The sequence below is a fragment of the Crocuta crocuta genome, unplaced genomic scaffold (genome assembly GCF_008692635.1).
Source record: "Crocuta crocuta isolate KB4526 unplaced genomic scaffold, BGI_CrCroc_1.0 scaffold556, whole genome shotgun sequence".
Classification (NCBI taxonomy): domain Eukaryota; kingdom Metazoa; phylum Chordata; class Mammalia; order Carnivora; family Hyaenidae; genus Crocuta; species Crocuta crocuta.
In genome coordinates this window covers 5054035-5181626 of record NW_027527436.1, presented here as the reverse complement: position 1 = coordinate 5181626, position 127592 = coordinate 5054035, and the positions used below count along the sequence as shown (strand labels likewise).

General features: G+C 37.1%; 1 long non-coding RNA gene and 1 pseudogene across 1 annotated transcript in view; one reads left to right on the top strand and one right to left on the bottom strand.

The window, feature by feature from the left end:
* The window catches only part of LOC144227925 (uncharacterized), a 119296-nt gene extending 104103 nt beyond the window's left edge, over window positions 1-15193 (top strand). Inside the window, exon 5 of the long non-coding RNA XR_013334072.1 lies at window positions 14982-15193. This is a non-coding gene — a long non-coding RNA (uncharacterized LOC144227925). The remainder of the gene's footprint in view (window positions 1-14981) is intronic.
* Window positions 15194-39079: 23886 nt separating this feature from the next.
* Window positions 39080-119895, bottom strand: LOC144227976 (small ribosomal subunit protein eS4-like; annotated as a pseudogene).
* Window positions 119896-127592: the final 7697 nt, after the last annotated feature.

Here is a 127592-nt window from a genome sequence, read left to right as displayed (position 1 = left end):
TAAGAAAGATAAGAACTGAAATTTCAACTGGATAAAAGCAATAGCATTTTAATTTGAATGGGGAAAAAAGTCCCCGGGCATCATGCATGCAGACTTCTTATGCCTGTAAGAATTTCTTTGGAAACCTAGTTCTCACAATAAAGCAGGAAATAAGGGAAAGCTACAAGAGCATCTGTTCTCATGAGATTTTCAGACTTGAATCACAAACTAAAGGAAGTTTGGATAGTTCGGGTAAAGTTCAGATACTTATCTGAATTTGGGGGTGGTTATTTAAACCAAACCAAATACAATATACTACAGTTCATCTCCTAAAGACTAAACTCTTATTTGAGAACATTGGCCATAATGGCATTCACACCAAACATTTAGTTACTAACCTTTCATACCTGCTCTACATAATTAAGTTGAAATGGAGAATATACATAGGTTTTCTGCTGTCATTATATTTGTTAGAGGTGACCCTAATTAAACTATGTTAATCTATGTCTGTCTGGTGTTGTAATTATTTGAAATATGTGAAATTTGACAATAATGTCAAAGACATGGAAAGAGCATTGAGAATAACTTTCAGTCTCTCCCAGGTACAGATCAATGAGTGTTTTGATTATAATACAAAACAATAGCTCATTGATTTTTATGTACTTAAGAGACATTTGTTTCTGACCTACGTCAAAAAGCAAGGCCAACGATATGTAGTATAAATTAAATGTTGGGTTATATTTCAGTTTGATACAGAAGAACAGATAATTGCCTTCCATTTATATAATGTTTTGCTGAACTTGCTCTATACTTTAAAGCAATCAACTGATAATGCACACTCTGGAAAGCAACCCTAAGGGAAGTGGGATTAAATACATGGTATAAATCAGAATTGGTTGAATTTTACTACATTTTTGGCTTGGCTAACACCTTAAACCAGTTTTCAAATATCTAGGATCAGTAAAATTTGAAATATATATTGTACAGCTTAATTCTCTCCTCCTGTTAAAACTGACGTGCATTTAATAGGATATCGAATCTGTAAATCCTTATGCTTTTATAGATTACTCCTCATATGCCTCATAAAAATCTATGCAATGTCCAGGAAGTCAGCAGTTCCAATTGTCTTAAAAAACAGCTTTTCTAAGTTTTATAACCCGGAACAGAAACCTGAAGCTCTAAATTTATGAAATATTCAAACCTAAATTGATTACTAGGGCATCAGGCTCTAAGAAATGCTCTCTTCTATGTTGAATTGAATGACATTACAAAAGGAAAGAACCTCTGGCAGAAATTCAAACTGAGATGTCCTTTAAAACAGCATTGCTCTCTTTTCTTCACCAGTCTCTAGGAAGCTTTTTATCTTGGTTCTCAAAAGCCTGGCATCCCAGAAAATTTTGTTACAGACAAATTAAGTAATTAGGATTACAGGCAATGGCATTATTCTGTCCTAACGAAAGAGAAGAGCCTTTAGTACAGTCAGTTTTTTCCTGAGAGGTCAGAGAAGGGCTAATGCCCCACTTCCTCACTGCTCTAGTTAACATTCCATTTCAAAGGATATTAGGGAAAACAGGCTAATAGGAAAGGTTAAGGGAAAGCATGGAAAAGAGGAGGATTGCAGAGAGGAGAGTGTGTAAATCAGCTAGGAAAAGAAAACAAAGCCGGGAATTCTATTTAGTGATGTGTTTCTAGGATTCTTTTTTTAAGTACTTCTTAGGAAGTGAGGGTTTAAAAAGTGTGGGAGCTTTAGAGATTCAGTAAAGGGATTTAGAACATTATAAATAATTGATTTGTAAACTTTTGCATTAAGGTCTTAAATTATCTTTGAGTGATGACAAGAAGATTGCTATTAAACCTATGTTCTGGGTAGTTATACAGCTGTATTTAATCAAGATGTGGTGCTGTGATTTTACTGAGCACATATCTGAGGATTTGGGATTGGGAGAATGTCACTAATGTAAATGACGTAGCCGAATATTTCTCCTAAATATTCTAAGCTTCATATTTCTCCTAAAGTATTCAATACTCTGATAGCTTTGTTTCGTGAATAGATAGCACCACAATAATCAATAATCATTAGTTGTTATTGATAATGTATATGAGAAATATATAAATATAATTATCATATCCTCCTGACTCTTCCTTTAAATAACTCTAATTTAATTGTTCTTTCTGGGATGTGGTTTGTCACATACAATGTGAAACATCCTCCAGAAATCTACAAAGTACAAAGGAGACTAAATAGGAACAATAAAGAGGATGTAAAGAGTATAGTGGAGAAGAGATTGGTTCAAGGTTTTGAGGAGCCAAAAGATATTAAGAAAATAAAGAATGTTGGGAAATTAGATGTTCTATAAAATTTAAGGAGATCAAAAAGACAAAAAACCAAAAACTAGCTGCTTGATATTTGGATTTTCAATATGAGGATAGACTCAGGTCATTTTTCAGCTCAATTCTGAAAAATTCTTGGACAATATCTTGCTTTATCTTTTAGTTATGGTAATTATTGACTATTGCATGTATCTTTTATTTTTTAATTTGTATCTTTGTGTTTTAAAAGGAAAGACATTTTTATCAATTATACATTCATACAGTGTAAACGATCTCCCTGCCCCTCTCCCAATTTAAGTTGAAATTATCATATTGGGAATATAAAACAACTATGATTAATATGCAAATGCCTGGAATGGAGAAAAATAGTATGTAAGAACAGATAGGTAATGGAAATTCTATGAAATTACAAAAAGAAATGCTAGGGTTCAAAAAAAGCTGACAGATGTGAAGAATGCTTTGATTGTCTTTTTACTAGACAGGGTACAGATGTGGGAAAAATTCTAAGGATATGTCAATAGAAACTTATAAAAATGAAAAGCAAAAAGTAGGAGCACCTGAAAAGCAAAAAGTCAGTTAAGTGTCCAACTTCAGCTTAGGTCATGATCTTGCAGTTCATAGGTTCGAGCCTCACGTCAGTCTCTGTGGTGATAGCTCAGAGCCTGGAGCCTGATTTGGATTCTGTGTCTCCTCTCTCTCTGCCCCTCCCCTGTTCATGCTTTGTCTCTCAAAATATGAATAAACATTAAAAAAAAGTTAAAAAAGAAAAGCAAAAAGTAAGAATACTTACAAAATGGAACAATAGATTCAAGAACTGTGGCACAATTCCAAAAGGTGTCATATGCATAATGGAAATATCACTAGGAGAAGGAAGACAAAAAAGAAGAGAAGAAATATTTGAAGCAATAATGAGAATTTCCTGATTAATGTTAGATATGAGACCATAGATATGGGAAGCTCAGAGAAACCAAAGCATAATAAATGCCCAAAACCCCATACCTAAGCATATAATATTCAAAATAGAGAAGTCAAAGGTTAAGAAAAAAATCTTGGAAGATGCCAGAGGGGAAAAAAACACATTACCACATAATTTCTTATAAAACATGCATACTAGAAGGGAGTGTAGTAAACTATTTTTAAATTAATTTATTTATTTTTAGAGAGACAGAGACAGCACAAGTGGGAGAGGGACAGGGAGGAGTGAGAGAGAGAATCCCAAGCTGCCAGTGCAGAGCTAGAACCCACAAACTTGTGAGACCATGACCCGAGCTGAAACCAAGGGTTGGATGCGTAATCAACTGAGCCCCACAGGTGCCCCAGGGTAGTGAACTCTTTAAAGTGTTAAGAAAATAAACACCAACCCAAAATTCTATACCCTTTAAAATTATCTTTCAAAAAAGGGGAAATAAAGACTTACTTAAAAAATTGAGAGAATTTTTCCAGTAGACTTGCCTTGCAAGAAAATTTAAAAGAATTTGCTCAGAGATAAGAGTTATATAGATCAGAAATTCATGTGTACATAAACAAAGGAAGAGCATTAGAGAAGGTAATAAGAACAGGTAAATAAAATCTTTGTGTTTTTAAATTCTTAATGAATCTAACAGATAAGTTCTTTATTCTTAATTTTTTCTAAAAGATAACGGTGTATTCAAATGGTAATAGCAATAATACATTTCATTATGTATGCTTCTGTATTATAAGTTTGATTATGCTTTTATGTTATATGCATTATTATAGTTCATGTATAAGTGAAATGAATGGAAGCAATGATACAAGTATTGGTAGAGAGAAATGGGAATATTGTGTTATAAGATACTTGTACTATTGATGAAGTGATGTTACTTGAAAGACTTGAGGTAGTTGTAAATGTAAATTGCAAACTCTAAGGCAATCACTGAGTATAGTAAAAGAAAAAAAAAGAAGTATAATTGGTTTGCTAAGAAGGGAAAGAAAATAGAATCATATAAAAAGCTCAGTGAAAATCAAAAAAGACAGAGGAAGAAATTAGGACAAAAATGGGGAGAAAGAACAAAGTCAATGGACAGAAAACTAACAAATATGGTAGATATTAATCCAATTATATCAATAATCACTTTAAATGTCAATGGTTTAGATATGTTAATATGATAATTAAAAAAACATTGTCAGAGTGGATCAAAATATAAGACTAACTTAAATGTTGTCTACCTGAAACCCACTTGAAATGTAAAAACAAATATAAATTAATATTAATGAGATAATGAAAGGTATGCCATACTAAGATTAATTAGAGGAAAGATGAAGTAGCTATGTTAGCTTCAGACAGAGTAGGCTTCAGATTAATGAAAAGTAACAACGATAAGGAGGAGCATTACATAATGAAAAAGGGGACAATTCTTGAAGAAAATATGTAAAACAGCCTTTCATATGTACATGTCTATCAACAGAGTCAGAATACATGAAGCAAAACTTCATAGAAATGCAAAGAGCGATATATGAATCCACTCTTATAGTTGTAGACTTCAACACCACTCGATTGGAAAGGGGCAGATCTAGCAGGCAGAAAATCAGGAAGGACATAGTTAACTCAGTAGTACCATCAATTAATTGGCTGTAATGGACATCTATACACTAATTCATTCAACAACACCAGAATTGGGGCGCCTGGGTGGCTCTGTTGGTTGGGCCTCCAGCTTTGGCTCAGGTCATGGTTTCATCGTTCGTGGGTTCGAGCCCCATGTTGGGCTCTGTACTGACAGCTAGCTCAGAGCCTGGAGCCTGCTTCGGATTCTGTGTCTCCCTGTCTCTCTGACTCTCCCCTGCTCATGCTGCTTCTCTCTCTCTCTCAGAAATAAATAAAACATTTAAAAAAATTAAAAAACAACAGCAGAATTACATATTCCTTTCAAGCTCACATGGAACATTCTCCAAGTTAGACCACATTCTAGACCATAAAACGTTCCTTAACAAATTCAAGAGAAGAAATCATACCAAGCGTGTTCTCAGACTAAAGTGGAGAAAAACAACTTGGAGATTAACCAACATACTTCTAAATAATATATGGTTCATTACAAGAATTACAAGAATAAAATACAAAATAAATTAAAAATTTTTTGAACTAAATGAAAATAAAAATACAACTTATCAACATTTGTGCAATGAAGTGAAAGAAGTGATTAAAAGGAAATTTATAGCATTGAGCACATATATTGGAAAAGAAGACCTATTGAATAATAATTTAAACTTCTATCTTAGGAAACTAGAAAAAGAAGGGCAAATTAAACCCAAAATATGAACAAGTATAGAAGTAATAAAAATTACAGCTGAAATCAATAAATTTGGAAAGAGGGAATCAATAAAGAGAGTCAACAAAGACAATGGATAGTTATTTGGAAAGATGAATAAAATCTATAAGCCTCTGATCAAGATAATTATGAAGAAAAGAGAAGATACAAATTACTAATTACTAATATCAAAAATAAAAGGAACATTATATCTCATGAATATTAAAATGATAATAATGGAAGACTATGATTAATTCTATATCCACAAATTGATAATCTAGATCAAATGAACCAATTCCTCAAAAGACACAATCTGATAAAACTCATACAAGAAAGAAGGAACTATCTGAATAGACCCATATCTATAATAGAAATTGAATAAAAAATTAATAATCTTCCAAGGTAGAAAGCACAGGCACAGATGGGCTCACTGGTGAGTTCTATGAAACATTTAAGATATTATACCAATTCTCTACAATAGTTTCCAGAATATAGAAGCAGAAAGAGTATTTCCTAACTAGTTTACGAGACCAGCACAAACCTGATAGGAGATCAAATAAACATATTACAAGAAAAGGAAACTACAGAGCAATATATCTCACAAACATGATACCTAACCCTAACTTTTCAACAAAATATTAGCAAATTGAATTAAGCAATACATAAAATGAATTACACATCATAAGCAAGTAAAATTTATTGTAGATATATAAGACTGGTTCAAAATTCCAAAATTCATTAATATAATCCTCCATATTCAATAGACTAGAGAAGGAACCAATGATATAGTATCAATATTATAATATACAAAATCATATAAGTCAACAGAAAATACTTGGCAATATTTAACTCTTATTCATGTTAAAAAGAAAAAAAATCTAGCAGAAAACCAGGAATAGAAAGGAACTTTCTCAATTTGATAAAGAATACCTACAAAATAAACAAACAAAGAAATTAAAAGAAAACCTGTGGTTAATATCATTCTTAATGGTGAGAAACTTGAAATTTTCCCACTAAGATTATGGGGAAGGCAAGGTTCCATCTAACACTGCTTGTCAACATTGTACTGGAAGTTCTAGTTAATGCAGTAAGACAAGAAATGGAAATAAAAGACGTGCGGTTTGGGAATGAAGATATGAAAATTTCTTTTTTTGCAGACAACATGAGTTTTTATATACAAAATCTGAAAGACGTAACAATAACAACAAAACACTCCTTGAACTAATAAGACATTATAACAAATATTCAGGATACAAGGTTCATGTACAAAAGTCAATCATTTTCCCATATATCAACCATGAACAAATGGAAATTGTACCTTGCACATAGACTTTTGAGTCCCCTTTACATCACAAAGTCAAACTCTCAGTCACCACTTCCAACCTACAGACCTGGAGTCCATAATTTATGTGGCTTCACTCAAACTCACCAACATTTCTAGTCCATGAAGGGGTTTATCTTTCCTTTGAGCCATGCTGTGTTTTTTTCTTACCATTTTTTTTTCTATCTTATGAACTATTGCTTTGTACTTGAGGTGAAGGAAGTGAATCAAAGCATGAATTCAAGAGAGAGAGACAGTACATGCAAGAGAGAGCAGGAGCAGGAGAGAGGGCAAGATGNGGAAACTAATTTGACAATAAACTATTTGTAAAAAAAAATAATAATAAAATAAAATATAAATTCCAAAAAAATAACAAAAAAACAAAGCATGAATTCAATACACCATCTTTTTAAAAAAATTTTTTTAATGTTTTATTTATTTCTTAGAGAGAGAGAGAGACAGAGAGAGAGAGAGAGAGAGAGAGAGAGAGAGTGTGTAAGGGAGGGTCAGAGAGAGAGAGGGAGACACAGAAGCTGAAGTAGGCTCCAGGCTCTGAGCTAGATGTCAGCACAGAGCCCGACACAGGGCTTGAACCCACATACCGTGAGATCATGACCTGAGTTGAAGTTGGACGCCCAACTGACTGAGCGACCCAGGCGCCCCTCAATACACCATCTTTATAAGACATTCTTTGACAGGCTATTTAACAGATTATTTTCATACTTTTCATATCCCTAGCTCATGATGCTCTTCCACATGTTTTAATGTTTCTTAATGCCTTGAATGTGTCCAGCTCTTTCTTACCTTAAAGTCAGAATAAACACATTTTTTACCTAAGACAGTCTTGTTCAAGCTTTTCACATGGCTGGATTCATCTTCCAGAGAAGAAATCCCTGTTTAGTCAATATAAGTGTTCAGAATGCTTTTAGGTTCTCTCAGAGCATTACTTAAGATGAATAATTAATTATTTATTGGTTTATTGCGTGGTTGCATGACCTTTCAGCCCTATCAAAAGGAAAGCTCTATACAGGACATTTCTATGGAAGTTGTGTAGTTCAGGCACTATTGGGCATTTGTTGAATGAATATACAACACTTGCCTCTTTTATGAATGAGGTATAACATTGCTAAACAGGAATCTACTTTGCATACATAAAATTTATCAATCTAGTATGTTAAAACATCCTCTTTTTTCTCCTTATAAATATAATGGATGGACTAAACTCTAAATCAGTAGAGTACATCATTACGATGTGATAAAGAGATCGACATTTTTTTTAATAGTTTATTGTCAAATTAGTTTCCACATAACACTCAGTGCTCATCCCCACAAGTGTCCTCCTCCATGCCTATCCCCCCCCCACATCCATCAGTCCTCAGTTTTTGTCAGCATTCAAGAGTCTCTCATGGTTTGCCTCTCTCCCTTTCCCCCACCATTTCCGCCCTTCTTCTCCCCCTTGTTCCTCCGTCAAGTTCCTCCTAATCCTCCTATACGTGCAAACATATGATATTTGTCCTTCTCTGCCTGACTTATTTCGCTCAGCATAACACCCTCAAGGTCCATCCATGTTGCTACACATGGCCAGATTTCATTGTTTCTCATTGCCATGTAGTATTCCATGGTATAGATAAACCACATCTTCTTGATCCATTCATCTGTTGATGGACACTTAGGCTCTTTCCATGTTTTAGCTATTGTGGAGAGTGCTGCTATGAACATTGGGGTACATGTGCTCCTATGCATCAGCATTTCTGTATCCCTTGGGTAAATTCCTAGCAGTGCTATTGCTGGGTCATAGGGGAGTTCTATTGTTAGTTTCCTGAGGAACCTCCACACTGTTTTCCAGATGGGCTGTACCAGTTTACATTCCCACCAACAGTGTAGGAGGGTCCCCGTTTCTCCACATCCTCGCCAGCATCTAGAGTTCTCTGATTTGCTCATTTTAGCCACTCTGACTGGTGTGAGGTGGTAAGAGATCGACATTTTTAGGTTACTAATCAGGCACAGTTATTGAAAAATTATTTAGAATTATCATAAGAAACAAGTCTTTGCATCCAAAGATAATCCCTTGAGTTATTTATGCTGCAGTTCTGTTTGCTTTAGGTTTTCAAAAATGCCTTTATTTTCTCAACTCAAAGACTGTAAAATTTGAGAGTTGGTGATGGAAAATTAGTGTAAGATTTACTTGAGCTCAGAAGCAAAATTTTAGATACTTGTTCAAGACTTATCTTATTCATTGAAGCATAACACCTTGACGTGATTAAAAGCCTCCAGTGACTAATTCCCACATGAATTTTCTAAGTCATTCTTTTACTTCAGAAATATTATGGAACTTCTTAAAGATGTAGAATGGGACCAAACAAAATGAATAATTACTTAGAACTGGAGTTTCAAAGAACTTCAGTAGGAATGAGTTAGATTAGGGGCGACTGGGTGGCTCAGTCAGTTAAGCATCCAGCTTCAGCTCAGGTCATGATCTTATGGTTTGTGGGTTTGAGCCCAGCATTGGGCTCTGTGCTGACTGCCAGCTCAAAGCCTGTAGCCTGTTTNCTCTCTCTCTCTCTCAGAAATAAATAAAAAACATTTTAAAAAATTAGTAATGAGTTAGATTTTCAGGGTCAGATAACTGAATACTTAGTATTATTCAATAGCATCTTTTTCTGTTGACAAATGCAATTGATGGAAAATATGCTTGTAGATCATGTGCTCTATTTTCTTACCAAAATGTGGGAATTATAACTGGAATTCTATGGTTTGGAACAAACATGAACTTGAATTAGGAAATTTTATTAAATATGGAACAGTGAGGAAAGTGTGTATGGGGGGGTGGTAAAGGGAACCAAAACTCTTACACTCTTGTAGTGTGTTCAGTGTTTACAAAAACTTGCCAAAATTTGAATCCCTGTCTACCATGGGATAAAGCACAATATGAAAATTCAGCTTCTGTCTTAGTCATCTATTCATATACACCATATTAGCTTGGGACGTTAAAGAAATATTTTAGTAACACCGCAAGAATTGCAGCCAACAATCTTTTCCGGGTTATGTGCAAAATAAACAGTGACTAGGAAGGAAACTTATTCAGTAAGAGAACTTTAAATTTTTATAACTATAACTTTTAGTATAGGAAGAAGAAATGAAATTAAGTTGCTAAGCTGTTAATGAATTCTGGCTTTATTTAGGTATAGTATCTTTTCAGCAAAAGCGTATGTTGCATAACCTTTAGGATGGTAAGATCTCAGAAAAATTAATAAGGACCATTCTAATTTGGACACAAACAGTAAAAGAACTATTTGTGGACTGGAAAAAAGAATAGTTGCAAACCAGGAGAAGGATTCCTTTGAAGACAAGGTTTCAACTCCTTTAAACTATGAAGAGGAGCCAAGGGACAGATTTTGCACCAAGAGATGTTGCAACAGAAGAACTGGGATTTTTTAATATTCATTATTATTTTGTGTATATATTTTCTGAGATAATTATGTGTCTCCATGTCCCTCATAGCTTATCTGCATCACTACTATTTCAGGCATAGAGTAAAACCTTCATTCAGTTCTCTTTGTAAACCACCTAGTGTTGTCAAATAAATCATGAATAAGTACTTTTAAAAAATACTTAAAAATGTAAGGGAATCATTGGATTCTTTATAGGTTCATATTATTTTCTAGAATTTTTCAAAATGCTTCTATCCTCTCTTCAAATTGACTTCGAGTAGTTTGGCAGACAGTGTTCATTGCCACTCACACTCTTACTTCCTCGGCTCTCAAGCTTTCGAGTTCTATTAGAGCCAAGGTAGTTATTTTCCTGGTGGTCTCCATACAATATAAAGAAACCAGATCAGATCGGCTTATTTTATTTCCTCAGCTTGTCCACTCAGTACTTAATATTTTATTTGCATTTTCATTGAGATAGGTATCATTGTGATAATATTACAGATCCGGGTGAAAAAAGCCTAATTTGTGGCAGATGTTTTGTTTTGTTTTGTTTTGTCCCTTTACAAGGCCTCTGGCATTCTCAACTTTGGGACTGTGTTTCTGTTACATTATTATCCCCATTGCTTTTACCTTCATACTCACCCCATGTCTAGGCATGTTTATTTCCAATGAGAAGGGCTGGGAGGGAGTCAAGAAAATATTTGCCTCATAACCAAGAAGGAAATTGGCTTACACCCTGAAAACATATCACATTTGAGCCCAGAGATAGAGGCAAACACACTATTGGTCTCATATTTTGTAAAAAAAAAAAAAAAAAAAAAAAAAATAGCAGTATTCATTCAACCTTGCTTTTGCAAATTAAAGATAGCATAGCAGTGTGGTTGAGAGCCCAGCTTTGGACTGTTTTGACCCCTGAGATTTTAAGTCTATCCCCACCATTTTCTATTTAGGTAACATGAGATTCATTCATTAGTTTTAAACGTATGAGAGTCTATAGTCTTTACAAAATATTATCCCTCTTGATTAATAATCTCCCTTTCTCTGCATCCCTATACACTGAGCCTTCACAACCATGCACTTTAACTCCACACCTCATTTTTCCCCCTCTACTAGGATCAAAAGGAAACACACACATACACACACAATAGAAACAACATAAAAACAATAAAAAAATAAAAATTTTAAAGTAGATTTTGAAAAAAAAAATTTGGGAATACAGGAAAAACCAATTAAGAACTAAAACATAATTTGGAACATGATTAAATTTAAACTATTATGTATGTATGTATGTACGTATGTATTGTTTAATGTTTATTTTTGAGAGAGAGAAAGAAAATGAGCAGGGGAAGGGCAGAGAGAGAGGGAGACACAGAATCCGAAGCAGGCTCCAGGCTCTTGAGCTATCAGCACAGAGCCCAACCCATGAGTCTCAAACTCATGAACCAGAGATCATGACCTGAGCCAACGTCAGATGTTCAACCAACTGAGCCACCCAGGCACCCCTAAAGTCGTACTTTAAAAACTAAACCAGGATAATGGAAATACTGAAGAATCGCATTCAAGAGAAAACTATAAGATATAGTCTACATGCTATAACTGGATTATAAAGGAGAAAATCAGGAGGAAAAAAAAAGAAAGATTAGGAATATAGTTATATGAACTTGTCTTAAGTTTACATATGGTGATTGCAGATGGATAAGGGATAAAGAATGATTCACATTAAAAAATTCAGGCATATTTTGTCAGTAAATTATCATATCACCTTGAGAAAATCTCATAGCTTTAAGCTCTTAAATTGGAAGTATTTGTTATCTCCTTGACTGAATGGTAACTTCATTATTGAATAAATATTGATAAATAAATGATCATGGAAATAATGTAGCTGCTTGGAACTGAGGTTTCTATTTTGATAATAGGTGCAACTCCTGGGAGCTAATTATGTTTTCTGAAAAGGTCAGAAAAAAATTAATAAATGAATGCTAGTTGAAGAATGTGTGTGAATTATGAGTACTTTAATTCTTTGAGGGCAACAAGAAGAGTTGAATTTACTCATACCTTGAAAGTATTTTTTTGGAGCCAAAGCATGGAAATAATTATAAGAAATTAAAAATGAAAAGAAATCAAAACAGCTGGCTTTACCCAATTAGACCAAATAAGTTATGAAATCACATGTGTGAGAATAATAAATCTTATTCAGAAACTTAAGATATTTTTACTGATATTGGCAGCTGCTCTCAGTTCAAGATAGTTATATAATAGGTGGGTTTTCATGCTGCATGCTATGGTATGACAATCCGTGCGCTTTACTCCCCTTCTTACAAGTGTGTCCTGCATAATTAAATTCTCAAAACAAAGCCAGAGCCTACCTGTTATTTAAGCAATGGGAAAATAGTCAAGAATAGAGAAAATTTGGGTTTAATTTTTTTCTCATTGATGAAAGTAAACAGTTGATTCAGCATGTGTTTTTCCCATCCAGTGATCAGAATTTTAATATTGAATTACTTAGATTTATGAGAAGAAAAATGTTCCCTGACATCCTATTTTTTTATATGTGATTTTGTTTACAATTGACTTTAACACCAAATTCTAGGTTCCAGAGAAAGATACTTTGTGTCTCACTTTTCTCCCCAAAGTAGTTAGTATCTTAGTTTGTGTTCACAATACTTTTGACAATAGATATGGCAAGGGTTGTACTATTCTAATGTCATAGATGCAATACTCAAGACACAAGCTAGCCAAACATTTCTTCTGCTTGGGGCTTTTCCTATTAACCCAAAGAGAAAAAAAAAAATCCCAATTCTTTATTATCCAAGTTGCTGGAATCTGCAGAGTCAGCGTCCCAATCTAGCCTAGGTAGACAGTAAAGGTGTCAAGGAGGAAGCCAGAAGCCAGAGACCACTCCCACTGATTCTTCTCCATGTCCCTCCGTTTTATTTCACCTGCAGATACTATCAAGAAAGAAAAGACAAAGTTTAAGGGATATATCGTCAACTGACAGTCTCCAGCTGTCAAAAAATTTGCCTCCCCCAAATTTCTTCCAAAATACTTACACAGACAGGGAAACATAAGAAAATTCCTTAACATCAAAGACTTGGAGTGACCATCAATTTATTTCTAAGATCTGAGAGAATCATCCACTTACCAGAGGACTCCTTTCATGCTCTTTTGCTAGGAATAGTTTTCATTGCCATTCATGGAAGGTTCTTCAGAGGGGACAATTTTTTCTCTCCAAACATATACCTGCTGCCATCTTATTTTCTCTTGTTGGAAATTTTTTTTTTTTTTTGGTCTCAAATTATCATGTCCTCTTTAATCCAATTGATGATAGTAAATATTTTTATTTAAATTAAGCTTTTTCTTTTTGTTAATACATGATGTGTATGTACATTCTTTCTGTGAGGTCCTGAGATGGTAGTATTTTTTCATGGCTTTTCCGCAAACAACCTATGTAAGGTCTACACTAAACAGAAAGTAGGCAGCAGTTTCTCTTTTGAGGCACTGGTTTTTCAGCCAACTACAGTACTTTCTCTTTACCTCCTCTGTCTCAGCATTAGCCTTTCAGAGATCAACTGGGAAGACACTGACTTGAGCAGTCACATTCTGAGGGCTAAGTTGTGGACAGGGATAAAAGTTCATAAGTAATTTATTTTGGAAAAAAACCAGAAATTCAGGGAGCAATAAGTATTGTTCATATATATTTTCATAGTTTTGTCTCTAAATATGAAGAAGATTATAAAACATGGATTTTCCCGGTTAACAGATAAACACATATGTGATTTGTTAAATATGCCAAATCCCCTCCACCTCAGGAGATGTATCATTTAACATTCATCCTGTGATAATGAAAGTTCATGTTCCCCCCACATCCTCACCAAGTATTTTGTCATAGTTTTATATTTTTTTCCAATTAGGTGAGAAATAGTAGAACAGGATAGTTTTAATTTGCATTTTTCTTATTTTTCTTATTTCCTGTCATTTATACATCTTTTTTTTCCTCATGTGCATTGTCTCCCTTGCTAGCTAATTTATTCTATGGGGCAGTGAGAGTTTTTTCTTTTCTATTTTCAAAAGTTCTTTATATATTAGGAATATAAACTCTTTGATATAATTTATAAATATTTTTTTATTTTATTATGTTATTTTTATGCTGAATATGGCAACACACTTTACATAAAAAAAGTAATTAAATTTATATACTTTATTTTTAATGCTTTCAGATTTTGATTTATAGTTTGAAATTCTTTTTCCTACTCTAAAGTTATAGAAAAACTCACTAATTATTGATTTTAAAATATTGGTTTTATTTTTTACATAAAAATATCTAATTTTTAAATTTATTCTTGTATATGGTATAAAAAATGAATTTGACTTTTGGTTTTAGCTCTAACATATAAATAACTTGGAAGTTGTCACTCCCATTCTTACAATAAAAAAAGTTACATGTACTGCAAATCAATGACTTTTGGGTCCATCAGAGATCTGGTTGCAGGGAAAACTGCCATTGGATATGACAGAAAGACGGGGGATTCTAGAGAGTCACACCTAAATTCTGCTTATTTGGAGAAGGAGCCACTAGAGCTATAAAGTGATAGGAACATTTAAATAGTAATTTTGATGAATTGTTAAATTAATCACTGCTTTTGCTCATACCTACAGGAACCCACACCATGTTCTCATGTTGAAGATTTGGAAAATATCCTCTCATGGCTCTGGTGGAGCAAGGGGGAGAGGAATTATTGTAAAATGTGCCCAGAGAGTTCTCCATGAGAAAGAACTAGTCTCTCAGAGGACAGTACTTTACTAAAATCTTATTTCGTCTTGTTGAAGACCATTCCTCCCTGTCAGACTTCCTCAAATCAGTCTCTCACCTAAATGGAAAAATAAAAAGCTATATCATCAGAGTAATATTTGTGCAGACTCTTGTTACAGTATACAGATATAAGTCTACGAATAGACTGAGACATGATCATAAAACTATGTCATACTTTTCCTACCCCACCTCTTATCACTAGCCCCACAGAACTGCAGTAAAATACAGTCAATTACACCTAAAATAGCTTCAAGAAAGAAACTCTCTCTGAAGAGGAGTATTTAGGGAAGCCCAAAATCAACAGAAAAGACTACAACCTGGACATTAAAAAAATAAGAGGTCCCTGGAAGCTTGAGCAAACACTAAACATAGCCCAACTCCTAGGCAGATTAACATAGGTCCTCACACTATGGGCCTATTAGCTACAGTCCCTATTACTTGATACAATATTCCCAGCTCACAAAACAATTATAATCATGCCAAAGGGAAGAAAAACAATTTGAAGAGAAAGCAGACATCATAGCCATACTTAGATATGAAACAGATGTTGGAGTTTCCAAGAATGTAATAAAATAACATGATTAATATAGGTTAAAAGATCTAATGGAAAAAGTTGATAATATGCAAGAACAGATAGGGCTATTATTAAGCAGAAAAGTGGAAACTCTAAGGAAAAGGATCAAAAGGCAATGCAAAAAATCAAAAACATTTTAAGAGAAACAAAGAATGCCTTTGATGAGCTCATAAATAGACTGCAAACAAAGAATCAGTGACCTTGAAGACAGGCCAATAGACACTTCCCAAATTGAAAAGGCAAGAAAGAAAAAAAAAAAAAAGGAAAGAAAGGAAAATTAGAACATCCAAGAATTGTGTGACAATTTAAAAAGGCATAATTTGTCTAATATTTGACATAATAATGACTGAAAACTTTTCAAAATTAATGACAGACTCAAAACCTGAGTGAAATGTAGGGGCTTTTTTAGTGCAGTGGATGCAGATTTTCAAAGAATCATTTGATAGGTTAGAGGAGTCTGACAATGGAATGTGGAATGTGACAAAACAATCTAATTGTATTATAAATGTATAAAACTAACTCATGGAAGGAATGGGGGAAAAGGTACTGACCTAAGTAACTTTGAAAATGAGAAAAGTCCATAAGAACAGGGCAAAAGAGATTGTATACAGCACTGTACCCTAGTTAATGAAGTTGTATTTCATGGAGGTAAAAATGAATAGTTCTAATAATGTTATACATGTATACTTGTAATTGAATAATTTATTAACTGGATGATATATGGTAGGAGCCAAATTTCTCAGAATTGCTATAAAAGTAAACAAAGGAATGTGTTAGAATCTTCCGTGAGGCAGTGGATTAAAGTTGGACATACTGATATGAATTAATATTAGCTTAATATAAATACAAACACTTACACAAAGAAGTTTTATAGGTGTATGTATATATATACAGGTTGATATACATATACATATATTTTCTTACAATGTCACCAGTGACAGCATAGAAGCAAGGACACCTCTGTAGCAACCAACACATTACCTCACACCCATATCTTGTTCTCTAATAGCATTCTCAGTAAAAGGGATCAGAGTTCCGTGGTGAAATGACTGATTCTAGAACTGGGACAGCAAATATATATAATAAACCTGGAGCATCTTTAGTGCCAGAAAATAAAGCAGTAGTAAAAAAAAAATCCAACAATGTTGGGGTATGTCAAAGGACCATAGTTGACAATGGGTAGAGCTCCCCAATGGCCAAACCTGGAACAATTTAAGCAACATAATGCATAGGGTAGTACTGAACTATAATCCAAAGTATAAGCCAAATATCTTATTGATGTATTTTTAAATGTTTTATTTATTTCTGAGAGAGAGAGATAGAGAAAGAGAGCGAGCATGAGCAGGGGAGGGTCAGAGAGAGAGGGAGACACAGAATCTGAAACAGTTTCCAGGCTCTGAGCTAGCCATCAGCACAGAGCCAGATGCGGGGCTCGAACCCATGAACTGTGAGATCAGGACCTGAGCTGAAGTTGGACACTTAACCGACTGAGCCACACAGGCGCCCCTATATCTTATTGATATTACACAAAATTGGAGAGACTAAATGAATTTCACGTATAGAATAATTCCAAATAATTTATATACATAATTTGACCTCAAGGTAGAATTTAACTCCCCACTCCCTAAGTGTGGGTCACACCTAGTGACTTCTTCCCAAAAGGACAGAGTGGGTACTCGCCTCAGCAGCACATATACAAAATGACAGAATGGAAAGGAAGAAAAAAAGACTAACTACCATGAAGCAATCTGACAAACTTTACCTCAGCCAGGTGGTCAAAGTTAGTATCAACAGTAGTATGTATCCTTGATATGCTGTAATGAAAAAGCCACTTCATCTCTGTGGTCTTCCTCCCAAACTACATAGCCTCAGTCTATGCATGAGAAAACCATCAGACAAATCCTGATTAAGGGACATTTTCAAATACCTGGCCAGTTCTTCTCAAAACTGTCAAGATCATTAAAAAGCAAGGAAAGTCACAGAAACCCCTGAAGCCTAATGAGACATGTCAAGTAACTATAATGTAGTATCCTGGGATGCTGGAATAGATATGAACAACATCAGACAAAACAAAGGAACACTGAAAAAAGTATAGACTTCAGTTAATAATAATGTATTAATATTGGTTCATTAATTGTAATAAATACACAACAACATAAAATGTTAATAATAAATGGGACAGGATATAGAGTACATAGGAACCCTGTGTACTATCTTTGGAATTCTTCTGAAAATGTAAATCTGTTATAAAATAAAAAATCTTTAAAAATCAAACTAAAGCTAAAATTATAAGGAGATCTAAGTAAACCAATTTTTCCCAAAAAAAAAAAAAGAAAACTACATTTCTCATATGCTAATCCATCAGGAGCCATATACACAGACCCTTTGGGTATTTCAGAGGATCTAGAATCCAACAGTAATACTGCCATTTATGGATCATAATACTAGAATTTTGCAAGCATTAGCTTACTTAAATATCAAAAACTCCTCCAATATAAATACGGTTATCCTGAAGAAACCAAAGTCAAATCCTTTTGGCTCTAACTTCAAGATGTAATGGCAGTCTGTCTATTTCTGAGTCCCTTTATCCTGTACCACTTTCAGTGGGATTAGTGTAGTACTCTCCTTTTTATTTTCTTTCATACTTTCTTTTCCCCACGTAATAGCTAGAATCATCTTAGAGGATCTATTGTGCATCTGAGAAATATTTAAAGCCTTTATTGTTTCTAAGGTCAACAGTAATATCACTTAACTGAATTAGAATTATTGTTCACAAATAAAGTGTATATCCTTCTTTAAAAAAATCTAACTTTATCTTTCCCATATGATTATCCAATATCTCAACACAGTTTATGTAAAATAATATATCTTACAATCAGTGATTTGCAGTGCTAACTTTATCATATAATAACCTTGTATGTAAAATTGGACCAATGTATTGTTCTTTCTGTTACACTGGTCTGTGTGTTTATGTACCAGTGCCACACTATTTTCACTTTAGAGGTTTTATGGTAGGTTTTCATATTTGATTAGGCTAGTCTTCATTTCTTGCTTTTCTTTTGTAGGGATTTCCTAGCTATTCTTGCTTGTTTATTCTTTCTAATAAAATTTATAATTTTCTTTTGTAGCCCCAGGGGGAAAAAACTACCTAACAGTATGTTTATTATGATTGTGTCAAATTTATAAATTTATGAAGAACTTTTATCTTTATTGATGCTATTATTATTCAAGAATATGTTTAATTCTTTCATTTCTTCAAGCCTACTTCATGTTACCCATAGTATTTTATAGTGTATTACCTATATAAAATTTAAATGTTTCTTGTTAAGTTTATGCCTAAGTACCTTATTTACTTATTTTTATTTTTTACTATTGCAAATGGGGCTTTTCTTCCATTTATGTCTTCTTCCACGGTTATGTTTTAATCTATGAAGTCTATTGATTTTACTAACTTTATGATTCTCTGATTTATTAGATTATTTTGTTTGCATTTATTTTCACATCATTCAGGTTTTCCAAATGTGTAGTCATCTCACCTAGAAGTGGAGATAATATTATTTCTTCTTTTCTAGTCTTTATGCTCCCAACTGCCTTCTTTTGGCTATATGCATTGGCCATTACATTTACACAATATTCAGTAGAAATCAATGTGGTAGACATTGTTATCTTTTCCTAACTTTCTTGGCTCTGTTTTTTTTTTTTTAATTTTAATGTTTTATTTATTTCTGAGAGAGAGAGGGAGAGAGAGAGCAAGAGAGAGAGAGGAGGGACGGTCAGAGAGAGAGGGAGACACAGAATCTGAAGCAGGCTCCAGGCTCTGAGCTAGCTGTCAGCACAGAGCCCACGCGGGGCTCCAACTCACAAACCGTTGAGATCATGACCTGAGCTGAAGTCGGACGCCTAACCGACTGAGCCACCCAGGCGCCCCTCTACTGTTTATTATTAAAAAAGATGCTGATCTTTGGGCTGAGACACACACACACACACACACACACACACACACACACACACACACACATATACACACACACACACAAGTTAACTCATTCATGTTAAATTCACATATCTTCCATTTATATGTATATATTACATGTATATATGTATATATATGTATATATTACATATATCTTCTATTTATATATTTTTAAAATGTTTTTTAAATATGAATGAGTACTGAATTTTTGTCAAGTGCCTTTTCTTTGTTGAAGGATATGATCTCTATCTCTTTTGGTATAACAGATTACATTAAGGGATTCTTTTATGTCAAATCATGCTTGCTTTCCTGGAGTGAGCCCACTTAGAATATGATGTGTTATTTTTGATTACTTCTTATTGTTGTTTGCTAATATTTTTGTTAGGTTTTTGCACTGACATTGACACATGATATTAGTTTCTAGTTTTCTTTTTTAATGCAGACTTTGTCATATTTTTGAAATCAACGTTATTTTTATTTTATAAAATGAATTCAGAAATTTCTCCTCATTTTCTATCCTCTGGAACAGTCAAATAGAATTGAGATTTTTCTCTTCTTGAAAAGTTAGATTGAATTTCCCTGTGAATTCTTGTGGGCCTGTTCTTTACTCCTTCTTGTTCATCTCTCATAATTGTTTAATATTATTTAAACTTTCTGTTTCAACTGGAGACTATTTGGGCAAATTATGATTTTCAAAATAAAAACTTCATTTCATCTAGCAATCTCCACCACTCAGTTGGAAACTCCAACAGCAATTTCCTGACACCAATTTGGTGTCCAACAAATCAGTTCGATTCTAAAAATAATACCATATTGTATACAGCTACCTGGAGTTAGCACAGACCTTGCGGCTAAGGGGCTCTGTCCTACAAAACTGTCCCCATTGGAGATGCCAGCTATAAGTTCTGGGTCCACAGGCTATTTGTAATTCTGACCAATTGTCCTGACTACATATTTAGAGAACCCCCTCTTCTGGTTTGATAATTTTCTGGAACCATCACAGAATTCACTGGAAGTTCTGTACTTATGATTATAGTTTTATTAGAAAAGCTATATCCAAATGGAAGATAGAGATGGGTACAGAGCTTCTCTGCCTTCTCCAGACATCCTACCCTTCTGGCACATTGATGCGCCCACTACCATGGAGGCTCCTGGAGCCTTATTATTTCAGTTTTTATCAAACCTCTCATCAGGTGCTTGGTATTATTTCTGCAGTGGCCAGCCCCTCCCTGGAAACTATCTAAGAGCCCACTATGAGTCACTTTTCAGTGCATAAACTCAGGTATGATAAAAAGGAGCTCATTGTGAATAACAAAGCATACTCCTATCTTTCAAGAAATTCCAAGGGTTTGGGGAGTTCTGTGCCAAGAACTGGGGACAAAGAACAAATATATTTTTTATTATACCACAGGGAACATAGTCTGAAATTCTTTAGTGCCTAGCTAGTATTGTACTTAGCACCTGTAGTAAGTGCACAATAATTATATACTAAAGTAGTGAACGCAAGAGTGAATGAGCTGCGTTAGTGCCAATTAGTAAGGCTGTGGTTTATTTCAGGAAGGAACTTGAAGTAGCCTTTGTACATGATATTCGATAATGCTAATTCACTGAATTCCCTCATGGACCTCCAAAAAGTGCAGGACACTCCAAAGCCCTCCAACCCATGGCCCTGAAATCCTGATTTAAGAATCACCAATGTGATCTTCTGATCAAATCTTTCTTTGTAACATATCAAGCCTACAACTACATGAAAGCATGAATGCTGCCTTGACTCAAGTGAGAAAATGCCTGGGATAAGAGCCAAACATTATTTTCTTTATTGCTTTTTTAATGGCACAGGTACATTTTGAGAGTTTTTAATTGCATTCTCCCTAAAGATTTTTAAATCTGGATACAAATATGTGTGTATGTGTGTGTGTGTGAGAGAGAGAGAGAGAGAGAGAGAGAGAGAGAGAGAAAGAGAGAGAGAGAGAGAGAACTTGAGAACTCTCATATATTCCAATGGGAAATGTTCTTGTGTTCAGATACAGACGCTTGAAATAGGATCCAACTCAATTTGACAGTCCTACCTGATACTCAGTTAATCCTCACAGTTTTAATCATCTGGATTTTGTAATTCTGTTGTGTTCCCTAGGAAAAGCATCTGTGTTATGTGAGAGATGAAACTTTGCAGTTTTCTCATGTTTTATTTTTTCAAGTCTGTCTTAGAATTTTTCCAGCTGGATGACTAATGCAGAGGGATTTTTCTCTTCTGTTGCTATCAGCCTTATGTGAATTATTAATATATGTTTTTATTTATAACTCATTACCTTTAAAAAAGAGTCATGGATGAGCAAGACCCAGCTGTACTTGGGCTCATCAAATGTCCCCAACTATTTTTCAAAGTTTGAGCATATTCCCAAACATGTGTCCATGAACATTTTCCCTTTATTTACAATCCCTTGTGTGTTTAAGGGAAATGTAAGCCTTATGTTTCTTTTTCATTTATACTTAACTCATCAAAATGTTTTGTAAAGCAATTTAGATGTCCAAGAAGATTTTTATTACTGATTTTCTTAGAAACAGAAAGTCCTATTTTGCCAATAGTAGGAAAGAAGAAAACCATATAAACCCAATGACTAAAGTTTGGTTCAGAACTTGAAACCAACAAAATTTGAGTGATTCTAAACTTGGCAAATCTTGCTCTAAATTACTTGTAGGAAACCTTCATTTGCTAACTACAGATAAGCAGTTACATCTTAGAACTGGTAATTGCCAGCCTTACTGCCCAATTTCCTTCTGCTCATATCTAGCTGTACGCCAAACTATAATATTTCAGAAAATATAAAAGACAGGGACAAACTTTGTGGGCATGTTACAGAATGGATTTATCAACTAAGTTGGGATGGAGAAGATTTAAATTCTAGTTTGTGAAGAAACTTTAAGAAAATGATTTTTTCTGTGTCTTTATAGAGTTTTCCATGGTAATTAATTAAAAGAATAAGATTGAGGTGAGTTTTAGAGATATTTTATTTATTTAAAGTTCAAAATACTTTAAAAAATTTTAGCAGCTTTTATGTAGGCAATCATAGTAGAAATTCTTCTTAATCTAGACAAGTTGTTAAAGTAAGCAGATTAAAACTTCAATTTGGCTACAATAGTAACAGGTTAAATGAGTATATTGGGGAATAAAATAGAGACACATCCTAAGCTTCTAAGGGGAAAAATGATACTTTTTATGAAATACTATTGATTTATCCTTTAGTTTATTCAAGTTAGTGAAATTGACTTTGATGTTTGGGTTTGTGGTAAGACTAAGACTTATGATATCATAGAAAGATGTACATTTATGTGTGTTTATAAAGATGTATATTTATGTGTATATATACATTAATATACATCTTTATAAACACACATAAATGTATATATATAATATACATATATAATGTATATATGTATATATACATTTATATGTATATAAATCTGACTTCAAATCCTGGCTGATATGTTTAACCACTTTCTCCAACTTTTCCATTTGTAAATAGGAAAAAAATCACCTTTGCAGGATTGCTATGTAACGGGTGTAGCATAGTACCTGAAAATTGGCAGGTGCTCAGAAATGCAAGTTCTCTGACAGCATGAGAGCTGCCATGAATGGTGGGGTTCAAGCCTCAGTGAGACCCTCCCCTGGTGGAAGGGCTGTAAAAATGGCCTCCGCATCACCTGTGTTGGCTGGACTTGGTGATTCCAAGGCTCCTTTCAACAACAGTCTATTTTTTCCTGACTGCCCTTCATCCAGGGATATGTCCGTAACTAGTTTTTAAGTAAGTGTGCCCTAGACCTACATAGCATCATCTTGACATATGATCCATAATCTAACAACTGCTTAACCAGCCCCTAAAGTCATTGAGAAACTGAATTTGCCAGTTTGACATAGGTTAACACTCCAAGTAACAGAGTTTCTGTTTTAATGAAATCTGAAAAGAATTCATAAGGAGGCTAAGTGAAGTGTGTTCCTCTCTAAAAGGAACATTTTGCGTATTCCGGTGCTGGTCGGAGATGCTTGTGGCTCCCTGAGAAACTTTTATGTGTTTGTTTGGTTGGCTTTGGCTAGGATTTTTAAAAGCATGAGTTCATTAAAAATAAAACAGAACAACTTTCTTTACAAAGCCATAGAAATAGAACAGACCTTCAGAGGAACCAGTATCAGGGCATCCATTCTGTACATCCATTGCTCCTTCACTGGCCCCCAGGAGACAATTTTTAAGTCAATCAGTCACAGTCCTTTTTGCCTTTGAGCTCTTGCTAAGCCTCAAAGTACATATACTGAGCACCTTGTTCCATGAAATTCCTACAAATCTCTGGGTGCTCACAAATAGACTCTGTTTGTTGTTCTGTTTTTAATCTGGGTGATTCTTTCCCTCAAGATCTATTTCAAGTCACATATCTGTCAACTTCATCCCCAGCATGATTAGAAAAATGGATTTATAGCACGAGCTCTCTTTCTTATAAAAATTCTCAATGGGGCGCCTGGGTGGCTCAGTCATTTGGGCGTCCAACTTCGGTTCAGGTCATGATCTCACGGTTTGTTCGAGCCCCTCGTTGGGCTCAGAGCCTGGAGCCTGACCCTCTCTTGCTCATGCTCTCTCTCTCTCCCTCTCTCTCTCTCTCTCTCTCTCTCAGAATTAAATAAAAACATTTAAAAAATAAATAAATAAAAATTAAAATTCTCAAAAACAGAAATTCTACAAAGAAATTCATCTCTGGCAATTGGCTTAATGTACTCAAATTGGCTGCCATGATGCATCTATAGCATGAAGATACTAACGTGATCAGAGAAATTCTGCATCAATATTGGCAAGTATCCACCTACTAACAAAAATATACTTGCTTGTTTATATTAAAATGAGAATTTCTTCACTGTTATACTTGTTACATGAGATACAAATCAACATGGTACTGACTTACTGTGTTGATTGTTTTTGACAAGTGGTTAGAAAAGTTTGATGAAAAAAACCACCTAAACATTAAAAATGAAAAATAACAAGAAACCATGAAGGAGAAGTGGAAAGTTTCAGCTGACTGAAAACTTAAAACTCAGTTCCTCAAAAAAGACTAAAATCAAAGTTTAAAGACAAAAAGGATAGAAAGAAATATTTATAATATCTGGTTGCTTTATTTTATTTTATTTATTTATTTTTCTTACAAATAGTTTATTGTCAAGTTGGTGAAATACTTATAATATCTAATTTAAAAATAGATATTCTTTTAAAATAGATCCTACCAATCAGTAAGTAAAACTTAATACCTCTGGCCAAATGGGCAAAACCCATGAATGAACAATTCACAAAATAATTGATAGAAGTGGACATTAAAGTCATTTAAAATGTCCAGCTTCTTTCATAAAACAATTTTTAACTGAATGAACAGATTCATTTTCTCACATATCCAATTAAACGATTTGAAAATATGATAGTAACCAGTGTTGGTAAATGTGTCATTAACCAGAGACCACCACACTGTGCTGGAGGGAGGGAAACCTCTAGAACTTCTAGTTAAGAGACTATGTGCCAAGGAGCTTTAAGTCAGTCAATTTAGGAGCTTTAAGAGCTCAGTCCTTTCAACTCAGTATTTAAAAGTCTAAATAAGTCTCCTTAGAAATAATCTGAGATAATAACAAATGGAGTTCACAACAGTACTATTTACAATGGTGAAAAACTGGACGCTATCTCAATGCCTAACAGTAAGGAAATTCTTCAAAGTGGTCTATCCACATAATAGAACACATACAGCTATGTAAAGTGATGCTTTCAGCACTTTTTAGTTGCCGAAACAATGAGAGTAAGTTTAAAATGGAAAAAAATAGGTTAAAGAGACTTGCTTTCAATACTTGTTGCAAACCATATACTTACTTATCTCATTTAATCTCCAAAATTACCTCAAGAAGTTTGTGCTGTTTTTATCACTGCTTTGGGGATGAGGAAAGGGAGGCTCAGCTTGGTTAAGTAAGTTGCCCCAAGGTACACATGTAGAATGAAGCACAGGCAGGAATCTGTCCCAGGCAGTTTGGCTGTGGTAGAGGTTGCATGGTTATATCAAGTCTCAGCCCTGTTTCTAGTTGATTTTCTAGCCATCAGCAAAACTTTTAGTGCATGTTTACTAAAAATAAATGTAAATATAGAAAGGAGAGTGAAAGGAAACATACCGACTTGCTAATACTGGTTATCTCCTGTGGCGAGATTTTTAACTTCTTTTTATGTCTTTTGTATTTTTCAGAAATTCTAATATAATATGTACAACTTTTATATTTAAGAAAATATTAGTATCAAATAAGAAAAGTGTAATTGTAGTATAACATGTGTGTAATTCTGAATAACACATGCTCATTCTTATGCTTTAATTTTAGAGAGGAGAAGAAACAGTTTTTTCCATTTCCCTGAACAGAGTTGAGTCAGGTTTGACAGCCGGATTGCAGAGGGTGGGCAGACGGGGGCGGCGAGACAGGCACGGTTTTAAATCACTGCTATCTGTTTGTCATTAGAAATTGTTTTTCTTTTCCCCTAAGACCTAAATGTCTTTTAATTATAGGTCAACTGATTCTGTAACTGAAAAAGTTGAGTAGCAGATTAAATACAGCCTGCTGTTACTGTAATGAGGACTGATTAGGATCTAAAACCGTTTTCTCCCTTGCATGGAAAAAAAAGCACCAATTAGTATTAATGAATCACTGCTGGTAGGAGGCAGCCAGGTTTCTATTTTTCCCAAAATATGAGAATGACTTAATTTTGGCCAAGTATTTTGTTTCCTTCTTCTTGTTTTATTTGTTTTATTTTTTAATGAAGTATTTGTATATAAGGAGTATCAGACGTTTTTAGGGATACTCTTTAGAAATGATGATTAAGAATAGATTTAAGTTTCTAACACTGAATACAGATGTACCAAGGCTGAAAACTAAGAGGTTTTTGTTTGTTTGGTTGGGTTTTTTTTGGTTACACATCTGGAATAACCCATGTACTTTTATTTTGCTAGCTTGGTCAAAGGTACATTTCATTTTAATTGAAAGAGAGGAAGATACTGTTTGTCAGGAAGTGTTGAAATGATCCTGCTTGTTTATTTGTAGTATGTGATACAAATTCTGTAAGCCTTCTTGGAAGGTAATTTGGTATTTTTGTAAAAAAAACAAACCTTTAAAATGTTCATACTATTTATGCAATAAAAGCATTTCTAGAGATAGATCCTAACTAAATAATGATAAACACACGAACATTTATAGTTACAATGTAGAAAGTTGGAAACAACCAAAAATGTTCAAATATAGATTCCTGTTACAGAGGTGGGAATTGTTTCCAGGCTGTTCAGTGTAATGTTGCAAGTGCAAAGAACAATGCTTGTTACGTAATAGATGGTCAATAAATACCTGTTGGATGAATGCATAAATAACATGCAATTAATAAAATTTATTTTTTCTTAAAATATTTAAGGTAAATAGAAAAAGACTAAGTAAAAAGGCAAGAAAAGTTATAGGATAGTATGATAGTAATCTTATTTAATGTTTTGTTTTGTTTTGTTTTGAGAGGGAGAGAGAATGTGAGTAGGGGCAGGGGTGTGTGTGAGAAGGGGTGGCAGAGAGAGAGACGGGGAGAACAGAATCTGAAGCAGGCTCCAGGCTCTGAGCTGTCAGCACAGAGCCCAACATGGGGCTGGAACCCATGAACCATGAGATCATGACCTGAGCTGAAGTCAGCCACTCAACTGACTGAGCCCTGATAGTAAGCTTATTTAGAAGTGAAGATACTTGCACAACTTGCATGCTTCTGTATGCCAGGGAACAAACATTGTGCAAGGGCATAGAACAAACTATGAACAATGGTTGCTCTGGGGGAGGGGAAAAAGGTTTATGTTCCATGTATAACTTTTTTTGTATAGTTGGCACTTGGTCTGTGCATATTCCTTTCAATTTTAAAAAGCTGGCTAAAAGCATATATGTATTTTTCCCTATGTATGATATTTGCAGATTAAAAGTCAAAGTTGAAAGCCCCACACCAAAATTTAAACAAATATATATTAATTTGTAGTTTTCTGCTTTGTGGAATTACTGTCGAGTGGCTTCCTCATTATACTTTCTAAAAATATGTTCCAATTTTCTCAGTGAGCATTACTACACTGTAGTAAGATTTAAAAGATATAGAGTAAATAAAGAGACAATTTAGATGGGGACAACTATCTCTCCTACAGAGCAATTTACTCAAACTGTGGATTGTAATTCATGGTGTGGAGGGTGCGTGGGGGAAGGAGGAGGAGATTTTTATACGTGAGACTCTTATGTCTTGGCAACTAAACTTAATAGGGAAAGTTCTTGAAAACAAGAAGTTGTGAGAAGTCTCGAGGGACGATGGTGGAGGATGGAGACGTAATGGGCAGAAGAGATTGGGAAGAAAAAAAGTTGTGTAGCTTGATTTGGATTGTTCCTCTGTGTCTCTGGTGGATCGGCAGCTCTTTAGGAAGTCTGAGTCCTTTGCTGAGTGTCGGAACAAACCTAGTAGAGTCAGGAAATCCGACAAAGAGATGGGAGTGAAAAGTGGAAATAACGGACACAGAATGCGAGCAACAGAGAGGTCTTTAGAGGCAGTGACCCTAGGGAACCCACTACAGGAATAGTCCATTTTTACGTAGAGCGGTTTGCAAAACAGTCTCTATTGGTGTTTCTTTAAAACTTTAGCTACTGCATTGGAAACACACCATTGTGCTTCTCTGCTCTACTTATAGTTCTAAGTTTCACATGATATTCAGGCGGGAGTGTGTATGCATTGACGGACCAGGGGAAATGGCACCATTATTCCCTCGTGGGCAGCACTGCAATTCATCAACCAAAAATGACAGTGGTCTTTATGCAAACGTATTGCTGGAAGTAAAAACACTCAGTGTCTGTAAAAATACTCAGTGCCTGGAGAGGTGATGATACATCAGGAAAGATATGTCAGGCCTTGTCAAGGCTAAGGAAGAGCTTCATTGTCTTCTCCTCACCTCCCCTTCCGGGCTCTGTTTGATGTACTTGGTTTCTGCATACGTCAGGAGCTGTTGATGCTGTCACACCTATGTGTCATGATGGGAGAGACAACAACTTTTATTCTGTGTCTTGTTCATTCTGAGGCACTCGTGCCATTGACCACTTCCTCCTTCGTGAACTCCTTTTTGACTTCCTTGAATTAAAGAGAGGTACTCATGAGAGGTCCCACTGAAATGCTTCCTCTAGGTAATCTCAAACACTGAGATATAACTGCCTTGTCTCCTCGAAAATCTGCATCCCTGTCTTCATTGCTGTCTCGGTTCACTGCTCGTAGTTCTAGATGCATACCGACACTGTGACCCAAATGCCTCCAGACATTCAAGTTTAACCCTTTAAGATGGAGCCAATTATCTTCCATCAAATATGCTACTGTATCTTTACTTTTCTTCATTAATGTAGAAAATATCCAACCAGTCTTCTAAGCTAACACTCTGGAGTCTTCTTTCTCTGACAGCTTTCACCCACTGCCTTCCTTCAACCCCGCCACTTCTGTATCTTAGATCTGGATTGCAGTCTGACCTCATGACAAACATTACAGCTTCCTGCCCCACAGCGTTTTTACAGAGCTTGTGCTTCAACCCCCCAGACCTCCCTCTGGCACCTGAAAACATCACATTATGCAATGACACATGATGCCCTTAAGTAAGTTCTTTCTTCTGCCTACCACTGACCTTTGCTGCTTCGTTCAACTGATGAAAATTTACTGATCCTTCTGCATCTCTGCCACCTGTGCCTTCTTTCTGAAGGCTTCCCAGATTTGCAGCTTAGGAGGAATTAAAAATGGCTACCATTCTGGTTCTGCTCAGTGTGAGACAGAGCTTTATAACAGTGCACATTACATTGTACTTTCTGTGCCCCTGTTGTGTCTTTATTTTCATGATTCCATGAAAACAGGGATCAAATCAGCAAGAGAGGCTTTCCAAAAATAGAAAGGAAAAGGAAAAACAGGTAAAAGTGATGAAAGAATATGAAGAGATGGAGAGAGAATGGGAATCTGATGTAAGGATTCTGGGTATCCCAGGACAAGAAATCAAAATAATTGGGACAGAAGAAATCACATAAACAAAGAAAATTTTGTTGAGCTAAACATGTTTGCTTATGAAATTCAAAAGCCTCACACTTTCTTGGCATAATTAATTAAAAAAAAAGAATTTGCATGATATATGGGTAAAAATGTAAGACAGCATGAAGAAGCAAAAAAAAATAACTTTTCTGCTGTTTACACTTTTTGAGGGGGAAGGTTTGTGATATTAACCTTTCATCCACAGCCAATGGATCTTTCATATGGAAAAGCAATGGAAAATATCAGATATACAAGGGTTTGAAAAGAAACTGCTTATGAACATTTTCAGGATTTTCCTTAAGATGTGTCTTTGCTGTAAGTGAAAACAAGGACTCANTAAAACGGATGGTGGGTCACCCTACAGGAGTCAAACCAGCCATAACTGATTGTCATTTCAAGGGCTGTAAAAATAGTTTATGCTGCGACATCACAAATGACTAAATTGACCCAAAAGAGAGCAGACAGAATGCTAATGCCTTTTATTGCTGTACAAGAACAAAGATGAAACTAAAGCAGTTTCACTGAATGTTCTTTTTCTTATTATGGCAAAGGGCTGGTGATTTGACACATTTATCGCCGGTGTGACAAGAACCTCTCTCAGACAGAATTTATCTTCAGATTTATAGTTCTATTAAATAATATTACAATTATTAAAAAATTATTTTAACATTTATTTATCTTTGAGAGACAGAGCACAAGTGGGGGAGGGGCAGAGAGAGGGAGACACAGAATCCGAAACAGGCTCCAGCTGTCAGCACAGACTAAGAGATCTGTGACCTGAAGCAGAGTTGGTTGCTTAACCTACTGAGCCACCCAGGTGCCCCTACAATTGTTTTTAATGCTGTGACAGAGACTGCATTGCTCCCCAAATCTACATTATTGTCTTTTAAGTAGCACAGCCAGACCATGGGCTCCAGACCCCTGGCCTCGGGAATGGCTACGTGACTGGGTTCCAGCAGCTGAACATGGGTACAGGTGACACATAACAATCCCAAGTGTTGTCCGTACAAAGCTTTCTCTGCTCACTCGCTGGTGGAATGAGGGGAAATCCAAGAGTAGAGAGGAGGAGAGACTCTCAGATATAAGGAAACTTTGTCCCTGAATGACTAATTGCAACAAAGTCTCTCATTAAGGTGTTGCCGAGTTAAGCCTAGACCTGCAAAACAAATAGGAGTAAGATAGCATTCGTTATGGGTGTGTGTTTTTCTTTCCACCTGTTATTTATATATTTATATTATCTTTCTAATATATAGTATATATATATTCATATATATATTCAGTGATCACAGAGCTAAACAGATGAGAGTTTAGTAATTAACATTAATGTATCTTATAACTGTTCATATGGAAGATTTCTATTTTTCTGGATCTAGGTATTGAAACAGCAGATCCTCATCTTCCATAAGATACCAAGCCTTCCTTCACACACAGTAACAAATGTTGAACACTCTCTGTGAGAAAACACAGTTGTGGTTAGAGGTATCATAGGAAACAAAACAAAATTTATTCTGTCAGGACACTTAATGTGCAACCAATAGGGAGACACCCAAGGAGCAAATAAGGAAAGGCACACAATGCGTAATTTCAGGGAGTAATCGAGTCTATGGTACAAAAAAAAAAAAAAAAGCAGAGTTAAGGGGAGAAGGACTCATTTTGTGAGGGAAGGGGATTGCTTTAGGCAAAAGTTGAGCAGAGACTGGAGAAATATAAAGGAGTAGGTTCTGTGAATTCTGGCGGAAGAATGGCCTGGGGGCAAGGGAGCAGCCCATGTAAAGTTCTTGAGGCAGAAAAGAGCTTGGAATGTTCAAAGAGTTGAATGAGTTCCAGCATAAATTATGAAAACAATGGGAGGAGATGGTTATCAGAGAGACAGTGACTCATGGGCCCTAGCAGTGAGTTTGGACTTTATACTACATGACAGTTCCTTTACACAGAAAACTTCATTTCACTGTCACAGCAAACCTGCAAGGTGTTAGTATATTTGTCGTTTCAAATGGGGAGAAGGAGGCCGGGAGAATGTAAGGAACAATACCCCAGAGTACAAAATACAAGAGTCAGATCCAGATTATATCCTCAACCTCGTTGTCTCCAAATCACGTGGTTCGGGTAACCACTGGGAAACTCTCTTTCCAGGATTTTGTCAAGCCCTTTAATGGGCCTAAATTGTATGTTATGTCTAATGTGTTCAGGATTGCAAGCACTTCTGTCTTCCTTAAACACTCCCTGGTATTCTAGAGCATTCCCTCCTCTCTGAAGAAAATCAAAAGTTCCTCTTTTACACACAAAGTGGAGGAAATCTGTTGTGAATCAGTGACACCCAGTTTCTTTGCTTTTATCACTGAGAGTATCCTTGGGACTTGGGGAATTCTCTATGAAAACTTATAAATTTTACTTTTTTTTTTTTAACCATATTCTGGATTGCTTGATCTTGTGAGTTCAAGGCCTCCGTGAGCATTTACGTCTAGGATTATTATGGCATCCAAGCCATGATGGGCTGCTTTATTGCCGAGCTCACAGAGGTGTGGGCAATGAATGACAACCAGCATTCACATGAGGGTACTAGCAAATGAAGGCTAAGGGTTATAAAGCTGACCTGCAGGAAGGGACATTTTTCAGTACTTGAAGCTGAAAGAGAGGGGTGGGGAGAGAACAAAGCCTTCCCAGGAGACTCACAGCGTTCCATGTATTTAAAAGAAGGTAACCTATACCATGGAATTTAATTTCAGCAAAGCAACACTATTTGGCATATTAAATAAGCTGTTCATTTGAATTGTACGGGTCCTGAAGTTTTACTGATATAAGTTAGTTCTGATTTTATAGCTGTGAACTACTGTAGCCCTAGTAATTTATATCTACTTAATGTTTGTATTAAGGAAGCACTTGATAAAAATAACTTAAATCCAAACTAAGTTCCGCAGAAATGTTTTCCTTTGAAGGAGGTTCATGTGTTTCTCAAATTTAAGAAACATTGATTTAAAATATCCATCACATGGAGAGGAAAGAAATATTAATTTTCTTTGGTAACTTAGCATCAGGACTGTATCACCAATATTTATAAAATTAATGTAGTCTGATCGAGGTGACTTATTCTGATTGAACTGTGAGGATCCATTGTGGTACTTTTAAGAGTGGTAACTATTAGAAACAATTTAAACATTTATCATACGGAACTAATTAAATGGATAAGAAGCACTATAATATTGAATATATTTTACACTTTGGATTATACCATAGTGCATTTTTTATTGACTTGGAAAAAGGCTCACCATATCTTAAAAAGACTAAACAACAAAAATGTACATATGATTTCATCCTGTCTTTGTAAAAATATGTTTGTGTGTATGCTGTGTACGTGAAATTCTATGCATATGAAATGATCTGAGAAAATATATGCCATGGGATTTAGATTGACCTCTGGGCTATAGGCTTATTAAATTTGGTCTTTTCCTTTTTTGATATTACCTATGTTTATAATTTTCCCATCTTGAATAGGCACTGCTTTTGCAATTAAAAATAATATAATTTAAAAATGTAGTTTAAGTGTTCTAAAAATTTATTCAAATTAACCATATTATTTTGGAAAGAGGCACCCAACAGAATTTCCATCAGATTACATATGAAACATTAAAGACTGGGTGAGGCAAAAGATGGTTCCCAGATTTTGATAATTCTTTGAGAAATATGAAATAATACCAGAAGTATTCATTGGAAATAACAGGATGGGACATCACAGAACCACACCTGGGAATAACTTACTTAAACACTAAAATGTGCATCATTTCTTACAGTTTTGGGATATAATTCTACTCTTTTATCTTCCCTAAATGAAAATAACAGAAACTACTAGAGTCAGGTTGCAATTTTCTACCTAGAATCTAAAGACTTTTTATTGAAAGAGTGAAATCTTAACAATTATTCCCTGATAACCTAAGGTTATAAAAAAATTCTAATCATTTATCTATTTCATCATTCTGAGAAATAAAATGGCATGTATAAATCCAAGAAGTCATGCTTAAAATGACTATCCACTTTCCCTAATTATTCCTGTAAAAAATTTATAAAGTATAGAAAATTTCAAAATATTGGCCAAAAACATTTATATATTTACCACCCAGGGAAAATTACTATTAGTATTTTAATGTATATGTCTTTGCCCATTTTCATCCTTACATGCATTTTTAAAATATTTGGATATAGTAAACATACCACTTTGTAAACTAATTTTTCATTTAAAATAAGCTCAGAGAAGTTTTCTGTATCAGAAAACTCTTAGAAAACAAAAATGTAATTTTCTAGTAATCTTTTAATAAATAATCTTCAGGCTGTTGTACGGTATTTTAGTTTAGAATTTTACTATTACTATACTTAGAAGGTTATTTTTGTACAGGAAACCTGACCATCTCATTAATTAACTTTATTAGCTTAAATTCCAGAATTAGAGTTACAGGGTCAATACATAGACAGTTTAAAGATATTTACACATATTAACGACTTTTGTTTTCCTCCTGGAAGACTGTATATGCTAATGCACCCATCCTTGTTGAATACACCGAAATTTTCCCTTCTCATGCCAAGTACATTGAAGGAAAAAAACCCCTGGAGATTCTGCTTCAGTTTCTACATGCCTCTGTACTTCATATTCAGACCTGAAGAGGAAATAGAACTATAATAAATATAAGTTCTCACACAGTTTTTTCACTGCTCAGAAAGAGTGATTGAAAGACTACAAAAGAAAAATCTTCCCACCTCAGTTTTGCAGATGGCAGAAATCAAGTTTGACAGTTACCAGAGCTGACAACTCCTTCATGATACAATTTCTGAAGAAATTGGAACGCAAGGCAGGGACCTCCTATCCGTTTGCATTTGACAGAGGCATTTTCCGGAGTACAATAACCATCCCAGGGTATGCTCTTGAACTAAGTTAGAAATAAAGACCCCCAAGGCCTGGAAACCATTTAATTGCTATTCAAGCATTTCTGGATGTGCTTGGAGAGACCCTCACAGGGAGGAAAATTCCCTTATGCCCAAGAGGAGGGAATTGCTAGCTAACAAAGGGTGGGAGGGAGATGACTTTTAAAATTAAGAGTTGCCTTGGGATGCCGGAATTAAAACATTCAATGTGTCAGGTCAACCTTATAGTAAATTATATGAATTTATAATTTCCTTTTCAGAAGCAAATATAGTTTTCTACTTGTTTGTTTCTTTGTTTCTTTGTAACGTGGAGTAAGAGAAAAAGTGCTCCATTCCCTGACCCTGGTCCCCTCTCCACCTCTGGGGGTGTTCTATTGGGTAAATGTTACATCTTCACACTGAACTGCAACTTATATGTCACAGTCACCCCAAAAAGATTGGATGTCAGCCTTGCCAGCCCATGTCCCCACCACAGGGTTAGGTGTGGAGTAGATCACGTCTGTGCACCCTACCTGCAACTGTACTTAAACCCTTCAAGTGTTTTGACTATTTGATGCCTTTCTCTGTTTTTAGTGTGTTCCCCACGGACCAGAGCACCAATGGGAGCTGGGTCTGCTTGTCTTAGTCACGGCTGTATCGCTACGAAGAAATACTGTTGAACCGGCAGGGTAGAAGATGGCCCGGGCCCCCTAATCTTACCATCACAGCAAATCCATTTTGGTTTTCAACCTTTGCCAATTTGATAACCAAAAATGGAACTCATTGTGTGATGCTGGTAAAGTTGAACATAAAGTCATGTGTTTACTTTTCTTTTTTAATTTGCCTCTTTGTGTCCTTTGCCTAGTTTTTTCAGTTAAGTACTTGTCTTTTTCCTGTTGATGTAAAAGAACTTTTCTTTAAATGGATTAAGGTTGGTAACCCTTTGTCTACCATATATTTTGCAAATATTGCATCCTCGGGATATTTTTTATAGTGTTTTAAGTACAGAGAGAATTGTAACTTTTTTTTTCTAAAATGTATTGTTTTCCTTTATGGTTTTTGCTTTATGCTTAGGAAGTGTTCTCTATCCCATGCTAGTTCCTTTGTTTCTGTTTTCTTTTTTCTTTTGTGGCTTAATTTTTAAAATGAATCCCATCATTACATTCAACAAAACACTACATTAAAAACTTTAATTTTTTGCCCTCAAATAATTTAATTTGTGCAGTTGAATTTTTCTATTTTCAAGCTTGCTAACCTTCCAATGTCATGATGACAAGTAGTCCATACTGGAATGTCTTTTGATTAGCCCCCAATTCTAGGAGGAATAACCTGAATAAATATTTCTGAGTCCCCAAATGACTTCCTTGCATTGAGTCACTGCAGAGTAGCCTTGAGAAATAATGTGGATTGCGTTCTATAGTTTTTCTTAAAGGGTATAAGACAGAGTTTTACTCTGAACAACATGAGGGAAGCTTCTTAGAAATACTCTCTGGCTATTTTTCCCTTTCCCCAAATTCCATACTCATAGTGACAGTTGTTCTTCTTCAAATAATCCCCTCTGCTTACTATTTCTTAGCTGTCCTGTCCCTGCTTCTCTGAGTCTAGGAAATAAATTTTCCATTCTGCTTCCCACTGACTATCTGGAGAAGCGACCTGCCCTTCAGATTTTAAGTGACAATAAGTAGAAAAGATGTCACAGCAATCCAGAATCCTTCCGCTTTAGAAAGTAGATGGAGAATTCCAGGTTTTTGTTCTGCACATAAGAAGCTTGGAAGCCATCCTTCCATCTTAACAAGCAAAGTGCTAATCAGACTGAAAATCCGCGGCTTTTCTTGGATCCGGAAGAGAGGGGAGGACACAGAGCAAGCCACTTGTCCCCAGGGTTGGAGACACACATGGGCCAATACAAGATGTCTTGGCTTCTCAGAGCAGAAACCACTTCAGGAACTAGAAACCTGAATGGTCATTGACAAATTGCCAGAGGCTTGGTGTGGACAACTCTGAGAGTTCAAAACTACAGGGGCTTTCAGTCACAGGAGGGCCCACAATATTGTTAAGATTTACCTCCAGGAGCTCCACCAGATTCCTACAATAATAACAAAAGGAGAATCTCCTAGGATATCTAGCAGATGGAAGGGAAAAGAACCATTCTGAAATATACCGGCACACTCTGTTTTGCCCTTAAGGGAAACTAGTTAGCCGGAGCCTAACCTGCCAGGGTATTATCAGAGCCTAACTGACACCAGGAAGAGGAATACTCAACTCTAGCCTACTCTGGCCATCCTGTGGCATCCTGAGAAACACTTGCAAAGCTGACAGCGCAGAGGCTGAGGCTCACTAGAAGCCCGAGACCTCACTGGAGGACTACAACACTTGACTCCTCTGTCAACATCACGTTACTAAGGCCTAGTTACAGCAGTTCCCTTGCCCAGCACTTTATTTCTTGCTAGCAAGAAAAAAATTACAAGCATACCAAAAGGGAAAAAAAAAATGCCATTTGAAGAGGCAGAGCAAGCATCAGAACCAGGTTTGGCAGGAACGTTGGAATTATCAGATGGGGAATTTTAAATAGCGATGATCAGTCTGCTAAGGGCTCTCACAGGTAGAGCAGGCAAGAACAGATGGGCGATGTAAGCTGAGATACAGAAGTGAAGGGAGGAAGTTGAGAAAGGGGACACCCAAAGATACTGACTCTAATGATTTTTGGTGCTATCACAACATAAAAGCTACCGTACTTACATGGCCGATAATGGTAATTTAATGCCGCCTCTGGTGAAAATGGTAATGCTCAGCAACTCTGCATACTAAATCAAAGACAGAGTCTCTTTACCTCTAATTCTCTTACAATGCTCCTTACTACCCTTCTTCTAAATGAAGATTTTGGCAATACATTTCTTGACCTGATTTTGTTGTATTCAAAGGTGAATTTGCTGATGGCCAAGGACCCGCAACTGACTCAGTGAGCTCCTTTGATCTAAAATATGTGTCTTTCTTCTACATGGGTGCAAGGTGAATTTATGGAGGACAGGCCAGATTTCAGCCTCCTGTCCAGGCCCTTTTATGCAGGGCACAACTTACACAAGGGTCTGGAGTGGCAGAGGTCTCCATGCCTTCTACTTCTATGTAGAACTTGATGTTGAAAAGTGGTAACATAGAGGGCAACCCTCATCTTCATTTGTGAACCCTCTGTCTCAGTTTATTGAGTTGGATGACCATGGCACTGATGAACAGTTTTGGGTGTTCTTACATAGAAAGCTGATGCTTTGAATGAATTAAATCATCGTTAATATGCATAGAAAGCTCAATTCTCATTTCTCTTATCTGTGGCCAGTGCAATGTTACAGATAGAAGAAATGGGACTCTGCTCTTCATTTCAGAACAGAAAATTGAAACTAATTAAAATCCCAGACATTCTGGAAAAAATACAAAAACAAGCCGTGCCATTAGGTCCTCCTTTTCTTTAAGCCCATAATTTTAAAAAAAAGTTTCTGGTTAGCATAGTACAACTTTCGTTTCCACATGCCTGTATCAAAACATTTTTTGATATGCTTTTATATTGGGAGACTGAAAAAATCTATATTTATTTTAAATTGATGTTATATGAATTAGAGCTCTTTTCATATTAAAAAGTACAAAAAGAAATGCAAAAAATGTTCCTATTCTTGCTCTCTAAGGGAGATGCATGGAACACTGTGATTACACACGTATCTATGGAAAGAATGCCCCTGAGACTGGCTGACAATACCTGGCTAACCTGGAGCTGGGGTCTGGCTACCGAGTTCCCTTAAAGTGAATTTCCTTGGGGCACCCGGGGGGCTCAGTCAGTTAAGCCTCTGACTTCAGCTTAGGTCGTGATCTCATGGTTCGTGGGTTTGAGCCCCACATAGGGCTCTGTGCTGACAGCTCAGAGCCTGGAGCCTGCTTTGGATTCTGTGTCTCCCCCTTTCTGCCCCTTCCCTACTTGCATCCTCCCTCTCTCTCTCTTTCTCTTTCTCTCTCAAATAAATAAACATAAAAATAAGACATTTAAGGGGCACCTGGGTGGCTCATTTGGTTAAGCATCCAACTTCGGCTCAGGTCATGATCTCACATTTTGTGAGTTCAGGCCCCATGTTGGGCTCTGTGCTCAAAGCCCACAGTCTGGAACCCACTTCAGATTTTGTGTCTCCTTCTCTCTGCTCCCCCCCGCCAATTGTGCTCAGTCTCCGTCTCTCAAAAATAATAAACTTTAAAAAAATTAAAAATAAATGAAAATTTAAAAAGACCTGAAAAAGTAGAGTGAGCTTCCTTGACTACTGACTCCTATCAAATCTCTTTTACTTATGATTTGGCTAGACTTTATGTTTCAGGATCATGTAGTCCAAAACATTTGGTAAGTCCTCATGGAACTAAGATGTTCTAAATCCCCCCAATTTCCTCTTGCATATCTTTGGACAGAGAGGACATGAAGTCTGGTGGGCCAGACACAAAGGAGACCTCTGGGGTGCACAGGCCACCTGGGCAGTGGGAGGGGATGGCAGCAGAATGCACTGGGTGTTTGATGGGCTCAGTGATGAGGAGCAAGCTAAAGGGCTTCTGATCGTGGAAGGACAGACACAGTGGATGTGTGTGCACCAAGATGAGAGCCATTTCTGTGCTTCTATCCAAATAACGTTTCCCGCGGGCCACACTTTCGGTCTTCACCTTATTCTGCTCACTGATGCCTTCATGGCTGTTTGTGGGTCCTGTTAGACAACCCAATTCTTTGAACACTGGCTGATGGTTATGGCAGAACTACTGGTTAGAAGTGCCTGATTAGCTCTCTTCCTACCCATCAGTAAAGATGAAATCACCCTCGTTTAAGGATGAGAGGACCATTTCAAACTTTAAGTTATATGACATTTTATTCCATAAAAGAAATTTTATCTTCTCAAAGTGTTTATTAATATAATCAGTAAGATTCTCCATCATTTTCTGTCCTTTCTCACTCTGATTCTCAAGTTGGTTCACTCTTTGAGAGGATTTGCATTGGATTCATTTAAGGACAGGTATTGTGTTTGAATGTCTATGCTAGTGTAGTTACAGAGAAGCAAATATCAGAGAATAATTCATTAGGAAGAATACTGAATTACGCATCAGAGGACATTGGCTCTCATTCTGGCAGAGACTTTCATGGATTTTGAGAAAGACTTTGGACTTCATTTCAGATGCTTCATATATAAAAAGAGAAAAGGAATGCTTGCCTTACCCACTTCAGAGGCTCATCCTGAGACTCTTAAATGTGAAAGTACATTTGCAAACTATAAAGTTTCCTTAAATGCATGGTTTTCTTATTAAGAGGCCCTCCTGCCTCCCTACCTGGGGGAACCTTTAACAGAACTTCCCCTCCCCCACCCATCACGGGCACTTCGGCTGCTCTGTTTAGAGAAACACGTTTTATGGCGGCACAGATACAGACATGGATCACAGGGTCACTGCAGTGTTTCCATTACAAACACACAGGCTTCAGGCTTCAGCCCTTTCCACATGCTGAACTTCATCGGAGTCCCATGTGTTGAGAGCCTTCTGGAAGAGACCCAACAATTACAGAGGAGTGCACCATACAGACTTGGCCTGAATGTAATTTCAGCCTGAACTTTCTGGGGATTGTTATGGGGTCCCATCCTGCAGTCTTTCAACATGAGAAACTCTCCTGGGCTGGGAAGGTTTGGAAAATCTTCAAGATTGAGGAGTACCGCCTCTAGGATTGAACATCAGGGAGGACCCTGTAACCAGAATGGACCTTAAATCTCATTTCATGAGCCTGCTGTTTTTCTGTGTCTGTGTGGCCTTCTACTTGAAATAAATAAGCAAAGGATATAGTTTTAAGTACAGTGGTTTTCACACTCCTAGGGTTGATTTTTCCTTTGCCTCCCCAGGTTGATGGTAGTAAAAGAAATGGATCCAAATGGATTTTGCAGAGATAGTAAAAAAGCCATGCCAACTTGGCTTCTTTTGTATAGTAAGTACAGTATAAAGTAGCTGCCAGATAAAGAAAGAGGACCCCAAGTCAATTATTGATTGCTTGAGGTCTTCCTCAGGGTCAGCCAACCACAGCTACACATATTCCAGTACCCAGAATATGACCATAGAGTATTAGGGGGCACAGTATACAATATTCTACCAAAGCAGAGGTGTCAGCCCTCGTGCAGAATGAATAGGAGAACCAGGACTCTATGGACAAGTCAGGTTTCCATGAATCTGTGTCTTTTGTTTCATTGTTGTCCAGTGTCTTTATGTGGTGACATTATAGAGTAAACTCACAGACCCAGAGAAAGGCCGGGAATGAAGATGAAGTCAGTGATATTTATTTATTACCTTGCGGTGACCCCAGTGTTGTCATTATTTTGATGGTCAGCTTGGAGAGGCTGACCCAGGGCCCCTGGTCCATCCTCTGCCTTACAACACTGTTCATTCATCTTTTCAAGGTGCCTACTGTGCCTTGTAAAATGTCTCTGCATGTTTTAGGCACTCTTTTTTTTTTTTTTTCCTAAATAATATCAGATTCTCCTTTAAAAAATCATCAAGCCAGTAATTTCCATGGGAAAATGAAACAATTACATTAAAACATAATCCTCAAAGAAGTACATGGCACCTGAATTAGGGAGTTTGTCAGGAGACCCTCTATTCAGTCAGGAGTGAGTAGGTAACTCAATCCCATAGGCCAATGTTTGGTAAAATTTCTGTGCAGAACCTGGGCAAGATAGTATTTCTGGCTATGAGGACCATAAGTGGTCTCTGTAGCAAATGCTTAACTCCCCATAGTTGCACAAAAGCAGCATAAACAATGCCTACACAAATGGATGTGGCTTTGTCCCAATAAAACTTTATTTACAAAAGTATACTGAGGGCCAGATTTGGTCCACAAGCCATAGTTTACTGACTCCTGTTATAAATTACTGTGTACAGTTATACATATGCAGACAATAAAATAAATCAGCAGACAGTAATTGGTGCCTATTGTGTGCTGCAGTAGATATAAAAATGAATTAAGACCCAGTTTCATGCACACACGCTATCTTTTTCTGGCATCTGGCTAGGTGGGAGCTGGTAATCTCTATGTCAGTGTGTCTCCCAGTGTGCTCGCCTTTCATCGCTGCCATTGCCAGTGCCCTTCCCCTGGACTACACTTACCCTCTGTGCTTTGAGGGCAGAAAACGGTGGTTTCATCTCTGAAAGAGATAACAGATTTATATTTAGCTTCAGCTCACACTGTGTGAGGCGTTCTCACAGGTCTTATCTTTTATTTTTAATATTTAAAAACATTTTTAACGTTTGTTTATTTTGAGAGAGAGAGAGCATGAGAGGCAGAGGGGCAGAGAGAGTAGGAGACACAGAATCCAAAGCAGACTCCAAGCTCTGAGCTGTCAGCACAGAGCCTGAAATGGGGCTTGAACTCATGGAGGGCAAGATCATGACCTGAGCAAAAGTCAGATGCTTAACTGACTGAGCCACCCAGGGGCCCCTCACAGGCCTTATCTTTAATCTTCAGAACAATCCAGTGAAGTAAACTCCATCATTCCTAATTTACGAAAGAGATGATATAGACTCAGAGAAGTTAAGCCATATCCCCCATGAATTCTATGCGGGTTGGTACTGGAGCTGGGGTCCAACCCAGACTGCAGGAACATTACCACAGATGTCCTACATGACAGATTTTTCTTGAGCATAAATAGTTTATTTTGAACCAGAGGAAAAAATATAGAAAACATCTTGAATCCAAAACTGGGAGCGAGAGGAGGACAACTGGGTGTCCAAGACCACTTTTAGGGGCGGGTTTTTGTTTTGTTTTGTTTTGCTTTGCTTTGTTTTAACATTAACATTGCGGCTATGTGCTGGAATAGGGCATGCATTCTTCATTCTTTTTTCATTACATGAGAATTGTTGCAATCATTATGCAAAACCAATAAAGGGAAAACTTTTCAAAAAAATGTCATTTGGCAGGCAGTGCCCTGTTGAGGAACAGCCCAGGTCTCACGGGAGAACAATATGCATTTTGTAAAATTTCTTAAGAGACAATTTATGGTTTTGAGAAAACACAACAGGAAATTGAATTAAAAGGAGAAACATATTTAAATAATGCTCAAGTGATGACATAACTAACCAAAGTCCAACAATCACAACCTAGAGTCAGGCATTGTTAGTGGCAAGACTTTCCTGGCATTGGTTGGTAGGGTCCTTAAGTGAAGAGAGATGTTCTATTATTTAATTGGTACTGCATCACAGCTTTTGCATAGATGAAAACTCATTTCTTAAATTGGAAATTTGGCCCTCACCACCAGGCTGCTGCCGTATCTTTACTGAAAACAATGAAATATGACCTTCCTCCTCACACCATAAATTTTGACGCCTGTCTCTGGATTGGCAGAGCTTTACCCTGAAATGAATTTGGAATATGTCAAGTAGATGGTCTTTTTTCCTATTAACCCATACTCAATACATCTTGGGATTAAAAACAAGCAAAGAAACAAACAACATAAATTATAAAGAAGCAGAGTTTCTATCACAAAAAAAAATCGGGAGTCATTTGCTATCATCAGTATTAAATACACACACACACACACACACACACACACACATACACTTTTTTTCTACTAAAAAAAGTGTTTCAGAAAGAAAAGAAGGTGAGTTCCTAATTCAAACCAGTATGCCACATCCACAACCTTCTATTAATTTTTATCTGGCTTTCCAAGATCCTTAATGAGCAGAGGGTAAAGGGGAGACATTATGGACACTTAAGTAAATTTAAATTATGAGTCTTTACTCATCCATTTCTGAAAGTCGTTTTCCTTTATTAATTATAAAATAATACTATTATATATGAAGATACAGATTTTTATACTTTGTGTCATATTTTCTCTAGTCTACAACTTAATTGTATGAGGTAGCTTATAGTATAGTCTCTATTTTACGATGAGGATGTTATATTATCATTATTGTTATTATTATTTTTGCATAGCTAAATTCTTAACCACTACCCTAATCTGCCTCAAATGGAGATCAAAAACTTGTACAGCTATTCAAGTGTGATAACAATGTAATTGACTCAGTCTCAGCAAAAAGTATTTCATGACTTGCTTGATTCCATTATTTTGCTGTAATGAGGTTGGGTTTATAAACAACACATGTAAACTTTCTTGTTTAGTCCATTTTGTGCTGAATGGCACACGTCTCTGGAATGCCTGGCCAGGTTCAGCAGTTCAGCAAATAAAACTAACCACAGTCGAGTAGTCAGTAAGATACTCACTGTCCCAGAAGTCTACTAACTTTCTTTCTTTCTTCTCTGGCAGAAATAAAATCCCTTAGAATGATACACACACACACACACACACACACACACACACTTTTGTATCACCAGTAGCTGGTGTATAGTAAACAGTCTTTAAAAAGTCAGCTAAAGGGGTGCCTGGATGGCTCAGTCAGTTGAACGTCCCAATTCGGCTCAGGTCATGATCTCTTGCTCCATGAGTTCGAACCTCTCATCAGGCTCTGTGCTGACAGTCAGAAGTTGGAGCCTCCTTAGGATTCTGTATCTCCCTCTCTCTCTCTCTCTTCCTCCTCCGCTGCTCATGCTCTCTCTCTCTCTCTCAAAAAAAAAAAAAAGTTAAAAAAATGTAAAAGTCAGCTAAACAAATCAGGACAATGAATGGAAATCAAACATAGTTTAATTTATCCTTATAAAGGTTTATGTGGTATGGGAGATTATTTGCAACATGGCTACTATAATTCCTCTCTGTGTATGCATGACCCTGGTCTTGGCCACATGACTTTCCTTGACCAAGAGAATGAAGCAGAAGTGATGGCATGTGAACCTGTCTTAACAAGTCTTTCAGCTCCTGTTCTTGCATTTTCGGAAACTAGTCACCCACTAACACTAACCAGCTGGAGTCATGGCTGAACCAAGGGTAACCACCAGTCTCCAGAGCTGGCAGTGAGGTGGACTTAGCCCATAAAGCCCCAGCTTAGTCACTGGATGACTGCAGCTTTATAAGTGACCCTCGCTAACATAAACAGAAGAATTTCCCAGCTGAGCCCAACCCACACAGCTGACCCGTAGAATAATGAGCAAATAAAATGGTCACTCCTTTCAGTCACTACGTTTTGCGGTACTATTTTATATCACAACAGGTAACTGATATCTATGACCTTTTGAAAGCTGAATATTTTCATCTATCTCACTTTTAAAGTGAATAAAAGCAGGCAATTTAATAAGAAACCATCTAAAAACATCCATTTGAAAAACCTCTAACAGAGGAACATATCATCATCACATGAGGGAGGTTCTTCAAAGGTAGTCGTTAGGGACACTCAGTTCCTATTTTGTTTCTTTGTCCTAGAGGAGTCAGTGATATGAAACCAAATTTTCAGGTCAATCTATGGGCACTTCTTTACAGATTGAGGTCACGTGTTTGGTTAGACTTACATTCTATATTGTTTGATAATATATTAAGTGAAAGAAATCTACTGATATTGTTTTTCTTGGGAATTTGATTTACAACAAAAATAGTTCCACAGTGCATAAACTTGGATTTGAGGAGTGATCATTAGGGTAGAGTGAAAATAAAATAAAAACTTAGGGAGAAAGTCCTGCCCATGAAGGTATGGAGCACTGAGACCACTGAGAGACATGTGGGTGTAAGAGGAGAGAAGGTTGAACTGACTTAAAAAAATAGTAATATATACAGACTGGGTGTAAGAAGAGGTCATGAGCAGAAGCACATGCTGAAAGGCTGAGGGACTTGTCCTGGGGGAAGGACGAAGGGGTTTTCACATTTTACAAGGCTTATAGTCTTTCTTAGCCAGATTGCTTAAAAGCAGCAGAAAATCACTCTCTTATTATCAAAACTTTGCCAATTTAGTATTAAATATAGTGCAATTACTGTATCATTGGCAGTGAGTGAAGCAGTTTATATGCATTGTCTCCATTTCACAACAATTTTATGATGGGAGAAATACTGCCACTATTTTATAGATAAGGAGACTGAGGATCAGTTTCTGTTGAGTAACTTGCTAAGGTCACAGTTGGTGACGGATTGAGGACGCAGGTCTGACTATCTCACCCCAGGGCCCCTTCACTTACTCACAATGCTAGAGCACCATAATCCCAGCAACTAGAATGTGATGAGACATTTCCAGGGAAGGAAACCATCCCAAGAATAGTGACATCAATCCATCATGGAATTATAAGCCATTTTAACTATTATTTTGACTATATCTTTGCCATTATGTCACCTAACTCATCTCATACAAAAATGTAACTTGTTTTGAGGAAGATACTGGTTCTCTCTAGTACCCCTCTGTCCCCCCTGCAGAATATCAAGTAGAAGGCTTCACTCAAAAACCCTTTTTTTTTCAAACTAAAACAATATTATTTTCAATTAGGATTTACCATTGTGTAGAAATATGTTTTGTTCATTGTGTACACTGTAATCAAGATTGAAACAAATTCAAAAATCTGTCCCAGGGATATTGTTGGAAAGCACTGTTGTAAATTCTCGAATAATGCAGTACTACTGTTAGCTAGTGAAATTAAGAGGACTTTATATCTGAAAAAACAAATTCAGAAAATAGGCCCCTGAACCAAACTATCTTTACTGAGAAGACTCTCCACGATAGACCATACATGCATGATTCTTTTTGGAATTCCCCTGCAAGGTAGAGAATCCTCTTATGAGCCTCTGGAATATAGAGTCACGTAAATATGGAGGAAATATGGAGTTATTACAGACAGCAGAGAACATCAGCTAAGTGGAAATGCTTTCTGAACTTGTGTTTAGACAACACCGAACAAGTTTTGATATCAAATCAGTTTAAGGGTTTATAAAGGATAGTAAAATTTGGGTAGCACCTGGGAGAGTTTCACCTATAAAGTTTTTTTCCCCATATTTCTCTTTCATTGCCCACAGAGATAGAAAAGGTTTCTAATCCCCAAGCAAATGATTACTGATGGAGGTGTTCATGCTCCATCCTGAAGCAAGATCTATGCTATTAATTAATCAGTTCAGAATGCCCTGCTAACATGCCTTTGACGTCTTCTTCTTCTTCTTCTTCTTTTTTAATTTTAATTGTCCACTTAGTACAAATACAGACAGCCTAGGGGCAGGAACAAAGGACAGAGTACAAGTGAGGGCAATATTAAAAGCTTGCATTATGTAGTCAAGTAACATCTATACAATTGAAATGAACCAGAAGGCTACTTGCGCTGTGACTTCAGGTTATCTTAACACAGTGAGATGGTCACAAAGGGGGCTTTGAGTAGCAGGTGTATTAGACAGGCCTGCCTGTGGGGGGACTGGCTGACTCACCTCAACTTCCTCGTTACTATCCCAGCTGGCTTTTAAATAATTTGTTTCCCAAATTTTGCTCCAGTTCGAGTAATCTTCGACCATTTTGGATGTAATGGTTAGTATTCTTATCAGATAGGAAAACACATTCTGGAAAAATCTTTCCCGCATCTCTTTGTCTTTGGTGACTTTGGTAAGATAAGGAGGACAGTGGGTAGTCTGAAAATGGACTCCCTGTGCTCCAGGTGGGCAGAGTGTGAGGCTTGGGAGCAAGAAGGGGAAAGGTTTAGACGGCGGGTTTGGATGCTAAAATGTACAGAACACATTGTTTACAGCGTCTCTGGGCTAGGAAACAGCCCAGATTGCAGCTGGCTGGGGCAGAGCTGAACGGGCAGAAGCACCAAAACCCAACTCATTTTTTTGAAAACACAAGTCCTTTTCACTGCTTGTGGACGAAGTTACCGGCTGACATGCTAAACCTATTAAATATGTATTTTGCAAATTTTGAAATGAGGAAGAATGCTATGTAAAAATTTTTACAGATGCTGAATGATTGTAAATGCGGTTAAAGATGTGGGACTTGCCCCAACTTTGTTCTTTCATGGATTGCTATTAGCTTACATTTGAAATCTCTGTTGGCCACGTATTTCACATTGTTCTTCCAAATGTAATCATTTCTCTCTTTTATCTGATCTCCTACAGTCTCTCTGTTTTCATCAATATCTGACAGCAATTCCCAAAGATCCAATATAGTCCACTCTAATATCCTTATGTGTACTCTCTTCTCTCTTTGAAATCTAATACCTTAGCAGTGAAATAATTTATTGTGCTTTATTTAGACTTTTATTTTTTGCATGTGTTTTGATATTATCCTTTTGAAAGAGTTATTTGGAAATTTAAACCAACTGTTCACCAACAGTTATGAAAGCATGATTAAGAAATTTTCTCTCTTTCTAAATCCCTTTTTAAGCCTTCATTTTTTAATGTGCTACGGCAAATGCCACAAACTCCATGGGTCTGGCAACAATGGGGAAACGAAGATGAATAGTTCTTGGAGCCCAGCTAATGGGTAAGCCCTACAGAAGATCACATGGGCTAGAAAAATCAGTGACGGTCCTATTTTACCTCAAAAACCTTTCGATCATGTTGTCAGAACCTGGGGATGTTTAATTTATGGAGTTTGACCTTCTGGTGAAACAATAGTAGCACCAACATACTCGCCTAAAAGATAAGTGGAAGCTACTTGGTTCCAAATTGCAAATACTGTATTTCTATTCATCACGAGTCTTAAAGAAATGCATTTGGTAAGCACTATCTGAGAAGGAGGTTTTATGGGCACATTACAGCCTAATATGTGCATTGTTAAATTAAAGGGAAAACTCGTTCCAGTGAAGTAGTTGGCAGAAAACTATAAATCTTAATGGATAGGAAAATATGCCTTTCCATAAAAAGGAAGGAAAGAAACAGACACACAAAGCAAGTGAGCAAGAAAGCCTGCTTTCGGACTTGCCGAGAACTCGGGCCTCTGAGCAGCGGCGAACAGCACTCCTTTCCAATGTTTATGATTATCCCACTCACACTTTGCCATTCTCCCCTTTGCTCGTCCCTTTTACTTGAGCAAATTGTCCCCTGGTGGTGCCAAAAATTTGAGGCAGGAATGAAAAATGTTTTGCTTTATTCTAACCTGTGAAAATGCATTTATTTGCCAGTGTTGTGGTGGTTGGGACTTTTTTTCTCCCCCCCTCTTTCTCACATGGCCCTAATCCAGGCTGGATAGATCTTGATGTGCAAATAAAATTCCATCCTAAATAAGTAAACTATGTTTCTTGGTTGGAGTCTGAAATACTCGACTTCTTATTCTTCTGCTCACGCAAGATGTACTTTCCACCAGGATCAGGATATCTTTTATAGCATTTGATCTTTGGCTGTGGAAAGCTCTTCCTGGTCACGTGTGGGTTAGAGCCCCTCCTAAGAGCTGTCACGGCACCACATGTATGTACAGCTCTCATGCTCATCATGCAGAATTGCAATCTCCTGCTTTGATGTCAGCCTCTCCTCCGAGTCGTGCACCGTGAGCGAGCCAGGGTTATGAAATAGCTAATGCTGGCAGTGCACGTAGTAGGTATTCAACATTGACTCACAGCACAGGTTATGGTCAAACATTTAATGATCGTTCGATTGACCTTTCTAGCAGTTTCCTTAACCCTGGTGAAGGACTCCAAGATTATTATGACAGGAAATGGGTATTAGACTTTGAAAAGTTTTTTTAAGGCATAAAACTAAAAAAAAAAAAAAAAGTTTTATTGTGACCAAGTATAAGTTTTTTTTTTCTTTTTGAACCAGAAAGTGCTTGATCTTAATAGTTTATACTTTTATTGACTCTGATTCATCAGCATGCTGGTCGATTTGCCATGTGAAGGGTCTTATGAAGTTATCTTAAAATTGGGACATCAAAGAATAAATTTCAGATGTTTGCCACATTTGAGGCAAAGGGAATGTACCAAACATTGGCAGGGAGAGAATGCCATCTCTGGTCACCTGGTAAACTGCTAATCTCCCAAGAAATGTCCAAGGATAGAAACGAAAACATTTTTCAACAGGGTTCTATTTAACAGTTGCATTCTTGAATATTTCATTCTGTCACTACTTTGTCCCCAATCAAATGTAGAAAGTGGCCTCAAAGGGTTTCTTTGTTTTTCTTCCTGTGAAATGGAGGTGGCAGAACTATTTTTGTGCAAGTTGGAACAGCTCAACTTATTTTTTCCTTAAACTTTTTTATAAGAAAAAAAAAAAAAAATGTCTTTACCTTCCTTCCAATAAAAGCAGTGGATAAAGGAAGAATAAGTAACTATTTGTGTGTCTATGTATTTATGCAAAAAAACCCTTATTGTGCTCCTACTATGTGTGAGAGAACAAGAGTAACTGTCATACAAAAAAGCAAATGTTGGGGCTCCTGGGGTGCCAACCTAGTTGGTTAAGTTTCTGACTTCAGCTCAGGTCATGATTTCACTGTTCATGGGTTTGAGCCCCAAGTAGGGCTCTGTGCTGATAGCTCAGAGCCTGGAGCCTGCTTTGGATGCTGTGTCTCACCCGCTCTCCGCCCCTCCCCCATTCATGCTCTGTCTCTGTGTCTCAAAAATAAACAAACATTAAAATTTTTTTAAAAGACTAAACAAACAAACAAAAAAAGCAAATGCAACATGAGTACAATGGGATTTTCCTTAAAGCTCCACAATCTATTGGAGTTGATAGTCATACAGACAAGTAACCACAGTTGATTTTATCCGTAAATATGTACTCAGCATCTACTACGTTCTAGACATAAGGCTAGCCACCAGGAATTTAATAGTGATTAAGACTCAGTTTCCTGCCCTGATGGAGCTTACATTCAAGTTGGGGAAACAGACAATAAGTGAATGAATATAAAAAATGACCAAATTCATACAATAATAAAGAAGGTGATTAGGTCTAGGAAGAAAAGAAGAACCTGTGATAGAGACGGTAGAGTTAATCTTCAATGTGGTCACAAAGATTCCTGGGACTGGGTAATACTCAGACTAATCCCCGAAGAACAGTTGTCAGTCACGCAAAGGAAGAGTTGGGAGAAAGGATGCTCGAGGCACAGAGAATTGCTAATTCTAAGAGACAGAGGTGTGACTCAGTTCATATGTCACATTCCTGTATTAAAACTTTCCTGAAAGCCTCCAGGCAAAGCAGCAGAGTCAGCGCTCCTATCCGGATATTTGATTATGTTGTAAATCGTTTCTCGGATCTACTCCACATTATGTTAAAATAATTTGTGTGTGTGCCTGACTTCCCACGAGGCTGTTTTCATCCAGGTTGATCTGCTGTACCTACTGCAATATCTGGTGTATGTGTCACAGTGTTTTTGTTTTATTTTTTCCCCTTCTTTCTTCCATCAGGTTTGAACATGTAGTAGGTGAGAATATGAGAAGGGTGCAGACTCTGTTGTATAATGCCAAGAGAATAATTAATCTAGGCAGTGTGAAAAAATTTTCTCACTGATTCCACACCCTGAAGGCAGAATAGATTTCTCTTGTTCTCTACTCTTCTCCTATAAAAAGAAGAACCTATAGTAACCTGTGCCAATTTAGTAGGGAGCCCTGGGGAGCAGAACTGGAATCAGTGAGGGAAGGTGGGACCACAGGACTGAGAAACAGAAAGGAGGCAGAGTAAATAAAAGAATGGAAGAAGAGATAAAAGATAAATGGGAGCAAAGTTCTGTTTATCTCAAAAGGCAGGAAGAGGGGCGCCCGGGTGGCTTAGTCTGTTAAGCGTCCGACCTTCGCTCAGGTCATGATCTCGCGGTTCGTGGGTTCGAGCCCCGCATCGGGCTCTGTGCTGACTGCCAGCTCAGAGCCTGGAGCCTGTTTCAGTCTGTGACTCCCTCTTTCTCTGACCCTCCCCTGCTCACGCTGTCTCTCTCTCTCTCTCCTAGAAATAAATAAAAAACATTAAAAAAAATTAAGAAAAAAAACACAAAAAGCAGGAAGATATTTAAGAGTGGAGAATTGAGGTTGTGAATCTATAAGAATTTGGGCAATTACCCAAATCCCTGTTTGTCTAGAGGATTTTTTTAAAAGTTAAAGTAAATGATCCCAATGTGTAAAGTTGGCCAAATTTATATAATGTTCTAGACACTGTTTGTGTTATCTACTAACAGTTTGAATATGTGAACCACAGGTAGGCCTACCCTGCCTATTACAGACAGGGGGAGAATAATGGATTTGTAAATAGTAGGGGCTCATTAATTTATCACTGAATGTTAAATAATTAAAAGTTCAAAGCAAAGCTGTTTCATTACTATTATAATTCTATTGGATTATTTGAAATAAAATCAGCTTTATCAGTCTAGGCTCCTCCAATTGGAGGGAGTATACAGGGATTATAGAAAGGGAAAAGCAGCCAGGCACCATTCTATAATGAGACAAAATACCTTTAAAGACAATTAACTGATTTGGCCAAAAGTTTTAAGTATCACATAAAATGGGGAAATACAAAATGTCTAGAAAAATTTAAATTGTGAGGAAAAAAAATTTAGAATGTCTCAAGGGGATCTTAATGGGCAGGCAGGTCTGCTACCAATACTAGGGAAATCAGTGATGAATATAGTAACCTTTCACACTCTGCAGGGGTTACCTTTCCGAAAAGCACCCTGACTGACATATTTTATTTTGCAAGATGAACGTCCCACAGAAAATTTATGAAAGCCAATAAAAATGGCATTATATTTTTAAACACCTTAACTATAAAAGCTCAAGAAGCCCTGCTTCCAACATAAACCGAGTATTTTAAAATCAAAACAAAAATACTGCAGTTGGTACCTTGTATTAATTAAGATAGCCTAAATCATGGTGCACGACAAATCACTTCCTGGTAGTGATGAGAGAGCATGAGGCAAGCTGAAGGTCGCACACACCTCCAGGGGGGATATGTGTAATACTCCTCAGGCTGCCCAAGGGCATAGGAAAGGGGAAAAACAAATAGTTAACAGATAGAGATCATAGTCCTGCTGGACTTAAGTCTCCATCTACTTACAAATATTTTAGTAAATCACAGGAAAAAGGCAATCTTATCAATAGCCTAATCTCCAGAAACCTACAGACTCTGTTTCCTGGAGCCGCAACATCACCCCTCCCTAGTGATTGGGAAACAAAGCCTGAAGGAAATGGCAGATAGAACTAAATTCCCTAATAACCTGCAGTCCATTGACAAATACTTGAGACAGGCAGAGTAAACCATTTCTCCAGGAACTCCCTACCGTCTTCATGTTAATGCTTTGCTAGAGGGAAAACCACCTTAGCTTGACAATAGACTCCAATATCCTGGGAGTCTTCTTTAGCATATGAAACTCTCACTGGAAACTTCCCCTGAATTTAACCTTTTCCCAACTCCATAGTATAAAACCAGTCTCTCCTCATGGTACCCAGGGCAGCTCTTCCTGCCCCCACGTCCTGTCCCCCTGCTTCAATAAAATCACCTTTTTGCACCAAAGACATCTTCAAGAATTCTTTCTTGGCTTTTGGCTCTGGACCCCTTAACCTCCATTATCACCCCAAAAACCTCAACAGTACCAGTGGGTGACCATACAAGGCTTATCTCTCACTGATGGTAGGTTTTACTTCTCATAATCCCCAAACAGCTCCTATTAGATAAACCCAATACCAGGTAATACTTGTGAACTCTGGATGAAATAGAAATAACAATTGCCTGAAGGCCCTTGAAAGTGACCAAACGAGGAAAATACTAGAGAGAAGTTAACAATTAGAAGAAGGAACACTGGGTGGTTTTCAAATGTTTGAGGAATCTTAGCCTCATGGCAAGCCCCAGTCTAGGTTCTACAGGGCTGAAAGTCACATAGAAAATCCCCAGACTGGGTGGTTTCCATGCAAAGGCTAAATGAAGGGTATTGAGATTCTGCTGTTCAGATTCTGCAAGTTCAGGGGACAGAGAATTTGTGGTTTGAGTTCTAGCCAGTTTAACTGTCTGCCATAAAATGATTAATACTTTTTGAAGGAAATAACAGAATCCAGAGTTAAACACTCACAATATCCTGGGGGGAAAACATCCCAAATTTGAAGTTAGCAGGCAATAATTTTAAAGCAGCTATTACAAATATGATAAAAAATAAGTAAAACTATGTTCATAATTAGTGAAAAGGTGTGAAATCCTCACAGAGAAATATGCAGTGTTTTAAAAAATCAGCATAAATTCTGGAACTGAAGAATAAAATAATGGGAATGGAAAAATTACTAGGTAGGCCTAGTAATTGGAAATGACAGAACAAAAAGACAGTGAGCATGGAAATAGACTAATTAAAATTATCCAATCTAAAAAGCAAAGGAAAAAAGTTTGTAAAAGAATGAACAAAGTCTTAGGGATTAGTGGAAAAATTTCAAAAGATGTATCATATATGTAATTGTAGTCCTATAAGAAGAGAAAGATTTTTAAAAATTTAGGAAACAATTGATGAAATTACTTAAATTAATAAAAATGAAAAAATCGGGGTGCCTGGGTGGCTCAGTCAGTTAAGCATCCAGCTTCGGCTCAGGTCATGATCTCATTACCTGATCTCAAACCCCTCATCTGTCTCTCTGTTGTCAGCACAGAGCCTGCTTCGGATCCTCTGTCTCCTCTCTCTCTGTCCCTCCCCTCTCTCTTACTCTCTCTCTCAAAAATAAATAAACCATTTAAAAGTGAAAAAAATAGTTTTAGATTCAAAAAATTCTATGAATGAGAAATACATAAATGTAAAGAAAATCAGCTCTGCACATTATAGAAAACTCCTCCGAAGATTAAGAGAAAATTATTAAAAGCAGGCAGAAGAAAAAAGACATTATATACAGAGGAAGAGCAATTTGATTAAAACTATGTGTGAGTTTTCATTAGTCACAATGAAGTCCAAAAAAATACTGGAACAATATTTTTAAGGCCTAAATAGAAAAACTCTCAACACAGAATTTTATATCAAGTGAAAACATTCTTTAAGTTAATTTAAATTAATATGCTTTAAGTTATTCTTTAAATTAAAAATGAATTATACTTGAATAAAGCTGGGGGAAAAATAGTAAAATCAAAACAAAGACATTTTTACGCAAGAAGCAAGTTGGCAAGTTTGTCACCAGCAAGCCTGTCCTATAAAAAGTGCTGAAAGGCATTCTTTAGGTTGAGACTAATGATGTCAGAAAGGACTTAAGAGCCCTGGCTGGAATCATAACTATAGGGCAAATTTAAAAGATGATATTTTCCTCTTAATTAAAAAATTACATATCATTTTTAAGTAATAATTTATTATGGAGTTTTATAATAAATATAGATGTGATACATGTGACATATTCAGTAAAAAAGACAAAGAAGGGGTATATAGCCATATATAGTTGTAAGCTTCTTCTGTTTTATGGAAAGTAATGCAATATTAACACTAAATAGACTCTAAAAAGTCAAGGATATATACTACAATTTCTTAACCACTAAAAATGAATGTCGAGAGGTATTACTAAAAATCCAAGAGATGAAACTGAGCTCTATGAAAAATATTCAGTTAACATAAAAGAAGGCAGGGAAGAAGGAACTGAGGAACAAAACCTGAGAAAACCAGAAATCAATAGTAAAATGATAGGCCTAAATCTAGGTGTCTAAAACTGATATTAAGTGTAGATGCTCTAAAGACTCCAATTAAAAGGCACTGATAGGGTTGTCTGGGTAGCTCAGCCAGTTAAGAATCTGAATGTTGCGGGGCGCCTGGGTGGCTTAGTCGGTTAAGCGTCCAACTTTCACTTAGGTCATGATCTCGCAGTTCGTGGGTTCGAGCCCCGCGTCGGGCTCTGTGCTGACTGCCAGCTCAGAGCCTGGAGCCTGTTTCAGTCTGTGACTCCCTCTCTCTCTGACCCTCCCCTGCTCACGCTGTCTCGCTCTCTCTCCTAGAAATAAATAAAACATTAAAAAAAAAAAAAAAAAAGAATCTGAATGTTGGGGGCGCCTGGGTGGCTCAGTCAATTAAGCCTCTGGCTTCAACTCAGGTCATGATCTTGTGGTTTGTGGGTTCAAGCCTGGCGTCGGGCTCTGCGCTGACAGCTAGCTCAGAGCCTGGAGCCTGTCTTCGGATTCTGTGTCTCCCTCTCTTTCTGTCCCTCTCCTGCTCAAGCTGTCTCTCTCGCTCTCAAAAATAAATAAAACATAAAAAATTAAAAAAAAAATCTGACTCTTGGTTTCTGCTCATAATCTCGTGGGGATTAATTATATCTGTGTGTCTGGAACATAGGAAATGCTAAATAAACCTAATGATTGTTATTGGTGAGAACTCAAAAGTAATCTGTGGTTTGGTAGGTGAATTCACAAAGCTTTTGCCTAAAAAATATTTTGGAGTTGCTGGGACCGAATAATGTTAGCAATTTGCTTTATTTCACAGAACACAAATGGGCATAGTCAGAAGCAAACAAAGTAAATTATATTATCCTTTTTTTGTAGTTTCCCCTATTCCTGACTAATTTACTATTTAAGGTACACACACACACACACACACACACACACACACACACATCCATCCACACACATCCTTATCTTTTTTCCCTTCTCCGTGGTGGTTAGTGCATGACTGAACTGAGACTCGTTGAGACAAGTGAGGTGGAAAGTGAAGTCCTGCAATAAACAGCGTGAACATCAGTAATACTTTAATTTCCATGTTTCATGGTTATGCAAGCCCACTGCTTTGGAATTTCAACATAACCTTGAACCATCACCAACTTTAATTTTCCTCACACTTCAACCAGTAGTAATTGGGTCCTCCCTCCTGCTGCTGCTGCTGCTGGTATGTTTGTTATTGCTTTTCCTTTGCTTTCATTCACTTTGTTTAATTCTTTCTGGCAGCTGCAAGTGCGGATGCCAGACTCCTGTGTTTGTCACACCAGAGCCACGACTCTTCCCTCTTGCAGCTCAGCCAGCTTCAGGAGGCCGTCTGATTGTTAAAGAAAGCTGCCCTGATGGCACCGCTGGGCGCACCAAGTGTTTCCTCCCAAGCCAACACTGAGAGCTGGGGCTTTAGGGTTATGTACAACCAGATTCAATTCCTGGCTCTTTTTCTCATTACTGGAGCAATACTGGGCAAGTTTCTTGATCTGTGGAAACCTCAGCTTTCTCTTTTTCAGAATAAGGATAACAATGAGTATCTTTCTCAAAGGGCTGTTTAGGATTAAATGGACCTAGTGTAGGTTATGTGTGCCCTCAATGCATGTTAGTCACTACTATTTCCATTTCTCACGGTGAACCAGTTGGCCCCTTCAGGTCACCTCTAATTGGTAGTGCTTTGACATCCATAACTAGCTATTGATGGTGGATCTAGAGAAGCCTGGGGACATTGTGCACATGGTGCTGTGGTTCATTCCCGCACCCATAGTCTTTTAGTTTGCATAATGAAGTACCACAACTGAGTGACTTAAAACAACAGAAATTCATTCGCATAGTTCTGGAATCTAGAAGTCTGAATGGAGGTGTTGCTAAGGCCCTGTTCCTGCTGAAACCTGTAGAATCCTTCCTTGCCTCTACCTATCTTCTGGTATTTATCAGAAATCCTTAGTGTTCTTCAGTTTGTAGATGCATCACTCCAGTATCGGTGTCTATTGTCATATGGCTGTCCTTTCCCTGTGTGTGTCTGGATCTGCACATAACACTTCTCTCTGTGTGTCTCCCTTCTCCTTTTATTATAAGGATACCAGTTATGTTGGATTAAAGACACTCCTTCCCCCACCCCCTGTACACACACACACACACACACACACACACACACACACTCCAGTGTGACCTTATCCTAATTAACTACATATGCAATGATCCTATTTCCAAATAAGTTCACATTCTGAGGTTCTCAGGATTAGGACATATCTGCTGGGGAGGGGACAGAGTTCAACCCATAACATGTGGACTCCTCTGGTTTTTAACCAATTACAGTTATTTTTTGTAACTGCTTGTACCTCATGGTAGGTAGGTGCAGTCAGTAAAGTAGATGTTGTGGACTTTTGAATGGCTTCACCAGAAAGGACACTGTGAATGACTGGGTTAAGATCAGACAGTAGTTCTCAGACTAGGATAGACATTGGAATTGGCTGGGGAGTTTCAGAAATGATGATGCCTAGGTCCTGCTCCCAATAATTCTGATTAAATTGGCCTAGTGTCGAGCCCAGACGTTAGGATTTTAAAAATCTCCCCAGGTGATTGTAATGTGCAGGCAGGTCTATGAACCACTGAACTAGAAGAACTCAAAACTAATGGTGGCAGCTTTTCTACTTGATTGGATTACCCCTAATTGAAAGAATAGGCCTTTATTTTCTTTTCCAAAATCCTTAGACCAGATATATTTGGGAAGTCTAATTTAGGTTTTTTTTTTTTTCAAAATTTAAAAAAGCAATAGGTTGCATAAACAGTTTATAACATAAAACTCCGTGTTAAGGAGTGCCTGCACAGCACTCCTTAACCAAACTTCATCTTTTTTCAGTGAAGTATATGAATATTCACACTATAACAAGGCCGGTAATTGTTCAGGTCAGATTTTTCTATCAGAAGAGAATTGGTATCACACTTAGAAAAAAAAAATGTTGGTTTTTACTTCTTTATTGATTCTGGAATAATCAATCTATAAGGGGTAAGGGATAAAACCCTGTATTGTAGAGCCCAAGAATTATATATCAGCTTGTATACCTGGTGGACAAGATCTTAGCTAGAAGTGTACTATGCAAAGAGAGACTTCTGATGTACAGTTAGAAAAAAATCAACCCTCATCATCTAGTTTTTTTCCACCAGAGCCTAATATCAAAGCCTCTACTGAGTTAACTTAGTCCTTTGCACAGTTGCCTTTAAAGCAACAAAGGAATGGCAGGTGTGAATTTCTGGCTCCTACCCCATAGGGAAGCTGTACAGGGTTGAATAGTGGGCCCCCCAAATTTGTGTCCTTGCCAGAACCTCAGAATATAAAATAAAGTAATTGCAGATGTAACGTGTTAGGTTAAAATAAGGTCGTGCTGCAATAAGTTGGGCCCTTAATCCAGTCCTTGTAAGAAACAGGAAGACACACAGTGACAAACATTGTGGAGACACAGGGAGAGATTGGAGTTATGCAGCTGCAAGCCAAAGAAGGCCAAGGATAGCTAGCAATACCAGAAGCCAAGCGAGGGGCATGGAACAGACACTTCCATAGAGCCCTGAGAGAGCAGGACTCTGCCGACATCTTGATTTTCGACTTTTTGTCTCCAGTAGTGAAAAGGAATACATTTCTATTGTTTAAGCTGTACAATTTGGGGTACTTTGTAATTGTTGTCCTAGAAAACTAAACAGAACTGTAAAGTTAGCACTCATGAGAGAAAGAAGCCTGTCTGGTGTTGTGTTTGGTAAGATTCTTCTTCACTGTTATTCTTTGATGAACTGCACAATGAGCAGCCTCACTGATCATTACACAACTAATATTGTCTGTTTAGAGATAGAGATATTTAAGCATAAAATTAGAGAGAAAGAGAGACAGAGAGAGAGAGAGAATGAGATCGTGGTGATATTTCTTATTCCAAGCAATTTTTAAAAAGTAGTATTTCCTTTAGCCTCCAGTTGAACTGTAGCCAGGAAGAAGACCAGAAATATGTTCAGGTGTCCCAAGAAATAAGTAATTTTATAGATATTTATTGAACTGATCACTATGGGCAAGTCATAGAGACAGATGATAACCACAGCAGAATGTGTAAAAAGAGGTGTAGGTAAATAAATCTTAGGAAAAAAAAATACCAGCTTCTCCCATGGTTATCATTATATAGCTCAGGAAAGTTACCAGGTAAGTTGATTAACAGAAAGACGGATAGAATTATGTTATTTAAAGGAAGTCTGGTAATAGTTTTATTTTAAGAGACATAAGCCAAATCTATATAATTTAGGTCTGTTAGAGCTGCCCTCTTCCTTCAATCCACACCTCCCCCTGGCACAGACATACCTCACCTCACATCTTGAATCCCTCAACAGCACCCAGAACTCAGGGGCTTTGTGCAGTTCCCCTCTCCCTTCTCTCTCCAAGAGACAGAGGATATACTAATCAGGTAAGATAAATATGGGAACATGGGTGGAGTGAGGTGGGGAGGGGTTTTTCCATCACACACAAGATGAATTCTGGGAGCACCTAGCTCCAAGAAATCATAGGCCTAATTTCCACCCTTGAGAAGCTTAACATCCATTTTCAACCAAAGAAGGTCTGCACTAGAAGGTGACCTCAGAATGCTTACAAAATAACATAACGCCATGCATTTAAACAGTACTATGCAGTTGTGCCACCATGTTCCGTGCACTATTGAATTTGATGCTGATAAGGAAAGTAAAACTAATATTATTAAAATCCATTTTACAGGTGAGGAAAGGTAGATGACGTGCCTGTTGCTGGCAAGTGACAGAGGCCAGAGGCTTGGGACTAAGTCTGGTGACTCTAGGTCCAGGGCTGTCACCACTGTCCACCAATAACTCTGCGTAATGCAGCACTTTGCAGCATGAGTAGGCAGTGAGCTCTATGTGCTAGGATTAAAGAAGTTAGATTTTGGAATCAGATGGACAAACGTGGATTTGCAAAATATCTGTCTCTTAACTACCTGGGCAACTTGGAGCAAGTTCTTTAAATTGATTTCAGCCTCTGTTTTCTCAGCTGCAAAATGAAGTGTCTCCTAACTACCCCAGGATGCTGGTGATGATTAATGGGGTAATATCCACAAAGGCCCTGACTTCAGAGTAAGAAGATAGTATTAATAATTAAAAAATAACACAAAAGCTTTTCAGAGGCTCTGAGAGTATCCGAAATAACAAAATGATCTCACAACCAGATGAGATATTCTAGGACAGAAGCCCTATGTTCTTCCTTATGGCATCTGCTACCTACTAGATATTTGCTTTCATATGTTCTTATATGTTCATTATGTTCCAGTTTGGTTTGGAATAAAAGATGTAAGTATAGGCATCTCTGTATAGGCATTGCACCATTGTTATTCTCATCGTGAACATTTGTATCATATGCAGAGGACTAGTTGGTAACCGTTCTGCCAATGGAGATTCAGGGTGATCCTCACCCTGATCTCCATAATTTATCAAGCTAGTTTTGTAACCAATAACTATCTGAAACTGAAGATCGTCACCTTTGTTTTGATGAAGGTTACTTTCTAATTCCCAATTGTATAAGTTACCATGGGATATGCCACTCACTCATAGGAAATAGTAAATCACCATAGCCATGAAGAATGATTTCCTGAATCATGAATTGCAAAGCAGAGAGTGTCCAGTGAATGGAAGTGACCTCCTTAAAGAAGGAAAGTACTCCTAGCCTAATAGATACAATAATTAACCTGGACTTTCAGGAAGTGTGGTGCCTATCTCCAGGAGGTAGAGTAAAGCATTCCATGGATACCTTCAAGGCACAGACCTCCATTTTTGTGCAAACAAAATTAATTATCAGGGGATTTCCATGGGCAGTTAGCTGATCCTGGCTGGAAAAAAAAAGAGAAAAGGTGAAAATAACTATGGAGAAGTAAGATGAAAAAGTACAGATATTACATAGTTGATAAATGTGCAAAAAAAGTGGTTTTGGATAAGCTACCAATTTTTTTTAAGCAGAGACAATTAGCAGAACTGTGTGTGTGTACGTGTATGTGCATGTGTGTGGAAAAGGTAGGTAGTAAGTAGGTGGGTAGTAAGCAGTCTTCACACCCTAGGTCATGTGTATGGTGCTTTGGGATCCTTGTCGTTTGGTCATGAAAAGACAGCTGAACTGCTCTACAGACAAATTAAAAAGAGAATATTTAAGTGCTCAGGAGTCTGTTTACCATAATGCTGTTATTCTTTGTATTTTATAAGTGGGAAAAGTAAAGTTTTAAAAGGTTGATCAACAAATGCCATATGTTTATCTACAAACATAGATCAGGTGCCTGTTGTGTGCCAGGCTATAGGGATTCCACCTTTACGGATCTTTTACTTTATGAAGGAGTAGGGGGGGACAGTGAAAAAGTAAATAAATATAAGTTAACAGTAGCATGAAAACTATAAATAAAGAAATTAAGGGCTAAGGAAATAGAACATGAGTAAGGAATGTCCACTCTAATTTAGGGCAATTCAACTGCTAAGGATTTTCATAGTTTGAATTCAAATTAATCAAAAATAATTGTGTTATGTGGAAGAGTTCTAAACTAAATTATAGACAATAAAAAATTAGTGAGAGGCCATGCCATGCAGAAACTATCGTCACATACAAATGCCCTGAAATAGAAAGAGATTGTTGTGTTAAGGGACACATAAGGTAAGTCTAAGACAAGCCATGATGGCTGGAGCTTTAAGAAACAAGGGAGAAAATGATACGAGAGGAAGACAGAGAAGTAGGTTATCAGGAAGACCACAAAGGACTTGTCAATTATGCTAAAGTGTTTGGTGGATGTGCCACCAGACAGGTTAAAATCTGTAACTGGCATAATTTGTCTTATGTTTTACACGATTATGATGATTTTGTGAAGAGATTAGAAAGTAGCATGGCAAGCATGAGAACAGGGAAACAACAGACAATGAGAGGCCATTCTGTTGTCCAGATGAGAGATTATCACGGTATCAGTGGGGAGAGAAATGGCTGGCTTTGATATATATTTTGAAAATAGAGTGGACAGATTGCTGGGTGTGTGGGAAAGAGAAAAATAAAAAATCACTCCTGGATTTTTAGCTCAAGGCACTACATGAATGGTAGTACCATTTTCTGAGATGGGGAAAATTACAGAAACAGGTGTGGGGTGGGGGAAAGTCCAGTTTTGTGTACTTTAAGTGTGAGATGCTTATCAGATATCCAAGTGGAGTGTTGAAAAGGCATTTAGGAAATTTATTCCAGAGCTCAAGGGAGAGATCAAATCTGGGAGTCATTGGCATATGTGCAACATAAAGAAGAAAGCAGCCCTTAAGACGAAGAATTTAACCAAAGCAGGAAATTGGACACAAGATGACTAGGAGAGGTGACTAGTGGAAATATAACCTCCCATTACATCCCACCTGTTCCCTTTCTTCAAAAACCCTTGGTGATATCAGGAGGGATATTATATGGCATTAGACTCTCAGCCTCCCTCCGTTTAATTATTGAAGAATTTCAGATCTCTAAAGGTTTGGGGGGCATTCAGGTTGCACATACTTGCATTACGATTATAAAAGCCACTTTAAAGCATCTGTAGTTACATGCTTATGCTCTGTATAAAAGGCATATTACCTGCATGTGTCACCTACGGTGTTTGAACAAGGTTCATCTAGGTAGGCGAGGGCATGTAGATTAAAATATTGGCTAACTGGAAATAAGAGTCTGAGGAGCCAGCGTCAGAATATGAATTTAGAAACTATGTAGAAGTGAAAGCCGAGATTCAGGGAGATATCTAGGCAAGGGCAGATAAAGAACAATAAAAAAATTTAAAAAAAACCCCAATGTCCTATGGGGGATATGTATGCCTAGGGTCTGGAAAGAGCAAGAACATAGAGAAAACATCAAAGAAGATAAACAGTGAGAATGAAGAATGTTGTTTCAGGAAAGGCAAGAGAGAAGAGATGTAACATTCTATAACAATGGCTTTAATATGATAAATATTTTCTGCAGCGAAGCACTGAATGATCTTGAACTACCTAACGTTTTATTATGCTCATTTTTCTGTGTTTGCTGGCAAAGTCCAGTGTAAGGCTATACCTTTAGATAATGTTTTCAGTGGGGTCTAAAGCACTTTTTCTGGTTAAGCTTTAGCGTAGGACTTGCTGAGGTGTGAAGAGAACCAAGATGCCAAATCTCATTTCTGGTGACCTTCATAATAGTGTAGAAATGGCATCCGCCCTAATGATTCCATTCAAGTGATCTAAAATAGAAACTCAGAAAGTCAGCAGCTCACAGCCAACCTCCACCCTTTTCTCATTTTCCTTTGTTTTCATTTGCTCATTACTGGGAGCCCCTGGTCTAAGGAGGGTTCCCATCCTTCCTGGCCAACCCTGAACTCTGGCATCCTGCCCAGTGCTGAATTAGTAGTACAGAATCCCTTCACCAGAGAGGGAAACAAAATGGGGAGAGGACAAAACAGACTATTCTTTGGTATCCATGGCTCATTTCTGGTAAATAAGGCTGGCATTGGATACAAATGGAATCGTCTGGCTAAAATCAGTACTGATGTACTGAGACCCTCCAGAGTTTTCCGCTTAAATAAATCTTCAGGGTTTCTGCTTTTTGATGAAGATTTCTATGTGTCTAAATAATATATGTATATGAGTAAAGGGAAATCATAGTTTTGATTTGGAAAAAAGCGTCTTCCAAATCATAAGTAACTTCCAACATAATTTTTAGCTGTTTTGGTCTTATGTAAGTTAGTACATTCTTTACTGTTAAAGTGAATTGAATTGTTCATAATATTACTTGATCATTTTCTCACTGAAAATTTCTATTTTTTCACCACCCCACACCCCATCTGTGCCAAAAGAAGCACGACAAATAATATAATGTGACGATGCTGGTGGAGGAGAGTAGTAAAATATGGAACATGGCTGACTTCAGAATACATGTAACTTGATATTTTCTTATTTCTTTTTGGGGCTCATTTGGAAACCCCCACTTCCAACACAGTTGAAGGACCACTAGCAGGTACCCTTTGGTGACTCAAAGTCCCTTATAGATATCCTCTCTAGGCAACTCATAACTGATCAGATGAAATTAATGGTTCTTCTCTTTGCCTTCAGTTTCTGGCTCACTTATATAGCTGTATTAATTTAATTAGATTTATTTCTACCTCCACTTCAAAGCATACCACCGGTGGTTCACAGACACATATCAATCATTAAAACAACACATATTGTTTCCCCTTCTTTTTCTCAACCACTTTTAAAATATTTTTTTATCTTAGCATCTTGCCATGGGCTTTAAAAAGTAAAGTGCACGTGGGGGTGCCGGGGTGGCTCAGTTGGTTAAGTGTCCAACTTTGGCTCTGATCATGATCCCCCAGTTTGTGGGTTTGACCCCCGCATCAGGCTCTAGGCTGACAGCTCAAAGCCTGGAGCTTGCTTTAGATTCTGTGTCTCCCTATTTCTCTACACCTACCCCACTCACACTATGTCTTTCTCAAAAAGTGAATAAACATGAAAAAATTTAAAGTCCACACTAATGATTTTACGGTAAGGGAAGGATGTTATGAATAGATATTTGTGAGGGCAATGATTCATGCTGTTCTTGTGGGGAAACAATAGTAGAACTTCATTCTTTGACTATTTTTTGATTATTTCCTCCTTATTGATCTAGAAAGATTTGACAACAACAAGAAAAATGTTAGTATTTTAATTGTGGTCTTATAATATTAAAAAAATTAACTCAAGGATGAGGCACCTGGGTGACACACTCAGTTTAGCATCTGACTCTTGATCTTGGCTCAGGTCATGATCTCATGGTCATGAGATCAAGCCCTGTATGAGGCTCTTCATTGGACATGGAGCCTGCTTAAGATTCTCTCTTCCTCTCCCTCTGCCCCTCCCCTGCTCTCTCTGTCTCTGAATAAAAGCCAAAATTAACTCAAGGAGAATTGTGTCTTTATTTATATATTTATTTATTTAGAGAGGGAGAGAGAGAGAGAGAGCAAGATCAGGGGAGGGGCAGAGAGAGAGAGGGAGAGAGAGAGGATCCCAAGCAGGTCTGAGCTGTCAGTGCAGAGCCCCATGCAGAGCTCAACCCCATGAACCATAAGGCCATGACCGGAGCCAAAATCAAGAGTCAGACGCTTAATGGACTGAGCCACCCAGGTGCCAGAATTGCATCTTTTTGGTATTAAATATACTTAAGCAAGACCCTGGTATGGCTTTTAGTTAATTCAAGTCTATATTTGCGTCTTTCTATATGATTTTATAAAGTTTTTAATTATATAGTTTTTAACATTTCTTCTTATACTTATTCCTAAGTATTTTTAATTGTTACTATTGTAAATGGGAATTTCTACTCAGTTATATTTTGTTATTGATTATTGTTTTTATATAGCAGGCACACTAATTACTCTAGTTAAATTTATATCCTGCTTTTCTTACTACTTTTAGAAAATTTTCCATTGGTATTTAGAGCCAAAATATGGGTACTGGATGCTCGTTGATAATGGTGATCATCGCTCATAAGCACTATCAGCACAGAAATAGTAAAGTAATGTAATTAGACAGATACACATAGGTACACATTTATATACAAACACATAGATACATATGCATCTATACACACACACACACATTCATCTCTCTCTCTGTTTCCCTAATATTTGTTGTGATACAGGAAATTTAATCAGTATTTTGCAGTTTGACTTCCATTTCTGACCATGATAGTTAACAGAAACCCTGCATGCCTTCCCATCATAAACAACTATAAAATTGGGCAAATTATCTGAGGAAACTGTTTTTAGGCACTGAACATCAGGAAGCCTGGGGACTGTGGTCCTTGGAGAAAGTAAACGCACACAGCAAACCCCACTATTACTCTTGCTAACTGCCTGAGAGCACACAGGTGAAGCCCAAAGATTTGCAGTCATGCTGAGCAGAGGAAGCAGAGATAAAAATTCCTGATGACTTTAAGGCAAATGAACAATGAGGAAAAGTGTGTAAGGGGTGAGGGGAAGGTGGGGAGCCAAAAAACCTATAAGAGACTCACCTCAGATTCTTGGCCAAGACCTACACTGCATACATCACAGCAAAGTGCTGAATACCAAAGAAAAAAACCCTTAAAAGAAGCCACAGGAAAAGACGCATTAAAGTCAGTGGGTAAACTATAGAAGTAAGAGGTGACCTATCATCAGAAACAATGGATCATGGACTACAATGAACAGTATCTTTAAAGTGATGAACAAAACAAAACAAAATAAAACAAGAGTTCTATGGCTGGTAAGAATAATCTGAAAAATAAGGATAAAAGTGGAGATAATTCATTGACATGAGAACAGAAGTACAAGAAATGATGAAGGAAGTACAGAAAAAACAGAAGAGGATGGGACAGGACATGTGTTTTGTTTTTAATTTTTACTTCTTAATTTCTTTTAAAGACAGCCTACTGTTTGATGATAATAGTGATAATAATAATAATAATGTAACTTTTCAATGTCTGAGAGCTTAAACTATATGAAATATTAGCAAAAAGTAATAGGAGGTATACAGAATTTCGCTATTGTAAGCTTTCCATATTTTTGAAAGGTTTAAAGTATGAAGTGTGAAATAGTGCAATATTTATTTTAAGTAGACTGTGGTCATTTAAGAATACATATTTTAACCTCTAGAGCAACCACAAAAAATTAATAAAAGAGATAAAGCTAGAAAATATCAACAGAAGAAAAAAAGCAAATATTAAAAATATTCAACTAACTCAAAGTATAAGTATAGGCACAGATAATTTGAAAGTAAAAGGATGGAAAAAGCATGCCAACAGTAAGATAACAAAGCTAGAATATCATATATTTATGTTGGAAACAGTGGATTTCAAAACAAGAAATATAAGTAAAAATGAAAAGGAGCATTTCAGAGTGATAAAAGGGTTAGTCATTCATAATGAATACTGTAACAATCCTGTGTCTGTACTTAATAACAGACATTCAAAAATACATGAAGCAAAACTGACAAAATAAAAGGGAAAAATACATGAATTCATAATCTCATTGGGAGCTTTTAACACCCCTCTCCCAAGCAATTGATAGAAAAACTAAACAAAAACATTTAAATAGCCTCAGTTCTAGTAAATTAATTGTCTTTGTAATAAGGAAAAAAATTCATCAGGAAAATTCCATGTTAATGTATGTTCACCTGTGAATTATATCAAATTAAATAGGAAATAATGCTAACTTACTTAAATATTTAAAACAAAAACCAAAAAAAACCCCTGCACATTCTCAATCAAATTGACCTAATCAACATTTATAGGGTATTACACTCAACGTAACAAAATACACATTCTTTATAAGTGTACATGGTACATTCACCAAGATCTCTCATTGAAATTCCATTAAAATCTTACTGAGTATATTTTCTGACCATGATGTAATTACATTATAAATCACTACTAATGAGCTCTTTAGAATTCTCCCAGATATCTGGAAATTAAAAAACACATTTCTAAATAACAAATTAAAGGAGAATTCAAAAGAGGTATCAGAAATAAAATCAAACCAAATGATAATGAAAATGCAACACAGAAAATTTTGTAGTGTGCAATCAAGTTAGTATTTTAGAAGAAATATGTAGTAAAAATGGCTTATTAGAAAGGAAAGAGACTTAATATCAATCACCTAGTTTTCCAGCTTAAAAAACTACAAAGATCTAGAAAAAAAAATGATTTATGTAATTTGTGTAAAATTATAATTATATGTGAATTATACCCAAACTAAGTGGCAGGATGAAAATAAATTAAAAAATTAAAATATCAATGAAATAAGAAATAAAAAGGCAATAGAGAAAATCAAGGAAGGGGTGCCTGGGTGGCACAGTCGGTTAAGCGTCAGACGTCGCTCAGGTCACAATCTCACGGTTAGTGGGTTCAAGCCCCGCATCGAGCTCTGTGCTGACAGCTCGGAGCCTGGAGCCTGTTGCAGATTCTGTGTCTCCCTCTCTCTCTGACCCTCCTCTGCTCATACTGTCTCTATCACTCAAAAATGAATAAAACATTAAAAAAAAGAAAGAAAATCAAGGAAGCAAATATTATTCTTTTCAAAATGAATGAATTTAATAAATCCTTATACAGACTGATCAAGAAAAAAAGAAGACACAAATTACCATGATCAAAAATGAAAAATTATTACAGATCCTACAGATATTAAAAATATGATAAGGGAATATAATGAACAACTTTTTGACAACTTACAAACCTAGTTGAAGATGCTATAAAAAATCTGCATAGCCTCAAATCTATGAAATACATTGCATTTGTAATCAAGGGAATTTCCCACCAAAAAAATTCCGGGCCCAAACGATGTCAGTGGTGACTTTTATGAAAGATTTGAAGAGAAAATAACAGCATCTTACCTAAACTCTTTAAAAATATAGAAGGTGAGGTATTGTTATCCAACTTATTTTTAAGACCAGCGTAATTCTGGGTGCAAAATGTGACAAAGAAATGAAAGAAAATAATATTATGGAATAGTATCCCTTATGAACATAGATGCAAAACATTAGCAAAATATTAGGTCTGTAAAAGTAACACATTTTGTTCATTTTTTATTTAAAAAATTTTTCTTTTAATGTTTATTTATTTTTGAGAGAGAGAGAGAGAGCAAGCGAGCGCGAGTGGGGGAGGGACAGAGAGAGAAGGAGATCCAGAATTCGAAGCAAGCTCCAGGCTCTGAGCTGTCAGCACAGAGCCCAATGTGGGGCTCAAACTCATAAACTGTGAGATCATGACCTGAGTCAAAGTCGGATGCTTAGCCTACTGAGCCTCCCAGGCGCCCTGACAGCAACACATTTTAAAGGATAACATTGCAGGACTAAATATGACTTATTCCAGCAATCCAAGATTGTTCCAATGTTTAAATGTAATATGTCACAAGGAATAAAGGAGAAATGCCATGTAATTTTCTCATAAATATGCAAAAGGATCTGACAAAATTCAATACTTGGTCTTGATAAAACTCTAAAGAAAATAGGAATAGAAAGAAATCTCTGCCCTATGACCCAGCAATAGCACTGCTAGGAATTTGCCCAAGGGATACAGGAGTGCTGATGCATAGGGGCACATGTACCCAAATGTTCATAGCAGCACTTTCAACAATAGCCAAAACATGGAAAGAAAGAGCCTAAGTGTCCATCAATTGACAAAAGGATCAGGAAGATGTGATTTATCTATACAATGGAATACTAATACATGGCAATGAGAAAGAATGAAATCTGGCCATGTGTAGCAACATGGATGAAACTTGAGGGTGTTATGCTGAGTGAAATTAAGTCAGGCAGAGAAGGACAGATACCATATGTTTCACATATAGGTGGATTAGGAGGAACTTAATGGAGGACCATGGGGGAGGAGAAGGGGAAAATTGTGGGGGAGAGGGAGGGAGGCAAACCATGAGAGATTCTTGAATGCTGAGAACAAACTGAGGTCTGATGGGGGTGGGGGAGAGGGAAAGGGGGGTGATGGGCATGGAGGAGAGCACTTGTTGGGATGAGCACTGGGTCTTAATATGGAAACTAAGTTGACAATAAACTAAGAAAAAAAAAGAAATCTCTTCCTAAGTGAATTTAAGAAAGCTGCTGTATATAAGATCAGTTTGCAAAAATCAATTATATCACTGTTATTAGCATTTTTATACACAAGTAACAAATATTGTAAATAATATTTAAAATATTATTTATAAAGTTATCACAAAAACATAAAATACTTAGGAACATATGTAATAAAAGATAGACAAGACCTCCATACTTTTTTGCATATATATTGACAAGCTAATTAAAAAATTTATGTGGAGATACAAAAAAAATCCTAGAATAGCTAAAACAAGTTTGAAAATAAGAAACAAGCTTGATTTCCATACTTACTATAAAACTGTGACAATCAAAACAATGTCATACTAAAACACAGACAAAATGATCAATAGAACAGAATTAATAGCCTAAACATGGACTCAGGGCTTATAGTCAATTTATTATTGCCTTGGACCTCAACATGGTTCAACAAATGTTACTGGACATCGAGTTGGGAAAAAATAAATACGTATTCCTACTTAACACTATTAAGAAAAATATAATTTGAAATAGTGTGATGATAAATTTTATGTGTCATTTTGATCGGGCCATGGAGTGCCCAGATATTTGGTTAAACATTATTCTGGATGTGCCTGTGAGGGTGTATCTGGATGAGATTAACATTTGAATAGGTGATCTGACTGTTCCTTCCACTGTCAGTGGTGGGCCTCTAATCTACAAACAAAGGAGAATAGAACAAAAGTAGGAGTCATGGTGAATTCACTCTCTCAGCATGATGATTGTATTTAAGTTGGAACATGGGTCTTCTGCCTTTAGACTCAGATCTGAGCTGGAACCATACCATCAGGTGTCCTGATTCTCAGGCTTTCAGGCTTACAATAAAACTACCCGATTGGTGTTTCTGGTCTCCAACTTGTCAACTGCAGATCTTGGGACTTCTCAGCTTCCATAATCCTGTGAGCTAATTATTTATAATGAGTCTCTACATAGAGCTAAAGATAGAGATATTATCAGAGAAATTATTAGAGATATTATTATATATATATTAAAGTTATATTATAGAGATGTATAGTTATCTATGTCCATATGAAATTTACTGGATCTGTTTCTCTAGAGCACCTCAACTAATACAAGTGTGTCACAGACCTAAATATAAAAACTAAACCTCTAAATGTTTTAGTAAAAACTATTGTATAAAATCTTCATGCCACTGGAGTACACAAAGTTTTCTTAAACAGGATAACAAGAAAAAGGGGGGAAACACAAACTATACAAATAAAAATGGAAAAATTTAACTTTATCATAATTTAAAATTACTCAAAAGACAATGTTAGGAAGATGGGAAGGCAAACTACGGACTGTGAGAAAATATTTGCAATGTATCTGACAAAGCCTTCTATTCAGGATATAATAAAGACTCAGTCATAGGAATGCAACTATCTCTATTTAAAATATGGGCAAAATATTTGAATAGACATTTCACACAGTTATGGGATTGGCCAATAAGTGCATGAAAAGATGCTCAACATTCAACAGTAAATGGTTGAGTCCATAGTCATTAGGGAAACACAAATTAAAAACACAATAAGATACTATTTCACACTTATTACAATGACCTAGAAAAAGACTGGTTAAGTGATGATGCTCTGGAGCAACTGGAACTCTTAAACACTGCTGAAGGGAGTTACAAATAGTAAAGTCTTTGGAAACCAATTTCTTACTTATAGTGTTAAACCCGTAAGTATCATATGGCTAGTAATATTTCATTTTCAAGAGGAAATGAATGCATATATAGCCATATGACCCAGTAATTTATTCTGAGAGATGAATTCATACATGTACAAAAAGTCTTGTACCTGAAGGTTCATAGTGGTTTTATTCATAAAAGTTTCAAATTAAAAATAATCCAAATGCCCATCAACAGGCTAATGTGGTATAGTTCTACAACAGAATACTGCCCCACAATAAAAATACATGAACTGCTGATACCTCCAATAATAATATTAATCTCATCAATATTATGATGAGCAAAATAAACCAAATCTAAACCAGAAAACCTTAATCTATGGTGATACATATCAGATTAGCACATTCTTCTGATGTGTGGATTAATTGCAGAGGGGCACAGGGGAAATTTATAGAATGTGAGGAGTGTTTTGTATCTTAGTTTGGCTGTTGATTATTTATATGCATTTGTCAAAATTCAAAATTCATGGAACTGTATACTTAATATGGTCTGTTTTATTCTAGGAAAATTATACTTCAATAAAGTTGATTACAAAAAATTGCACCACTTTCTTAACAACGTAGCCTACATTAATTTCAACATTTTTGGGGGAAAAATTAATACAGATAGGAGCAACTTTCTACTGTCCTTGTCTATTTTATATTACCAAAAGGACAGAAAGGGTAGCTTCTTTGACAAATACAATCAATACCTAGAGGTTTTGGGGATACAATTTATTGGTAATATCTTAATGATCTTTCATTGTGAATATAAATGCATTGTTTTTTGATGAGGTTATTGTAATCTAATCGAAATAAATTGGAAAAAAAGATACTTATATCTTTGCACCAATTAATTTGTTCCACTGAATATATCAGGAATACCTTAAGGACAGGAAATAAACATGCTGCCTATGTAGTGCTTGGTAGAACAACAGATCTAATAAAAAAGGAGGAGAGTAAGAATTTACAAAGCACCAATTGTGTGTCTGGTCCTTACATGACCTCATAACAGTTCTAGAAGGTAGGAGTCATTATGTCATCCACCTCATTGATGAGGAAACCAAGGTGCAGTCCAATATGAACAGTAAGAGGCAGACCTATATCATGACTCAGACTGTATTCTTGATCTACTCAGAGTCAGCATTTGGTAAAAAAAAAAAAAAAAAAGTATGCGTCAGAATAATCTCAAGTGTTTTGATTAATATGTAGATATATTGGCCTTATCTCAGACCTACCGATAAGAATTTCTAGGGATGGGGGCTTCTGAACTTTTGACAGATTTTCCTGGTAATTTCTAATTAGCTCCAAAATTTAGGAATTGTAATTGCACACAATACCCAACACATAGTCAACACTCAGCAAATGCCCAGTACTTAGCAAATGAGTGCACATGTTTACATGTTTTTCATCTGAACTTTGCATGGGAGTTAATTAGTCCTGCTACAATCTAACTTTATATATCTAGGATTTCTCAGTGAACTCAAAAGGTCTTTGCTTTGGGTTGTTTTCTTTACTGTTTATGTGTATGTATTATTTGCAGCAATTAAGTAGCAAAGATTTTTGGTAGTCGTGAAAGGAGCTCTCTGCTTGTTAAGTACAAATGACTTCCATAATCTAACACTTCTCAAGAGACAAATCATAAATTCTCTGGAGTTTCTATTGTTTACTGGCTTTCATTGTTGTGAATTTTATTTTATGTTCATAGTTTGGTTCCAGATTTTGCCCCGGTTCATAACCAGAAAGGTCATTTCTGGGTTTGTATTTTTTCGTATAGGATTTCCCCAGTCTGTTTCCACATGAAAGAGAGCAAAAGAGCAACTGAACATTGGATTCCAAGCATTTTTGCTCAACCTTACCTAATAAAATATTTTTATGTTTCTTAAACATAATCTGATCCTATTTTTCTTAGCCTTGCAGATAGTAAATTCATTGCCCACTACATTTTTGTCATGCTCATCCAAAAGTTCTTTAGTCTGTCAATCTGCCTCCTTTGCTCCATAGCATCATATCCACCAAGAGCTACAGAATTAAGTAGCAAACATTTCGACATGTGTACTTCTTCCAACCTTTGATCTCATTCTCACCATACATATCCTCTCTTCTGTTGCAGAATGTTCTTAATGTATGCAGTGTAAATTGTTTGCTTGTCTATTTTGCCACTGACTCTAAAGTGATTTATATACAGGCCATACAATAGATATACAAGTTGACTTTTTACTTCCAGCAACTAATTTCTGTGTATGTGTGTGTGTGTGTGTGTTTAAACATAAAAACAGCCATAATGCCTTAAATAATATTTGTAAATGCTGTGGACCTAAGTACTTACTAGGGTTGGAAGTTTACACCTAGAGAAGGTAACAAGAAGTCCAGTTTTAAATGTCCTTTATCTAAGAGGCCAGAGCATTGGAAGCTTCTGTTGTAGCAAGTCTTAAAGTTCCCTTTGCCAAATGGAATGGGCATTAGGTAATTTTACTGTAATTCCAAAATCTCTCCAGGTGATTTTAAATTTTTACCCAAGGCCTGTAACATTTGTTTTGGGTTCATCAGTTTCTACTAAACTGTGTTTAGGAAACTGTGTTCATAATCTATTACGTGGCTTTTGAAATGGGTTCAGAGACTCCCATTTGCCTCTCTAGATTCTTACATTTATGCTTTATGTATCAACTATCAGATTTCATTATATGTGAAGTGAACATAATAATAGTTTCTACAGTCTCCCTGGGAAATTTGTAAAGATTAATTTGTTAATTAGATGAAGTACTTCAAGATCTTAGAGGAAGGAAGTTTCATAGATAAAGATATCATTATAATTCGTGTGGGGTTCTGCTTTATGGGTGGGATGACCCCCCTCTTGAAAAGGTCACAGAAATGGCCCAAAGGCATGTGGAATGACAACAATCTAATCTTCCCTATTGCAAATCTCCCTGTCCCAATACCATTGTCCCGTGTTTCCTGGCTCTCCACTGGCGAAGCCTTGAACATTGAGCAACCGTTTGACTTGGAGAAAAACTAAGTGCATACTTGCCTATATTCCAAAACCAAGATGACGTATACTTCCAATTGAACAGATGTGGTCAGCCGTTGATTGGACCCAGAAGAGAAGAAATTAAATGCATCCAAAACAACAGCAAGTAGGAAATAGGGGTGAACAAAGGTGAGAGGATGCACTATGTCTTTCCTTTTCTGTCATTGTGTTTTCTTATCTCTTACTCCCCTTTTTCTCTGTAAGAAGATTTTCTAAGTCTTTTTCTCTCCTTGGCTTTCTTTGCTTGGTCACAAGGATGGGTGTTTTCTGCGTAGCAAATCTTTCTCATTATCTTCCAAGCACTCACAATTGAACAGGAATTTTGAATGGTGCTTAATAAATATTGCCAATTTCCATAATTCAAGGATTTATATATCCATTAAGAAGCTATCCATGCCCCATGGCATTCCTCATTCTGCTTCCAGGTGTCCCCTGTCTATTAGCTATTTCATTGAAAATCACCAACTGAATTCACAGAATCATAGAATAATTGAGTTGGAAGGCACTGTGATGTTCTCAGTCCAAACTTCCTCTTCCCTTCACTCCATATAAAAATCCCCTTCCTGATATCTCTGCAGGATTTCATTCAGCCTCAGCTCAGAGAACTCCAAGCACTGGGAGCTCACACCCTCGGAAGACATATTTGTCCAACTCTGGCAGTTCGAAAAGTTCTTATTCACCCTGAGCCAGAATCTCCCTTCCTAAGACTTCTACTCTTCATTCTTAGTTTTTTCTTTAGAGCAACATGAAATAAATTTAATCCTCCTTTCAACAATTTCTCCTAATTCATCCCTCATCTGGTTAAGCAGCCTCAGTTCTTCCACTGTCCTCTGTGAGAATGTGTTGTCCACACGACTATATATTGAACTTATGGTCAACCATAAGACCTTCATCGTTTCCATATACATTGTTGTAATCTACCTCTCTGGCATGGTACACTTTATTCGGGTGATTTTTTTTTTGTTTTGTTTTTGAGGCTAAGTGGGAGGGCTTTATATTTATCTCCTTCAAATTTCATTCTGTTACTTTGAGGTAATCATTCAAGCTTTTCCCCAGTCTCAATTCAACTCACTTGCCATTCCTCCCACCTTTTTTGAGTCATCTACAGATTCAGTGTCTGCTTTCTATATAGTTTTCAAATGTCTGGTGAGGCTGCGGTAATAAACAGGGCCTAGGCATTGGGAAGGAAGACCTCCTTTGAGAGGGTGGGGCAGCTTCTGTCAGAACTCAGACCACATCCCCTCAAACCCCTGCACACTGGCCGGCAATTGTCTTTTGGCTGGTGGGCTGCCTCAGGCTTCCAGAGCCCATGTTACTTATGCTTATGGAGAGAGAGAGCCTTTCTGGGAAGAAAGTTTTCCTAGAGGTAGCCCTCAACCAACAACCACTGGATACGCTGGAGTATAAATACCCCAGCTCTCTTGTACCTAATGCAACCACCTCAGGGGTGTGACATCTGTTATCAGAGTCTCTCTATAGGATTAAGTTAAAGCAGCCTGCATGGGGCTTTATCAGATAACATGTCCTTACTGGCTTACAGTGTGTGTGTGCATGTCCTTGCATGTGTGTGTGTGTGTGTGTGTGTGTGTATAAATTGTATATAAAATCAATATCCCTAATTTAATGACCTATTCTTTCAACATTTGTGTGCAATGCTTTTTTTTAATCACATGTATTTTGTCTTTTAGAATAATCTATTTCTTCTGTTGATTGATCTGTTTATTATGTCAGTTAACACTGACAAAAGAATATGTGGAAGAGAAAGTTCTTTCTCATCTAATTCTTTTAACCACAGTGACATGAATGCCTTTTTAATTTGAAGACTATTCTCCTGAACAGAGAATATAGAGCAAAGTGAAAATAAGAAATGCTGCCTTGTTATTGTTTATCTCTTACTGTTGTACGTGTATGCCCCTGGTATTAAGACTCCTTAATTTTTTTTCTTTAGTTTTGAATGTAATTTTAAAAGGCATTTACACTATTGGTGCCTTACATTTGTTACAATGGAAGTCATTCTGGAATGTATCAGTCCTGATTTGTTGTTGTTGTTGTTTTTTACTGTGTGATAGGCAAAAAGTCCATTGAGGCAAAAATCAAACAGGTTTCAGGTGTTGGTTAAGATGAGGTAGCAGGAATATACATAGCTATTTGAAATTCTCCATTTTAACTCTACATGTGCTCTGTATTAAGGAAGGATGTTCTGTATCTCTCTTCTGACTGGCCAGCTTATAGACCACACTGATGAAAATAACCTCTATATTACAATAGCAAATACTTTGTATTGTCATATCAAATGTGTTTTATTTTTTTCAGTGTTTTTATCCTTGTTCTTAAGGATTTCCAAGCAGTAAAAGACAGTGATGGTCCTTCATCCTTCTAGTAGATACTTCTGGATTGTCCTAGGTAGACTGTTCCATTGTCATGTGTCAGCTCTGGGCCAGTTACTTGTGTTAGTATCTTTGCTATTAATAGATTAAATCTGAAGGCTTGCATTTGGTCCCAAGATGTTGATTTCTGTTATTTTATTCAGTGAATCTGAGTAAGTCTTCCCTTGCAATTCTTACTTCTAATCACATCATTTCAATTTTTTGAAATTTTATTTTAATCTTAATGTCTCAAAGTAAGTACCTCAATTTTTTTACAATGTGAAGGTATAAAAATACATATAAATGAATATACACATACATGGATAAATAGATGTCATATCCTGTGATCCCTATTGTATCCAGATTCATTATTTTCATCTTTTTTAAAATCAAATGTTAATGTTATAGGCTAATAGAAATTTATTTTTTATTATTTAAAAAAACTTTAATGTTTATTTGTGCTTGAGAGAGACAGAGCATGAACAGGGGAGGGGCAGAGAGAGAGGGAGACACAGAATCTGAAGCAAGCTCCAGGCTCTGAGCTGTTGGCACAGAGCCCAACATGGGGCTTGAACTCACAAACAAACCATCAGATCATGATCTGAGCTGAAGTCCAACTCTTAACAGACTGAGCCCCCCAGGCACCCCTATGGGGTAATAGAATTTTAAGCATCAAAAATCCATCACATAAAATCTAACCCAACCCTATAATACTTTTATTGATGCAGAAATTGAGAATAAGAATTTATGTAGCTTATTTGATTAAGTTATACTGACTGGTCTAAACTTAGAATTCTAGCTTTCTGTTAAAAAGATATTCTTCTTAATTTGCCATATTGCTCATCCCACGTATCACCACAGGAAGTAAGTAACCATGAGCAGGGAAAATAAAAGAAAATAAAATTGGTTATTTTATCTTTCTGGTTAAGTAGAATAAAAGTACTGAGATGTGGCACTATCTAAAGAGAAACATTTTAACTGAATTTGGGAATTGCCTTTCAGGGATTTTCAATATTAATGCAAACTTTGTTCTTCATTAGGTAAAACTATAAATTGCAAAAGGGCTGTATATCTTAGAAAACAAAACACTTGCATCTCACAGATGCAAGCAGAACCATAGGGTAGCAATGTTGTGGTCGCAGAAGCACCAGGTGAGAGCATGCCTGTGTTTGCTGTGTTCTGTGTTTCTCTTTGCTTCTTTTCTTGTCTAGGGAAATTAACTAACAAGCAGAGAAGCAACAGATCTGAATGCATGGGGGAAACCCAGTTGTTCAAGCCTGTCAAAATGCATATTGAAAAATTTTCATCAACTCTCTTTGAAACGTACTCTCTAACCTAAACTCAGTGTCAGTGGGCTGCAACAGGTGTTCAAGAATGTCTGTGGGAGACATGGAAGTAATTCAAACAGAAGAGGGACCTTTTTTGGGGGGGGTGGTCAATAGAGGGGATGGTGGATACATTTCACTCAGAGGCAACATTTGTGTTGAGTTCGAACTGTAGATAGGATGGACATTTAGTGTTCACGTCCAGGTTTGGATTGGGCCCCAGGGACTGACTGGACCAGAGTCAATTGACTGAATTCAGATGCCACAATTAGGCTGAGAAAAATCCAAGAGGAATATTCCCCCTTTTTTTTCAGGTGACCTGAGACACTGTCTATGCTTGAATTTCCCTGTTAATCTCAGTATGTGTGTCTTTTTGTTTACAGCTGATAAGTGGAATAATCTGACAACACCAAAATTAAGAAGTTTCTCACATATCCACTGTATATTTTTCTAAAAACCCTGCCAATATTTCTTTTCATCAAATATATTTACCGCATATAATGGAGTGTTTTTCCATCTAAAAAACATAGTGACTCATTTTGCTAATTGGTATTAATTCATACATGTATGCTTTAGATGAATGTGAATTTTTCAATGTACATTTGGTTTGAAGTAGAATAAGGATTTTTTTTAGCCATTCAGATATTTACTTGCTAGGAGAGCAAGTAAAAACAGGAACATAGATAGTTGTAAGTAAATGGTGGAGAACAAGTATGATACCTGCCCTTAGAGAGATAAACATCTAATAATGTGTGAACAGATTTCAACTGATACCAGAAAGACTGTGAACAACGGTGGTTCTGTTTCATCATTTGAGGGAAAGAAGAAGAGGAGAATAATGTCCCTTTTCTCTCCTGTTTGGTTGCAAGACTGTCATCAACATGGGCTTTAATCCTGGATAATCAACTTTTCTAGCGACTGCATGCAAGGAAGGAGGGTTTGTTAGTGGTTTGAACAATTTCCAAATGAAAATCAACTTAGTTTTTTCTATTTCCTGACATATTGGCAAATCATTTTTATGAGCCCTTATGTGATTCATTGAGCCGTTTGGGGAGGGTCAGAGGGCAAGAGTGCCATTTACCAGAGCAGGTTTAAGCTGGGGAAGGGGAGGTCAGAGGGGAAGAGAGACCCTCATTACTCAGGGAGGGTTCTGGGGGCCAGCTCTGAGCCTGCCCAACTGTGTTAGGCTCACACCGGGTGTTTGTTAGCACAAAGCACCGAACTGCAGGTGTTCTGCGCTCTAACGGAGTCTTCAAAGATCAGCCTCAAATGTTTCTGTTACTATAAAGAGGATTAAAAGGATTTAAAACCATAGCAGGCCTGTCCAACTGCTAGCATATTTGCCAACATTTGCCAAGAGGGTGAAAAATAGGATAGCCTATATCAGCTACAAGTCCTGGTAGTTGGGGGAAACATACTTTTCAGGTTTCTTCCCCCCCCTCCTTTTTTTAATAGCCTGAACGTGGAACTGTAGCACTTTCAACTGGAACTCGTTAAGAATTCATGGGGCAGAAAATGTAAGGGGTTCTGGAAACAGCGACTTTGAAAGGCCAGAAGTGAGCTATAAATAAACTGCTGTTGATATTCATTTTTTTTCCTAGTGGTTAAATACACTTATTACACCGAATGCCCACATGGAGTAAAGCAGGTGATTTTTGACCTGAAAACCCAGTTTCCATTAGGGACACGTTGACGTTGATGGACTTACTCACCACCTAGAGGTATCATAACAGCCATTACACATTCTCGGAAAGCACTTTGGGTATCCCGTATGGCTTGTCCATATTGACAGCCATCACCTGCAAGTGAAAGTAGGAGGGTCAGGCATCTGGAATCCTTGTTAAGGCACCAACGTTACTGCTTATCGTTAATGGATTTTGCCATCAAATTCCAATTTCTTTGCTGTCAGCTTTGCCCTACCTTTAGCGGTTCTGGTTCCTCTACACAGCACACTGATTTTGCAGCAAACTTGAGTGAAGAGGCTGAGAACTGAGTTAGCTGTGTGACCTTGGGTAAGTCAGATAACCTTTCTGAGCTTAGCTTCCTCATTGATCAAGTTGGAATGATAATAAACTTCTCTATCCTCCTTATAAGACATGGCATTTTTTAAATAGGGGTGAGGCTGATACCAATGACTTCCTTGCATGTGTTTGTAGATAATATGTGAAGGTATGTGCGCGTACACACACACACACGCACACACACAGCCAGGTATCCCATACATATTATATAAGACTCCAATTTCCAGGGTGATGTGGTAACAGTTTGCTTGTATAACAGGTGGTTTGGGAGCACACTGTAGAAACCTGTTATTTGAATATGTCGTGTCATGTAATGCTTGTTATAGGAATTCCTAACCTGGATCTGTGGACACTGCTGACTCAAAGATAGGACTTGGAGGTCTGTACCCCAGAGAGTGAACGCAAACATTTAGTCTGCTATGCATGCATTTTCTGGAAAGAAGTTTCATTGCTTTTATCTGGTTCCCTAGGGAGTCTACAAATCTTGAAAGCATTTAAGAATTCTACAAGCTCTGGACTGTAAGGCAATGGGTGGCAGGATACAGGCTGTCTCTTCAAAGACTTAGATGGCTCTTCCTTTTTTCTTTCCTCCATTTCATCATCAGTTAAGGAGGTATAAAAATGCATATTTGAAATTTAAATCAGGTAATGTACTTTTATTTTTTTTATTTTTTATTTTTTTATATATATTTTTTAAATTTATTTCTAGGAGAGAGAGAGAGAGACAGCGTGAGCAGGGGAGGGTCAGAGAGAGAGGGAGACACAGACTCTGAAATAGGCTCCAGGCTCTGAGCTGGCAGTCAGCACAGAGCCGGACACGGGGCTCAAACCCACGAACTGCGAGATCATGACCTAAGTGAAAATCGGACGCTTAACCGACTAAGCCACTCAGGCGCCCCAGGTAATGTACTTTTAACACACGTTTTGGTAATGCTCAATAAGTATTAGCTCTTGTTTTAGCATTTTAATATCATATAGTATCTTGATAAGCAAGAGAGGCATGCAGGAGATATTGCTCTTGATTAACTTGGCTTTGAGTAGCCTGAAGGGATCAGATAACATTAATATGTATCAAGTAACAGTAAGATTATGTGGGAAAGATTTCAGAGAAGTGATAGAGGGAATTTTGCATGTGTTCAGATTGAAGAATGATCTATGTTAGCTGAGATAGGAGGACCAGATGAAGAGCAGTTGGAGACTCTATTGAGAGATCGAAGGGGGAATGAGTCAGGCTGCCAAGTGAGAAGCATCCGGAGGTAAGTTTAGCCAGACATGTAGAAGCAAGATTGTGGAGAGTCCAGAGTGGCACGTTCTGGAGTTCAGATTTGACCTGGAGGTAAAGGGAGCTTTAGATGACTTTGAGCAGGAAAATTACATGTTGAAAACAATATATTCAAAGCATGAATTTGGCATACATGGGCAGGATGGAGCCATGTGAGGAGGGACTGGAGTCAGGGAGGTAACTGGGAGCTATGGCAATAATCAAGGTGTGAGGTGATGAGGGCCTGCTCCAGGATGGGAATGTTTGTGGAAGGTGCTAGGGGTGGGGGCAGTGGGGCGTGTATCCACCTTAATTGCTTATTTGCTATGATTTCTGCTTCCAAAGGCAGTTTGCCTTGGCTATTAAGCCTTCCTGACCCTGAAATAGTCACTCCAGTCTTCCAGCAGGCGAAGGAAAGAGGAAAGGAAGGGGAGGAAGGAGAGAGAGAGGATGGGGATTGTTAGAGCAGGCAGTTAGGGACCTCTAGCGTGGAGTCTGGATTCTAATCAACGGAAGTAGTCTCAGGGAGAGAAGGAGGAAGAGGGTGAGGATGGTCATTTGGACTTACTCAATTTGGGAATAACTTCTTAGAAAAGAGCCAACATCACTGAGTAATGAGTGACGTTATTCTCCCATTTACACCAGAAAGAACCATAAGATGCAGAGAAAGAGAGGCGTTTGCTCTTCTGATTGAGCTTAAGGTTCACCTAAAGTGATGGCTTTCAAATCTTTTGACCAACACTCCATAATAAAAATTAAATTTACATGGCAGTCAAACACACACACACACACACGCACACACACACAAGCATTATTGAAGTAAAAGTTTTATAGAATATTCTTCTCTTACTACCTGTGATTCATTCTGATATTTTTTCTAATCTATGTATGTATTTACATATGTATATAGTTTTACAATGGATGATTGTGACTCACTAAATTGATTTTTTCATCAACTAATGGGTTACAACCTGCTCCTTATAAACCATAGTCTTCTAAGGAGCAGGGATTCAGCACCAGGATCAGGAGATTCATGTACTCACAGGCACAACTGGAATGCTTTGGTCTGCTTCTGTTTCCTACCCACTGGCCTCACCCAAGCCTTGATTCTCTGTGGAGTTTCAAAACCTGAGAAGAGACGGAGGCCCTGCTCCCTTTATTTTAGAACTCTGTTTTAGATCCTGATCTCAGATTCAGTGCCTATGCCCAAGCCCTCTGGCAGGGCCGTCCAATTCACTAGCTTCATAGTCCTCACTTGGGACATGAAGCCCACACACAAAGATCCGTCAACAGGGTTTGTTCCCTAATGAGACCTGAACCCAGACACAATGGCCACTATTGGTACAGACATTTTAATGTCTTGGGCTGGTTCCTTATATTATCCTTGGCTCTAGTGGCCCAATGCACACACAGTAATATTCTTTACCTGAAGTTAGCTGTAATTTCAAACTAGGTGGAATTCTTTCCTACCTTTGAAACCACAAAATAAAATCAAAGAAATAGGATCTTTTGCAGACTGTGGTTTTGCATTGACGAGAAGGGGTGAAAGGCAAGCACATGGCCTCAGGTTGGAAATAACTTTTAAAATTTTGATTTTGATCATAGGGCCAAATTATCTGGGCACACGGCGGTCATTAAATCCTCCTGTCTGTAAGCCCCTCATGTGTGTATATGTATACCTGAAGTTCAGCATTCTGGCTCAATAGTAAGTAGAACATCAAAGCAGAGAAGGAAAAGTGAACTCAGGCAATGAAAATCAATCTGATTAAGGGAATTGAGTCTGCCTATGAACTTAGCTAGTTATCAATATCCTGGAAAGAAAAATGTAGAGTATCAATTCTAGGAGCCATAAATCAAAATGGGGGTGCAATTATTTCCATTTACATGCTCCTGTTTTTAAGAAGACTAAAGTTGTGAGGAAAAACTCGAGTGGGAATGAACTCCAGCATTTTGCAGCGCATTCTTTTAGGAACAGTGGCCTACTTGTAACCTAACTTTGACCATTTCCCTGGAAATTTGAGTGTATATTGGCAACACTGTTGAGTGTTTTGGTGAGCCCCTGGCTTCCTTTATAGTCTAAGGCTTGGGTGGATGTGTCGTCTGCTCAATTTCCAAGTAAAGCCCCAAGTCAAGTGGTTCTAGAACTATGATACATTAATTCCCAGAAGGAAGTCAGTAGATGAGTTTTGAAATTACATGGAAAATGTTGTGTATAGGTATGGGAATGAATTTTTCTAGGAAGAAGGCCATAGCTTTCATCAGTCTGCCAAAAAGATCTGCAAAAAACTTAAGAATCACTACACCAGAATATCACTAGCATCTAGATGTGTCAAAGTAATATAATCATCAGGCTCTATCATTAGGGACCATTCAAATCATGGGTTGGAAAGTGAAAACACTATATAGCAAATGATTTCATTTAGGGTAGAAGGCTCGGGTATGGAGTTTGGATTCCTGTATAAGCCAGCTTCCTCTGGCTCATGACTATACACTGTATGACAACCAACTCATAATGTTAAGGACCAATTGTAAAAAGGGGGTTCTAAGGGGAAAGACAGTATAAACCCTTCTCTGCCGCTGGAAGATCAGTTCAAAGCTCAGGTTCAGCTGACAGCAGCCCATACCAATGAGATAATAGCAGAGTTTTAGTATTGGAAGAGATCTGTGGATACCTACATGATTATATTCAATATAGTAATCCTTCAAAACTGGAGCTCACTTCTCTACTTCTCTCCCCATCATTCTATTTAGACTGCTCTAGTTCCTGCAAAGTCTCTTATGATTTTATGTGAAAAACAATGTTCCTAGTTTCTACTCATTGCTTTCTAGGGGCGCCTGGGTGGCTCAGTTGTTAAGCGCCTCAGTTGGCTAAGCCTTATGATTTTGGCTCAGATCATGATCTCATGGTTCACAAGTTTGTGCACTTCACAGCACAAAGCCTGCTTGGGATTCTCTCTCCCTCTCCTTCTCGGCCCCTCCCCCACTTGTTCTCTCTCTCTCTCTCTCTCAAAATAAATAAATAAACATTAAAAAGTTTTAAAATATTCTTTCTAGAGATTCATAAAAGAAGTCTATGTCTACCATGTAAAACTAAAACTAAACACAAAGTCTTATTAATAGTATAATACCTTTAGAAAATAACCAAATTTATTTGGTAGCAATTTTCTATTTATCATGTTACCCAAACATTATGGTTTATAAAATATTTTTAGGCACATTATCTAATTTAATATTTAAACCCTGCAGGAATTATCACTCTCTTCTCCTCCTCCTCCTCTTCCTCCTCCTCCTCTTCTTCTTCTTCTTCTTCTTCTTCATCTTTTTAGGTGAAAAGTTGAACTCATTAAGATTAAGTTATTTATACACAAAACTTTATAACAGATAAATGGAAAATCCAGGACCAGACCTTGCATCTTTAATTCCAGGCCAAATGCTCCTTCCACTTCCGTACACTGTCATGATTATAGTTTCAGTCATTCAGACATTTAGTATATGAGTACTAGTCTCTCACTGAGTTGTTTTCTCCAGATCCAACACCCAGGCTCCTTGATTCAGCTCTTAAAATTGACATGTGCAAGGGTGCCTGGGTGACAGTCAGTTAAGCGTCCGACTTCAGCTCAGGTCATGATCTCACGGTTCGTGGGTTCAAGCCCCACGTCAGGCTCTGTGCTGACAGCTCAGAGCCTGGAACCTGTTTCAGATTCTGTGTCTCCCTCTCTCTCTGACCCTCCCTTGCTCACACTGTTTCTCTCTCTCTCTCTCTCTCTCTCAGAAATAAATAAAAAACATTAAAAAATTGACATGTGCAGCCCCTCTAATGTTGTGGCTCCTACTCCTAGAAACACTCTCCTCTTTGTCAATGTCCCATTAAAGTGCTGGATTCCTAGGGATGCCTGGGTGGCTCTGTTAGTTAAGCATCTGACTCTTGATTTCTGCTCAGGTCATGATCTCACTATCATCTGGGCTACCAGCCCAGAGCCTGCTTGGGATTCTGCTTCTCTCTCTTTCTCTGCACTTCCTCCACCCAAGTATTCTTTCTCTTTCTCAAAAAATAAAAAATAAAATAAAAAATAATTTAAAAATTAAAAATAATAAAATAAAATAAAATAATAAAATAAAATAAAAAAGTTCTGGGCTCCTAGACAATATTTCAGATATGAAGGGCAAGAAGGGCTAGCTATTTACCACTGTCTTTTTCCTTCCAAAGATGATGGAGACTAAGAAAGCTCTGTTGCTTACAGTATCAAATAGCACATGTTGTTCTTCTGAATCCCTGAAGTCTACAGTGATAGATTTCCCCCAAGATGGCCCCTGAGGATTCTTGCTCCTCCTTTCATTCCCTTGTGTAGTCCCCTGCTACGTTAAAAAGTTCTGATTTGTGTAACTAACAGAATATCATGGAGATGATGGAGTGTGCTTCCAAGGCTTAGTTGTAAAAGTCATTCCATTATTTATTTTTGGATGTCCTATCTTTTGAATAACTTATTCTGGAGGAAGCGAGGTGCCATGTCGTAAGGAAATTCAAACAACCCTATATCAGGGTCCATGTAGCATAGAACTGAGGCTTCCTGCCAACAGCGAGTGCAGTACGGCCAGTCATGTGAAAGAGCCAACATGGAAGTGAATTCTTCAGCCCTTGCCAAGCCTTCAGATGCCGACCCTAGCCAACTTCTTGACTGAATTCTTTTCAGAGACTCTGCACCACATCCATCCAGCTAAGTCAGTCTTGAATTCCTCAATTTTAAAGATATTTTGTTGCACAACAGATAACTAACACATCTATTCAGTAAATAAGTGAAGCCTAACTCTATCATGTGCTTTAGATTCACATACAAACAAAGATACTGAGCATCTAATATGATGTCATATATTTTGTGAAATGTTTCAAAATATTTTGTTTACTTTTTATGATAACTCTATTATGGATGCATAATAAGCCTTTTATTACATGGTAGATAACTAAGGCTCAGAGAGGTAAAGCAACTTCACCATGGTCTCATATCCAGAAAGCGAAGAAGTTAGTACTTGTATCACTGACTAGAATCCCATGTTCCACCTGCTAGGCTACAATTTCAAAGGACATATGAGACCACAAGGGCCATAGTGGAAGGCTATAGTGCTCAAGTAAGATAATGTATCTTTACATTCCCATACTGGTACAATCAACTATTTTACGCCTTCATTAAAAACATGACTTTGCCACATCATCTATTTTTTCGTGTTTCCTTTTCTTTTTCCAGAATTCTCTTTAAGACAAAATATCATTTAAAAAATATTGACTGGGAGTAAGATTTGTGGAATCAGTATGAAAGCTATTATTATGTGTGGTTTTTTTTTTTCTGGATATTTAGACTGAGATACATTCTTCATCTCTTCACCTGATCATAAAGTCTCATTTAACAGATCTTGCAGACATCGATATACTTGACTATAATATTACCTATAAACAAAATTCACATTAGAACATAAGCTATGTTTTATGTTCACCACTGTAGTCCAATGTGTACCTGCATAGATGTGGTGGATACTTAACGAGTAGATGTTGACTAGGACAACATGTGATGGATAGGCAGCTTTATAAAATGGACTTTTACCTTCAAACCAAGATAAAGACTGTCACTATAATTTATATATATATATATTTTCTATTATATAGAAAGAAATGCAAGAATCTGAAACAAATAATTCAGACATGAACACATTTCTTCATGGGGATTATTCACATTTTATACAATGCTACTAGTGAATGGTGTCCAAAGCCTGAACCCTATTATTTTTTGTCACATTAAAGAAAAAGGTAGAATTTTGAAAGGTAGAATGGTGAGACATCATTCCTTTTTTTTATTCCATGGCTACATGGCATTTTTATTTTTATACCTCATCCTGGATAAATTTACTTTTCTCATTTACTCTCTGTTAATATCTAGCTGTCCTGGGTAGCATTATCATCTTGATTAAGATAAATATTTTACATAGAAGTTCACACAGGCAATATTTAAACATGTTAAAGTCCACATGAAAGTTATACTTCTTTGCTGTGTGAACACTTGATAATTACAGAGTTATAAACATGAGCTTTGATTTTTTTCTATCAGGTTAAGGTAGAGAAATTAGAAGATTTTAGATTGCATGTTTAAGTGTTGTAATTATTCTCATTGCTTTTCCATTCTTTCCCGCTCTAATCTGTCATGTCAGATTCTATTTGGAATACAGATATTTTTCTGTTGAAAAGAAAGTAAAACAGATATTTTTAGCTTAATATTTTATTTCCAATGATTAATAATGGTATCACCATGTGTGATAATGATGATATTATTCTACTCTCTTTTGAGCAATTTCAGCTCATACAATTTCCTATAGAACTAGGATCTACAAAGAGGATCCCTTTCATCAAGAAATAAGTAAACAGGAATATTTGGCAAGACAACTCATGTTTTATGCTTAAGCAAATTAATAGAAAGACAACAAACCAGTTCTGTGCTGATGATTGCTTGATTTCTGGTCTTTCAGGAAAAAAAATACCTCCCAAATAGTTTTTCTATGTAGCTTAGACAGAAGGTCTGAAGAGGTCATGTTGCCCAGTTAGGTCACTTAGTTTCCTTTGATTTTGAGGAGGAAAACTTGACGTCAAACTCCCTGAGTTAAGACTTCAGCCTTTCCACTCACTACCTGCGTTATTTGGAGCAAGTTGCCTAACTTCTCTGTGCCTGTGTTCTTATCACTAAAATGAGGTTAATGAGGATGGGGTGCCTGGCTGATTCAGTTAGTAGAGCACATGACTCTTGATCTCAGGGTTGTAAATTCGAGACTCACATTGGGTGTAGAGATGACTTAAAAATAAATAAAATATTTAGGGGCATCTGGGTGCCTCCATTGGTTAAGTGTCCGACTCTTTATTTGGTCATGATCTCATGGTTTCTGAGATGGAGCTGATAGTGTGGAGCCTGTTTGGGATTCTCTCTGCCCCTTCTCCCAAGTCTGTCTGTCTCTCTCAAAATAAGTAAATAAACATTTAAAAATAAAAAAATAAAATAAATAAAATCTTTAAAATGAGGTTAATTATAGTAGTTACTCCATATGACCATGGTGAGGATTCAATAAGTGAACAGATGCAAAATGTTTAGACTAGCAACTGACATCAAAAAGCACTCTGTAAAATTTAGCTGCTGTTCATTTATTCAACCAATGTTATTGTCACTGTTTAATAATTCTGCATCTCAGGGATTTAAGAACAGGATCCCTTTCGGGGCACCTGGGTGGCTTAGTCGGTTAAGCGGCCGACTTTCACTTAGGTCATGATCTCGCGGATCGTGGGTTCGAGCTCCATGTCGGGCTCTGTGCTGACTGCCAGCTCAGAGCCTGGAGCCTGTTTCAGAGTCTGTCACTCCCTCTCTCTCTGACCCTCCCCTGCTCACGCTGCTCACGCTGTCTCTCTCTCTCTCTCCTAGAAATAAGTAAAACATTAAAAAAAAAAAAAAAGAACAGGATCCCTTTCATAGAAGGTATTCTCTTGCACTGAATATGGTCACATGAGGACTTCAAATTGCCATAAAATTTACCATAGCAAAAGACATCCTAATGGACTCCCATAGAATTTCTCAACAGGTAATGGAAAAACTCTTGAAAAAAAGTTAGTGTGTTCTCCTATGATGGAGAGTGCTGAGAAGCACACAGATGGACAGAGGCTTGGAGTTGGAAAAAAGAGCCTGCCACATGTTGGGGACTCAAAGGCTGGGGCAGATGGTTTGGATCATGTACTGTTGAGGTGGATGACAATATGTCAGACAAGATCAGTTTTATTTTAGACATCACTAGTCCAGGGAACCAACCAGAATAGCCACTTTTTAAAGAAAGTACAAGGATCTAAAATTTACAGCTTTCACCCTTTCCACAACTAGGGAACAAGGTACCATGAAGCCTCCTCACTTATATAGCAAATATCTTCTTGGAGGAGCAGCATAAGGGAGAGGACCTCTGAAATACTGAAATCGAATTATTGCATAGAGCACATTTATGTGAATGGATACAATTTCTTCTTCTCTGTTGACAAGGAGATGGAAGCTCCCAAGGAAGATTAGAATTAGAGAAAACTATAGAAATTAATTTTCTTTGCACACCTAAAAGTAATGCGAGTGAATTTTTTTAACCTCACTACAATTGTATGCCTCATAGAATATNTTTTAAAGAAAGTACAAGGATCTAAAATTTACAGCTTTCACCCTTTCCACAACTAGGGAACAAGGTACCATGAAGCCTCCTCACTTATATAGCAAATATCTTCTTGGAGGAGCAGCATAAGGGAGAGGACCTCTGAAATACTGAAATCGAATTATTGCATAGAGCACATTTATGTGAATGGATACAATTTCTTCTTCTCTGTTGACAAGGAGATGGAAGCTCCCAAGGAAGATTAGAATTAGAGAAAACTATAGAAAGTAATTTTCTTTGCACACCTAAAAGTAATGCGAGTGAATTTTTTTAACCTCACTACAATTGTATGCAAATGTGCCTCATAGAATATAAAGGTTCCTCATTGTCATTAACTGATTTGTAGCATTTATAAAATCTCAAGGTAAAGATTGATCAGATAGTATTTTATCTTTCAGTTGGGTTTTCTTTAAATATTTTTATCAAGATTCTGATACCTAGAAGGAGAAAAATCAGATGAGTGGTACTTACTAGTAGAATGCTGTCTTATTTAGGTTTACTTCAAATTGCTAAGATCATAAACAAAATTTTAGTAACCCTTTGTATATCCTACCCATTAGATATTTCTTTGTCTGGTTATGTCTTTCTTTCATAAATTCCCAAGTCCCGAAGGAGCTATTTAGTGGTTGCCATGATTGTGGCTATCAGGATTAAATTACTAATATTAATATAGCGTAATATTTTCATTCTTTAAATAACATTTAAACTACTACAGCTCTTTTCAGACAGTTAATATAGTATGTGCTGATGTTTACAACATGCTGTAAGTCAAACCACAACTAAAAGTTCACTGTATCCTTACCAAAAATCAATCAAAGGAAAGGTAATTGAGTTAGCCTCCTCGTGACTTAACATGGCATGTCCATATTAACAAATTTGCCCTAATAGTGTAGTCATGCATTATCCCCAGGACATGGGGTAATGATTTAATAAAATGAAACAGACAGAATAAGATCAATGACTAACATATGAATGGTTGTTTATGCCAATTGTTCAGTGTTAAGAAAAAGAGCCTGAACTTAGAGTTAGATAATCTGGATCTGAGTCCTTGCATTTCTGGTTATTTATTTGTGTGACTTGGGTAAGTCACTTGTTCTCTCTGAACTTCAGTTTATTCATTTGGACAAGGGAAGTCATACCTTACAAGACAGATGGGATCATGTGAACGAGGATTGGAGATCAGGGGCTCTGCAGCACTTCAGAACCCTTCATGAAACATCCACATGATCATGCTCATCACACCCTTCTATGTGTGATGAGGAAGTGGTTCTATTGTCCAACGTGAGGACAAAAGGTCTCTTCATTTCTAGAGAACATCAATCAGCACTTCTTAATTGGACTTTAAAAATTATATTATTCCATACCAATTTTCCCTATAAAGCCACATTTTGTTAGCAGGACTCACATGCACTATTTGAAAAATTGCGTGATCATATAGTGACATTGTCAAATACCCAACCCTTTTCTTCATCAATCATTGAGAAAGGGTCTGTTTATCAGAATATAGGAGAATGAGAAGAAATTTTAAAATGATGAAAAACTCAGAGGAAACTGTTGTTTATCTCTTTGGGTTGGAAAATATGAGGCCATCTGGATTTCACAAGACTTATTTTATTTTTACCAGACCTGGTTTCTCAGACATCTTACAGGCAATATCCTCTTCTCTGGTGTCTGATACACATTCTCAAGCCCATCTTCCACAATATTTTAATCACCTAATTTTCTTTCTTAAATTCCCAAAAAGGTTTCCAGTTCCCTCTGAATGAATCAAGTTAAAAATCTTCTGATTATTCACAATAAATATTGCCCTCTTACCTCCCAAGTTATTCTGATTTCCTTTTAAAGATGGATTTATCACCATTGGGAGAGTCACTTAAACATTCTTTGATACCTATCATACCTCGTTCCACCTCTCAGACAATCTAAATGCTATTTTCACTCCCTGGAATGACTGCTCTCTTCTATCAGCTAAATTCTGTTCAAGGCTTATTATCTCCAAAACTCTTGTCAGATTACCCTCTTCATTCACTCAGTCTCTTCACCCCTATATATATGGATGCATCTGGTTTATATATGTTTATTCCTGTATTACTTGTAGTATTCTGTGGATTTTCCCATTTAAATTACATACAAGACACTGGGAAACATGGAACAAAGTAGAAGAGGCTCCTGCTTTCTGAAGTTCACAAAAGTTTCCATGAGGGAAAATGTCTTGCCCAGCCCACCCACATTCTCCACACTTTTGCTGGAGGGGGCAAACATGGATGAAGGGGAGCAAGGGGAGAGAGGAAGGGCTCCTTCCACACAGGGAGCTCATCCACAGAAGTCTTTCTGGACAAGGGGAAAATGTTTAGATTTAAGTCAAATTTGAAGTTTTGATTATCACAAGGAACCATCTCTGGATACGTAATAACTGAATTGAGCAATAAAACAGTAACTAATTACTAATTACTGAATTGAGTTGTGTTTTTACCTTTTCTATATTTCCTTAGGGTGACTAGGAAATCATAAGGCTGCTCATGTTTTTATACTGAGCCTGGAGAAAGCATATCCCCTTCTGAGACAGTTTAAAGATACTGTGAGAGAAAGAAAGGGTCTTTTGTGGTCAAGTCCTCGTAAGTCCTGCTTGTATAATGTGACATGATTTTTCCACTTTGGTAAGGTTTACCTTTATAGTGTAAAGTAAAAAAAAAGTGCACTGCAACTTTCCGTTCTCTTCTACCTTATTCTTCTTTTGTCTGGAAGTATCTATGTAAGAGATATCTGACTTAAGGTTTGAAGCTGCAAATTGAACCATTTTCAGCCATACACTCAATTCATACTCAAAGTTGGAATGAACTTCTGATTAAATGAACCCTGAGCTGATCTGAGCATCATTTACAAAGAAGTAATGCCAACATTTTTTGTTTATTTGTTTTAAAACCCAGTGAGAACCTCTGAACAGAAACCAACCCTATATTTTGAAAACCACTGAACCAGAGTAAAACTAGAGCATCAAAATAGTTTCTGAAATAAACTTGAACCAAATTGATATTTTATTAGGTCCAAGTCCCTGGTTAAGATAAAGTGTGTGGTCATGTAACAGAACAAAGTTAAGGAGCCCACCCAGAGATTAACAATGTGGACTTTCACTCATTAGTACCATATTTGAAAACTGAAACAACTGAAATGGTTTTCCGGAAACCACAACAATATACATGAACAGAGTAGAGGATCATTTCTCTAGGAAGGAAGGTTTGAATCTAAAAAGGCTCCATGATTTACCCAGCACCATTTAGAATGTCAAAGAGGTGGGATGTTTCAAACACTGTTTTCCTTTGGGTTTTGCTTAAGAAGGAACAGGCAGGCTCAAAGCTATAATCTAATTCATATAAAACTCATTAACTTTGGGAATACTTCAAGTTATTGACATTGATGGTTGCCAGTGGTAGAGGCTGTCAAAAAGAGAATTTTCATTCTCTTTACCAAATAAGTAAAACTGTTAAGAAGAGCTCTAGTGATCTTAAACTTTGCTAAATCAATTATGTTTCTTTTCCCTCTTCAGAAAACTCAAAAGATGAGTAGAAATTTTTCTCCCAGATTAGTTGATTGGTATTACCTCGACTGGAAATTTAAATGTTTCCACAATGGACTGACCCACACATGTCAGAATGTGTAACTTTATTCTTGCTACCTGTGCCTCAGTTAACTGGAATATGACCAAGTTTAACCAGAGGGAGATCTAGGTGTGGAATTGGCTTAGCCATGTGATCCCAGCCCTGACACATCTCTGGAATGCCTCTGTTTTATAAACTATGAGATCATGACCTGAGCTGAAATCAAGAGTTGGGCACTTAATTAACTGAGCCACTTAGGTGCCCTGCAAGTGACTATTTTTCTGTACTTCTTAGAAGTTATCATTTTGGGTCCTTTACATACTAAAGACGTATTCAATTCTTTCCTTCTCATATTACATCAAAGGGAAGATTGTCTTAAAAAGTCACCCATTCATGAAAAATAGTGGCCTAGTTTGCTCTAAGTAATAAAGTGTGTGTGTTGTTCCCTCCAGAACCAAATTGTAACTGTTTAAATGTAACGGTTAATTGTTTTAAGTGGACAAGAAGTAAGCATCTATGTGTCATTTTATCTTGAAAAACTGGTAATTGTTGAACTATTTTGCACAAGTTAACTCAACAGCCTTTAGTGTGGCTATGAATTCCTGTAGAAAAGCTGCTACTCTTTGATGATAGAAAATGAACATTATCTAATCCTGAGTGTTTGTTTTCGTGTGATTATTAACAAATTCACTGAACATTTTTATTATTTTATTATACCAACAGATCACAAGGCTAGGTAATAGTACTACAAAATTTATTATTTTTTTTCTTCCAGTCCTCAAATGGGATACATTCCTAATCCTATAATATGTTTCAGTAGTAATGCATTCCACGTTAATCTCCTGGGCCGTCATCCTGGGACCTGTAATCAACTCACATGCAGGGCAACTTTACATGTGGCTCAAGTATGCACCCATCTGAGTGCCATGACTTCCAGAGGTTCCCAAATAGAGTCAACAGCACAAAAATGCCTCTCCTTCTTTTCCATTTCCCACACTGCCTGTCTACAACTAATAATTATCCTCCTGATGGGTAGTGTATTTTCTGTTGCTTGTGAAGGGAGGTCCACTTTCCATCCATTTGGAGTGTTGAGCGCATTGTGTGCTCATCCAGTCTCTTCTACTTGCCTTTGCAACTCCACCACGGACTCAGGGATCAATTTGTCACTAAGTAGAAAGAAGACAAAAGAGACCTGGATCAAGAAAATGCAACAGCCACTTTTTCTGCCTTAAAGCCTCTTTTTCCACCGGAGTCATCCTTTGGACATAGTTCCTATCCTAACAAGAAGCATACAAAGGCTAAAGCAAATTACAGGCTATGGAGAACATTGGCTCAAAGAAAGGGATTTCTTGAAGCTGTGTTTTACTCATATGGCATAGACTCCCTGCCTGGGTTCCAATTCTCTGTTGCCTAATTTCTAATATCATAATGCCCAAACTCACAGAATGGCATAGTTACTGCTTACTCTTAATCTTCAAAGTTGACCTTGTCCTTCACCATGTGCTAACATACATAAAATTTCAATCTAGTATCTACCACCCCTTGTAACTCCTGTGGTTATTACCTACACCAGTTTCGCTTATTTCTGACACCTAACAACTGCTCCCATGTTATTTAAGGAGATACATTCACATTGGAGGGTTTACATAGATCCAGACATCTATATCCATCTTGCCTATTAGTTTCTGACAGCTGTTATTGATTCTGTACCCCCTTACATCCACCCCCCTTAGTCTTACCCTTTATCTCTAGACTCCAAGCTCCTTATCCTAGGCCAATAATAAGTTTTTGGAGTAGACAGTTCAAGGAAGAAAACACTCAGTTATAAAGACACATGTCTCTCTCTCTTTCTCAAAAATTAATAAAATATTTAAAAAATTAAAACTTTGCAAAGGGTTAGTTTGAGTTGCAGTAATAAATTATTTAGAAGTGGTTAACCAAGTCTGAATCTACATGAGTCAGTGGTTGAGGGCAAAGGACTTCTGGGGAGTCATAAGCATTGTAGGAAAAACTACTTTCTAACCCCTACTACAGTCATGGCAATAAGAAATAATTTGCAACTATTTTTTTAAAATCTGTAAATCAGTTAATTCAGTGTAATGGTATTCATTTCAGCTGCATCTGGATTAATTCCAGAAATTAATTTCTGAGGTGTTAATTGGTATTTTTAATTTGGTTGTCAACTTGAGGTATTTAATAGTTAAAGCACCAGGGTTTTTTCCCCCTAATTGTTTAGTTTTTAATAGTGTATCATATTTTAATTAGTCTTCTCAATGCCAACCCACCATTTATAAACCTTGCTTCCTTGGATAGTCCCAATCTGAAGGCTAATCGACTTTTGTTTCTTCTTGTCACCATTTAGGTTTTACTGATTCATAAGCACTGAGTCATGTTAGGAACTCTACTTTTGTCAAAAGTATACCATGCTTCAGCAGTACTGCATTCTCTCTCTCTCTCTCTCTCTCTCTCTCTCTCTCTTACTCACTAGTTTTACATACAGACACACAGAAATTGTGAAATCAATGACTAACTTCCAATAACCCTATGGCCAACAAAGCCTGTTATGACCTCATGTAGTCCCCCCCAACTCACACAAGACAAATTGTTAATTTTGTGCTGTACAATATGGGTTAACATCTTGAGAAGATCATTATAATAAAAACTATAAATTACATTGGTATAATTATTTTCAGTGTATAGAACATTTCACATCATCTTATCCATTTTTACTGTAACACAGCAATATACACAGTGCAAATATTATTCTTCACACACGTGCATGTGTGCTTATGCATGTGTGTGTGCACACATACACACACACACAGAATGTTTTGCCCAAGTTTATGCAATTATATAATGGCAGTGCAGGGACTCAAATCAAGTTCTCCTAACTTCCATTCCAGTCATATATCTCTCCAGTTTTCAGCAGCATTATTATTGCAGGTATAATCCAATAGATATACAATAAACTATGCTCCATAAAAAATATGTATAAAATTTTATAAAACTAATTTATTCTGAGACATATTTGCTGAATTTAATATCCTGCTTTCTTTTTAAATGTGAATAATTTCTCCCTAATGTATTTTTTTGCAACAAAAAAATCAATTTTTTACACAAGAATTTTTTTATACAAGAATTTTAGGAGTAGGGGTAATTCACTTATTTTCTGCTTGAATTTCACATCCATTTGATACCAAAAATGAGTTGCAGGCTAATATAATCACAGGAATATTTTAGGAGACAGAAAAAAAGTGTATTCTTGATTTTCTACTTGACCTTACCTACCATACTTAACCTTTCTATTGGACTTCCTCCATCTGTAAAAAATTCTGCATAATTATACCATCTTATTATCTCATCAGTATGCAGGAATTCTAAGTTCTTCTGGAAATAAGAGAATACCACAAACACTAGGACTTACTATACCCTAAATCAGGGTGGTAAGATTCTGTCATGATTGTCTAACAGTGGCAAAAGCTGACATTACTTGAGATAATTCAAGATGGCAGCACATGAGGATGCTTAACTCACCACTTTCCATGGATATAACACATCTACACCTACTTATGAAATAATTCCCTCTACAAAGACCTGAAAACTAGCCAAACAGCTCTTCGCCAACAAAGGATAAAAGAGCCACACCAAGAATGGGAGAGGAGGCAGAGATGTGGTCTTTCCATAAACCCTACCCTCAGCATGGTGACCCACATTGGGAGGAATCTTATAAATACTGTTTCTCCTTGAGAGAAGAGGTGCCACAGCTGGCACCTCAACCCCTCGGATCTGCACTACAGAGATGGATCTCCAAAACATCTGGCTTTGAAAACAATGAGGCTTATATCCAGGAGAACCATAGGGCTGTAGGGAATGGACATTCCATTCTTAAAGGGTTTACATACAGATTCATCCCAGGACCCAGCTCACAAACAGCAGTCTGAAATGTGCCTGGAACATATGTGAAATTCATTGCTAATCTTACAGCACCTGTTGGAGGGACAGGAGCCTGTTAGCACTCTCTGAGGACTGGGGTGCCAGTGAGCATCATTTTTTTTCATTCTTACTTTACCTTGCTCGGAGTGGAAGTGGTGGCATAATTTATACACCCTACCTCTGACTTGCTAGTGTCAGTGGATGCACCCTGCCTCTGGGCTGCTCCTGTACCCACGGAAGCCAGCAGGTGCATATGATGCAGCTCACCTCTGTTGGAATATTGCTTATAAAAAAGATAAGAAATAACAAGTGTTGTCAAGGATTTAGAGAAAAGGGAACCCTTATGTCCTAGTGGCATAAACTGGGGCAGTAACTGAAAAATAGTATGAAGATTCCTCAAAAAATTAAAAATGGAACTACCATATCATCCAGTAATTCTACTTCTGCATATTTATTCTGTGAAAATGAAAGCACTACTTCAAAAAGACACATGCATCCCTATGTTCATTGCAGAATTATTTTCAACAGCTAAGATATAGAAGCAACCTCAGTATCTACTGGTGAATGAATAAAGAAGATGTGTTATATATACAATGAGATATTATTCAACCATAAGAAAGAAGGAAATCTTGCCCTTTGCCATTACATGAAGGGACCTTTGAGGGCATTATGCTAATTGGGTAAGTCCTAGACACAGAAAGACAAATACCCTATGATTTTACTTACATGTGAATGATAAAAAACAAAGCCAACCAACAAACAAAACAGGACTTAAAGATACAGATATTCATATTGGTGACTGCCAGAAGGGAGGATGATTGAGGGGTGCAAAATGGGTGATGGGGATCAAGAGGTATAAACTCCCAGTTATAAAGTAAGTAAGGCCTGGAGAAATAATGGCCAGCATGGTGACTATAGTCAGTAATATTGTAGTACAAATTTGAAAGATGCTAAGAAAATAAATCTTAAAAAGTCCCATCACAAGAAAAATAATTATAACTTTGTATGGCAACAGATAGTAACTAGACTTAATTTTAATCGTTTTGTCATTGTCTACAATGGTGAGTTGTACACTTGAAACCATTAGAATATTGTAGGTCAATTATATGTAAAAAAGCAGACATTATTGCAGTTACCATCACCACCAAGACAAAGTTCACTCATAGATGGTGTCACTCTTTCAAAAAGTCGAGAGTTAGCCTCAGAATCTTCTTTTTGAACATAGCTCTCCAAGAAGCTGCTACAAAATTGGTGCTCTGGATCTTTACTGTCTAAAGAGCAGAAGTATTTTCCAAGTGCTTATTAGACATGTAGAATTTTAGACCCTGTCCCAGATCTACTGATTCAAAATTTTTATTAAGCAAGATTCCTAGTAGTTCAAAAGTGCTTTAAGTTTTGAGAAGCATTCCATACATGAAATATATATTCCATTCTTAAACACTTCCATTGCAGGGCCCCCTGAGAAATGTGTCAACAGGGATGAGTGAATGTTATCTTCTGATTAGGGACTATTTATGGGACACAAGCTGGAGATAATCCACGAGACCTCCATGACCTCTCCATTAAATTTTGACAGAAAAGAAAATAGCAAAAGAGGCCCTCGCTCCTAGTCCCTCCTGGAAGTCCACAACCTCTCTAGTCTCTGTTGCCTGTATGGGGTAACTGACAGCTCTCACTCTCTTTGCTGCATAAGAAAGTATTTAAACTTGACACAGTTTTGGCTGCTTCTGTTATGTACAGAAACACTAATGGTTAAATCACAAACATCTTTTAAAAAAATTTAATTCTGTTGCAAGATGAGTTATGGTCTAAACTTAGCTCCAAATGGAATTAAAATGGGGGTGTTTCTTTTCAAACCGTCAGTTTGTTTATGCAGTGGCTTCAGCTCTGAGTAGTATCACCTTCAAAGAGAAAGCAGTTCTAGCTCAAAGCTGCCAGTTCCCATGAAGCAAGCGCAGGGGCCAGGACGCTCCAGGTCCGGATTTGTTTGTGTGATGTAAACTTATATTTATACAGTAACACGTACATAATACATACCCGACATCTCCTATTAACTTAAAAAGTCAATTGGGTTACCACCCTTCACAAGAGCCATTCCCTCTTCTAACCAAATTCTTTCTAAAATTGCTTATTGGGCCTCATGGTACCTTTTTAGTTATTCTGGAAGTTTTCTGATTAGAGTATGAGGGTTTTTCAGATCCTAGATATTTCCAGGTTCTTGTCACCATCAATCTGGAATGACTACACTTATAACAATAGATCTCTATCTAGGGGCACCTGAGAGGGTCTGTTGGTTAAGCGTCGGATTCTTAATTTCAGCTCAGGTCATGATCTCACAGTTTGTGAGATCCTTGTGTCGGGCTCCATGCTGACAGTGTGGAGCCTGCTTGGGATTCTCTCTCTCCCTTTCTCTGCCCCTCCCCTCCACTCACANACACTCTAAATAAATAAATAAATAAATAAATAAATAAATAAATAAATAAATAAATAAAAATACAATGGATCTCTGTCTAAATAATTAGGCAGCAAACAAAATTTGTTGAGTCTAATTTCATTTGAAGTAGCAGAAGTACAAGTGTTAGGGGAAGAAATATTTATTTTCTGCTCTGAAAGAAATAACCCCCTTTGCATTTGAAATCATTCTTTTTGGCATCACCTTCTCTCCTGCCATATATCTGTTGCATTATATCTTCATAAATCATAGTATAGGCTTTCCAGGATTATCTAATAGTCATGGTGGCAACACAAGGAATTTTAAAAGAAGCTTCTTTGGGGAGATGGAATTTGAGGAGAATTTATTACAAGAAATATTTACATCAGAGAATTCAGTAGCTGGAGGGCATCAGGGGAGGAGTAAGTTATGGGAATTTGGAAAAAGGTAGAGCTGGCCAATGGGTTTTTTTCTTGCCAAGGTTCTCAACATGGGACCTTACTCCCAGTATACATACTATGCAAACATGTATGTATATACATATATAAACACATACATGTTTGCATATATATATACGTATACATTATTCCTTTTAAAAGATTAAAAATGAGAGCATACTGTACACACTATTCTTGTAAGCACCTTGTTTGCTTTTTAACTTCACAATAAAATGAAAAAGACAGTTTCCATTAGAATTAAAAGAAGCTTCTTATTCAGAATTGCAATGTGGGGACCGAGTGTTAATATCACCTTCCATCACAACCTGATTGGACCTGGTGTGCTTTGAGCTCAGAGAGAACAGTAGAAGCCCAGTGTGAGACCAAGGAATCTTTAGGATTCTTCCCCACATATATGCTTTAGGATCATCAACTGTTTCTGATGCAGCAGAATCGTTACAGGTGTTCCCCAGATTCTTTCTCTTCACACCTGTAGCTCGGGCAAAGGTACAAAGTCAAAATAGCCCCTTAGCTGCCCATAATGTAAATTTAAGAACATTTGAGTAGTAATACTAATGGCCAAATCCCTTCCTTGAACAATTCCTTCCCATCCCCCTACCCCCCACTCCAGAATGTCATGATGTGGATAAGAAGCATGTGTTAACTGACCCAAAAACTTTTTTTTTCAGCTCCGTTTGATTTGGAGAATGAGAGCTTTGTAACCCCTGTTTCATTAAAAAGTGTTACATTTGAAAAGCAAATTGATTAAGGTTTAACTTGCTCAACTAACAATCAAGAGAGGAAAATATGGTTAGTTGCTTAATTTTGTTGTGCTGACAAGGAGTTTGCAGATTTTTTTTCAAAGCCTTTTCGAATTACCAAACAATGACAGTCAATAATGTGTTCTCTCTTTTAGCATTGAAGAGTAAAGAACAAAAGCCCATTATGCTGATAATTTATCTCAGGTATTTTTGCCCAGGAACAAAATTCCTGAAAAAGTTACAAAGCCAATCTTCATTTTGGGGTTTGGATTATTTATTTCGATCCTTGATATTTTTAGCCATGTATATAGGGGTCGGAGAAGGGCAGATGGGAATAATTTTTAAATATAGCTCCATTTAGAGTAACATGCTAGTCTATAAGCTTTGCAATAGTGGAAGTCTCATCTTTGGTGTTCGTTCCCTAACCTTCAGTATCTGTCATAATACTGTATTCTCAACAAAGATCTAGTGAATGAATCAATGAACAATGACTCAATTAATAAATGACTGGGTCCAAGCTGATGGTTTACAACAGGAATCAGCAAACATTTTCTGTAAGGGGCCAAATAATACATATTTTTGGCTTTAGGGACCAGATGATCTCTGTCACAACTACTTAACTCTGCCATTGTAGCAAAAACATCCATGGACAATATATAAATGAATACACATGGAGTGTTCCAATAAAACTTTGCTTATAAAGGAGCCATTGGACTGTATTTGGACCATGGACCATTATTTCCCAACCCCTGGTTTCTAGCCTACAATGTCCTCAGCCTTTGGTGTCAGTTGTCCTATCCTTTACTTTGTTTTCTTTCCCTTGACCTTCACACATTATATGTATTCATTCGTAAATATCTTAATATTTATTGAGTAAAGCAGAGTCCTAGGGTTGTGGACAATATCTAAACATATAAAATATGTTTTTTAACCTCAAGGAACTTTCAGTAGAAAAGCCGCTCTCCCAAACTCATTAATCAGATAAGTCAGTCTTACTCCAGAGTCAGTGTAAGAAAAAGTCAGGGTTACACCTCCTGGTAAATCTCAATTGATAAGAAACTACTATATATGAGGATATATTTATCTCCTAAAATATCTTAACATGGTTTCTTTTTTTAAGTGGACTTTCTTTTGAAGTATAAAATCCATATAGAGTAGGTTGCAGTCATAAGTATAGTGTGAAATAATTTTCACTCTGGAGGCTGCACCTAAATCAGGAAATATCATCTATTAGAATCCCCAAAGCCCTTCATACTCTTCTCCTGACATTGCACTAAAACCACCCGCCCTCTGCCAAATTAACCATTATTGTGACCTTAACTTCATTGTCTACTTATGACATTCATCTTTTAAGATGTTACCAGAGAATCCCAGTGTTATAAAATATATTTGGGGGAATATAACCCCATCCCTCTTGTAGTGTATGCACTTTAGTTGAGAATGACTCCATGCTCATGGAACCCAGATAGATTCTGCAATATATGCCAAAGCAATCTATATATGCTCATTTCAGAACAATCAAGGAAGGGGCTTCTCTCAGCTTGGACTGAGAATAATGAGGATGTGATTCTGAAGCTCCCAGGGGTCACCACACAGTCCCTGGATATAGCCAATTCCAAGGGGCTCTGAATTTAGCTGTTTAGTTAGTTTGTTTTAAACTAACTTTGTTTCTGTGGCACCTGGGTAGCTGATTTGATTGTCTACTCCTGATCTCAGTTCAGGTCATGATCTCATTGATTATGAGTTCAAGCCCTGCATGGAGCTCTGCGCTGACAGTGCAGAGCCTGTATGGGATTCTTTCTCTCCCGCTTCCCCTCCCTCTCTCATGTGAGTGTGCATGCGCACTCACTCTTTCCATCTCTCTCTCAAAGTAAATAAACAGGCATTAAAAATAAATAAAGAAATAAACTAACTCTGTTTCAGTTCAGTTTATTGAGTCAATAAATACTCCCCTCCTGCTTTTTTTATGGCTTAAAATAGCTTAGGTTGAGAGCAAAGTTTCTAAGATAGAGGACCAGGCTGGAATTTATTCTTATTATGGTATAACTTGAAAAAATTGAACATAGATTTGATTTTCAAGAATAAGAATAGGGATGCATAGGTGGCTCAGTCGGTTAAGCTTTCTGACTTCATCTCAGGTCATGATCTCATGGTTTGTGAGCTTGAGTCTCACATCGGGCTCTGTGCTGATAGCTCAGAGCCTGGAGCCTGCTTTGGATTCTGTGTCTCCCGCTCTCTCTGTCTCTCCCCCGCTCACACTCTTCTTTGTCTCTCTCGAAAAAAAAAATAAATGTTTAAAACAATTTTTTTTAATAGGAACAAATAGAAGAAAACGTGTGGTTGAAGACCTAAGAAAGAACAAAACCCTTATAGTCAGAAAGGTAGGAAGCCAGAAAAGTATAGTGATGTGGATGCTGAGGGGCCAAATTCAAGTCTTCCTCAAGGGTGGCAAATGTTGCAAAGAGGTAAAATATATCATGAAATTCATTTATTTGTTCATTTCCTCATTAATATCTATGGGGCCCTACTGTGTGCCAGACACTCTAATAAGTGCAGGAGATACAAAGAAATGAAAGAAACAGAGATCTTGCCTTTGTGAGAATTATATTTTAGATCAGAAAAATCCTTAGATCTGATCTTATGGAATAACTCTATAGAGAGTTATTTCATTAAGCACAACACACATTTCCAAGAACATTGGGAGCAAATGACTGTTGGCAAGGAAGTGGAGACCGTACACCGCTTGTTGCCAGAGCTCACTGCACTGCTCACTGATTAGCCTGTCACCATTTTTTATGTTAGTTATCTTTATTCGTATTCGTTTCCTTTTAAATGACACCATGGACGTGCAAATATTTATTATTTTGGCTGTTTCTCTTTAAAAGCATTTAATTCCAATGATCTATCAACATGTTGACTTTTAGTAGCATTGTGTGGGAAGGTCTCATGTCTCTCCCACTGCCCTTTATCCAGGGCCCACAGCAGCTAGAACGAACGCCAGATGGTTCTCCCACTCTGCTTCATGTGAATTGCACTACTGACATAAATAATGGTCTCAAGTTGTGGCTTTTGAAATAGGCTCTAGTGTGATGAACACACAGGAGATGACTCTCATCATTCTAAATCTCTTCTCAGATTTCCACAAGGCTGGAAAGGTTCTTGTTTTCTTTGAGGGCCGAGGTAAGTGAGAGGAAAGAGCATAGATATGTTTCTATTATTCATCCCAGGAGGTAAAAAGATCAGGAGAACTATCATTGACAATTTCAGACAGGTTAATCTTAAATTGTAGCATAAACATTTTGGCAGGCAGCATTTAGTTGTCTACTTGTCCAAGGGGCCTCTGGTTGCCGTTACTGACTGCCTGAATGTAATAGGTGGACCCTAAGCAGTGAGCAAGAGCCAGGTGAAATAGATTTCATCATTCACAACATATTAACACTCCAGTTCAAAAACACATTTGAGACAGGATAAGGAGACCACAAAAAAGGCTGTGCTCTATTTTATGGGTGGTGACTATGTTATTCAAATAGATTAGTTGATACTCAGTTACTATATAAAAGATATATGAATAATTGGGGTGCCTGGGTGGCTCAGTTGGTTAAGTATCTGACCAGCTCAGGTCATGATCTCACAGTTTGTGGGTTCAAGCCCTGCATTGGGCTCTGTGTTGACAGCGTGGAGCCTGGAGCCTGCTTCAGATTCTCTGTCTCCGCCTCTCTCTCTGCCCCTTCCTCACTCTCACTCACTCTCTCTCTCTCTCTCAAAAATAAACATTAAAACTTTTTAAAAAGATACATGAATTATCAATTTCTAAGGAAGCAAAGTGCAATATTGATACATTAAAACTCAGTTAAACCTGATTAACTAATTGATGATTCAGAAGTGACTCAAAGATCTGAAGTCACTGAATTAGGAGTTCCCAAATGATAAAACATCTTTATTTTGAAATTGATTTAGTTTATACTCCATAGATGAGTAGAAGTGGGTTATTCTTTATATGTTGGATTGTCAGATAATGCAACACTTGCCATAAATCTTGAAATCTATGTATCGAGCTACATAATGAAGACAATATTCTACAATACCAATGAACTTTTTGGAAGTATTCAACCGTTGATGACTCATAGAAGCCAATTTTAAAGAAGGAAATGCAACGCCAACAATGAAGCAACAGAAAGAGAAATCAAGAAACTGATCCCATTCACAATTGCACAAAAAACCATAAAAGACCTCGGAATAAACCTAACCAAGGATACAAGAGATCTGTATGATGAAAACTATAGAAAACTTATGAAGGAAATTGAAGAATACANAAGCAAACCATGAGAGACTCTTGAATGCTGACAAAAACTGAGGACTGATGGATGTGGGGGGGGGATAGGCATGGAGGAGGGCACTTGTGGGATTGAGCACCAGGTGTTATGTGGAAACTAATTTGACAATAAACTATTTTTTAAAAAAATTGAAGAAAAAATAAATTAATACTAAAAAAATGCCTTTTAGTGTTTGTTTATGCTACATAAGAGGGTTAGAGATTAAGCCAGGTCAGTATTTCATTGGAATCCATCCATGGATGGACCTTGAGGGTGTTATGCTGAGCGAAATAAGTCAGGCAGAGAAGGACAAATATCATATGTTTGCACATATAGGAGGATTAGGAGGAACTTAACTGAGGAACAAGGGGGAGAAGAAGGGGGAAATGGTGGGGGAAAGGGAGAGAAGCAAACCATGAGAGACTCTTGAATGCTGACAAAAACTGAGGACTGATGGATGTGGGGGGGAGGAGGGATGGGCATGGAGGAGGGCACTTGTGGGGATGAGCACTGAGTGTTATGTGGAAACTAATTTGACAATAAACTATTTGTAAAAAAAAAATAAATAAAAGAGCTATAAAAAAGGAAAAAAATAAATAAAGAAGGAAATGCAGAAAAACTTAGTTAACTAGAAAATACAAACTCTTGTAGTTCACAATTAATAATCGGTATGCTATCTGGCTAGAATTGAAACATTATATTACCAGTAAATATGAATTAACACAGACTGTGTATCCTAATTAAGACAGACTGAGCACAGTGACCGTCATTTGCTTTTACTCAACAAAGCCCCAGGAAGTCCTAGGCAAAAAAATGAAGGTTGAACTAAAAGAAGAGATCTGCTTTCACTCAAATCTCCATGAGTTATAGGGAATGCAAGGTAATCCTCTTTTTGAAGCATCAAAAAGGAAAGATGGATTCATCCTATTTGGGGATCAAGAATAGTTGTGCTATTTTCTGAGCACCCAGAGGTAAGGGTGATGATGCCCAATACCCACCATATCAGACCCCATCAGCAATGGCGTGGAGAAGGTTGCACTGAGGCACCATCACAAGACAGTCTCTGACACCAAAGAGAGTGAATTGTGTTGGATGCAAAAGACCATGCATCCATGTGGGATGCAGATTTGACTCAGCAGGTAGCAGAGTTTAGATTGGGAGGAAGGGTTAGTGACGTCTGCCACATGTGGCTCTTGAAAATAATGGGCTTGGGGCACTTGACAGCAGCCTTTTAGTCTCAAAACATAGGACAAGGGTGAGCCAACGGAATTTTATTTTGTTGGTAATGGAATTTAATTTTATCTATCTCAGAGCCTCCACAGCTCCATCCAAATTAGACTCCTAACATGCCTCTATAAAGCCAAAAGATCAGAGAGAAGAGCAGCATGATTTAAGTGCTCCATTTTCTAAGAAAATACAAGGCTATCTCTCCTTAATGATTTGTAATTAAAATCATTCAGGTAATTATATTTAATGAATAATATCTCCCTTCATCTCCAGGCATCCTGAATGAGTCAGAAGGGAAATATTCTTGTGGAAGAGAAATATACACGTGTCTATGTGTCTGCACACCCTTCTCTACCCACCTTTCCCTTTGTCTCTGGCCCTTCCACCCCTTCACGGAACAAGAGATTCCATTATTGGAAGCAGATGAGTCAAAGCCCCTGGGTGGATAGACAGAGGTGCAGTTAGGGGGCCTCTGTCTGGTAAGTTAGACAGCTGCCAGTTCTGTGTTTATGAGATTGCTTTCCCTAACGTGATTGTTACACAAGCCTATTCACCTGTTAACCCCTATACTCTGTGTCTTGAAAATCACTGTCAAAACTCACCAGGCAGCACTTGATATGTGAAACCAGATTCTCCGGGGCTCCACTGTAAGAGTCCTCAGCCCCTGCCTTTTCCAGATTGGCCCCCTTTCCTCATCACTGCTTCAGGACATCACTATTCAGCAACCTACCAACTACTCACTGTCCCTAAGAAACCACATAGAAAGAGAAGTGAAAAGAAAGGAAAAGCATATTCTGGCCCCCTGAGTCCCACCAAATGATTTCATGAGGTCTCTTCTAGATTTGTGTAGGCCCATGTTGATCTTTCTGGGATCTGAAGCTCTAACCTAATGCCTCTGGCCAATGGGTACTGCAGAATCCTTTTTAACTATGTGCACACTCCTGATCCCACTGTAGAAAAAGCCTTTCTAAAGGGACCTGAACTATTACTTTCCAAACCTTTGAGACCCAGATATTTTCATGGGCCAAGAGCTGTTCTCTGAATTCAAAAGAGAGCTGGTGCTTTTACAGAGCTGAGTGGTGGCAGATGTCCAGCACAACTCATGTGGTGAGTTCACTGTATTGTGATTTATAAAATGTCCCCAATAAAACTAAAAAAAAGAAAGAAAAAAAAGAAAAATCTGTTCCTTATTTACCCTACAGTGGAGAAAAAAAGCACCATAATGCATTTCTAAGAATGCTTAATTTTATGTGTGCGATCATAATCATTTAAACACTTGCTAGCATTTTTCCAGAAGCCTTTTCTCTCTTAGAAGAGCCAAAACATTTTCCCCACCCTGTTTGTCACAAGCAAAAAGTAATAAATAATTTCTTCTATTAGAAGCCTGAAGGACATTTAACTACGTGGCATATATTTTAAGAGAAATTTGAAAGATGAATTTTTTATTCAGACTTTCCAAGAACAGATGAAAATGGATCACATTTAAATTAATATTGGAAACCAGCAGAGTTGGGGAGGAAGGACAAAAGAAATTCCAATTTGCCTCTCTCCCAATTTTTATATATAAATTACTGTCAATGTTTTTAAAAGAATACACATCCATTTATAAAACACTGCACACATAATTTAATAACTTAACTTTTTTTAATGTTAATTTATTTTTGAGAGAGACAGACAGAGTGTGAGCAGGGGAGGGGCAAAGAGAGAGGGAGACACAGAATCCGAAGCAGGCTGCAGGCTCTGAGCTGTCAGCACAGAGCCCCACACAGGGCTCGAACTCCTAAACTGAGAGATCATGACCTGAGCCAAAGTCTGTCACTCAACCAACTGAACCACCCAGGTGCCCCTAATTTTATATCACTAAGAGCTTTCCCTGGGCCATCCAAAAACAATAACATGAACCTCATAGAGACAGGGACTTTGAATCAGGGCAGAGGCAGAACAGGGAAGGACAGGAAGAAAGAACAAATACCCCATCAGCTCTTGTCTGAAAGCAACCCAGAGCCCAGAGAATCTGTAGCTATAAAAGAGAATAACCAACATCTCTTGGTCATTTTCAGAAATGAAAGGTTAACTTACCATGAAGCTGAGGTAAATTGAAGGCTTGGAAATTTTCAGGAAAAAAGATTGTAACAGCAAGGCGCTCTTGTAGACTTTATTTAACCAATATTAGGTCTTGGTATTTTAATTTCAGGTGTGATATCTTTAGTTTTGTTGGATACTTGGAGAGATTGACCCCTTTTGGGGATGCAGAACAAGTTGGAAATGAAAGCAGATCTAATTAATGATGATATGTGAGATAGATAAGAGGAGGCTGCTTCTGGTTATTGTGAAAATTCTTGTAAGATCCATCTAGGACAGGGAAACCTGAGAGGCTCAGTCAGTTAAATGTCCAACTCCTGGCTTTGGCTCAGGTCATGATCTCACAGTTCATGAGTTCAAGCCCTGTATTGGGCTCTGTGCTGACAGCATGGAACCTGCTTGGGATTTTCTGTCTCCCTCTCTCTGCCCCTCCCCTACTTATGCTCTCTCTTTCTCTAAAAACTAAATAAACTTTTAAAAATACTCAAGATACATCAAGGACCATGCTTCTCATCAGGGGAGTTCTTGCCACATGGAGGATATTTGGTCATATCTGGAGATACTTTTGATCATCACAATTTGAGGCTACCACTGCCATCTAGTAGGTAGAGGCTAAGGAATATGCTACATCACTCAATACACAAGACAGCCCCTCTCAACAAAGAACTATCTAGTCAAAAATATCAATAATACTACTGTTGAGAAACCTTGGTGTAGGAGGACAAAAATGTTCATTAGCATGATAGTGTCAAGGTACAAGGTCAAAGTCACATTAAACAATCCTTTTCTTAAATGGGCCAGAGTACTGACCATCAAGACAAAATTAGTGATCTCACCTTGGCAAATGTTCATGGTACTTCTTAGGTAGAAGACAAGAAATCAGCTATAGTTCTTTAGGATGGAGAGATTAAACTGTGAACAGAGCATTCACTATCATCAACTGACCATGGGACAAGAACCCACCCCTTGCCATTAGGAATCAGCAGTGTTCGGGACGAAGAGTATTTTGAGTAGTATTTAGGCAAAGATAGAAGTGCCCAGTTGGCATAATTCAAAAGAAGAACAAGAGGAGAAAAATCCTTAGGAACCCCCGAAGGATGGGGGGTGATATAAGACTAAAAGCTTTCATAGGTCTTTGGGAAAATGAGGGGAGGATGATATATAGAGAGACATCTGGACATAGTGGCACATCACTTGGGACCTTCCCTTTGGAGCCACCCATTGTAAAGGCCTAGGCTTCTAAGGCTTCCTTCCTTCTAGGGTGGTAAAGAACATTTTATGTGATACAGCAAACTCTGTGCATCCTACTTTGGTCTGGTTTTGAGATATAACTACTTGTTCAGTACTTCTTCACATCCAGGACTGGGGAAAATCAACAAGGTAGGGAAGTCCTTGGGGGTGAATTGTGACCATTTGCCTATGTCACTGCAAGGGCCCCCACCCATTAAGCGATGGCTGAAGGTTCTCGGCAGAGATGGTAGGACCCACAGACCAACAACAACAGATAATGGCCCTTCTGGAAAGGTGGTATGAGCCACTTCCCTCAGTGCTGATAGCTCTTCCCCAAAATACTTTAGCAAGAGAAAAACAAGGAGCTGTGCCACCTCGCCACCCCTGCCCAAGCAGCAAAGGACTGGTTCATATAATCTAATCATTCAAGGAATTCTGAACATGGTCACAAAAATCACAAACTCTCAACACAGGCTGCAGATGAATTATTATGGCAGCGTAACACTTGGTATTAACATGGTTCTGACCTTTGTCTCATTATTGATTGCCTAGTTCTTTTTCATTAAAAAAACTGTTTCAGTCAACTTGGTCTTTTATATAAAAAACCCCAACCCTTAATATAACACAAATTTCTTTCTTTTCCCAGTAGTCCATTGGAATGATAGTATTAAAGCCAGACGGGGATTTGAAGACTGTATGGTTACAGGAAAATGAGATACTGAAAGACCTGAAAGCCAAGTATGTTACCCAAAGAACTTCTATGTCCTGTTGCCTTTTTAGGTCCTGACTTTCTCATTGGTGTGTTCATCTTCCCACCTAGAATACATCTCTCATGACAGAAGTGATATCATCAACTTAGGCTTCAATTCAGGGAAACTATTATTGTACTTGTGTATTTTTCCTCATTGTAACATTTAATTATACTTGGTGGAGTAAACACAAACTCTATTTCATCATTTGTGGATATATATTTTTTTTTACATTTATTTATTTATTTTTGCAGAGCCTGATGTGGGGCCTGAACTCAGGAAACCATGAGATCATGACCTGAGCCAAAACCAAAAGTCAGACACTTAACCGACTGAGCCCACCCAGGCACCCCAAGTCATTTGTGGATCTTCAGTTTCTTACACTGATCCATCAAAAATTAATTAACTGACCTCAGCACATTGAGTTTAGCAAGCACATTAGAAAAGCTTCTTACTATTCATTCTCTAAGTGTTCTCACCTAAGATATTTTTCTCTTGAACAGGTTTACACATTTTGAATTCAAACCACATGTAATTACATTTAGTAGAATTCAGAGGTAGTTTAAAAACAACTCAAAGTGTTTCAAAGCAGACCTACACTAGCCTACATTAAATATGATCAGCTGTCCAACAATCTGGGGAAAAATGCTACTAAGAAATCTGCAAATTGGAAGGAGAAAACTGCCAACAGAGGTCATTGTTTTGGAAACTGATAGAACCAGAATAAAGTTGGACAATTCATTTAGCCCATCCTCATGACTTTAGGCAAGAGTGCCCTAAATAGTCTGTACAAAATGTTCAACATTTTCCTAGGCAAACTATTTCAACGAATAGCATTTGGCTTCAGTTCCAGAGAAGTAACCGTTTTTAACACTATGGCTCACATACTTGACCCAGTTAGCATTCTGAACAGTTTTATAAATGATACTTGTAAGCCGTATATAACAAAAACAGCAAGACAAGATTACCAATAAAATATTGGAATGCAGCCATTGGTCAACTTTGAAATCATGTATACCACCCAGTTTATGTCTTGTGCACCCACAGTGTGCACAGAACAGTGGCTCATTGGAAATAGCCACAGTTGCAAACAAACTAATGGGTACATAAATTATTTAGGACCATTAAAAACCTGCAGTATATTTAGGTCAAATAATTGCTCAAAAGTCTTCAAAGCAAAGTTCTCAGAAACTAAATATCTCAGTTCCTCATCTATTATAGTTATTATTTAATTTATTGTCCAGATAACTTAATGTCTTTATTTCCAACAGACTGGTTGTCAAATATGTTGATATTTTAGTCAGCGCTGAATGCTTTTAGTAACCTAGATATCTCTTTAAATCATAAGCAATTATATAATTTGCAAATAGATGCACTGTTTTTGAATAAGAATCATTATTCAGATATGTTTTCTGGTCAATAGGGAATTAGGTAGGTTACTTTTTAAAAATTATTTTTATTGATTTAAAGAAAGAAGTGTAAATGTAATTATTGATCCCATCCTATTTCCTTGTATTTTTCATAAATTCATTTGCTTTTATATTCATTTAAAAATGAATTTCATACATTCTCTAAAATAGCTTCATTGATTTTAAAGTTCTAAAGCAAATCCTTTTTGTATCTGATTTGAGATACTAAAGTACATTTGTAAAGTGTTGATTCTTGCACCTGATCCTTAGTGATAATTATAATCACATAAAAGTCAGAGGAGGAAAATATGAGAATAATACTATAGGCGTTTTGAACTGATTGATGCTAACATCAAATCTACCCTAATGCTCTATAGAGATAATGGGAATACTTATAAGTCTGAATGAAGTTTCAATTCTAAAATTTGAAACCAGAATTTGAATCATACTAACCAAAAGAACTATTTAAGGACCCATCTGACTTTAAGAAAAAGACCACATTTGCTTAGGTTTCTGGCTCAACTTGTTTTTATCTCATGTATATTTGACTATTAATAAGTCCATATTTTGCCTGTCAACTTACTAATCGGATATTGCCACATCAAGCAAGAAAGATAAAATAGTTAGTGCAATAGGGAAGCCTGGGTGGTTCATTCAGTTAAGCATCTCACTTTGGCTCAGGTCATGATCTCACGGTTCATGAATTTGAGCCCTGCATCAGGCTCTCTGCTATCCGTGCAGTCTTCTTCATATCCTCTGTCCTCTCTCTCTGCTCCTCCCCCACTCATGCACTCTCACTCTCTTTCCCAAAAATAAATATTGTAAAAAATAGTTAATGCAGTAAAAATATTTGTTACATTGAAGATGTATCATAAATACAATTACTGCTTTAACATGCACTTCCCTCAATTCCATGTTGATGTATCTTAATGGCAAGGACAGATGAAAAAATTGTGTCTGTCTACCAGTTAAGACTAAGTTTTTATTGCTCCTTTCCAAAGCCTTTAATAGAGCCAAACATACTAATACATGGTGCTTGGCTCAACTATTACATGTGATCTCATAGTATATTGATACTAAGCCCAAAGATAGATTTCAGTATCAAACAACAACTAATAAAGATAATTATTTTACCTTGTAGTAATCTTAGGTATAATCCCAATTATTTTTCATTTTCCTGTTTTTTGAGAAGCTGACACTATCAGGCAGAGTATAAATCTGTCTTCTAGATTCCTAAGCTAAGCTTTCCAGGGAACTTTCTCAGTGTCTCCCTCCAAACCCTCACTGTTTATCTTTCATTATCCTCTCATGAACCCCTAGTCGGCTTAGACGCAGGACAGCTAAAGAGAGAAAGCTAAAAACATCACGCCCAATATAAATTAAAGGTTAAAACTATTATCTCAAGTGGAATTTTCCAGGAGCTGCAAGAAAGATCCACTGTCTTTTCAATTTTGAATAGGTATATCTTCAAGACTGTTAGAAATAGCAAAATAAATTATATTTTATTAAATTATTCATATGAAGCAAATCAAAGTAAGATGTGGTTAAAACCTAATTTTCATCTTTTATAAGTTTAATTAAAAATATTATGAAGGGGTAGAATGTGTGTGTGTGTGTGCGTGCGTGTATGTGTGTGCATTCGTGCACACGCATACATGATTTGTATAACCTCTTATCTTCATTTCCATGGCGCCTCCCCACCCTGAGCACCTGTTCCTATACTTTCCACTGGACTTGACCTTGTTTTTCCCTTTTCTCCTCCTCCTTCCTGCCCCTCCCCTTTCCTCCCACTAAGTTCTTTCCATCTTATTTTCAAGTCCTAAAACATTGGCTTTGTAGGACTGGCTGAAATTGATTTTGTTAATGATGCATTCATTCATTTGAGTTAATATAGATAGTTACTACCTATATGAGACATGCAAGTTCCTTAAATTAATTTGGGACTGTTCGTATCAGGTAAATGAGCTAATCTTCAGCATTTTCATTGATCTAAATTTTCCTACAGCAGTTCTGCTCAAATGGGATTTCAGTCATGCTATAGTCTCTACTTTCTCATATTTTCTCATATTTCCCTTCCTTTTACCTTGCTGATAAAGGGTTTTCCATGTGAAAACAACTCTTTCTACCTAAAGGCAAGAAGATTACTTCTTAACATTTACAACTATGAAGGTTTAGTGATACTTTGGCTTTTAAAAGGAGGAAAGAACATGAATATTTATTATGGGCTTAGGGTTGTCTAGACATAGGTGGTCTGCACATACTATGTCATTTCACCTTGTAACAACTCTTTGAGGCTGGTAGTATTATTACTTGTTGCAGCTAAGTAAACTGAAGATGAGGGAGAGGACCAATTGGCAGAGCAAATTTACGCATGTCTTTCAAGCCCAGTGTTCATTGTCAATATTCAGGCCTCTAGATTCTATATTGGGGCTCCTTTCCTTTCGATTCAGTCAGTAATTCCACTGCTTTTTGGAATGATTTCACTTTACAGTGATTTTTTGTATTTTGGGCTAAATTGACAAAAACAAATTTTTACCTATGCAGTATTTATTCAAAACGTGTTTACTGTATCACTGTATCCATGCCCAGCACTGTATTTGACGTTGAGGAACCAAAGTAAATAACCTCATTTCCACCTGCAATTCGCCTGGATTCCGTTAAAAGAAGTAGGGTGTGTACCACACACTTCAGTGAGGCACCTGCACAGAAACTCGCAGGGGCGGAAAGGGCAATCTTGGCCAGGTTTAGGAGCATCAGAGTTTCAAGTACACATCCGTATTAGATTACTGACTTCCTGAGAAATTCTGAGTGAGCCTGGAAAACCCTGGACCTCAGATTTCTACTCTTTCACTCATAGTTCATTATGTGCTCTACAAACTTACCTTCCTTTCCCAAGGAATGACGTTAAAAGCCAACTTTGTGGCTAGAAATCAGTCTTTCTTCTCCTAGCTTTTATTTCCCATGCAAACTTCAGGCTGCCCACTTAACCTTTCTTTGCTTTGGTTAATTATTTGCACAATACAGGTAATAGCTACTTTAGGAACTGCTGTAGGGCTTAATTAATTAATGTTTATAGCATCTTTGAAAATGTAGCCTTAAAGCTCCCAAGTTAAGTGCAAATTATTACCATTATTTGACACCACCACCACCACCATCATCATCATCATCATCAATTCAATCTGTTTCACATATAGCCAAAGGCAGACTCTGAGGGGTGAATCATGAGAGTTTTCTTCAGACCTGGCTCCATCTTCTGAGCTTGATTGCTTGATCTGAGAGTCTGAGCCTAATTACAGACAAAGCAATTGAAGGAAGTTCTTTCTGTCTAAGAAAAGACTAATCATCCACTACTCCCACGTCCTTGACTCTGTTTCTGCTGCTAGTTGCCAGCCTTTCTGCTGATTCTCACAAGATCCTATCTGTGTATATATGAAATATGTAGAAATTCTCCTTAGCCAACTGACCATTGACTGGACCCCTTGGGGAACCATGACATCTCATCTTTATAATCGTGTAAAACGGGAACAGTGGATTATAGATTTGAACTCCAAGTGTGAATGAGCCCATTTGGTTTAGCAGCTAAGGCTGTACCTGTAAAAATAAGCCTGTCTGGAAAGAGAAAAATTACATTAAGTCACATAAACATCACTTTGAATATAAGTATTAAGTAGCTGGGGTTACTACATAGTTAACAGACATTGAAAACTGTGTTTTCAAAGCTAATTATAACCAAAAAATGCAGTTATTTTAAATAGTGGAAAAAATTCATTTTTACTAATGCATTTCCCTGTGCAAAAAAAAATTGTTTTTTTAATCTTATTTTTCCCTGGATAACTTGTATATTTTTCTATTTTTTTTATTTTTAAAAATTTTTTAAAANAGATCATGACCTGAGCCGAAGTCAGACGCTTAACCGACTGAGCCACCCAGGCACCCCACTTGTATATTTTTCATAATCACTTAAAGTTCTTCCTATTTTAAGAAACTTCAAGCCTCGTTCAAGCCTGTGAATTTGCTCCCCTCACCCCAATATATGATACTTTGTGTACATCACTTATTTGGTGAATATTTGCTGCTCTGTGACATCTCCCATTATTTTCTTTTACAATATTTTCAACTGTTTGTATCTTCTTTTTTCAGTTACATCACACAGTCCTTATGGGTAGTGTTCATCATTGTATCCTCTGAAATGCCTACGTTAGATAATTGGAAATGGGACTCTATGGGCATTTGTTTTGTTGTTGTTGTTGTTGTTTAAATTTATTTGAGAGAACAACTTCAGATTTTAGATACCAAAGACTATCGACACTCCTACTGAATTTTATAGCAAGATTGCTATACCCTTTCCTTTTCCTCCCAAGCACATACCTAGACTACACAGTCTCTCTTGCAATTAATCTAGACCATGTGATTGAGGATGGCCAATGTGATATGGTAGACATGATATCATTGCCTGAACAGGCCTATATGTATGTTTTTCTCGCCCAAATCTTCTTGCTTGCTCCTGTTCTGTTTATTCATTAGCATACTGAATGGAGAACACCCTAAGTAGTCAGAGAAAGATAGAGCCAGAAGATAGAAAGATGGGTCCCCAAGCTACCAGGTAGAAAAGAGCTTCTTAAGAAAGTTACATGGCAAGATGACACATGGTAGTCCGTTGCATGAATGAGAAATAAACTTTTGATAAATCAGGAAATTTAAGGATTGTTTTCTATAGAAGCCTAAATTTACTGATATACATATGTCTTAATCATCTCAATCTTAATCTATTACAAATGGAACACTTATTTCCTTTATTCTCCAAATCCAGTTCTTCAGCAAGTCTTATCCAAATATATACTATATATAATATTCTATATTTTTGTTTCTAAATATATCTTTTAAAATATATCTCAAGGCACATCAGATGTGTCCATTTCTTTCCATTTTTCTGCAGCACCTCCATGGTCTTACATAAAGCTCTCGTTATTTCCTGGATTCTATAACAGTCTCTAAAGAGCTATTGTTGCTTCTATTCTTGCCTTTCTCTTTGCTTCAATCCACAACAACCAAATTCATATGTTTAAAACACAGCTGAAACTACACCACTCCCTTATTTTAAATCTTTCAACAGCTTACCATTGCACCAAGGGTAAAATCCAACTCCTAACCTTGACCTACAAGACCCTGCATGTTCTGGCCCTTGCTAGCTCACGAAGTTCTTTAGGACACTTTCCAATTACCTACAAAGTCTAGTCACCTGGAATTCTTTCAGTTTCTCTAACAGCCCAAACTTTTATCTCCTCTACCATCTTCACCCCTGAAGTTTGCCTTGCTTTGAAAGTTTTTCTCCTTGCTCTTCACTGTTCATATCACTGTTGAAATATCCTTTCCTCAGAGAGATTTTCTCTAATCACTATATCTGAAAAAATTATTGACGCTCGGTTATCCTTATTGCACTACCTTGCTCTTTCCATTCCAGTAATTACCTGAATTTTTAATTATATCTTCATATAAAAAGTAAGCACCTCAGGTCACAAGTTATGAAGTATAAGAATTATAGCTCTATTTTACATAAGTGTATGTAATTTCTTTTTCTATTATATTTCCAGATCCATTCCATTTGTATACCAATAGGGTAAAGATACCCTACAAAGAGCCAAGTAGAACAATCGTTAAAATACCTTTGAATGTAGTTAATACTGAATATTAGAATTTATTTCTCTCTCTTTTAACTGTCTGAGGGCAAGCAGTCAAGGTTGATAAGGCAGTTTTGACATTTCAGTTGTATTGTCACTGTGTGTTCTTCAACATGAGGCTTCCACACCTGGGTACAAAATGCAGGATTAATTGTAATTTGGTGTGGTAAGTAAGAGTAGTTCACGGCTGAGACAAGAGTTAGGTGGAAAACAGCTCTGGGATCCCAATTCCTCTGGCCTGTGAATGCTCTTATATGAACAAGGCCTTCAAAAGTTTGTAAAGGAAGTGAGATTTTAAGAAGAGATAGACATAATTGATAAAAGGCATGGACAAGGAATAATAAAAGGAAAGGTTGACTAAGTGTATGGTAGTGTTTGAAAATCTATGCTCTGGTTTTTTCCCTCTTATTTTGGATGTCTAGTAAAAATACTAAAAATGCCAGGGAAAACTACATGATTACAACAGAAATGAAATTAGATGTGATTAAAAACACAGAAAGCAATGAGAAAATTCAGAATATATGTGGAATATGGAAAGAATCATTTGGCAAGAAGAGGGGTGCCTGGGTGGCTGAGTCAGTTAAGCATTTGACTTCAGCTCAGGTCATGATCTCATGCGTGGTGGATTTGAGCCCCGCATCAGGCTCTGCTGACCGCTCAGATCCTAGAGCCTGCTTAGGACTCTGTGTCTTCCTTCTATCTGTTTCTCTCCTGCTCATGCTCTCTCTCTGTCTCTCAAAAATAAATAAACATTAAAAAAATTAAAATAGAAAGAATCATTTGACAAGAAGAATGATGCTGAGCAACAAAGAGTAACTTATACAACCTGGAAAAAGAGTAGCGCCTTTAAAATCAGCACTTTTGCAGAATGCAAGACAGAGCTTGTGGCTGAAAGTCAAGTTTTATGTGTCTGGCTAGAAGACTAGTGCCAAAGTCAGAGATTTAATATTAACTGAAGAAAAGGCTTGGAGTGTGTTTGAGAATTTTGGATCCTTGGTGAAAGTGCTTTGGTGGAAACTTGCCTCACAAAAGGTAACAAATTTAAGAAAGGTCACTTTGAATCTGCACAACTGGCAAGACACTTCATCTCTTGAGTTTTTGTTTTTGTTTTCTGTGCTGTGTTATCTTTAGTTAACCCCCCAAGGGCTCTCCAGTCATCACCAAAAGATCATTTTACCCATCGCTTGGGCCACCAGTCTCTTTCTTTCTTCAATAATGGTGAAGTGGACACCTTTCCCTTAGTTAAGAAAAATCAATGGTTTATTGTGTTTTCCACTAACAAAACTTTTGGAAAGCCAGGTAAGCAAAGCTGTTATCATTGGCATCTTTTACACCAACCACATCCAAAGAGCCATGATGTCTATGCTGATGATTATATCAATTTGTCCCAGGTTAGCACCTTCAATCACTATATTCAGGTTACCAGTGTCAAGTTTGATGAAATTGGTCATCTCGCCAGTCTCTAAATTAATCTGAACGTTTTAATTCATCTAGATGAGGGGATAAGGGTAGAAGATAATGGGAGCATCATGGGTCATCAGATAAGGGATTTTTTTGTGCTCAAAAAGACCTTTCTTATTCTGCACAACTGTTCTTTGTTCCTCAGACATACTACAATAAACAGCAGAGTCTGTTGGTGTCATAGGTCAGATGGTTATTCTCTCTGGTATTGTCAATGCTGATGATACCCATATTACCAGAGGACTTGGTTATATTAGTTTAGACCTTGCCATCAAATTTTTTTCTAGCAGAGGATTATATTTAGATAAGTAGATGTATATTTATACCTATTTATATATATGCACCAATGGAGATACATAGATATAGGTATATCACAAACTCAAAGCTCTCATAGACTAAGATAATAGGTGTGATATGGCAACTTAGATCCAGCAATATAATTTTAATTTTCACATTCAGTTAATGTGGTAAATTTGAATTTTATTGCTGTTTAGTGTTTAAGATAGAGTTTGTAAGTTTGATTTGACTTTATTAGTATAAAATGTATAAGCTGGAGAAGTCTATACTTAGGTTTATGTACAGTATGATTCACATGTGAGTATTCCTTTCTTCTGACCTCACTCCCCAAAGGAAAAACTATTTGCTCACTTAGCTCACTTCTGTTTCCTATTCTCCCTGGCACTCCAGACAACTGGAAAAAACAACACCATTGTGGTATAGCCCTGCTGACTTGGCCCACCAATCTTAATGAACTACTACATGCAAATCTTTACGTTATCTCCTATCAGGATATACTTAAGTCTGTTCTTTAAAAAAATTTTGATAGAGAGACATTCTCTCAGCTGTGGAGACTGGTGGATAGACAAGAGGCAAGCATACTGGTGAGTTTGTCTAGCATCCAAGGCCATGGGACGACTACATGCCTCAGATGTTCTTTGGGACCACAAGCCATAGATCCACTGGGCACAGAATGTACTTGAGGAGTGTTATACAACCTTTGGAGAAATCATTAAAGAAGAAATAATCTATCTCAGTGATTTCCAAAGTAGATAAAAGGTCTATTTTAGAAAAAGTTACAGAGTGAGGTGCCTGGGTGGCTTAGTCGGTTAAGCGTCCTACTTTTGCTTAGGTCATGATCTCGCGGTTCTTGGGTTCAGGCCCCGCGTCGGGCTCTGTGCTGACTGCCAGCTCAGAGCCTGGAGCCTGTTTCAGTCTGTGACTCCCTCTCTCTCTGACCCTCCCCTGCTCATGCTGTCTCTCTCTCTCTCTCTCTCCTAGAAATAAATAAAACATTAAAAAAAAAGAAAAAAAAAGAAAGAGTTACAGAGCAGACAATATGTTAGCAAGGGGGAAAGAAGTATAGTGGGTTTAAAAAGCTTTAAAGTGCTTGTGTCCCAAATGGAAGAGTTTAAAGTAATCTTAGTGTCTTTGGACTTGAGGGCAAGAGGGGCCTCTCTTATTGGATGGAAGGGCATATTTAGTTTGGTCTGAGTGGAGCATCAGGCATTTGTTGGGAGAGAAGAGGAAGAGGCTAAGAGTTAGTGAGGAAGCCAGGTCAGGAGGGACCAATATTCAAGTCTGGGCAGCCATAAAACGTTTGCTAAATCTCAGTGTGACAGTTTGTGTAAATGGAATATCCACCAAGTATCTATCACTAAATATTTATTTATAATCTCTTGAGTTTCTTTTTTAAGTTTCTTCCATTATTCCCAAGTGTCATGTGTTTTTTTTTAAAGAAACGAATTCTTCTCAGAGGAAATACTCCATTTTCTTGCAATAAAAAGAAAATTTCTTTTTAAATCTTCTCAGTACAATTTCATTAAAGGTGAAATATAGAATAAACAGTATGCTAACTGGCCATTTACTTTTTTTATGTTCAGAGAAAAAATGCTAATCAATCATGCCTATGCATGGCAAAAGTTAAATACCAGGGTTATTGGTTTGTTAATGGAATAAATCTTCTAGTAATTATCAGATCTCAGAATCGCTTATTACTGTCTACTACAAAATACTAAATTTAGCATTTCCTTCCTTCTATAGGAAAAAGTGATAAATGTTTTAGACCACACAGAAAGAAGAGTTTGCTGTGGTTTTTAGGTATATTCCCACATTTAATGATGAAAACAGAAAGCAATTTAAGAACATTTTCCATGTGTGTCCAAAATGCAAGGCACAACATCCTCTTTATAAAAGAGCCAGCAGTTACTGATGTCTGAAGTGGGCAGTTCATTCATAATTGTGTATAGAGGAGTTTGCGTGGGTCCATGCACACATACACTCCATGAGCATACCAGAAATTCAACATTGTTTTTATTTGTGCATTTTTGGAAATGCAACGTAGTCCCATAGGTAGAAGCACTTTCCCCATGGCTTCTGCATACACAAGGCATCCATTACATCAAGGCAGCCATTTGATTCCTCCCAAAGGATGCGAAGAAAATGACCAAACAACACAGGTGCATAAAATCATGTGAATTCCCCAGCAGTGTGTGGAACATAGGGAAAAACTCAGAAGTTATTATAACAGCATTTTCCTAATACTGCAAATGCAATTCGCAAAGCAGGAAATATCTGGGCAAGATTATCTATGTCTTGAGAGAGTCAGAGGCAGTTATTTCTTATGGGTGGTTATCAGTTATCTCTTTCTTTTCTATGAAAAACACATATTATTTTTAAGACTTACTAGATTTACAGATTTTGGCTATCACTTTAGTTGCTATTTTCAAAACAATCATTCTTTTTTTGGTGGGAGGTGGTGACAAGAATTTCAATTTCTTCAGCCCCTCTTTGACTCTACTTTTGCTCTATATCATCACCACTAGGGAATGAAGCTAGACAGTAAGAGATGTTTTGAGAGTGTTCCATCTTTTGACAAGGTAAAATGAAATATTAAAGGATTCTGTATCACTAGTGGGATTTTGATTGTGGTTACACAACTTAAATATGAAATGTCTTGTTTTGTTTTTATTCTAAGTTTTCTTATTTCTTATTTATATTGACTTTCAAGACACAAATAAGAGAGTGAAAAGAATAAACACATTCCCTGGAGGGTTTTTCTGAGCATTTCAACCAAAGACCCAAAAGGTAATAGCAGAAACCAGGTTGAAAAGAAACAAATAAGGGAGAAATGGTAAAATGCTCTGCAAAAACAATTAAGGACTATGATCATCTAAAGACTACACCAAAGAGTGGGTATAAAACTGAGAAGTAGCCTGCATTGTGCAAGGGAATAAATAAATGTTTTGCAAAAAGGTGTCATTCATTGGCAGTTTCAGGAAGCTCCAGGGCTGATGGGAGATGGTTTAGGCATTAGGCCACTTTTCCATGAAATGATTCTAGCAGCTTTCAAGATGGAGAGATGATCTATTATTTTTGTATAGAAGAAAACTCTGATTTATTAGGGAGAGTATAGGTTGGGAAAGTGACCACCCATGTTTTCTTTTTTATCTCTTTTTCCAGATGTATTTTGTGTTTGTATTCTGTTGCTCTAGTGAATTGGACTATAATTTTGCAAATATTTTCACCCATAATAACATACAATGTTTATACAAGACTTTTTCTCTAGAAACCCTAAAGCACCTTTCAGACCTTAAATGACAAATTTGCATCAAAATCTAGTTAGGAAGGAAGAGTCATTGTCAGTAGATAATAGCTCATAGAATTCTTTGTTGCTGAGTGTTTTATTTTTGCTGTGACTTCTCTGCTTATTTGTGTAGAAAATTTTAATTCTCTTTTCTAAATGCAGAAATTTAAACAGTCACAGACATGTCAGATCAGTTCAAGTAAGGCCAATGTGGATCTGAAGTTTCGTCAGTTTAATTTCTGGCTATTCTTCAATTTAGTTTAAACCACAGTTATCACTGATCCGTTCAGTGCATAACTCATTCAACTGAAGAATGTTCATTTCTCCATGCCACACAAGAAGAACTGGCTGAACTTTCTCAGAAATGGAGGTGCCGTGGACAGTAACATGGGCAGGGGCAAAGGGTAGGATAACATGTTTCTACCAAGAAATGTGCCACAAGAGCAAAAAATAGAAACCTTCTGAACCGTTTCTCAGAATTGTTCATGAGATGTAATTACTATACTAGTATATCAACTATGTATATGAGATAAATACTGCAGATACATATTATCCTATATAGAAAAAAAGAATTGATTTTTTTTATTTTGGTAAAAATTGACAATGTTCCTAATATTCTAGAAAGAGCTTTTTGGAATTCTGGAATTCCATTTTAGGAATGAAGGAAACTATCTAAACTCTAAATTTCACATGTACTTAGAACAGTTAAGGTAGAAGAAAAGGGGTCAGTCTCATTTTAAACTGTTCTTCAACTATGTTGCCATTAGAGTATCATTGGATTTGCCTATTCTCAGCATATATTGGGAAGTTACTGGACTAAATGAGGTGGGAAAGAGTTCAGGATAAAATATCCCTCACTTTGAACAAAATACAAATGTGTATATTCTTAGAAGCTTTGTTAACACAGAATAATGCTCTGGTACATTTGTAACTCACTTAAAGATTCTGGTGAATAAGATGTCACAAAGATAAATACTATTATCATGGCACAAAAATGTAGATATTAATGTGTTGTTTTATGTTTTCAATGTTATTTTCCATAATAATTGCAGTGTGTGCATAACTCTGTTTTTTTTTTTTTAAAAAAAAGGTAAATTAGCATGGAACAGAGAAGTCTTTTTCCTATCCCTGTTGTCTCAATAAGCTAACCACACCTTGCTACACAGGTTGGTCTGCAGGTTTCATTCCGTCCGAGACTCTACCCTTGACTTCGTTGCGCTTACCGTATTAGATTTTAAGCCCCCAAAGGCACCTGAAACATGTTGGGTTTCACTGCTGTATCCCTAGTGCCTGCCCAAGTGCTTATCACAAAGTCAATTCCCAGTATAGTTATGGATAGGAGGGAAGAAAGGAGGAAATGAGGAAACGAAGAGGCGGAAGAGGGAGAGTTCTTGCACACTGAGAGTACCTGCATTCTGTGACCAAAACTGGACACAGTAGCTCCAATAGTCACAGATCTCTTCCTGTGTTGCATGTTGTTTGACTGATCCTATTCTTAAAGTGACCATAACTAGGAAGCCAGCCATCATTTTAAACATTGGATCCCAGCAAATATCTACCTGTCTGATTTAGTAGTGATGTTTTATAAAATTCAATGTTCAGAGGCTTTGAATTCTTCTGCCCCAGGCCATTTTTAATTTTTTAATAAATTTCCTTAAAAAGGAGTACACCATTTCACTACAAACACTAAGTAACACGGCATACTTTCTGTGTTCAGAGTGGTTTCATGCCGAAATCCTGGATTCAGTGAGAACAACGCTTATGTCCTGTTGCTGACGCATATGCACATAAAGGCAGTCCCACTGGCCGAAAGGAAATAGAAAAATAATCTAGTTGTGAAAGAATTGAGGACTGGGGAGGAGAAGAACTCTCAGGCGTGATACCCTTGCTCTCTACTCTCTTGGTGCACCTGCTGCAGAACAGTCTTCTTATACGGGTTCTTCTGTATTTCTGGCAGCACTCAAGGTTAGGTAAGAACTCCTGGTTTCCTGAGTTATCATGTATTACTTGAGCATGCGCAGTAAGTGCCGCTGGGCTCTCTGCTCACTGTGAAAGTTTGAATTGGCTCAGACTGCAGTCATAATGTTGCCAGGGAAGATCAGCTGGCTCACTGCTGCGAATTCTCTAGGGTGCATTTCCAGTAGTGAATTCTCCTTTGTCAAGCAATTGGCCCTTGAACTATCAATTTCAAAAAAAGTCATCTTGCTGGTGTTCCACAATTTATTAGACTTAAGGGATATAACACATGCTAACAAAACTTACACAAGGACATTAAATATTACCAATTTTTAAAGCTTATTTATTTTGAGAGAGAGAGAGAGAGAGCATGTGTGTGTGTGTGTTTGTGTGAGTTGGGGAGGGGCAGAGAGAGCGGGAGAGGAAGAGAATCCCAGGCAGGCTCTGCACCACCAGGGCAGAGCCTGACGTGGAGCTGGAACTCACAAACTGTGAGATCACGACTTTAGCTGAAACTAAGAGTCGGATGCTCAAGTGACAGCCACTGTCTTACACCACACACAAAATATCAACTAAAAATGGATTAAAGACGTGAATAGAAGATATGAAGCTACAAACTCCTAGAAGAAAACATAGGTGGTAAGCTCCTTAACATCTGTCTTGATGATGATGATTTTAAAGCAAAGGCAATAAAAGCAAAAACAAGTGGGACAACACCAAACAAACAAACAAACGAAAAAACACTTCTGCACAACAATGGCACCCATCAACAAAATGAAAAGGAAACCTATTAAATGGAAAAAATATTTACAGATCCTACATCTGGTAAGGGGTTAATATCCAAAATATAGAAGGAGTGCATACAAGTCAGTAACAAAAGAACAAACAATCCAAGCAGATGGGAGGAGGAACGAAACAGACATTTTTCTGAAGTTGATATGCTGATGGGCAACAGATATGCCCATTTTTCTGAAGTTGATATGGTGCAAAGCTGTTCCACATCACAAATAGGGAAATGCAAGTCAAAACCACAATGAGATATTACACCTGTTAGAATGGCTATTAGCAAAAAGACAAGACATAACAACTATTGGTGAAGATGTGTAGAAAAGGAAGCTGTTGTGCACTTTTGCTGGGAATATAAATTGATGAAGCCACTATGGAAAGAAGTAAAGAGGTTCCTCAAAAAATTAACAATAGAACTATTATATGTTCCAGCAATTTCACTTTGGGGTATTTATCTGAAGGAAATGAAAAGACTAACTAAAAAATATCCATACTCCCATGTTCACCACAACATTATTTACAACAGCCAAGATATGGAAACCACCTGCATTTGCACTGATGGATGAGTGGACAAACAATACGTGATATATATCACATGTCTGTTGAAATACTATTCAGCCATTAAAACGAAGGAAATCCTGCCATTTGCAACAACATGGATGAACCTAGAGGGTATTATACTAAGTGAAAAAAGTCAGACAGAGAAAGACAAATACCGTATGATTTCACTTATATGTGACATCTTAAAAACAAAAACAAAACTCATGAATACAGGGAGCAGATTAGTCATTACCAGAGGTAGGGGGTGGGCAAAGTAGGTGTTGCAGATAAAAGGTCTAAATTTCCAATTATAAAAATGTCATGGGGAAGTAATGTATAGCATGATGACTATAGTTAGTATGGTGACCATGTAGTTACTACATAATATAATGTAATTATATATTATATGATTATATATTATATATACATATAATAATATAAAATAATATAATAATAAAACTGTATATTTGAAAGTAGCCAAGAGAGTAGATCTTAAAAGTTCTTGTCACAAGAAAAAGCAATTGGAACTATGTGCGGTGGTGTATGTTAACTACACTCATCATTTGGTGGTGAACATTTCACAATATATATAAATATTGAATCATTTTGTTGTACACCTGGAAATAATATGTTATATGTCAATCATACAATAAGAATTTTTTTAATGTTTACTTATTTTTGAGGGAGCGCGAGAGAGAGACAGAGTGCTAGCAAGAGATGGGCAGAGAGAGAGAGAGACACAGAATCTGAAGCAGGCTCTAGGCTCTGAGCTGTCAGCACAGAGCCTGATGTGGGGCTCAAACTCATGATCTGTGAGATCATGACCTGAGCTGAAGTAGGGTGCTTAAGTGACTGAGCCACCCAGGTTCCCCCCACAGGAAATTTTTTAAAAATAAATCAAAATGACAGATAGCCCTCAAGAACAATAACAACTGCAGAAAAATGGAGGGTGAGTTCACATTTTGAACATTCATCAAGCTGTACATTATTGATTTATGAAAATTTCTGTATGTGTGTTTTCCCTCAGTAAAAACTTATTTTAAAATATTTCTATTAAATATGCTGCTTTGCAGTGAGAGGGAAGTTACCCTCATTAGAGATATTTTAAGCATACGATGGACAAGCAGTCGGTAGAATATTTAAACATTTTATAGTAGATTGAACTCTTGGGCTTCCTTTTACTTTAGATTTTACAATTTTCTGATGCTAGGCTAAAATTTTTCACTGTCTTTAGTCATTCTTCACATGACTTGGTTTCCTATCCATCTACCACCATCACCAGTTTCTTCTGAAGACAGATGGTTCTCTAGGAACAGTACATTCCACTTTTTTTTGTTGTTGTTCTAATTACCATGCTGTGTCCTCAGATTCTATGAAATTCTACTGAAGTGCTTTGGTACATCTGCCGTGGGTCTCTGGTGAGACAGTTCTCATTAGCAGAAAAGTACAAGCCCATTCACCCTTCGTGCACATGTTTCTTTGCCTCACTTTCCAAGCTGGGCCAACTGTTCAGGGTGTCAGGGCTGCTGCTCATGTGTTAGTTGCTGTCTCAGTCCCTTTGCTTTTGTGCATGTGAAGGAAATACTAACAGAAGTGGAAAACAAATGAAGAGTTAAAAGGAAAGAAGATGAAGTACAAATGCAAGCAGAAAAAAATCCTCTTCTTATAAAGTGAAGCTAGAAGTGAACTTGATGGAGTCAGCCACTGCACAGAATCCAAAGTGCTGTGAAGTTGAGTGAATCTAAAGTGAGAACAAACTAGGACAGAAGACAGTTCGCAAGAGG